We start from the raw sequence: 127,997 nt of genomic DNA on the forward strand, positions 1-127,997 counted from the left end.
ATAGGAGTATAGCATCTAGATCAAGGGAAGTAATAGTACCACTGTATTCTGCTCTGGTCAGACCTCACCTGGAGTACTGTGCGCAGTTCTGGGCACCACAGTTCAAGAAGGATACTGACAAGCTGGAACGTGTCCAGAAGAGGGCAACCAAAATGGTCAAAGGCCTGGAAACGATGCCTTATGAGGAATGGCTTAGGGAGCTGGGTATGTTTAGCCTGGAGAAGAGAAGGTTAAGGGGTGATATGATAGCCATGTTCAAATATATAAAAGGATGCCATATAGAGGAGGGAGAAAGGTTGTTTTCTGCTGCTCCAGAGAAGCGGACACGGAGCAATGGATTCAAACTACAAGAAAGAAGATTCCACCTAAACATTAGGAAGAACTTCCTGACAGTAAGAGCTGTTCGGCAGTGGAATTTGCTACCAAGGAGTGTGGTGGAGTCTCCTTCTTTGGAGGTGTTTAAGCAGAGGCTTGTCAGGCATATGTCAAGAATGCTTTGATGGTGTTTCCTGCTCAGCAGGGGGTTGGACTGGATGGCCCTTGTGGTCTCTTCCAACTCTATGATTCTATGATTCTATGATTCTATATGTAGCTTTGGATTGCCGACTCCCAAGGCAATCTACTTACAGGCCAACTACTTACAGATCTTAAATGAATAGTGGTCTCCATGTAGCAGGTTAGCATTACAAGGTACTTCTGAGTCTGGAAGGTTGAATATGTTTCATTATATGCATAAGATTGCATCCAGACTAAGTTAGCTAAAAATAGGTTCCACTGAAATCAGTGCGAAAACTTAGTCACGGCTCGAGTCCTACAGATTTCAATGAGAACTTCCATAACTGGAAGATAACCAGAGCTTTGACTATTAAACTCAAAAGCTACATTGCATCCAGAAGAAAACAGGCATGACCTTGCAGGTAAAACGCACACAGAGAGACACACACAGACACACAATTTGAAATTGCACATTTTAAACTCAAATTCATTTGAAGCAATTTTATCAGTGTGGTGGCATTTATAGGCAGTGAGGATCTGCCGTCGGATTTTGGAATTCTCCTTGCTTTAGGAATTCTCGATCTTGCAGTTTAATTGCTGTGGATTGGAAGTATGGGGTGCCTCCAAGCTTTCCAAGGTTGGCTGTAAATTAACAGGTTATGGTGTTTACTGGAAGGGAAATTAATAGTTCTTGAAGCACTGAAGGCTGAAAACAGAACTGGTATTCTGGGTGGGGTAGTCTGTAGGCGTGTTATAACCAAAAATGCCAGAGACATTTGTTTGGCATTATGAAAACTGGTCAGAGATATCAAAAGTATTCTCTGTTTGCACATTGCACCAGTTTCATTTCTCGGTCATGATTCTCAAGCACATCAGGGAGAAATTCATTCCATGTACCATTGCAGTGCTTTAGATAAAAGAAATGAATTAAAAGGAGACCAGTCAATGAGGCCAAGCCGTATGATCTTCAGGAAGGCTCTGGATTCAATGAGATAGGAGTTGTCATCTGGAAATGATTTGGCCCAATCTGGCCCCACCCCAGTGACACTATCCAGAGCAGGGGGATGACCTCATGCAAAACATTCCAAGGGCACCATGACAGTGATGAAGAGGGCCAGGGGGGGAAGTGTAAGGAACAACAGCTGAGACTCTTTGTTCAATAGGCTACATTCCAGCCATGCAAACACCAGAGGTTTCATCTCTCTCTCCAGGTAAACAAGGCACATTATTCAGGGGCACTTTCCAACTAGACAAACACATCAGAAGACAGTTTGGTGCAGGATAGTGAGGGACTTAGCCTGGAAGTGGGGAGTGAGGTAAATGGTAAAACGACCCCTGGGTGGTTAACTACGGGATCCCTTAGGAAGGTCCCAAGAGCTGGATAGTGAAGCCTAGACTATCCAACCCCCCAATCCTGAGATTCCCCACTCTAGAACTAGAGAGATTCCAACTGTCAAAACAAAAGGAAATAATGAAGTGTGGATTGGCTTTATTTGTGACAGTGGGGACTGACAACAGGCATATGCCTTACTGCAAAAACCCTTTTCCCAGTCAAACTTCCTAACAGATGTAACAAATATGTACAGTTGCAAATGGGAATAACAGAGCATGTTTTGAGAAGGAGATCATTACACTTTATCAGGAATAATTGTTTTGTTTCCTGTTCGCAAAGTCACATGGGCAATGCAGATGCACAAAAGAAATGGATAATACCTTTGCTGGATAAACTGAAGAAAACAGTACATAATGGGAAGAGAAATGACCAAAAGAGAGTTTGTCTTTTAGCTAGGTTGGGCGTTGAAGCAGGCAATCAGCGCAAACTAGCCAATCAAAACTTGAGTTACCTCAGCAACGATCATGCCAATCTGACTGGTTGCTAGGCAATTTAATAAAAGATATATGTTGCTCGACTGTAGAAATGAAAACCTCAAAGTGGTTTAAAAAAATATGAAATCAATTAAATAAAAAAGGAAAATACAATGTGGGCTTGGGAGAGCACATCTTTATTTGAGACTTTGTCCTGCCATTTGATGCCCATAAACTTCCTGACAGCACATGTGGAAGATGTTGAGACAACGCCCCTGGAGGTTGTAAGTTGCTCATGACTCACTTCCATAAAGCAGCATGCTCAACAATCAAGCTTGGTAAACCATCTTGGCTTTGGGCATTAGCATCACATTGTCCCATACCTTTTTGGAGAGGTGAGCTGCCTTGCTAATATACTTGTCCAATACAGAGTTGATGAAGAGGTTGCCGGTTGTGATGGAGACCTGGTAGATAAAATCATCTACCACCTCAAGCGTGTGGTCAACAATGCTGATGTATGGAGTGCTGGTCCACACCTCAAAGATGTCTACAAACATGACATGAAGGCTGGCAACATCAACCCTGCCCTGTGGGAATCCACTGCAGATGACTGTAGTGCCTGGAAACATAGAGTCAGGTCATGCATCCATAGCCATGACCAGAGGAGAAATGATCACTTGGAGGAGCACAGGGAGAATGCCATGGTGCATCTGAAGCAGCACAACTGGATGCATTGATCTGTCCCAGCTGCAACAAAACGTGTCTTTCCTCCATTGGTCTCTACAGCCACAACAGGCGCTGTAACTCTCCAATGGTTTGACTTCACCCCAAAGGTGCACTCCTCCATTGTCTCCAGAGAGAGATGGATGCCAACAAACCAACAAAAAGTTAAGATCTAAAACTGATTAAAATTCACATCAGCATTTCAAAGCACCTGGGTAGGCATGCCTAAACAAGAATGTTTTTAGCAGGTGCCAAAAAAAAGTACTAAATGGTCCCTGCTGTTGTATTTCCAACAGTTCCTTCTCAGGTGGTGTTGAATTCTCATTCAGGATGACTTCTAGAGCACCACCAATGATGATCCACAGCCACCATAGTATTTATTCAATCACCTTGTTCATAAAAAAAAACCTCAGTCATTGTTTTATTGACTTGATATTTGTGTCCTGTCGTTTTTATGGTTCACGAATATGATAAAGTTGTGTCAAATGGAATAGAATGAGTCTATAGTTGCAATCCCCCATAAGACTTTGCAGGAGATGCTTTCATTTTAGCCACATTATCAAGGACTACCATTTGCTATACCGATATGACAACTAGTGATTCGGGAGAAATTCAGCTCAGTGTGCTTTTGCATTTTCCAAAATACATGTACTGAATCACAGCCATCCGTCAATCTAATTCTCCAGCTAAAAAATGCAAGGGGTACAGTGTGCCTAGAAACACATATTAGTGAAAATAACATGCAAAAGATCCATTATACAACAGATCATTCCTTGGCAAAAATGTGCATTTTAGGCAAAACTGCAAAACAAAAGTGTATAACTCAGGAGAAATTTGCAGTAAAATGAGGATGAATTTTCAGAAGGGCTTTAAGCTTTTTTTTTTTGCACAAATGATGTTGAACTGTAAAGAACTGAACTTTAGGCTGGAAAAAAGAGAACCCGAAGTGGTCAGATTCAGCCATCCCCAGCAAGAGGCCTTTTTCGAGGATGGGAAGTGCACAAATCTAAAATGGAGGCCAACTGGCTGTGCCCTAGAACAGCTGTCAGGCATCTAGGCATTTTGGGGCATAACAAATGAGTTATTCAATAGCACGGCACATTGGAGCAAATAAAAAAATGCTATCTTAGGTTTTCTGAACATAAACAAAGGAAGCCAAGGCTTTGGAAGCAGACGTGGCAGACTCTGTCCTGGAAAGGCATTGCTTCAAAGTATTAGGTTCACTTATAGTTGCCATAATTTGAGAAGAATGTGGATGTTGACAACTTCCTCAGGATTGAAAGGAGAGTTAAAAGGAAAAGTTTAAGAGGCTAAGAAGGCCTCGGGGGAAAGTGTGTTGACATGTTGTCGGTTTCAGAAGTATTTTAAAGAGAAAGGGATCCATTGTTCAGCCCGCCCTGAAGATGGGATAAGAAGTAATTGGGTAAATTGCAGGGAAGATTATTTAAATGGGCCTTTAACAATCAAAACACTATGGAAACAAAGCAAGTTGCGTTTACCACTCCCCAAATAGAGAAACTGGGAGAGACCAAGGGAAATGTGCTCCGAGAGGACTCGCTGGAATTGGAGGGGCAGGCCAGATCCTTATCTCTCCCTACCTGAGAAGCCAACATTGCCAGCTGGTTTGTGTGGGATGTACTCCATTGGGAGCAGACAAAGGCAACATTCCTTGTTTTGCTAGAGTGGACATGCAAGGGAATGTTTGGTCCAGCCAGTCAAAACTTCCTGTTCCTCCTGGGCTGGAGCATCCTTCCTTGCATGTGACTAGTGGGTGGGTGTGACCTTTGGAAACCTGGTAAAAGGCCAAGGCATGCTGCCTCTCTCTCTCGTTTTCCATCTTCCTTTCATCCTGTGAACTGCTAGCCTGCAGTCACTAGGTAAATCTTCCTTATGGGGTAATTGTATATGTTTGAATCTTCAAACCTAAAGCCTGCCTTCAGGGATCACACTGTGCTCTGCCTGACCATGAGTGAACTTTCTTTTTGTTACTTATGAATAAGACTGTGGTGTCTTTATTCTTTTAGGAGGGATTCAAGGAGTCTTACCAGGAAAATATTAGAACACATTTCAATCTGGACAAGCCAGATTGGATTGTGTATTGTCTTAAGAAACTCAAACAAGTTTGCCACAAGTTTTCTGCTGTGTAAAGGGGAATGCACTCTGCTAAGTAAAGGAACTTGCTAGAGCAAGTTAGGGAGGATATCAATAAACATTATATCCTCTCCTGCCACCCTGAACATTCCCAGAGCTTGGATGACCCATTTCCCTGCCTGATGTCATGGCAAGACAGGGACAAAATAGTGGTGTTAGTTTAGCCAGGTGTGTGTATGTGTTGGCAGGGGGAAATTGTCTTCTGGTAAATGGAGACATATCAATCCTATATAGCCATTGGAAATATCATATTAAGATCAGAAACAATGGAATGTTGTGCCTCCCCCCAAATTAATTCAGATTATGCAAGCCATATTATCGCACAAAAGAGGCTGTGGTGAGGAGTGAGAAACTGAGCTCACCAATTTCCTTTAGTGTCTGTCTTGGTTTCGCTCTTTGTAAAGACTCTCAAAAGGATTGCACAGATGTTGCCTCCTCCTGAATGGCTTTGCTTCAGGCCAGACAAAAATCAACACTCATAGAAAAAAGTAGCATGATGTCTATGATCCTGCAATGATTCTGTTGAGAACAAACCTGAAATGACTAACTGGAGGAGAGCCCAAGAGGAGATTTCTCCCACACAACTTGCCAGTGTGAAGTGCTTACAAGTAGCTATTTCCTCAGTCAGATTTGTACACTTGACCAACACAAACTACTTGTTGTTTAGTCGTTTAGTCATGTCCGACTCTTCCTGACCCCATGGACCAGAGCACGCCAGGCACTCCTGTCTTCCACTGCCTCCCACAGTTTGGTCAGACTCATGTTCGTAGCTTTGAGAACACTGTCCAACTATCACATCCTCTGTCATCCCCTTCTCCTTGTGCCCTCAATCTTTCCCAACATCAGGGTCTTTTCCAGGGAGTCTTCTCTTCTCATGAGGTATTGGAGCCTCAGCTTCAGGATCTGCCCTTCCAGTGAGCACTCAGGGCTGATTTCCTTCAGAATGGATAGGTTTGATCTTCTTGCAGTCCATGGGACTCTCAAGAGTCTCCTCCAGCACCATAATTCAAAAGCATCAATTCTTTGGCAATCAGCCTTCTTTATGGTCCAAGCTCTCACTTCCATACATCTCTACTGGGAAAACGCCCCTACTATTTATAGCCACACTAGAAGTTCTATTACAGAAAATAAGAAAAACAGAAAATATAATAGGAATTAAGCACGGAATAAGAGAATACAAATTAAAGGCCTTCGCCGACGATATAGTCTTAACGTTGCAAGATCCACAAACCTCATTAAAGGAGGCCTTAAGAGTAATAGAAGAGTATGGGGTGCTAGCGGGTTTGAAACTGAATAGAAATAAGACAAAAATGATGGTAAAAAATTTGAGTAGTACACAAACAGACCAGTTGCAACTAGAAACAGGAATAACGGCAGTTAAAAAAGCAAAATATCTAGGTATCTGGTTGTCACCAAAAAACTCAACTCTTTTTAAAGACAATTATATACCAACATGGAAGGAAGTGAAATCTAGTTTGGAAACGTGGAATAAATTGAATCTATCATGGTGTGGCAGAATGGCAGCCGTAAAGATGTCAATCTTGCCAAAATTACTTTTCCTGTTCCAAACAATCCCCATTATCTCAGGCACAATACAATTTAAGGAATGGCAAAGGATAATCTCAAGGTTCATATGGCAGGGGAAGAAGCCCAGGGTAAAATTTAAAATACTTACGGACAAAAAAGAAAGGGGCGGCTTCTCCTTACCGGATCTTGGTCTGTATTATGAATCAGCCTGTATTTTATGGTTAATGGACTGGATAAAACTAGAGAATGTAGAACTACTCGATCTTGAAGGCTTTCAAAACCGATTTGGCTGGCACGCATACTTGTGGTGCGACAAGGCACAAGTTCATAGAGGCTTTTCACAACATACCATAAAGAAACCACTGCTGGAAGTCTGGCTGAGGTATAGGGAGTGGTTTGAAAGGAAGACTCCAGGGTGGTTATCGATGCAAGAGGCCCTATCGGTGAAGAAGTTAAATATGGAGAGGACTTGGTTGAAATACAGGGACATAATAACAGCAGAGGACAATACTTTTAAGATGAGGACATACGAAGAGTTAAAAGACAAACTACAAGGATGGTGGGAATACCAACAGATCTATAGCTCATTTGTAAAGGATAGAAGAGTAAAAGGGTTTGAGCAATCAAAGACAATATTGGAGGAATTAGCTATGGATAATAATACGAAAAAGCTATCAAAAATCTACGAATTTTTACTTGAGTGGAAGACCAAGGATGAACAAACCAAATCCGTAATGATTAAATGGGCTATAGACTTAGGATACAACATCAACTATGTAGAATGGCAGAAATTATGGAATGTGAGAATAAAATTTACAGCCTGTACATCATTGAAAGAAAATCTATACAAAATGATGTACAGGTGGTATTTCACACCAATGAAACTGTTCAAATTGTTTAAAACTGGGGATAAAAAATGCTGGAAGTGTGGTACCCAAGAGGGCGATTTTATACATATGTGGTGGAAATGCCAAAAGGTAAAGAATTATTGGGAGAACATATATAACGAAATAAAAAAGATCTTAAGATATACAATAAAGAAGAAGCCAGAGGCCTTTCTCTTAGGAATGGTGGGAGAAGATGTAGAGAAAAATGACATAAAACTTTTCCTCTACGCAACAACTGGAGCGAGAATGATCTTAGCCCAGGTATGGAAGCAGGACAAAATCCCTACAATAGAGGATTGGCGTAAAAAGATGGTGGAGTACATGCAAGTAGCTAGACTAACTTCAAAAATAAGACATCAAGATAACGAAACGTATGAAAGAGAATGGGGAAAATTTTTGAAATATATGGATAGGATATTAACATCATAAGGAGCTCAGCAAAACGAACATAATCTCATAACCATGGCTTAAATTTCTTTATTGGCACTCAGGTAGAATAATAAATACAATGTATTGGATAATAAGACAAACTTACAAATGCATAGAGTATATAAACTGGATTGACACAAACATGGAAAGAAAATTGAGTACAGATGTGAAGAAATTAATAATAATGGAACTAGGATCATAAACATAAAGAAAGACAAACCGCGCAAATGTAAAGTAGTCTATAAAAAAAGGCAAACAAAGGCAGAGTGGAAGTCATATTTTAATTTATGCATTATTATGTGATTTACAGTTAATGTGTTTTTTTTTTTCCTCCCTTTTTCCCCCTTTCCCCCCTTTTTTATCTTTTTTTTCCTTTTTCTTTTTTCCCCCTTTCTTTTCCCCTTTCCCTCTCCCCTTTTTTCTCCTTTTATTTACTGCTGGAAAATAATGTTATGGAAAATTTGACACAAGTGAAATGTATTCAGCTGTAAATATGTAAAGTAAATAAAGATTATTATCAAAAAAAAAAAAAATTCTTTGGCAATCAGCCTTCTTTATGGTCCAAGCTCTCACTTCCATACATCTCTACTGGGAAAACCATAGCTTTAACTATACGGACCTTTGTCAGCAAGGTGATGTCTCTGCTTTTTAAGATGCTGTCTAGGTTTGTCATTGCTTTTCTCCCAAGAAGCAGGCATCTTTTAATTTCGTGACTGCTGTCACCATCTGCAGTGATCATGGAACCCAAGAAAGTAAAATCTCTCAGTGCCTCTATTTCTTCCCCTTCTATTTGCCAGGAGGTGATGGGACCAGTGGCCATGATCTTAGGTTTTTTTTTATGTTGCGCTTCAGGCCATATTTTGCGCTCTCCTCTTTCACCCTCATTAAAAGGGTGAAACTACTAGAAAATTACAAAACCAGGAAAGTAGATAATAATTGCAGCCTTCAGAAACATTAAAAGCCAGTTCAGTGTAGTGCTGGGTAACGCCAAGGTTGCAGGTTCGATCCCCATATGGGACAGCTGCATATTCCTGCATTGCAGGGGGTTGGACTAGATCAGGCATCCCCAAACTTCGGCCCTCCAGATGTTTTGGACTACAATTCCCATCATCCCTGACCACTGGTCCCGTTAACTAGGGATCATGGGAGTTGTAGGCCAAAACATCTGGAGGGCCGCAGTTTGGGGATGCCTGGACTAGATGATCCTCAGGGTCCCTTCCAACTCTACAGTTCTACAATTCTCCAAATTGTCACAATCAGTGCTTTTTTCCTGGGGGTTCACAGGGGTACACATACCCCTAAAGATTTTGTGAATCTATGTTTGGCCTCATTGAGGGGCAGTATTTCAATATGAGTAGGAAAATGAGAGTACCCCTAAACATTTTTTAAATGAAAAAAAGCACTGGTCACAATGTAAAAAATGCTGGGTGAGTGCCATGGGTACGGGCCATGCACTGTTTGGAAAGGAAGCAGAGTGTCTGAATTTTCGCAGGTGCAAAAAGTAACTGAAAGCAGGATTACATATCACCACCCTAATACCACCAAGGGCACAAATCAGCATGAATGCACAATAGAAAGGATGTCTGGAGTAGCCCTTTAAGAATCGGTGCCCTATATTGCTGCACTATTTTCTTTGCTACATTACACAGAACAAGGAAGGGGATGCAGAACCGTTCCTTTGGTGCAGCTACAATTCAAGCACCTTTGGGCTCTGCATCCCCTTGAATTTTTTCCATTCCAGCTGGTCAGTAACACCTCCAGCTAATAACTTATAGCTGAGAATCCTTTCCTCCCTTCCCAATCCCATTTCTTTTATTGTCATGTCTAGGAGACTTCCTGTTTCCTCCGCTGACCGGGAAGGAGCGCGGGTAAGCTCTGCGGAGAAACCCCGAGCTTTGCAAAGGCAAAAAAGAGGTTTTTGCTAGGGCTGTGCAAACCTCCAAACCCAGGGATAAAATCCTTGGGATCTAAGAGTCTTACAGCGTTCTAGCGACTCTCCGGCTCGAAAACCAGCTCCTTTTTTGCAGGAGTTGGAGGGAGCGGGATTGAAGTCGCGAACGCCGAGATTCATCGTGCCTTGCAAAGCGCTGCCACAAGCTCCACGGAAGAGCGGAGAAGCACCCCAAAACCCGGAGTTTCCTAAGGTTGGGGCAAAGAGACGAACAGACAGACACGAGAAGGGGCAAACCAACCCCCCCTCCAAAGGAAACAAAGGTACAAGCTCAAAGGGGATCTACCGGAGGCTGCTAGCTAAAATGGCGCTGGGCGTGGAGTTACGAGGAAGGTAAAGAGAGATAGAATCAGCGGAGCAGCTTTTTACAAGCCAACGGCGACGGGAGTGAAAAATACGTTTCGTGGGTTGCCACAGGAGAAGATTATAGTCTAGAATATAAAAGGGGGAAAATCCCCAGTAAATATCCCCATCCTGAACTTTACTAAACAGAGGGACTTACTTTTATTAAGTTTATCTCTCCTTGCATCTATTAAGCGGAGGAACCCATCCTTTCTAGCCCTTTCCAGCTTCCTTTGGGGTTGGAATGAGCGGGGCGAATGCAGTGGGGACGACACTGAGCGTGGATAAGGCAAAAGGGTGTGACACACTCTCAAACCGGAGCGCTAACAATTTGGGATACATATTAACATAAGACTGATACTGGGAAGTAGACTCCTGTAATAGAGATGACTGTGAGTACACTGTATCTAATTTGAGATCGAAAAGGAGAGGTAACGGACCCTGAAAGTAACTATTAGAGAGAGACCAGTGGGTTAAGGCTGTTATAGATTGTCACAGAGGCGAATTATTATTGAGTGGAAAGACTTGGTGCTAGAAACATCCTAATAAAGTGACTGGGCGGATAAGGGGCAAGTTTAAGACTCTAAGTGGCCCTTTCAATATTGGCTACAAATCCTGGTTACAAACTTTGCTACAAATTGCTACAAATTGAAACCTGCCACAGGAAACAAGCTACAAACAGACCCTAAAAGGCACTCCACCAAGCCAGAACTGCTTCTCTGAACTGCTACTTTGAACTGCTACTTTGAACTGCTGGGTGGCAATTGAACTAAAGCTCTGAATTGACCACTGAGAGAAAGCTCGGACTGGCCGACTCATTGGAAACGGCAGGGCAGATCAGCTTGCTTGAGGGAAGTGGGTTTAGAGGGATATATAACAAAGGGGGATTAAGATTTGAAGGGGATTGATTTTCATTTCATTTCTATTTCTTCATTGACGGGGCTGTGGGTGGAGTTGTGAATTGTGAATATTGTGTTTTTGGATTAGATGTAAGAGATACCTAGTGGCAAAAGGAGACATATATGCCGGTTTAGAACCAAGGACCATCAGTGGCAGAGAAACGTAACGTAAACATATTTAGAGAAACATTAGTCACTGTGCATCAAGAAATAGAGGTTAAAATTAAATTGGACTCAAAAATGCCGAACAGAGGAGGAAAAACACTAACAACTAGTGAAAGAAGAGGTTCAAAGCCAGAAGTAGAAGGGGAAGGAGACTTAGCTAAAATATTAACAGAGTTACGGGAAATTAGGAAGGAAATGAGAGAAAGTGAGAAAAATATCGAAGGGAAACTGGAAGGAATAGTAACAGAAATATCAGAAATATCAGGCCAAATGAAAGAAATGAATAACAAGATTAATACAGTGGAAGAACAGACAAAGCGGGTTCAAAAAGAGGTGAGGGAGAATAAGAAAGAGGGGGAGCAAATGAAGACTAAATTTGAACAGATGGAAGAAAAACAAGAAGCCTTGCTGGATAATTTGGCAATGCTAGAACTAGCACAGAGGGCGAATAATTTAAAAATACGAGGCATGGTTGAAACAAAAGGAGAAAACCTAAGAGGAAAATTGACTAAGGAAATAGCTACATTATTAGACATTAAGGAAGAAGAAGAGGCAGAATACTTGATAACAAATGCTTTTAGAATTAGAAACAAGCAAATGCAAGGAAGGTCCAAAAAATACCCCGGGGACTGTTTGATCACTGTGAACTCGATACAGGCTAGAGATGAAATAATGAGAAAAAGTAGAGAGAGTAAATGGAACATAGAGGGAAAACCAGTAATCGTCTTTAGAGACATCCCAAACCGGCTGTTGCGCAAAAGGAATGCCTTTAAGGAACTGACGAGAAACCTGACAGAAAATAATATTAGGTTTAGATGGGAATATCCAGTGGGGGTGACCTTTTACTATAAAGAGAAGAAGTTTACTATTGAGACAGCACATGAAATGTTAAAATTTGGGAGGAAATATAAGGAACTGGGGAAGATCACAGGAGTGGAAGAGGAACCAGAGGAAGAAAACCAGGAGCAAGATCAGGATCAAGAGTTAAACCAGGAGGAATACTAAATTGGAGGATATATAATAAAGATATTTAATTTAATAAACAAAATGACTCTTAAATTAATTTCGTGGAATATTAATGGTATGAACGAGAAATCTAAAAGACATAAAATCGCCCATATATTAGAGAAACAAAATGCAGATATAATCTGCCTACAAGAAACTCACATAGTTAAAAGACATAATAGGGTATTGAAAAACAAGAAGTTGGGGAAAGAATTTACATCCTCAGACACCCAGAAAAAGAGAGGGGTAGTTATCTACGTAAAAGACAAGTATGAAGCAAAACAAATTTTTAAAGACAATGAAGGCAGGATTCTAGGAGTACAGATTGAAATAGAAGGGCAGAAACTGATGGTTGTGGGGGTGTACGCCCCTAACGATGCAAAAGTAGATTTTTATAAGAAACTAGATAAAATCTTGGAGGAATATATGGAACATAAGATCATTTTAGCTGGAGACTTTAATGGAGTAACATCCATAGAGCTGGACAAATCAACCAAAAAGAAAACAAACATTAGACAGGGGAAATTGCCAACCTCATTTGATTCACTAATAAAAAATAATGAGCTGGTGGACATATGGAGGTGGAAAAATCCGAAAGAAAAAGACTTTACATTCTTCTCGCAACAGTTTCAGAGTTGGAGCAGGATAGATCACATTTGGGTACCAAAAGAGCTAACAACTAAGGTAATTAAAACGGAAATAATGCCAAAAACTATATCAGACCATAGAGCAGTACTATTAGAATGGAAGATTAAAGAAATAAAAGCATTTAGATGGAAAATGAACGACAATCTAATGGATGATGGTAAGATCTTAGAAAAAATGAAAGAACAACTAAAAATGTATTTCGAGATGAACTTGAACAAAGGTACAGACATCAAAGTAGTGTGGGACGCCAGTAAGGCGTTCATGCGGGGTCTCCTAATACAACAAAATTGTATCCGTAAGAGAGAAAAAGAAAGGAATAAAGAAATCATCCTAACAAAAATCAAGGAGACTGAAAAGAAATTGGCAAAAAAACCGCAGGACGAGAAATTAAAAGAAATATATAATATGCTGCAAATACAATTCGAGGGGCTAATTAGTCAAGAGATAGAATGGAAAATAAACATTTTAAAACAGAAGAGTTTTGAATTTGGCAATAAGACTGGAAAGTGGCTCGCCTGGCAATTGAAAAAAAGAAGATCGCAAAACATCATAAACAAAATTACCCAAAACGACAAAACATTAGACAGTCAGAAGGAGATAAAAAAGGCATTTCTTAAATTCTTCAGGGAATTATATAAAGCACCGAAACCAGACATGGGGAAGATCACAGCTTATTTAGAAGATCATAAATTAAATAAGATCCCGCAGGAATTGGCAGCTCAATTAGAAAAACCAATAGATGAAGAGGAAATTTTAGAAGCTATCAAAAAAGGTAAGGAGGGGAAGGCCCCAGGGCCTGATGGCTTGACAATAAAATACTATAAAAAACTCCAACAACAAATTGTACCACCTATGAAAGAAATAATGAATAATATAATGAAAGAGAGCCAATTACCTAAAACATGGCAAGAGGCCTATATTACACTAATTCATAAAGAAGGGACAGATCCATCCAATGTTAAAAATTACAGGCCAATATCTCTGTTGAACACAGATTATAAAATTTTTGCAAATATACTGGCACATAGACTTAAAAGAATATTGAACCAACAAATCCACTTAGATCAACAAGGTTTTCTACCCGGACGACAACTTAGAGAGAACATGAGAAACGTCCTAAACATAATAGATTACTTGGACGTCAAAATTAATAAACACGCAGCCCTTATTTTCATCGATGCCGAGAAGGCATTCGATAATGTCATATGGTGCTTTATGAAAAAGAACTTGGAGGTGATGGGGATAGGAAAGAGTTTTATGAACTGTGTGGAGGCAATATATAAAGAACAACAAGCCAAAATTATTATAAATAACGATTTGACTGAAGCATTCTGTATCTCGAAAGGTACGAGGCAGGGCTGCCCGCTCTCGCCCCTACTATTTATAGCCACACTAGAAGTTCTATTACAGAAAATAAGAAAAACAGAAAATATAATAGGAATTAAGCACGGAATAAGAGAATACAAATTAAAGGCCTTCGCCGACGATATAGTCTTAACGTTGCAAGATCCACAAACCTCATTAAAGGAGGCCTTAAGAGTAATAGAAGAGTATGGGGTGCTAGCGGGTTTGAAACTGAATAGAAATAAGACAAAAATGATGGTAAAAAATTTGAGTAGTACACAAACAGACCAGTTGCAACTAGAAACAGGAATAACGGCAGTTAAAAAAGCAAAATATCTAGGTATCTGGTTGTCACCAAAAAACTCAACTCTTTTTAAAGACAATTATATACCAACATGGAAGGAAGTGAAATCTAGTTTGGAAACGTGGAATAAATTGAATCTATCATGGTGTGGCAGAATGGCAGCCGTAAAGATGTCAATCTTGCCAAAATTACTTTTCCTGTTCCAAACAATCCCCATTATCTCAGGCACAATACAATTTAAGGAATGGCAAAGGATAATCTCAAGGTTCATATGGCAGGGGAAGAAGCCCAGGGTAAAATTTAAAATACTTACGGACAAAAAAGAAAGGGGCGGCTTCTCCTTACCGGATCTTGGTCTGTATTATGAATCAGCCTGTATTTTATGGTTAATGGACTGGATAAAACTAGAGAATGTAGAACTACTCGATCTTGAAGGCTTTCAAAACCGATTTGGCTGGCACGCATACTTGTGGTGCGACAAGGCACAAGTTCATAGAGGCTTTTCACAACATACCATAAAGAAACCACTGCTGGAAGTCTGGCTGAGGTATAGGGAGTGGTTTGAAAGGAAGACTCCAGGGTGGTTATCGATGCAAGAGGCCCTATCGGTGAAGAAGTTAAATATGGAGAGGACTTGGTTGAAATACAGGGACATAATAACAGCAGAGGACAATACTTTTAAGATGAGGACATACGAAGAGTTAAAAGACAAACTACAAGGATGGTGGGAATACCAACAGATCTATAGCTCATTTGTAAAGGATAGAAGAGTAAAAGGGTTTGAGCAATCAAAGACAATATTGGAGGAATTAGCTATGGATAATAATACGAAAAAGCTATCAAAAATCTACGAATTTTTACTTGAGTGGAAGACCAAGGATGAACAAACCAAATCCGTAATGATTAAATGGGCTATAGACTTAGGATACAACATCAACTATGTAGAATGGCAGAAATTATGGAATGTGAGAATAAAATTTACAGCCTGTACATCATTGAAAGAAAATCTATACAAAATGATGTACAGGTGGTATTTCACACCAATGAAACTGTTCAAATTGTTTAAAACTGGGGATAAAAAATGCTGGAAGTGTGGTACCCAAGAGGGCGATTTTATACATATGTGGTGGAAATGCCAAAAGGTAAAGAATTATTGGGAGAACATATATAACGAAATAAAAAAGATCTTAAGATATACAATAAAGAAGAAGCCAGAGGCCTTTCTCTTAGGAATGGTGGGAGAAGATGTAGAGAAAAATGACATAAAACTTTTCCTCTACGCAACAACTGGAGCGAGAATGATCTTAGCCCAGGTATGGAAGCAGGACAAAATCCCTACAATAGAGGATTGGCGTAAAAAGATGGTGGAGTACATGCAAGTAGCTAGACTAACTTCAAAAATAAGACATCAAGATAACGAAACGTATGAAAGAGAATGGGGAAAATTTTTGAAATATATGGATAGGATATTAACATCATAAGGAGCTCAGCAAAACGAACATAATCTCATAACCATGGCTTAAATTTCTTTATTGGCACTCAGGTAGAATAATAAATACAATGTATTGGATAATAAGACAAACTTACAAATGCATAGAGTATATAAACTGGATTGACACAAACATGGAAAGAAAATTGAGTACAGATGTGAAGAAATTAATAATAATGGAACTAGGATCATAAACATAAAGAAAGACAAACCGCGCAAATGTAAAGTAGTCTATAAAAAAAGGCAAACAAAGGCAGAGTGGAAGTCATATTTTAATTTATGCATTATTATGTGATTTACAGTTAATGTGTTTTTTTTTTCCTCCCTTTTTCCCCCTTTCCCCCCTTTTTTATCTTTTTTTTCCTTTTTCTTTTTTCCCCCTTTCTTTTCCCCTTTCCCTCTCCCCTTTTTTCTCCTTTTATTTACTGCTGGAAAATAATGTTATGGAAAATTTGACACAAGTGAAATGTATTCAGCTGTAAATATGTAAAGTAAATAAAGATTATTATCAAAAAAAAAAAAAATTCTTTGGCAATCAGCCTTCTTTATGGTCCAAGCTCTCACTTCCATACATCTCTACTGGGAAAACCATAGCTTTAACTATACGGACCTTTGTCAGCAAGGTGATGTCTCTGCTTTTTAAGATGCTGTCTAGGTTTGTCATTGCTTTTCTCCCAAGAAGCAGGCATCTTTTAATTTCGTGACTGCTGTCACCATCTGCAGTGATCATGGAACCCAAGAAAGTAAAATCTCTCAGTGCCTCTATTTCTTCCCCTTCTATTTGCCAGGAGGTGATGGGACCAGTGGCCATGATCTTAGGTTTTTTTTTATGTTGCGCTTCAGGCCATATTTTGCGCTCTCCTCTTTCACCCTCATTAAAAGGGTGAAACTACTAGAAAATTACAAAACCAGGAAAGTAGATAATAATTGCAGCCTTCAGAAACATTAAAAGCCAGTTCAGTGTAGTGCTGGGTAACGCCAAGGTTGCAGGTTCGATCCCCATATGGGACAGCTGCATATTCCTGCATTGCAGGGGGTTGGACTAGATCAGGCATCCCCAAACTTCGGCCCTCCAGATGTTTTGGACTACAATTCCCATCATCCCTGACCACTGGTCCCGTTAACTAGGGATCATGGGAGTTGTAGGCCAAAACATCTGGAGGGCCGCAGTTTGGGGATGCCTGGACTAGATGATCCTCAGGGTCCCTTCCAACTCTACAGTTCTACAATTCTCCAAATTGTCACAATCAGTGCTTTTTTCCTGGGGGTTCACAGGGGTACACATACCCCTAAAGATTTTGTGAATCTATGTTTGGCCTCATTGAGGGGCAGTATTTCAATATGAGTAGGAAAATGAGAGTACCCCTAAACATTTTTTAAATGAAAAAAAGCACTGGTCACAATGTAAAAAATGCTGGGTGAGTGCCATGGGTACGGGCCATGCACTGTTTGGAAAGGAAGCAGAGTGTCTGAATTTTCGCAGGTGCAAAAAGTAACTGAAAGCAGGATTACATATCACCACCCTAATACCACCAAGGGCACAAATCAGCATGAATGCACAATAGAAAGGATGTCTGGAGTAGCCCTTTAAGAATCGGTGCCCTATATTGCTGCACTATTTTCTTTGCTACATTACACAGAACAAGGAAGGGGATGCAGAACCGTTCCTTTGGTGCAGCTACAATTCAAGCACCTTTGGGCTCTGCATCCCCTTGAATTTTTTCCATTCCAGCTGGTCAGTAACACCTCCAGCTAATAACTTATAGCTGAGAATCCTTTCCTCCCTTCCCAATCCCATTTCTTTTATTGTCATGTCTAGGAGTGGAAGAATCGGCCAATTTTTTTAGTTTCCCTCCATTTTTCATTGTCTCAATCTTAAGCTCAGTTCTCACCAGTCCATGCCAGTTTACAATTAAAAGAAAAAAAGAGAACTCAGCCCAAAAAATCATACGCTGTTTCGTGTGCATTTCCAATATATTTTCTTATGTGATTCTGCCTAATGCATGCGTTTTGTAAGCAGTTCTCCCAAATACAATATTATTTTCACTCATCTAAGCTTTTTTTGTATGCACTTTCCCAGAATATATGCTTTTTGGTCCACCTTTTGGGGTTCAAGAACTGCACTGCAAAATTTGGAGAAGTGTGAATTTTGAAAGATAGACGTATCTCTGTTTGTGTGTTGGTTAGGGAAATGGAAACTAGGAAGGTCTACATTAAAATGGAAACTGAATGGTTCCCCCCCCCCATCTTTAGTTGTGTCTTTTAAGACTGGTAAGCCTGAGGGAAAATTCCAGCTTAAACTGAAGAAAGTAGGAAAAACCACTGGGCCAGTAAGATACAATCTGAATCAAATCCCTTATGAATACACAGTGGAAGTGAGGAACAGGTTTAAGGATTTAGATTTGGTGGACAGAGTGCCTGAAGAACTATGGATGGAGGCTCGTAACATTATACAGGAGGCAGCAACGAAAACCATCCCAAGGAAAAGGAAATGCAATAAAGCAAAATGGCTGTCCAACGAGGCCTTACAAATAGCGGAGGAGAGGAGGCAAGCAAAATGCAAGGGAGATAGGGAAAGATACAGGAAACTGAATGCAGATTTCCAAAAAACAGCAAGGAGAGACAAGAGGGTCTTCTTAAATGAGCAATGCAAAGAAATAGAGGAAAACAATAGAATGGGGAAAACCAGAGATCTGTTCAAGAAAACTGGAGATATGAAAGGAACATTTCGTACAAAGATTACCATAATCAAGGACAAAAGTGGTAAGGACCTAACAGAAGCAGAAGACATCAAGAAGAGGTGGCAAGAATACACAGAGGAATTATACCAGAAAGATATGGAGGTCTGGTACATCCCAGGTAGTGTGGTTGCTGACCTTGAGCCAGACATCTTGGAGAGTGAAGTCAAATGGGCCTTAGAAAGCACTGCTAATAACAAGGCCAGTGGAAGTGATGATATTCCAGCTGAACTATTTAAAATTTTAAAAGATGATAATATGCCAGCAAGTTTGGAAAACTCAGCAATGGCCAGAGGATTGGAGAAGATCAGTCTACATCCCAATTCCAAAGAAGGGCAGTGCCAAAGAATGCTCCAACTACCGCACAATTGCACTCATTTCACACACTAGCAAGGTTATGCTCAAAATTCTACAAGGCAGGCTTAGGCAGTATGTGGACCGAGAACTCCCAGAAGTGCAAGCTGGATTTCGAAAGGGCAGAGGAACCAGAGACCAAATAGCAAACATGCGCTGGATTATGGAGAAAGCTAGAGAGTTCCAGAAAAACGTCTACTTCTGCTTCATTGACTATGCAAAAGCCTTTGACTGTGTCGACCACAGCAAACTATGGCAAGTTCTTAAAGAAATGGGAGTGCCTGATCACCTCATCTGTCTCCTGAGAAATCTCTATGTGGGACAAGAAGCTACAGTTAGAACTGGATATGGAACAACTGAGTGGTTCAAAATTGGGAAAGGAGTACGACAAGGTTGTATATTGTCTCCCTGCTTATTTAACTTATATGCAGAATTCATCATGCGAAAGGCTGGACTAGATGAATCCCAAGCCGGAATTAAGATTGCCGGAAGAAATATCAACAACCTCAGATATGCAGATGACACAACCTTGATGGCAGAAAGCGAGGAGGAATTAAAGAACCTTTTAATGAGGGTGAAAGAGGAGAGCGCAAAATATGGTCTGAAGCTCAACATCAAAAAAAACAAAGATCATGGCCACCGGTCCCATCACCTCCTGGCAAATAGAAGGGGAAGAAATGGAGGCAGTGAGAGATTTTACTTTCTTGGGCTCCTTGATCACTGCAGATGGTGACAGCAGTCACGAAATTAAAAGACGCCTGCTTCTTGGGAGAAAAGCAATGACAAACCTAGACAGCATCTTAAAAAGCAGAGACATCACCTTGCCGACAAAGGTCCGTATAGTTAAAGCTATGGTTTTCCCAGTAGTGATGTATGGAAGTGAGAGCTGGACCATAAAGAAGGCTGATCGCCGAAGAATTGATGCTTTTGAATTATGGTGCTGGAGGAGACTCTTGAGAGTCCCATGGACTGCTAGAAGATCAAACCTATCCATTCTTAAGGAAATCAGTCCTGAGTGCTCCCTGGAAGGACAGATCGTGAAGCTGAGGCTCCAGTACTTTGGCCACCTCATGAGAAGAGAAGACTCCCTGGAAAAGACCCTGATGTTGGGAAAGATTGAGGGCACTAGGAGAAGGGGACGACAGAGGACAAGATGGTTGGACAGTGTTCTCGAAGCTACGAACATGAGTTTGACCAAACTGCGGGAGGCAGTGGAAGACAGGAGTGCCTGGCATGCTATGGTCCATGGGGTCACGAAGAGTCGGACACGACTAAATGACTAAACAACAACAACAACAACAAAGCCTGAGGGAAGCAACTGTTTTGTTTGCATTGATATGCTGGCTACTCTGGGAGCCATTTTTGGGTTGAAGAGCAAGAGAAAAATTATTGGGGGGCAGGGGAATAAATTTTTAAAAGATAGGGACTGGGGGAAATGGCACAGGAGTGGAAGTTGGGAATTAACCATCTCTCCATTCACAGTCCTTGTATGAGGAAAAGTAATTGAACTACTATTATGGAAAGCTTGCAATCACTCATTGTCACTTTGAATTTCTACTGCTCTTCAATGGTCTTGCATTTTTCTGGCACCAAAGACATTTAGCATCTGTGGCTGGTTATGCTGAGGATAAAACCTTCATTAAGATGGAGCCTGAAGTTAGCCCAAAATTCCTGAACTCCCAACCCATTATTCCACAACAACACATTTTGCTGAGTGCATTTCTCATTTTCTTATTGCTCCATTTCCTCCCCCCCCCCTTGTTGCTTTCGTGAATCTAATTGGACTCCCTCCCCTAAACATCTGGAAATATTCATAGAGTTTAATAGAGAGATCTGCCATAGATGCAGTATGATTACAATGGCTGCGTTCAAAAAGTGATGAGGGGCTTGAAAGGTTTTGCTTCCATATTGACTCATAAGCCACAGTTTAATGTTTTATCTGAAACACAAACTGTGGTTACTATTAACCGTGGTTTGTTGAAATGAGCCAACTGCTTATATAACCCATTATTTGAAGTTGGATTGTTTATAAAAAAAATAGCTCATTTTTGACCACAGTTTGTTAGATTTGGATGACACAAGCCACAATAATTTTTTAAAAATTGAAGCAAACATTTCTGATCTTAGACACATAGAAAGAGAAGAGACAGATGGGGAATGTACTAGCCCCAAACTCATGCAGGCTCATTTAAATCACAATAAACTATTTGGATGTCACAATAAACCATGGTTTATTGTAACATCCAAATGCAGGCACTGTCTGATTTTGCTGTAAGTAAACTAATAAGAACTGCAATTGTAGAAATTGTCCTGCTTGCTTGGGACTGAACAGTGGACATTTCCTAATCTTGCTCAGACCATGACAGGTCATATTTGCCAACCTTCCTTTTGTCTTGGATTTCACTTGCTTAGGGACTTTGGTGTATATTTGTCTAATGCAAATAAACATAAGAGGAAAATCATCTAAACGAACCTAAGCTCTCAGGGCATAATTTGATTTGTTAACTGCGACCAAGAACTATTGATCACATCCGCACCATATATTTAAAAGACATGGGTGCCCCCATAGAATATTGGGGACTTCAGCTCCCCCTTACATAATTAAAATTGCCTGCAGCTATAACAAGCTATGTGCCAACTCATTTTGCTTTTAAAATAATTGCTGTATATGATGATGGCAGCTGTGGGGGGGACATGGAAAAATTGGTAGTGGTGGGTTTTGCAGTATCACATTTTTTTCACCCAGTAGGAAGGAAGCCTCATTTATCTCCAAGGAGTTTCTTCCAAGTAAAACATACCCAAGCCAATTGTGGTTTATATTATACAGACACCACACCTGGGGAGTACATAAAATAATGTGGACTTGGAGGAAAGAGTTTAAACAAACATACCCCAGTTCACAGTCAGCTTCTCCTCCTCCATCCAGTGTCATGCTAGCAATAATCAGAGTGAGATTCTCCCAGAATTGCTCTAGAAATCCCCCCCCCTCCAAGTCCCAGATGGGGTTTTCAACATTTCTTCCTGTGATTGCTTAGCAACAGTAATTAAGTGATTATAAGCACCTTTAGCAACAACCGCTTCTCTGTATGTGCCTCTGATAAGCCTTTTTAACTTTCTTTACATTGTGCTTTTTAACTTTCTTTACAGGTGTGCAATTGACTTAAGGTAAAGGGACCCCTGACCATTAGGTCCAGTCGTGACCGACTCTGGGGTTGCGCGCTCATCTCATATTATTGGCCGAGGGATCTGGTGTATAGCTTCCAGGTCATGTGGCCAGCATGACAAAGCCACTTCTGGCAAACCAGAGCAGCACACGGAAACGCCGTTTACCTTCCTGCTGTAGCGGTTCCTATTTATCTACTTGCATTTTTGACGTGCTTTCGAACTGCTAGGTTGGCAGGAGCTGGGACCGAGCAAAGGGAGCTCACCCCGCCACAGGGATTCAAACCGCCGACCTTCTGATTAGCAAGCCCTAGGCTCAGTGGTTTAACCACAGCGCCACCTGGGTCCCATGCAATTGACTTACTTTTCTTAAAATGAAAGCTTAGGGTCCAGGGCCCATGCCAACTTGGGGCCTGATACAAATCTATCCCCTGTCAGCTGTGAATGGCCTTAACAAAAACTATGCAATAAAACTACAGGAAAATAAAATGCACAGCCTAATTACAGTAAGTAGAAAAGTTGTTACAAGAAGCTAGCTATAGCAAAAAAGTGCCTGAGTGGACAGATATGCTTTTAATAGACAGCAAAAACACATCAATGTCCTGAAGCCCTGGCCTACCTGGCAGCAAGGCAATATGCCAAGTTCAAAGTCTGAGGGTAAATCCACACAAAGTCCAAAGGTTAGGAAGCGCAGTCCAAGTTTGAGGTCCAGCAATCAGGATAGAGTCTGGAGTCACAACTGAAGCACAGTCCTATAGAGGTCCAGGAACATCCAAGTCAAGGTCCATCAACATGGCAGTTGAACAGTCGCAGCTCTGCTTCCCTTTTACAGTGGTACCTTGGGTTACAAACGCTTCGGGTTACAAACTCTGCTAACCCGGAAGTAGTACCTTGGGTTGAGAACTTTGCCCCAGGATGAGAACGGAAATCACGCCGTGCAGCGGCAGCAAGAAGCCCCATTAGTGAAAGCTCTCTTAGTGTTTTTAAGTGTCAGGTGTAACTTCAGCCTGAACACAGCAGAATTTGCGCAGGTTTTTCTGGAAGCTTCTGGCGGTAACTTAAATGACTAGACGTCTGGATGCAGAGTAAAACTATATACAGGATTTATTAAAATAAAGAAAATCCAGAGTTTCTATGTACAGCTTTAGAACTCAAAACAAAGTAAAATAAATCCTTTCCTCTCTGTCTCTCTCTCAACCGATACAGCACCTCTCCTCCTACACTGACCACACCATGTACTGTGCTAGCTTTCTCTGATAACAGGTCTCAGTGCTGATATCAACCAATGAGAGTGCAGTTACTATGGCAGAAATGGACCTTGGCTTTTTGCCCAGTGTTAATTGCTTGTCCTAGAGTTGATTGTGTGAAGAAGCAATCTGACGGTTTCTCACACTACTAATTTAGCAAAACCCGAACAAGCTCGCCTCAGGTTAAGAACGGTTTCGGGTTAAGAATGGACCTCCGGAACGAATTTAGCTTGTAACCCGAGGTACAACTGTTTACTTTGCATGCTGATTGCAGCATCTGGGTTTGATGAGACATGTGACCTTCACCTGTTCCAAGCCTACTCCAGCTGAGGAATCATACACCTCCTCCCAGAGCTAGCGAGCCCCACCTGGCCAGCTAGAGAGCTGGGTTGTGGGCCTTTGCCTGCCTCAGCCTCCTAAAGTGCCCCTACACCTTAGAGCCTGCTGTTTTTGTGGAGACAGGGGCCCCTCTGGCTCTGGTGATGAGTCCTGCTGTTCTGATTCCTGTGCACTGTGCACCCCATCCCCTCTCCATCCTCCATCACCCTGTGAGAACTTCCTTCCTCACCTCCTGCTTGCCATGGTGTGTCTGAGTCCCAGCTACCCCCCTCACCAGGAACCTGTTCATCCTCCCCATTGTCCTGCCAGTTCATGACAAGTTAAGGACCTGTCCAATCTCAGCAGCGAGACTTTTCCACAAACTAGGCGACACCATGGAAAAGGCCTTTCTCCAGCTTGCCCCCCAAGATGGTTCCTTGAGAAACTGAATTATCCTTTATATATCTAAGAGGTCACTGCATTTGGTGCGAATTTTTCTTTGTAAGATTCACACAATATCATAAGCCTGCTCCACAGTATCTCAGAGCAAGGCTTTCAGTGTGGCTCCCCTGTTGTGTAGAAAAGTATTCCTGTCAAGATGGGACAGGTCCCCATCTCCTGTACTTTCCAAAGAAAACCTGAAGACATTTTTGTTTTGACAAGTAGATGAAAAGGTCTCTCTGCCTTAGGTTTCATTTTGTGTTGTTGTTCAATCTATACTTTGTTGTTTTTGTACTTTTCTTAATGATATGTCTGTACATCTTGGGACAGACATGTCTTGGGACTAATATATGAAAAGCAATTCACAAATTAATAAACATTGGTGCTGTTAATATTTTTAATTTATTACCTGCCCTTCATCCTAAGGTCACAGGGTGGGTTTCAGCAACTTAAAATATGATACTAAAAACAGCTTCAAACACTTACAATGCAATCACAAAATGCCAGGTGAGTCCTGAAAATATACATCTCAGGTGTCAAAGGCTAGGGGAACATCTATAATAATTTCTCTATGTTGTGACATGGCCAGTAATTCTTTTTAAAAAGAAACATATTTAAGTGTATGTAAAGTCATTCTTTATTGTTTGTTAAGACAATATCCCCTCCCTGTTTCCTGCAATGACAATTTGCTCATCTGTTTGCTTATTTTTTAAAAAGGCTTTCAAATTGTCCCCACCTGCGCTTACAAAGTAATTGAATACATTGCAAATGATTCATTTAGACTCAACTTGTGCTTTCTTATTGGTTTAAAAATAGGAGGCTGCTTACAAGCTACTGAAGTTTAAAGGTCATGTCTGTTTACTAGTTTGGGTTGTGTGTGTGTGTATCTGCAATCATAAATAACTGCCGCCCAGCTGAATTTAGAGGAATAAAATTTCCCAGGATCAGCATCATGGTTTAGGAGGATATACACTCAGCAAGACTCTTAAGATCCAGCCTAAAAGGAAACATATCACCCAACAATTTAGCTGCAAGATTTTAATGTAGTGCTTTTTATTGGCAAAAGGTGAGGTTAGTGAGTCATAGAATCATAGAGTTGGAAGAGACCACAAGGGCCATCCAGTCCAACCCCCTGCCAAGCAGGAAACACCATCAGAGCATTCTTGACATATGCCTGTCAAGCCTCTGCTTAAAGACCTCCAAGGAAGGGGACTCCACCACACTCCTTGGCAACAAATTCCACTGCCGAACAGCTCTTACTGTCAGGAAGTTCTTCCTAATGTTTAGGTGGAATCTTCTTTCTTGTAGTTTGAATCCATTGCTCCGTGTCCGCTTCTCTGGAGCAGCAGAAAACAACCTTTCTCCCTCCTCTATATGACATCCTTTTATATATTTGAACATGGCTATCATATCACCCCTTAACCTTCTCTTCTCCAGGCTAAACATACCCAGCTCCCTAAGCCGTTCCTCATAAGGCATTGTTTCCAAGCCTTTGACCATTTTGGTTGCCCTCTTCTGGACACGTTCCAGCTTGTCAGTATCCTTCTTGAACTGTGGTGCCCAGAACTGGACACAGTACTCCAGGTGAGGTCTGACCAGAGCAGAATACAGTGGTACTATTACTTTCCTTGATCTAGATGCTATACTCCTATTGATGAAGCCCAGAATTGCATTGGCTTTTTTTAGCTGCTGCATCACACTGTTGACTCATGTCAAGTTTGTGGTCTACCAAGACTCCTAGATCCTTTTCACATGTACTGCTCTCAAGCCAGGTGTCACCCATCCTGTATTTATGCCTTTCATTTTTTTTGCCCAAGTGTAGTACTTTACATTTCTCCTTGTTAAAATTCATCTTGTTTGCTTTGGCCCAGTTGTCTAATCTGTTCAGGTCATTTTGAAGTGTGATCCTGTCCTCTGGGGTATTAACCACCCCTCCCAATTTGGTGTCGTCTGCAAACTTGCTCAGGATGCCCTCAAGCCCATCATCCAAGTCATTGATAAAGATGTTGAATAAGACTGGGCCCAAGACAGAACCCTGTGGCACCCCACTACTCACTACTCTCCAGGATGAGGAGGAGCCATTGATGAGCACCCTTTGGGTTCGGTCAGTCAGCCAGTTACAAATCCACTGAATGGTAGCATTGTCTAGCCCGCATTTTACCAGCTTCTTTACAAGAATATCATGGGGCACCTTGTCAAAGGCCTTGCTGAAATCAAGATAGGCTACATCCACAGCGTTCCCTTCATCTACCAGGCTTGTAATTCTGTCAAAAAATGAGATCAGATTAGTCTGACATGACTTATTTTTCAGAAACCCATGCTGACTTTTAGTGATCACAGCATTTCTGTCTAGTTGCTCACAGACCGTTTGCTTAATGATCTGCTCTAGAATCTTTCCTGGTATTGATGTCAGGCTGACTGGGCGGTAGTGACTGAGTCACTATTGCTCCCCTTTCACAGCTGCTGAACTGTAGCTTAGCCCCCAACAAGATCCTGAATACCACTCCAGCTATCTACTCATTGAGAACAAAGAGAGAGAGACACACACAGAGAGAATTAAAATATAGGGCTCTTTCCGTAGATGAATGTATTCAGTAGGAGTTTTGGAAAGACAATAGGCTTTTTCTTTTTCTTTTAATGTCTTTAAACATATATATGACTATTACTGACAATATTTGACAGTTACTGCCTGCTCTCATGTAATGTCAGCCCTTCTGGGGCTTATAAATCTGCCCAATGCCAAGTGAATACAACAAGAAGCAAAATGTGGTTCCTCCACCCAGCATTGCTGGCATTAAGTACATGACCTCCAATGTGCCTAGAATGCGCATCACTTCTGCCGCCTGCCAAGAAAATGCCATAAATTTCACTAAGTGGTTATAGTTTGTTAGCAGTTAGTTACAAGCTGCAAAAATTGGAGTGCATAGCCTTTTAATGGTGCTGAGTGTGTGCCATGGCAAGGAGGGAGGGTTAGATGCCAGAAAATCTGAGGACTAACTGGTGGTGATCGGTAGGTTACTGAGCTTTGACTCTACAAAGGTTTCACTGGGCCTGGACCACAACGGTGATCTGAGCCGCAAACATGCCTTTTAGCTAGCCATCATCCATATTGGAAACCTCTAATGTAGACTGGTGCAACTGCAGAGACATTAGGTGTTTTCAGTATGTTGAGGGAAGGCCTAGTTGGTGGAGCTGCCACCGGCGTCTGCCTGGTTGGCAGTAACCCATGGCAGGGCCTTTTCAGTGATGGTCCCCTGGCTGTGTGTCCTCCTTTAGTGAGGTGCACCTATCAGCATCATTATCAATTTTCAGGAGGAATTTGAAAGCATTCCTGTTTTCTGTATTCATCCACATGAGCTAGAAAACCCACACAGGGCTATCACAATAGGGGAACTTCAAATACTTGATTGGTCCATTTATCAAGCATTTTTTTAATTGGGCACATGCCCAAGTCCGTGGTGAGGGTCCCTCCATTCCACTCACTTAGAAAGAGGAAGCAGTCCAATATCCAAAATTATACGCAGATTCTATTCATATAACATAGGAAGAACTTATTCTTTGGCAATCACTCGTAGCCAAGTAAGATTGTCTTCCATAAACATGGTTTTCACAGTGAGTTCATAAGTGACTGTGGAGGCCAATTCTGGATCCACACGTCCTTCCACAGTGGGGACACAGGTTTCCAGGCGGGAGTTGATCACGGTGAGGGTTTGCCAAATGTGCCTTCCTCTTAACACGTTTCTCCCTTTCGTTCTGAGTTTGAGCATCTTCGAAGTCCATGACACCTTTGGTAAAAAGCTGTTCTCCAGCTGGAGCGCTCGCAGGCCAGTGTTTCCCAGTTGTCTGTGTTTATACTACACTTTTTCTTAGATTTGCTTTGAGAGAGTCTTTAAACCTCTTTTGTTGACCACTAGCATTATGCTTGCCATTTTTTAAGTTCGGAATAGAGTAGTTGCTTTGGAAGATGATAATCAGGCATTCGCACAATTACCCTGATGGACCACACCGAGGGTTCAGCATCCTGCCTTCTACCCGTGGCGGAGGGGCAGGGAGAACCGCCCATAGGGGCTGGGCGCATGGCGCCCATAGGGATGGGACAGGGTGCTCAGCGCCCATAGGGACAGGATGGAGCATGGGGTGTTTTGACATCTCAGGAGTCAGGGGAGGCTTGGGAGTCATGCAGGCAGGATGACACCTGGGGCAGACTGCCCTCACTGCACCCTCTTTCTCTGCCACTGCCTTCAACACTGACCAACTGCATAATGACTAAGAGCCCACAACCAGTACATAAAAGCTATTGTCCTCCAGCACCTGGCACTGCCTCTGATAGACAGGCAGCCCTCCTCTTTTTCCCTTCGAGTGCATCTCTAGGCTTCTGTTGGGATTCTGTTGCCTTCAGGCTAATCTATTTCAGCTCGTTTCATTCCTGATAGCTGGCAGCATCGCCTTCAAGTAAGCTTCAGGGCAACTGCAAGAAGGGAAAAACATGTGAGGACCAGAGGTCTGCTAGGAGAAAAGCAAATGGGCTTTAAATAATACTTTGCAGTGGAAACTTTTTAGTCCTCTCCCACTTTCCAGCCAGGGAGATTTACGTGACCCCCTTGGCTGTCGGCAACCTTATGTCGTCAATAATTTATGGTCTGGACTCCCCTCCAAAACTGTTTGCTGTGGGGGAGGATCAGAGGTATTCCAGCTATTACGTAGGAGAAGAGTGGGATCCAGGCACCAGGAAACTCGCAACTGTGTGGGTTGACCTTGGAATCCATCTAAATAAGGCTGCTTTGTTGGAACTAAATATTATTGTTATCTCTCTTGATAAGAGAACCTTCATCGCAGGCGATCTGTTCACAGCATCAGCCTGCAAGCACACTCAATATGGCATGCAGGCCTCCCAGTAGCAAAGGGCAAGTGTTGGAGGGTATGGAGTTATCCGATTCCCAAGCCTTCTGAAGGCAATCCTGTATAGGGAAGGGGTTTTTTTTATGTTGAATGTTTTATTATGTTTTTATATGTGTTGGAAGCTGCCCAGAATGGCTGGAGCAACTCAGGAAGATGTGGGAGGTTTAAATAGTAAAAACATCATTATACCGTAGAATGGGACGTCCCTGTTTTCAGCGTTGAAATGTTGGAGAGTATGAGATTGCCATTTCATCAGCAGTAATTGGACTGTGCTTCGGGAATGCTGTGGGATGATGTCATGATCCTGGAGTCCAGCAGTGATTGGGATGCAGGGCTCAAGGCCACAATGTGCTACCACCTGATGGGCCAGGCCAGGTTCAGAGCTCTGGGCCTGCTGCTTGAGGCTGCGAGGCCACTGGCTGTGAGGCTGTCAGACAGGAATCTATGGAACAACCCCCCCCAAAGCAACTGGCTCTGTAGAGCCACAGCCAGGACCCTCCCAGGTGTCTTCCACAGCATCTCACGGGATTGGTGCTGCATGGAGTGCACCAGCCATGTGGCTATGGAGTCTAGGAGCTGTGCCCACTGTCAAGCCAAAGGGCTGGCCCTTTAAGAGCCTGAGAGAGGTAGGCTGAAGACAGAGTTTGCTTTTGACCTCTGTTAAAGCCAGTTTTGCACTTGCTGCCTTTACAGGGCCAGAAAAGGAGAGAAGAGACAATAACCAGCGATGGGGACCTTCTGGTCTGCAGGCCAGTCTTGGCCTAAAACCCATTTCTGTCCAAACCACTTGTCAATCCACTGGTGTCTCTGGATGATGCCAGCTGATGGATGGGGATGGGCTTCAGTGTTCTGGAGGGAATGTTCTGGCAAGGTAGACTCTGCACCCAGCAGGCTTGCTGTAATCATGACTCAACTGGTAGATCATGAGGCTCTTAATCTCAGAGTTGTGGGTTCAAGCCCCACATAGGGCAAAAGATCCCTGCATAGCAGACTGTTGGACTAAAACTGTGTATTGCTCAACAGTGGAAATCAATGGATGCAGAATGAATTATAAAAAAAGCTAACAAAACTGACCTGTTACCCAAGAGGTCAGTATAACTCACAAAATGACGCATTTTAGGAAAATGGTCTCTGTTCATTAATTTTTTGAATGAGAAATTTCAGGATAACAGCTCAAAGAATATGCTTCCCATTCTGTGTTTAACTGCATATTTAATGTATCTTCATTTTCAATATTTCTTCAAGTGCATTTATTGATATGAATGTGTGTGTCAGGGTATCAAGTCAATCAGCTCTGTATCGGTTCTTATTGGGAGGACTCAAAGCAAATCTTTGAGTTTTGCTAACCAAAGCTCAGTGTGATGTTCAGCAGTACAGTGGTAGCTCGGTTTATGAACACAATTGGTTCCGGAAGTCTGTTCATAAACTGAAGCGTTCATAAACTGAAGCGAACTTTCCCATTGAAAGTAATGGAAAGTGAATTAATCCATTCCAGACGGTCCGCGGAGTACTCCACCTGAAGCGTACTTAACCCGAAGCATGGGTGTAATTGGTTCCAGAAATCTGTTCATAAACTGAAGCGTTCATAAACTGAAGCGAACTTTCCCATTGAAAGTAATGGAAAGTGAATTAATCCGTTCCAGATGGGTCCGCGGCGTTCGTAAACCGAAAATTCGTAAACCGAGGTGTTCATAAACCGAGGTTCCACTGTAGTAGCTTACATGAAAATCTGTTGTTGGGTTTACGTGTGCAGCTCTCTCAAACGGTTGCTGCTTATAATTAACTGTTGCTTGTTAATCATAACAATTTGGGGTCGCTAAACTGTATGGCAGACCCCTCTACTCCCTGGAGCCAGCATGTGTTAAAAGCTAATCAAGCCTTCTAATTCTCAGATTAGCCAAGCTAGCTTCCTGGTGAGGTGATGGGGTGATTAAGGGGCTTGTTGCAAAACAAAGCCAGTGTAGGGCAGAGTTGGCAGTGATGTGGGTGAAATGTAAAGCAACAAACTGGAAGAAGAGAGGCAGAGCGATGTTTGATGTCTGCTTGACTCCAAGGCTGCGGCTATGAGGGAAGCAAGAACCTCTTGGGGTGTTGACGCTGTGAACCCCTACATTGTAGGATCAGGTTGTATATCTGTGTAAAGAAACCATAAAAATACCACTTTCCCTCTTTTTATATATATAATTTTTATGAAATTTTCTGTTTTACAATTTAGAATATTCATTTGTTGTTGTTGTTGTTGTTGTTGTTGTTGTTGTTGTTGTTTGGTCGTTTAGTTGTGTCCGGCTCCTCGTGACCCCATGGACCAGAGCACACCAGGCATTCCTGTCTTCCACTGCCTCCCGCAGTTTGGTCAAATTCATGTTGGTAGCTTCAAGAACACTGTCCAACCATCTCTGTCGTCCCCTTCTCCTTCTGCCCTCAATCTTTCCCAGCATCACGGTCTTTTCCAGGGAGTCTTCTCTTCTCATGAGGTGGCCAAAGTATTAGAGCCTCAGCTTCAGGATCTGTCCTTCCAGTGAGCACTCAGGGCTGATTTCCTTCAGAATGGATAGGTCTCCTCCAGCACCAGAATTCAAAAGCATCAATTCTTCAGCGACCAGCCTTCTTTATGGTCTAGCTCTCACTTCCATACATCCCTACTGGGAAAACCATAGCTTTAACTATACGGACCTTTGTCGGCAAGGTAATGTCTCTGCTTTTTAAGATGCTGTCTAGGTTTGTCATTGCTTTTCTCCCAAGAAGCAGGCGCCTTTTAATTTTGTGACTGCTGTCACCATCTGCAATGATCATGGAACCCAAGAAAGTAAAATCTCTCACTGCCTCCATTTCTTCCTCTTCTATTTGCCAGGAGGTGATGGGACCAGTGGCCATGATCTTAGGTTTTTTTGATGTTGAGCTTCGGACCATATTTTGCGCTCTCCCCTTTCACCCTCATTAAAAGGTTCTTTACCGTGTTTCTCATAAAATAAGACGTACCTATAAAATAAGCCATGGCAGGATTTTCATGCGTTGACAAAATATAAGACATACCCCCCAAATAAGCCATAGTGGTGGGAGCAGGTCTGGATGGCGCCATGGAAGAGGAAGATGCCTGTCAGTGCCCAGAACTGGATACTGCTGCCCCTCCAAAATGCCCAGCAGTGTGTGTCACGTGGAGCCCCGACCGAGTGGGAGCCAGCAAGAGCTGCAGCGCACGCCGCCCCGACCCGGCGGGACCCGGCAAGAGCCGCAGCGCGCGCCGCGTGGAGCCCCAAGCCAGTGGGACCCAGCACTGCTCTGTGGCACTTTGAATCCTCCTGCTGCTGCAGCTCGGGGTGCTTTGCGCAGCGCTGCTGAGCGCTTTGTCAACGCTTCAGCTGGGTCCCGCTGGCTCGGGGCCCCACGCGGTGTGCGCTGATGGGCGCTTTGTTGGTGCTTCAGCAGCAGCAGCAGCAACAGCCAGTTCTGGAGCGCCCTGAGCCTCTGGGAGCCGGCAGGAGGAGGAGGAGGCCTGCCGGGTCGGCGCCCAGCAGCACCACATGCCCCGAGCCAGTGGGACCCAGCAGCAGCAACACCGGCCGCAGGAGGAGGAGGCAGGCGCCCAGAACCATATGGTACTTACAGGTAATAAAAAAATAAGACCCCCCCCCCCCGTGTCAAATATTTATTTTCTTGAGTAAAATAAATATAAGACGGTGTCTTATTTTAGGAGAAACAGAGTAATTCCTCCGAACTTTCTGCCATCAAGGTTGTGTCATCAGCATATCTGAGGTTGTTGATATTTCTTCCTGCAATCTTAATTCTGGCTTGGGATTCATCCAAAACAGCCTTTCGCATGATGAATTCTGCATATAAGTTAAATAAGCAGGGAGACAATATACAGCCTTGTCGTACTCCTTTCCCAATTTATTCCTTTAGACAACCTTAAAATATCAATGACTTCCCTTCTTCTCTTTCCATGGTTCATTTTGCACAAGGTAAATCCCTGCATATTTTATATAAATTAAACCATTCAGTACAGTGGTACCTCAACTTATGAACGACTCGACAACCGAATTTTTCGATTTACGAATGGGGGTAATGTCCACGCGCTTACAAATGTCTCAATATCCGGGGGGAAACTGCGGCAGTTTTAGATAGGGATTTTTCAACTTATGAATTTTTAGATAGGGTTGCTTTGACTTATGAATTTTTCCATTTTCAATGCATTCCTATGGGAAATCGTGTTTCGAATGGCGTTTTTTGACTTATGGATTTTTCAACTTACGAAGGTGCCTTCGGAACGGATTAAATTCATAAGTCGAGGCACCACTGTATTCCATTGTTGTTTACATCAGAACTTATTTACACTGTTGAATTTATCTTAATGCTGCCAATGTTTTCAAGTGATACACAATTATCCCCCATATATCCAATAAACATTTTCCAATCTTCTTTAAATGAATGTTCTTCTTGTTCTCGAATTCTGTAAGTTAGATCCTCAAGCTGCGCATATTCCAACAGTTTAATTCAGGGGTAGGCAACCTAAGGCCCATGGGACCTCGCTTGTTTTCCATTTTGGGGCTAACAAAACATGGGCCACCATAGTGGCATACATAAATAGCCTTATCTGACACCTGGGAATTTCCGTGTGAATTTTCCCCAACAAAAAGGATTCTGGTTTTTTTTGGGGGGGGGGAGGTGCTTTTAAACATTTTTTTTTCAGTTCATTATAAATTATTTCCCAATACTCTTTCACCCTTTTACAAGTCCACCACATATGAAAGAACGTGCCCTCGACCTCATTGCATCTCCAGCACTTATCTGATTGAGTCTTATACATCTTAGCAAGTCTACCTCGACCTGCTAAGACACCACGTTCTCCACTGTACCTCATTCTCAAAGGAAACCTGAACTCAGGGTAGGCGCCCGAAACCCCTGGAATCTCGCACTGCTCAGAGATTGGGGTGGTGTCTCAGAATACAATTTTCAGAGATCTTCCCATATATTTTTATTATTCTCTCTGTCTCCACTCCCACCCTGGAGAACAGTGACTGCGCTGGCCCTGGATCCCTGGCATACCCAGGCAGGTGTGGAAAGGACTCCCTGTCTGAAAACCTTGGAGAGCAGCTGCCGGTCAAGTACTGTGTATGATACTGAGCTATAGGGACCAATGGGTCTGACTCGGGCAACTTCTTATGGCACTAGATCATTATTTTTAATGTTAAAAATCCCAGTTTTCTGGGCTGCACTGGGGGAGCTGAAGTGCCACTCCCTACATTTGATCCTATTGTTTGAAACTGACATGACCCGCCTTGTCTGGGTTCAGCTGAGGATATTGCTTTGATGGAGGTAGTGAACGTTTTCAGGGCGGAACTATATATATTACAACAGATGCATAGCTGGCTGCTGAAAACGAGTTTCTCTGCCCACAATCTCAAGGAAGTGTAATCATGTGACACCATTGCACTTTGCATTTTCCTGGCCCTGGAACGGCAACACATTTTGCTGTCACATACTGTATTGCATTTTCACCTATTAGATGCTCCCGGAGAAGAATGAGACTCAGCGCATGGACCTTTCAGTGGTATTAAAGTAAACAGAATTCCCATTTAAGCTGGAGTGTTAAATGGAAGGAAGGAGGCATACAAGTACAGTGGTACCTCGGTTTATGAACACAATTGGTTCTGGAAGTCTGTTCATAAACTGAAGCGTTCATAAACTGAAGCGAACTTTCCCATTGAAAGTAATGGAAAGTGGATTAATCCGTTCCAGACGGGTCCGCGAAGTACTTAAACTGAAGCGTTCATAAACTGAAACATGGGTGTAATTGGTTCCGGAAGTCTGTTCATAAACTGAAGCGTTCATAAACTGAAGCGAACTTTCCCATTAAAAGTAATGGAAAGTGAATTAATCCGTTCCAGATGGGTCCGCGGCGTTCATAAACCGAAAATTCATAAACCGAGGTGTTCATAAACCGAGGTTCCACTGTACTCTGTTTCAATGTGCAATTTCTTGAGTTCAAGTGAGGTTACTTTGCTCTCTCTTTTTTTAATGGCATTGGAAAAAGTTTGCTGCTCTTGCCTCCCTGACTTGAGCTATTTCTGGACTCTGTTCACCTCCCCTCATCCTCTTTCTGATGCATTGATGTTACATTCTGAGTTTCATGAGTTTTGTATATCCACCTTCTGGCTCTATCTAGTGGTGGATGCATGCATCAACTGGTCTACTGATAGCTCCTCATCCTTTCCCAAAGCAAGGCTCTGCACTACTCACTTCTCTGAGCAGTGAACAGTTCCAGAGATGCAGGTTTGGATTCCTCTGGAAGAAGGTAACTGGAGGTGCCTTGATGTCCTTGTGATACCTGCATTCAGCGCAGATCAGGGCGCTGAGTCAAGGGGTGCACCTGCTGACTGTATGCTTGTTGTGTTGCTGCTGACAGCACAGAAGGTTGGCCAGGAAATAGATCTGCTGTCTCCAGTTTCATGAGCACAGATTGCAAACCATCGTGCCACCCTCACACAATCAATGGTTTGTGTGGTTGTGCTAAATTCTCATCTTAAAAGCACTCAGGTGGTCATGGCTTCACGGTAAAGAAAACAGGAACTGGGGTTGTTTCGGACAACTCGCTGCGTTACAAAGTCCAGCTCGCTGACTTTTTCAGACTTTCATAGCTCAAACTTACCAGCAGGTGGTGCATTTACTCTGCGTTTAAGCTAAAGAAGCCGATCCGCTTTTCAAAATCTGATTTTTTTAAAAACAAACACTGCGTGCAAGAGGGTGTGAAGAATCCTTTCAGAGTTCTTCACATGCATTACCTCAACAGATTCCTGTGAAACATTTGGTTCACACCTTCAAATTTGTTCATGACAACACCTAAGGCCACGTACATTAGATCTGCTTGTATTACTTTATTTGTTTTGCCTCTCTTCTTATTTGTTTTCCCTTTTCTTCTGTTATGATCGGCCAGTGTGGTGTAGTGGTTAAGAGCAGTAGACTCGTAATCTGGAGAACCGGGTTCGAGTCTCCGCTCCTCCACATGCAGCTGCTGGGTGACCTTGGGCTAGTCACACTTCTCTGAAGTCTCTCAGCCCCACTCACTGCACAGAGTGTTTGTTGTGGGGGAGGAAGGGAAAGGAGAAGGTTAGCCGCTTTGAGACTCCTTCGGGTAGTGATAAAGCGGGGTATCAAATCCAAACTCCTCCTCCTCCTCCTCCTCCTCCTCCTCCTCCTCCTCCTCCTCCTTCTTCTTCTTCTCCCTCTCAGTGGCTCCCACCTTGCTGAAATTCAGTTTGCAAGCTCCTTGGGGCACCATGTTCACAGGCCAGAAAATCACAGAGTTGGGAGCGGCACCTTATTCTACATGCAAAGGTCAATGGCCCCACCACTCCTTAAGCCACAAACCAGAAAACTAGTATGATTTTCTGGAGCCCAATGGCTTGTGCTGACTGGAGAACTATTTACACATACCTGATATTGCAAGGTGTCTGATTCAGAGTATATTATTTGTCCAACCCTCCTGAACTCCGTGCTTGAGCATTGAACAGAGGTTCTCTCTAATTGCTCAAGAATGTTCTGCCAACCTCTTCGAGGTGCAGAAAACACCCATCCTTAGCTTATGGGTGTGGTAGCCACCTGTCTTGAGCATCATGCGACACAGACTTTCATATGCCTTGATTGATCTAGCCATGTGCTGGAGCATGCCAGAACGTGCTGGATGTTGTAATCCGCAGGCTATTACACAGCTCTTGGTGGGGCTACCTTTGAAGGTGACTTGGAAACTGCAATTAATCCAGAACATGGCAGCCAGACTGGTGACTGGGAGTGGCCACCGAGACCATATAACACCGGTCCTGAGAAACCTACATTTCCAAGCACAATTCAAAGTGTTGGTGCTGACCTTTAAAGCCCTAAACCAGGCATAGGCAAACTCGGCCCTCCAGATGTTTTGAGACTACAATTCCAATCATCCCTGACTACTGGTCCTGTTAGATCATGGGAGTTGTAGGCCAAAAACATCTAGAGGGTCAAGTTTGCCTATGCCTGCCCTAAACGGCCCTGGTCCTGTATACCTGAAGGATCGTCTCCACCCCCATCGTTCAGCCCAGACACTGAGGTCTAGCGCCGAGGGCCTTCTGGTGGTTCCCTCACTACAAGAAGTTAGGCTACAGGGAACCAGGCAGAGGGCCTCCTCGGTAGTGGCGCCTGCCCTGTGGAACACCCTCCCATCAGATGTCAAGGAAATAAACAACTAACTGACTTTTAGAAGACATCTGAAGGCACCCCTGTTTAGGGAAAATTTTAATGTTTAATGCTGTATTATATTTTTTAATATTTTGTTGGGAGCCACCCAGAGTGGCTGGGGAAACCCAGCCAGATGGGCGGGGTATAAATAATATATTATTATTATTATTATTATTATTATTATTATTATTATTATTATCTCTGACGGCTGCAACCCTGGAAATATCTTACAAGCCAGACCTGACCCGATTGCCAGATTCAGCAGGAGACAATACAGCCAGCCATAGCTCCTCGGTACAATCCCTGCTTCTGATATCTACTACACTTGTTCACCTGCTATGGAGAGCAGGTATTCCTCATGGCTTTTGAATGGAACAGGTGGGAGAAGCAAGGGCTGCAAAGATAGTAGAAGGCAATGTCTGGGTTGTTTGGGGGAAAGCTGTAGCTCAGTGTTAGAGCATCTGTTCTCAGGTTCAGTCCCCAGCATCTCCAAATAGGCCTGGGAGAGACTCTCTGCCAGCCAGTGTGGGCAATTGTATTGCCAGGGAATGGCCAGCAGGGGGTACTCCTGCTTTCTTAGTCAATTTCTGTTTGTAAGCTGTGAATTTTGGTTGAATATGCCCTCTGGCTGTCAGTCAAGGGAAACAGGTACAGTATAAAAATAAAAATGAACTTGCCACGAACTGGCAGATGCCTAAACTTTGGCTCGTCCTCAGAGCTGACAACATGAACTTTAGCAAACTCACAGGGCAATGGAAGGAGGAGAGCTGGCGTGAAGCCTCACAGAACTGTATATAAGACCCTGATTCCAGAAGCTCCACGAGATCTCAGCCATGGGCTTTCCGAGAGCGCCTGGCACCATCTAACTAGTCTATGTGGGGAACTGTTGGCTCCTACTGGGATCTCCGGCAGCTGATTCAACAGGATGCTTTCCTCATAACTACTGTATATCTTTGCCTATTGTTGCTTTGTATTTTAAGTCTATATTGGCACCTGATGCTGTTTCTTTGCATATTTTTTTAGTTAATAAAGCTTCCTTCTGCTTCTTGATGGTCTGTTGCCCTCCTTTTAATTGGGATCCAAAAGAACTTGACACTGCTTGGTTTTTTTTATTGGTTTGTTTGTTTTTTGCCCCTGGCCAGAACAATTATTGAGCTAGCATCACAGCAATACAGAGCTAGATGGAACAACAGGCTGGCTTGGTATAATACTTTGGGAGATGATACACAAAAAGGCCCAGGAGTACTTAGCTATTTAGAAGAGAGCGTCTTTCGCTATCCCTACATGGCATCTGCCAAAATGTCTTCCACAGGCCACACAGCCATTAGAGGTATACCTGTGCCCTGGCTTTATTTAGAAACATAGGAGGCTGCCTTATACTGAGTTGGCATCCATCAGTCTCAGAAGACATTGTGTACCTTTTCACCTTCCCTCTTGCCAAGGCACACCCTCCTGACACATGGAACACCCACCCCACTCAACCACATCTAGGGATGGGGGGGGATTAAGATTCAGTTCCCTTTAAAGGTGAACTTACCTGATTTACGCTAATAACATGTCATTCAGCTTAGAGCTTTGTTTCCAGATTAGTCTCTGTACGAAAGGAGTGGCTCGGGTGGTATTCATAAGGTTGAGGAAATAGTTCGCCTTTTCTGCTACTAAAGAAGGTTTGATAGAAGATCACCCAACCATACAACATGTTTTCATTACAGTAACACTTAATAAACAACACGCCATGTTTGCCTCCTCTTTGGGTGCATATAAGTATTGTAGTGATCAGAATAGCTTGTTGCTAGGAGTAGTGCTAATGTGAGCAACACAGGAATCGGAGAGCTCCTCTTTTATGAAAGAGGTTTGTTTATTATATATATGAGAGACTGGTAAACATGCATCTCTCTCTAAAAAAAAGGCCTTTTGCTACTGCTGCTGGAAAAAACCACCTTGATACTATGCATGTTCAGTAACAGCTTTGACATTTTAACAGGTGGGGCTATTTGCATCATTTAAATACTGTACAGAGAGAGGCCATATCTAGAGGTTGCATGTGCAATTTCCTTTCTTCTGTTGCTCTGAATCTGACTTATATCCTGAGACATTTCTCGCCCTTCAGGTGGTGCAATGGGTTAGTGTGTCTGGTTGTTAACCAGAAGATTGGTGGTTTAAGCCCAATCAGGGATAGCAGAGGGTTGGACTAGATGACCTTTCTGGTCCCGTCCAAATCTATGATTCTGTTCCGAAACAAATTTGCACTAAAATGCTAGTGAATTGGCATGAAGACTGTGAAAATATATAAATCGTGCACTGATGTGGAAATGTGGATAACTGAAGGCATATGTCAAGAATGCTTTGATGGTGTTTCCTGCTTGGCAGGGGGTTGGACTGGATGGCCCTTGTGGTCTCTTCCAACTCTATGATTCTTCATTGCTGTGCATTATATTGGCTGAACACTGCATAATTAGCAGAGTCGGTCAGTGACTGGAAGCACACAGCCTCTGGTGGAGATATCCTGGCTAATAAAGAGAGGATTATGGCTATTGAGACATACCGGTAGGTATTGAAAAAGCTGGATCATGCTTTAGCTGTAGTGTGATGCTTCTCTCAGTGATCACATGGATAACCGGATTAAATGCTTAATTCAATCAAAGCGAGAGGGCTCGAGTTGAGTAGATTAGTTTACAGGAGAGGCACTCAAGAACCTACAGTAAACCAGCCACAGGTCAGTGTGTGTCTCAAATGGGGCAGTGGATTTCCCAAATGGCTGGCTTAGGTCAGACAGTTTCTGTTGAGCAAAGAACATAAATGAAACTTCGGTTGGCAACACAGCTATGGCCATTCCTGGATCAGGATACCCCATGGCTGAATTACTGTAATGAACTGTATGTCAGGATGTCCTGCTCTCGAGTAGAACCTTGGCAGAGTTCTCTCCCTCCTGGTAGATCATTTGGGAGCTTCACAAGCTTTCTCCAGCCCAAACATCACAGCAACTGATGCCTTGAAGACATCAGCATACTCACGGGATCCGCAGAGGTTTGTGCAGTTGCGTAACACAACTCAGTAGCACAGCATTTGGCTAATCTATTTACATATAAACACACATGGAGCACTGCAACATGGCTCCCTCTCTCTCTAGCATTAGACAGCAAAGAGAAAGAACAAAGGACAATAGTCCCACTTCAGGAACACACAGTAAGACAAACATCCTGTCTACCCTACTTCCCACTCTGTGGAATGTAAACACATATACAGTCATGTGATAGACAACAAACCCATGACTGCACATGGGGAATGAATCTACAACACTGTATGTGGGTTACACGTACAGGTAAGTAGCCGTGTTGGTCTGCCGTAGTCGAAACAAAAAAAAAAAATCCTTCCAGTAGCACCTTAGAGACCAACTAAGTTTGTCATTGGTATGAGCTTCCTTGGGGTTGGTCCGGAGGCTGCAGCTAGTGGGTTACCTTTGGGTGCAAACTACTCCCAGCATATAGCACCCTGCTTGGGGTGTTTGTACTAGCTGCCAATCTGCTACTGCACCAAGTTCAAGGAGTTGGCATTAACGTATAAGGCCCTATACAATTCAGGAGCAAGAGATTGCCTTATCCTTAATACAGTATACCCAGTGGATTGCTCCAGTCTGTGGAAGAGTTTCTCGCCAAAGTTCCAAAGATTGCAGAAGCCCCCTCTGCAGTAACTCGGAGCAGCGTTCTTAGTATGACTGCCCCCTGTCCTGTTGAATAGCATTCCTGCCACATCTTGTCCAGATCTCTTGGAAGTTTTGAATGACTGGTGTTATAGAAAATTATATGGGGGGGGGAGCAGGACACCATTATTAATGAACAGAGAGGGGTGACCGAATTTGACAGCTGCAACTACCCAGAATCCTCCACTCCACTCCAGAGACCCTCACCCCTCCCGCTTGGACGCAACCCTGCCTTAAGGAAGGCTTAAGGATCAGCATATGCACACATTTCCGCATGACTAGCAACTTGGGAGCCATAATTCCCCATCAATGATGCCAGACTGCTAGCCATCTCATTCACAATGGAAGACTCCTCTCAACAAAAGACAGTGATCAACTCTTACGAAAATGTTAATTTCTCTTTGTGTTTAGGAATTCACACCTGGGAGCAGGGTCGGCTCATCGTAGACCCCCGGTGGTGCAGGGCACCATGGCGCCGGCCTGCCAGGAGGGCGCCGCGAGCTGCGCCTGCCCGCTAGCCAGCCGGTCCGCTGCACAGCTGCGCGCGGCGCCCACCTGCCCACCGCGCTGGGAAACGGGGCGGGAGGGTGCCGGAGAGATGGCGCTGTGTCTGCCCGCCCGCCCGCCGCGCAGCAGTGCCGCGCCCACCCGCCCACCGCGTTGGGAAATGGGGCGGAAGGGCGCTGGAGAGATACGGTGCACCATGGCGACAGGGGCGCTTAAGACGGCGCTGCCTGAGAGGGGTGAGAGGAGGACTAGGAGAGGTGTCAAAAGTGCTCAGATTTCTACCTTGAACCCTCCTTTTTTGTGAGGTATTGATTACATAGCTGTGATGTAGGAACGATGTATTGGGGGTGTTTCTTAGTGGTGGGAAAACTGATAAAAGTGGAGATTCTCTTTTGTTCTGGGTTCCTTCCTTGTTCTCCTGCGTGAGGGGAAGGATCCCTGTTGCAACAGCAAAAATAAAGGCTTTGCTTCTCAAAATTCTCTGGTTGGCCTCTGTTATATTCTCCGACTGATGGAGAACCCAATAAGGCTCTTGTGTACCCCATAAGGGAATAACAGCAGATTTTTGCTTATAACACTGGTGTTTTAATGTAGTTTTAATCTTTTGTTGGAAGCTGCCCAGAGTGGCTGGGGAAACCCAGCCAGGCAGGCGGGGTATAAATAATAAATTATTATGATTATGATTATCCCATAATCACTAATCACTAACTGTGCTGTTAATGGAGAAATCTGAGGGCTTCCTTGGACAAAAGACAAGGACACCAGCCAGGAATACGAGAGCAAAACAGCAGCCAGTAGGCTTGGTCCTTATTGAAGCCTGTCGCGACAGGACTCCCACCTGCCACCAGGTGAAACAAGATGGAAGCCCCGTACAAAAGAGAACCCAAACTTTTATTAGATGCTAATCCCCATGTTACACCCCCCAAAACTACATCACTAATACATCATGGTTACATCATGAAAGGGGAGGTCTGGTGGCAGTAATCTGAGCATCCTGGACCCTGCCCCATGCCTCCCCTTGCTCTCCACCAAACATCCATCAAGTGTAACAAAAGAGATATTTACATTTCCCTGTTTCCCAGCCAAGTTAATCACACCCTTTTGTCTTCATCTGGGTTTGTTGTTTCTGGAATGGCTACCTGTCTGACACTCAGGTATCAGGATGCCAGGAATTATCACTCAGGCAGAGGGGCTGCTGAGTAGCTGAGCTCACATGTCTATATTCTGAAGTTTTCCCAGTGAGCCAGTACATAGATACATTTATCAGTGAATTGTTACATTTGGTTTTGTGCAGCAGAGGCCCTTTGAATCACAGGAAGAAACTGTGATGAAGTGTTTTGTGGGGACAAATCACAAAAGTCACAAAAGTGATTGTGCTGATTTTGGAACCAGTGGGCTACATGAGCATGATATCTGCTGGAGGGGCAACCCCCCCCCCCAACCTATACATAAATTCCTGCAACAGTGCTTACTGGGGTTAATGGAAGTTGGAATCCAACAGCACCTGCAAGGTCAAAGTTTCCATCTCCATCCCAACTGCACTGCACTGGCTGAACCTGACTTCTACAAAGCCATGCTGTTCATCTGCATAGCTTAGCCTTCCTTAGCCTGCTGCACTCGAGCTCTCATCAGCCTCAGCCGGCAGGGCCAATGATCAGGTTTGATGGGAGTTGTAGCCCAGCAACAGATGGGGGCATAGGCACCAACTGTATGCAGCCTGGCCCACCCCCAAATATGTGGGGACAGGACTGAACCCCCCTCAAAAAATTGAGGGGCTGGGGCTCATCGAGCCTCACAGCCTCCTCCTGACACACATAACCAGGGCCGGTCCTATGGCCAGGCTGGGTGGCGCAGGGCGCCAGGGCGCCTGCCCGCCAGGAGGGGCGCTGCCCGCCGTGCTGAGAAACGGGGAGGAGGAGGAGGAGGAGGAGGAGGAGGAGTTTGGATTTGATATCCCGCTTTATCACTACCCTAAGGAGTCTCAAAGTGGCTAACCTTCTCCTTTCCCTTCCTCCCCCACAACAAACACTCTGTGAGGTGAGTGGGGCTGAGAGACTTCAGAAAAGTGTGACTAGCCCAAGGTCACCCTGCAGCTGCATGTGGAGGAGCAGAGACGTGAACCCGGTTCCCCAGATTACGAGTCTACCACTCTTAACCACTACACCACACTGGCTCTCTGGGAAGTCTCCCCTCCTTCCTGAAACCTGTTTGCTGGAAGTCCTGGCAACTGAATCTGAGTCCTATGTGTTTTTCCATTGGACTCTTCTGTCTGAACTTACTTCCTTTGCCCCCGGCTGACTCGGAGCAGCAGGAAGATATATATCAAAATGTCTCCTGAAAATGAAATGGTCTCTTCCTGTGGCAGAAGCAAAATACTTCCCTCAGCAGCTATCTAAGATCATTCACCTGTGAGACAATCCAGGCTCAGCGTCCTTTCATTAAGCCTGTGCAGATAACAACCTGTGCAACAGGGAAAACAGACAGAATATTTTTCAGGTCTCTCTCAACAGCATTTCAGCATCTCTCCTTGGCCTCTCGGAGGCAGACCGGATATACCTGTTTGCTGGAGATCCTTTTGCATACAAAACCGCCACCCCTATCCGCGTCAAGTGAATGGCCTTGATGAAAAGCTGTGTGGCTGTTGATACAGGAGAAAAGAATGTGGACAGTGGCACTTCCGTAATGCTAACACAGGTAAATGAATAGCTCAGGTCTTGTTTACTATTGTGCATAGTTTAATCTGAAGTTTATTGGATTTGCACTGGGTGGGTATTTCTCTCCTCTTCCCCCCCCCCCAGCCTTTATCAGAGTCTCATTAAGATAAAGGGTGATTGTTTGGCAAGTGAGAAACAGACTTAACTAATATTGGGAAGGGGCAGAAGAGCTCCAATGTTGACAAGGCTGAAGTGTTGCTGCAGGCTCTCCAGGCAGTGAAAAGCTCCAGAAGCAGCAGCTCTCTTTGTGGAATAAACCTCTGGCATTTTCGTAGAATTTGGTTTATTGACAAATCTACATGTAGAGAAAAGCAAAGAGTGCACTGTTTGAACCAGCAAACCTGCAGCCTCAGGTATTCTACCTAGCCTCTAGCTCACAATTTTCTTTCTCTCTTTCCTTCACCTCTACCTCTTTCAGTCCCTACAGGGGTTCTTCAGGGGTTCTTTCCATGTAACATATTGGGTGCATGTCACACAGGAACATGTGTGCTGGAAAATCAGCTTTCTAAAATTAGGTGGCATGCATCCTTCTTTGCAGTCGACCATCCTCTATGTCAAAACAAACAAACAAAAAAAATCCTTCCAGTAGCACCTTAGAGACCAACTAAGTTTGTCATAGGTATGAGCTTTCGTGTGCAGGCACACTTCTTCAGATACACTGAAACAGAAGTCACCAGACCCTTATGCATAGTCAGAGGGTGGGGAGGGGTATTACTCAGAAGGGTGGTGGGAATGGGGGATTGGCTGATAGGAGTGAGATGGCTGAAGAAAGCTTTATCATGTATAATGAGATAAGAATCCTCTGTGTGTAAGACTTGTCAGAGGACATCCCTCTGTTTGAAGATCCTTCTAGAACTCCACACCTGGTTTAAAGATAAAAAGCTATCAGACAAGAGAGAAGGGGCCTGGAAGTTGTCCTTCAACAGTTAGCAGTATCTGCAGTGCCACCAGACTCAAGCGCATGCTGGGGTAATTATGCTTGCACAATTAAAATGGAACAAAAGACTCTGGGCTCATCTGTAGTGTTGTTTAATGTGGATAAGTAAGCTTCCTGCGCCCCCATTCACTCTCAATTGTCCAGGTGACATTTGCCTCCAAATCATGGCCTTCCCCCACCCTCAGTCTGGATTTTCTCGCACCCTCTCCTTTTCAGAGTATTCCAGGTGTGAGAAAAACAGGAGGGGAAAGTGGGAGGAGGCTGTGATTTGGAGGGGAACATCACATGAGCAATGAAGACTTAATGGAGGAGGTACCGGAAGTTCACTATCCACATTAACTGACAGTACGGATGAGCCCCCTGTCTCCCTAACACAACCAATCTGCTTTTAAAAAGAAGTTGACTTTTGCAGTTAGGAAAGTGGTTGGGAAATGCATTGAAAAGTATAGAAAGAACCATGAATGGTGACGGGTATGATGTTGGGGTGGAGGGCTAACATGCTCAACTCACGCCTGGCCTCCGTTCTTGACTTAAGCAAAAATAGGTATTTTTAATCACAATCAAAACTGCTTTTTTGTTATTATGCACACACAAACACAACCCCCTCTCCAAACTCTGATTTCTTTTATTCCTTTGTTTTCATTTCAAGCATTTCACAGAGATCTCTACATCAAGAAACCATTTCCGAACATTTAGCTCGGAGCATCAAACGTGCTGCTTTGGGTGAGAGAGAGCTGGATCCTCTCTCTAACTTGGCGTAGCTCACGGGTTCTGATCCTGAGATGTTTGTTTGTTTGCATTTAGATCCTACCTTTTCTTCAAGGAGCTCATTGTGGCATATATGGTTCTCTTCCTCCCCATGTTATCCACAACAACCCTGAGAGGTAGGTTAGGCTGAGAAACTGTGCCTGGCCCGAGGCCATTAGTGAGCTCCAGTGGCTGAGTGGGGATTTGAACTCTGGTCTCCCAGGTCCTAGTCCAACACTCTAACCCAGGGGTCAGCAAAACTTTTCAGCAGGGGGCTGGTCCACTGTCCCTCAGACCTTGTGGGGGGCCAGATGGCGGCAGGAAAATGAGCGGCGCGCGAAAGGGCTCCGGAGAGGGGCTGATTTAAAAGGGGGCTGCTCAAGCGATCACGCTGCTGCTGCTGGCACCAATCAAAGCTCAGCCCCCTTTCTCCACAGGGTGGGGAGAAGACAGGAGGAGGCGCCACCGCGGGGTGTGTGTGTGTGGATGACGCAGCTCAAACGATCAGAAGCAGATCCACGCCGATCCACGCGGCAATTCCTGGACCATCCACAGGCCAGATCCAGAAGGCAATTGGGCCAGATCCAGCCCCCGGGCCTTTGTTTGCTGACCCATGCTCTAACCACTACACCACCCCGGACCGACAGTTTAATGGTGACTTGTAAAGGCAGATTTATGCCCACCTACACAGAATATTGTTTACTTGGACTTGCCATGGTTTTCCAAGATGCTGATCCCAACATTTTTATAGCAAAAGCTGGATTTTAGGGACAACTCACAACATTAGGACATATTAAAATGGAATTAAACATACAAGAGTTACTATGGAGGAGGAGAGATTAATAAAGAACATCGACTCCTTCCAGGGTGGTGCCTCATATGCTCAACAAGCGGTATGGGTTGAGCACAATAGCTGTATTTGGACAAGGGGAAGGACCAAACTTAATGATGGAACATTATGTGTATCTGAGTGTTTTGATTAATCTTGGCTTTCCTGTAAAGCAGTGCCATTAGCAAAAGTACATTGGAACCAATCCACACATCAAGGGGAAACCTGCTACCAAGTGCACAGAAAGTATTCTTAACTGAACGCAGTGCCAAGAGCAAGAGAACTCAGCATAGGTATCTGTCCTCTAGTTTTACTGCAGTTGTCAAACCATTAAGGTCCTCTAGGCTATCATTCCTCATCAGATGGTTAAGGGGAATGCAAATTGATTGGGTTATGTGCATAACACCCAGGCATTGTGCACATTCCCCAGTCCTTGTGGAGAATGTGCATAAAACCACCAATGAGGAGGGAATTGTGCACATTTCTTGGTCAATGGACATAATCTCAAATAGGTCCTGGGAATGTGCAAAAATCAACATAATTTCCTTGTCATTAAGCATAATCCCCCACAGGCTTTGGGAAATGTACATATCTTGACGTCATTTTGTACATTTTCTGGGCAATATGCACATTGTTTGATCAGTGTCTCTAAGGAACATGCTCTACCTGCCATATCTAGTTGAGAGGTTTGAAGTCCACACACCACTACCTCGGTCTGCTTCTGAACCAGAGAGAGGCAGGGCGGTGTAGTGGTTAGAGTGTTGGACCAGGGAGTGGGTGTAGTGGGAGATCAGGGTTTGAATCCTCACTTGGCCATGAAGCTCATTGGGTGACTTTGGGCCAGTCACTGCCTTTGTCAGCCTCACCTACCCAGCGGCGGAGGAAGCCACTCAGGCACCCGGGGCAGCATGCCCAGGGGCGGGGCGCACCGCGGGGCCTCCAGAGTCTGCCTGCTTCCTCCCACTCAGTCACCCTACAGCTGGGGGGGAGGCAGTGGGTGCTCCCAGGAGAGACGCGTGGCTCGGGCACACTGCAGACCCCAGAGTGAGTGCCGCCTGGCATTTTGTCACCCCCCTCAGTGGTGACACCCTGGGCGGACCGCACCTACCGCACCCCCCTTCCTCTGCCACTGCACCAACCTCACAGGGTTGTTGTGGGGGTTAAAGGTGGAAGGGGAGAACCATGAGCTCCGTGGAGAAAAAAGTGAGAAAATAAATAACTACTGCCTAATTATATGTGACCCACAACATTCCTTCCCACTGATCAGCCAACCGGGGAAAGGTGGTGTGCAGCTCTAGGTGAGGATTAACATTTTTCCCTGCAGTTCAGCCTCCTTTTCAACCCCCTGAGCTGTTCTCCAGTCAGCTGAGCAGCATTGGGGGATCACAAAGAGGGAACAAATAGTCATTATGAGAGGTTTAGGACTTTTAAAAGTTATCAAAAAATAAGAGGACGTTATATTAAGAAACAATTTTATCTCTATTCCTTTTCTGTCAGAATTCCAGATGTAATGTCATTTTTGTTATATATAGCTGACTCTGACAAGTTTAAACAAAATTTTAAAAAATTCCCAGAAGGAATTTTTTTATTTTGTTTCGACTACGCCAGACCAACACAGCTACCTACCTGTAACTCTGACAAGTTTGTATGTGCTCCATTAACAAAAAAGGAAAAAGCATCAAACAACGCTCATGGATCACAGTGTAAAACCTAAAATGAAGAAAGGTCAGTGCAAACTGGAAATCTACCCTGAGTCCTTCAGGAAGGAAAGCTGGTCATGTGTTTGCGGTGCCTTGCAAAGCCAGCCAGGAACTCCTCTGTATCCCAATTGTCCTCTCTGAAGGAATCACATGGTGAACCAAAACCCCCAGCAGAATGACACTGATTGTTGAGGAAGGGAGAAGTGGGTTAGCACATGTTTGGAAGAATATACTGCAACTGTTTCCCTGGAATGCTTTCCGGAACTTGTGACTGGCAGGATGAGAATCAGAGACTCAGAAGCATCCTGTGACTTTGCATGTGACCCGAGCTCCAAACTAAAACAGCGTGCTAGAAGGCATGGCTTTTCCTGTTGGAGACTTTCTCAGATAGTGCCTGAATCATAGAGTTGAGATAAGCAAATTAGGCAGAGGTAAAAAGCTGCTGGAAGAGATTTTGCTAGGGTTGCTGCACAGATGGGAGAAAACAGGGGTCAGCAAACTTTTTCAGAAGGTTTCCCACTGTCCCTCAGACCTTGGGGGGGGGCTGGACTATATTTTGGGGGGAAAATATGAGCGAATTCCTATGCCCCACAAATAACCCAGAGATGCATTTTAAATAAAAGGACACATTCTACTCATGTAAAAACATGCTGATTCCCGGACTGTCCGCTGGCCAGATTTAGAAGGTGATTGGGCCGCATCCAGCTCCCGGGCCTTAGTTTGGAGACTCCTGGGAGAAAATATCAAGGCATGATTGGAAGGCATGCAATATAGCCATTTTGCTAAATAATAATAACTTATTTTTATATTAATATTATATTTATATTCCACCTTTCTTCCCAGAAACAGGACTCAAGATGGCATACAAAAATTGAAACAATACAGTACAGGTGAAACACAGAAAGCTAAAAGAGAGAGAGAAAGATAATACTTAAAAAGTAATTAAACTATAATAGAACTAAAACAACATAAAAACAAATTTAAGCAAGCCTGTATATTAGGAGATATTTGCAACAAAATGCTGGTGTGCTTCATGAGGACTTTTCAAAATTAATAAATATCTTGCAAACTGATGTGGAAATGTGGAGAACTGAATGTATGGTTGGAAAAATATGAAGCTAGAAGCCAAAGCCAACATATTTGCCCATCCCTACATCTGACCCTCCCACCCCACCCCAGATTCCTTCTGGGCCCTGGGAGGATATTTTGAGTTCCCCATTGCCACGATCATGCTCAAAAAATGCTCGGTGGGCAGGAGACTTAAATTCTAGCTCGTATGACAAGGCAATTATTAGAGGGCGCAGGGTAATTTAGAAAAGCTTTTATTTAAGGGAAACATTAATTATAAGTAGATGAAAACTTCTGAACTTTAAAACAGCTTTTCTAATTCAACTCAATTCTGCTTCAGCTTCTAATATCCCAGAACAGCAGCACTTGAGCTAGTTTGATCAAAGGATTTCAAAAGGTTCTGTTAAATGAAAACACTAACTTCTCATTCCTTTCTTCAAAGCCCTGCCTAGAGAAGGCGGCTTTTCCCAGGGGAACTGAATGGCTATTCAATTAGTTGTGAATCTACTGATTTAGGCATGCTCCCTAAACCCTAGTCCAAGTAGGGCTTTCAGTTTGGTGCTTGTGCAAAGCAGATGTCTGTGGGAACCACAATGAAATGTTGCAGCATATCATCATCCTTAATTGTGGGTTCTCCTTTGCAGAGCACCAGCCATGTCTTCTTCCAGCATATTGTATACGATAACAGAAATGTAATAGAAGCTGCATGTAGCTGGAGCAAGCTCCTTATGTTTCTATCTTCCTTATTAAACAGACACTTAGCTTCCATGGCTACTGAGCATTTTTGTTTTGGGGAAAGAAGGAGGTTGCTGCCCCCTCACTGTTTGGGTTTTTATTTTATTTTTATTTTTTACTGCACTTCCACAAATCTCCAAATTCTCCTGAGAAGGCTGATATTTTCTTTACGTTTCTCCTTGGACATCAATCCACCCCTCGATTTTTCAATGCCGGCAAATTCTGGCGCAGTTCGTACCGAGAAAACGATGCCTGGGAACAGAACACAGCGACTGCATCCTACCCTGAAGATCAAATACTCGTCATCTCCTCCCCTCTTGGCAGGTGATATTTTGTTTGTCTTCATTCATCAGGGAGGGGGGGGCACACCCCTTTGGCTAAAGTCCTTGCAGCAGCCAATTCTCCAGAAACCGATGAAGGTCCTATTGTTCAGATGGGAGTGCTACATAATTAGTTTTAGGGTAAACAGAAATAAAAGTATGGGTGAGTCTGGGAACCCCAGCACATGTTGGTGGCAATTCAGGGAGCTACGAAGCAAGGAAGAATAACTGATCAGCTAGACTGGGGACTGGAAGCTGCCACTGGAACCACATAACATCGGTCCTGAAACACCTACTCTGGCTCCCAGTGTGTTTCCGAGCACAATTCAAAGTGCTGGTGCTGACCTTTAAATGGCCTCAGTCCTGTATACCCGAAGGAGCGTTTTACCCCCATTGTTTAGCCCATTTATTCAAATAGCCTGGGACAAGGTTTCTGTGTATGCATTTCCTAAACTCTCAGAATTCAGAACAATTCACACGGTATTCCAGTGATTGGCCACCCTTCTTTAGTAAAAGGCCCAGAATGAATGAGTGCAGGTATGCACCTTAAACACAACTCCGGACCACACTGTCAGTTTGGTACTGAACAAATGGGGCAAAGCAGGTGACTTTTCCGGGAGACACACATACACAGCTATTCAGTTCTGTGACTAACTAACCCAGGTAGTTTGCATTTGAAACAGTACAATGCAATCTAATCAACCACATCCAGTTATTAGATAACCTGAGTAAACAAGAGTATATTTAACTTCCAGCACAAGCTGTTCAGCCTGGGCACCTTTCTGATCTCTGCTAGGAGATCATTTTGCAGGGAAGGTGCCACTAGCAAGGAGGTCCTCCTCCCCAATGTAGCCAGATGAGGATTTGTGCAATGTCAGACAGTCCACAGAGGCTCCCCAGAATATGCTTGTAACCTTGATGGCTTGTTCAGGTGAAGGAGGTCTCTAGCTGTTTATTGCAGGTCAAGACCAGTAAACTGGCAGGCCCTGCAGCTCATTCAGCATAAGGGGAATTTGTACTGCATGGAACCCAATAAAGGAGCCAGGGGCACCACCTTCTGCAGCAGCTCTAAGGGAAACTCCGCATAAAATATGTCACAATGATTCAATCCGGCATGTGGATCACAGTTGCTGGCTACCCTTCAGCAGGAATGATCACTATTGATAATGGGCTCTTTGCTATCAAGGCCACTTGGGCCTCTCATGTCAGTCATGGGTCAAAGCGTTTCCCCAGACTATGTACCTGTCCCTCCAGAAGGGAGTGAAACCCTGGCAGGTGTTTCCGTAATGGAGTTAGTGGGTCAGAAACCGTTCAGAGCTGGCAAGGAAAAGCAAGACAATAATGAGCACATGGTGCATTCAGGGCCCCACTCAGCAAAAGGAAGAGCCCCACCATCCCATGCAACTGGGTTGGGTTTCAACATTTTGAAATATGCATTGCCATGTAAAGAGCAGGAACACAGGAGACTCTCAAGTTCAGAATCTAAACTTACCTAACAGTGCCACTTGTGACAAATTAAGTAATTGGCAGGCTGTTGTCCTTTGACGACATTCAAAATCAGCTGCCTCTGGCAACCACCTCACTCCACGTAATGGCAGGGATGGCTCTATCTGGATATTTGTTCTGCATGTATGTGCCCATACACATGCTTGTTTGTCGCTAGTAACAGAGACCAAGGTCTTATCCAGATATTCTACGCACGGTTAACACCAATATACAAGTGGGAAGCTGGGTAGAACCTCTCCTTGGCGACACAGATGGGTGAGAAGAGTCTTATCACAAGCAGGTTTCCGCACAGCCTGGAACCCTGAGTAATCAGGGTTCTAGATCATAAGGGTACACCAAGGGTGCTCTCTCCTTTCTGATACAGTGGTGCCTCCGCTTATGAACATAATTCATTCCGGAGGTCCGTTCTTAAGCCAAAACCGCTCGTAACATGAGGCAAGCTTTCGCTAATGGTGCCTCCTCCTGCTGCCATGCTGCCGACGTGTGACTTCTGCTTGCATCCCGGGGCAAAGTTCGCAACAAGGGGCATCTATTTCCAGGTTATTGGGGCTTGTAACCCGCAGCATTCACAAGAAGGACAGTACATAACACGAGGTTCCACTGTACTTGCATTTGATGCATAGGCATTGGGAGAGTAGCAACTCAGCCTACATGTTGGTGCTAACTATGACCAGAGCACCCAAACAGTGGTGGAAAGAGATGAGCTGGAAGCACCATGCAAGCGGAGTAGCAGATCTTCTGCATGGTAGGAGCACTTGCATCTCTGCTGACATTCTGCTTGCATGCTTGTAAATAAAACCAAGGAGCTTCTGTACCAACATAGACATACCAAACTAAATGTTTTCCAATCACACACAAAAATAGCAGATTTGAATTCCTCACAACCACAACACCTCACTGAAGAAATTTTCAAAAATTAAGTTTCACTCTGTAAAATGACTCTTTCTCCCCTCCCCACCGCACCCCGGAATAACTCAACCATCAGGGAAGTGGGAAAATGTCACAGTATGGATGGAACAACAGTAGCTGCATAAATATGTGACTTGGAGGATCTGAGGGTTCATAGTTCAGTGCCTTAACCCATCTCATTTTGCATGCACGAAGTCCAAGGCAAGAATGCCGTGCATAAAAAAAGAAAACACCTCATCATTACTATGATCACATCTGCTCTGTCCATAAATCTGATTGCTGGCTTCCTGCCACTTTCCCCATCAAATTAATCAGAGATCCTTGTCCTTTCATTTCTCCTCTCTGTGCACCTCAGCTCCTGTACCCTTTTCAGTCTCTCCCCTAAAGATCATCAATAGCCACTTCAAGAGTCTTCTCCTATTCTGGTCTTTGATCTAAAGTCCTTTGTATCCCACCCCTTCTGCTGCGAGTTCAGGTTGGTGTATATGGGCTTATTGCATGTGTTCCAAAGCTGGCAACAGGTTCAATGTCACCTAATGTCAGAGCCTTTTGCGAAAAAAACCAACTGCTTTCTTTTAGGAATAATTGGTGGAGGTAAGGTTGCCAGACTCAATAGAGGACAGGACTTCTGTGCCTTTAATTGCCCTGCTCTCTTTTGAGTGTGGAAACCTTAAAGAGAAACCAGCAGACCCTTTGTTTAATTCCCAAGCAAAGGGTCTGCTGGTTTCTCTTTAAGGTTTCCAGACTCAAAAGATAGCAGGGCAATTAAAGGCACAGAAGTCCTGTCCTCTATTGAGTCTGGCAACCCTACGTGGAGAAGTACCTACCAAACCGAGGTTGGTGAGGGAGAGGGAGAGAAGGAGAGGGAGAGAGAGTTTATGTATGCTACCATGGCTCATAGCTGCCAAGTTTTCCCTTTTCTCACGAGGAAGCCTATTCAGCATAAGGGAATTTCCCTTAAAAAAAGGGAGAACTTGGCAGCTATGCCATGGCTGCTGGAATGATTTATGCCCAAAGATGGAAGGAAGAAACAGTTCTGACAAAGGAAGATTGCCAATTACAGGTACTGTAAAATTAATGGAATACACAGAAATGTCAAACCTCACCAGAAGAATAAGGAATCAAGAAGAGAGACTTTTTAAAATAGAAAGGGGAAACTTTATTGACTATTTGAAGATACATACATTGTAAAGGGACGCGGGTGGTGTTGTGGGTTAAACCACAGAACCTAAGGCTTGCTGATCAGAAGGTCGGGGGTTCGAATCCCTGTGACGGGGTGAGCTCCTGTTGCTTGGTCCCAGCTCCTGCCAACCTAGCAGTTCGAAAGCACGTCAAAGTGCAAGTAGCTAAATAGGTACCACTCCAGCGGGAAGGTAAACAGCGTTTCAGTGTGCTGCTCTGGTTCGCCAGAAGCGGCTTTGTCATGTTGGCCACATGACCTGGAAGCTGTACGCCGGCTCCCTCGGCCAATAATGCAAGATGAGTGCCGCACCCCAGAGTCGGTCACGACTGGACCTAATGGTCAGGGGTCCCTTTACCTTTTTACAAATCCAAATATTAGTGGGACTGATATAAATATGTGCAGTAAGAGAGAATTAAAGGGAAGTTAAAGGGAAATTAGTAAATATATTTGAACTGGATATGCGGTAATAAAAAAATATTAAATAAATAACCACAGAAAGCAGGCAAGTCAAGGGGAAGGTAAATTAGATTTTCAAAGAAGAAGAAGAAGAAGAAGAAGAAGAAGAAGAAGAAGAAGAAGAAGAAGAAGAAGAAGAAGAAGAAGAAGAAGAAGAAGAAGAAGAAGAGCCAAATTGGGACCTGAAGCCAAAATGTCCTTTAAAGTCCCATGTGGCTTGGGACACAGAACCATCTTTTCTCACACTAACCTGTTAAGAGTATCTGAGGCCTTTTTTCTGGATCCTACTGCCACTCCCTGCCTTCTTAGATTAGTTGGGTTGTGACTGTGAATACCTGTATTGCTCCATTTATAAAATGCTGTCCCCAGGGCTGCTCACCTGGCACTTAATGGCTTTCAGGCCCCAGGGAAATAATTTGCATTCACTTTAGCCAGGCCTCCCCCCCCCCAAGTTTACCACATACATAGAAGCACACACAAACCTCCTGTTGACCTTGTTCTTTTCCTATTCTTAGTTTCTGGCCCTCTTTCTCTGCATTACAGTCTCAGCACATTAGTATTAGTACATTAGTGTTGAGATACCGCATGGACCAGTGTGGCCTGGCACACGAATACAACATGCGTGACATCACATGCATGTGATGTGCATTGCACATGTGGTGCCAGGCCACTCCCCTCCAATGTTGGGTGCAACTCGGTGCCTGTGTGTCATGAACTGGCAGGATTTTGGGGAGGAGGGAGAGGATGCTGGTCCAGCTAGGAGTGGGTCACACGGGAGCAAGCTAGGGGTGGGGAAGAACAGGTTGGGGTAGACAATGCTCACAGGGTGACAGAGGAGGATGAGGGGGGCAGGGACTAGAGCACAGGAAGCCAGAGCAAGAGAGGTCCCCATCCCCACAAACACGGCGGGTCCTAAGGCGCAGGGAACAGTGGGTGGGGCACTCCAGGAAGCAGAAGCGGGCCAGGGCTTGCAGCCTCATTCACTAGCTGGCCAGGTGGGGAAGGAGACATGAAATTTCTCAGCTGGAGCAAGCTGAGAGCAGGTGAGGGTTGCATGCCTCATCAAGCCCAGATATTGAAAACAGCAGACACAGTATAAGAAAGCAGCAGAGGCCATACCTGCCAAGTTGCTGTCAGAGAAATAAGGGACCGGGCGGAAATAGCAGACCGGAAGTAGCGCTGCCGCCATTTTGGAACTGGGAGGAGCATGCTCAGAAGTGACTTTTGATGCTGCTTTGCCCAATTACAAAATGGCCACCGCACCAGAAGTTGCACTGCAGCCATTTTGGAACTGGGCAGAGCAGCATCAAATGTCGCTTCTGAGCATGCTCCGCCCAGTTCAAAAATGGCCGCCGCGCCAGAATAAACCGGGGAAAAACAAAAAAATCCTTTTTTGTCAGCTAGGAACAGCTGGAAAAACGGGGATTTCCCGGGGAAAACAGGAGACTTGGCAGCTATGAGCAGAGCCCATGTTGAGGGACCTTGCCTGGGATTCTTCTTGGACCTTCATGGATTTCTACTTCGAGATTGAGTGCTGAACTACTAGCTTGGCTTACCTGGACTGTCCCTGGACTGTGTTTCCTGATCTTTGTACTTGGCTTGCGTGGATTGGCTTCCACACTTTGGAACTTTGCTGTGTGGATTGCCTTCTGGATGTGGAACTTCGTCTTGGCACACTGTCTGCCAGGTAAGCAGGGGATCAGGACACCCCTTGGAAGCTTCAAAATGGAAAAAAGTAGAAATAATAAAGTAAAAGCAAGGGGGAAACGTCCTGTGAAAATCTAGACCTTGCCCAGAGAGGATGGGAGAAGGAAGAAGATCAAGGAACTGTCACCCACCAGGAGCGGGAGTTAGGGAAAAGTCAGCAATGAAACACTTGGTGTCAGTGAAATCAACTCTCTATTCAAAGAAACTAAGGCAGCACAGACCAAGTGATCACAGCAACTATTTTCAGTAGGTCTTGCCCCAATGAGGCAGTTGGAAGGACTGAAAGTCCACACTTTCCCATTGCTCTCAAAGTCTCCTCCCCCAGTTCCTTCCTCAGCAGCCTAATATAATAAAATATAATAAAACAACAAACATTACAGACTTCCCTATGTTGTAACACTCTGTAAGGTAGGCCTGTATTGTTAGGTGTGCCTTACATATAAACTCCTAGTAGCTTAGTGCAAGGTGACCCAAAGAACTGACAATAGGAATGAGATTTGTTCTGGGGTTTTTCCTGTTCCTCCCCTTTACACCACACTGGTACTTTCCAATCACCAATGCCATGCTGTGGTTAAAAGGCTACCTGGGGTTTTCCATCTACCCATGCCATTCATTCTGAGTCACCTTGCCCTGCCTCATAAATGCCGGTTAGCTCAGTTAGCTTTTGCTGTAACCGAATTAGTCATCGGCAACGATGTTCCACCTACTTCTGTCTATTCTGGAGTGACACCGCAAGTCTAGTTGCAGAGAGATGAAAAGAGGGAAAGGAAAACAAGTGCAGTTGTGACATCAGTTCTTAAGAATTTCTCAGCTTATACAGAGAAAGTGATTTCAAAACCAGAGACCAAGTCAAACATGTGCAGATGTTCAGGAAGTGTGGGAGAGAGAAAAAAGTGTGCAGGTAGGTTTCGCTGGGTGGCAAAACTGAAATTATTTTCTGCTTGCAGGAGTGTTTCACTCATGCAGGCAAGAGAACATGCTCGGCATCAGTACAGCAAACTCAGATATGGCTCTAAGGGGCCAATGTATAGAGATACAGGAGGAGGGGACAACAGAGGGCTCAGACAAAAGTAAATACTGGGAAATGGAACCCAGAAACTGACAGTTCCTTCTCCAAGGGTGGGGGCCAATGTAGGAAGATACCGGGGGTAGGGGCCAACACTCCCCAGGAACAACAGAGGGCTCAGACAAAAGTGCATGCTGGGAAATAGAAGCCAGAACCTAACAGTTCCTTCTCCAAGGGTGGGGGCCAAGGTATAGAGATACATGGGGGAGGGGCCAACACTCCCCAGGGACAACAGAAGGCTCAGACAAAAGTGCATGCTGGGAAATAGAACCTAGAAGCTGACAGTTCCTTTTCGAAGGGTGGGGGCCAAGGTATGAAGATACAGGGGGGAGGGGCCAACACTCCCCAGGGACAACAGAGGGAAGGGTATCCTACCGAAACACAGGGATGAGCCGGGGTGGAGGGAGGAGGGGCAGGGTACATCATGGATCGGGACAGGGTGGAGGGGGGAACACAGGAAAGAACCACAGCAACACGTGGCCGGGTCAGCTAGTGCAGGTATATAATTGGATAGAGCTAATGTTGCTCTAATAAAGTCATTGCCTCTGTTAAAGTACTGGCCAGACTCAAAAGGCTATTCCTTTTCAAGGAATATGGTTGATACAAAACATTTGAGTATCACCAGCTAAAGGAAAAGGATGTGATAGAAACAGGCACTTCCTCTGCAAGCTACCAGAGCCTAATTATACCCATATCGCAGGATAATCAATTAGTTAAACTCCTGAGCATTAAACAGAATCTAGCCTGTTCCCTTGACTCTCTTATCATTTCTGAGGACTGAACAAGAGCTTCTACGTGAATAACCACAGTTCTGATCTGTCTCAGGCTTTGGCCAATTTCAAGGTGCCCTATAATTTCACAACAGATACCAAATACAGAAGCAATTTTAGATTGCTAGTTTAGAGATGGAAATATCCCTTCTACCACCAATGATCAAGTGGTAAATCGTTATAGTTCAAGTACTTTTGAACTATATTTTTGCCATATGCCAAAAGGACTTGAGCAAAGGGAGGCTTTAGCAGTTTGATAGGAAAAATCTCCTGAACAAAAGCTGGTGTGTGTTTTCAGGACAATGCTACATTCCAGGTTCAACATTAGTTTATCTCTACTTTAGTTTATCCATTTTCAGGGTTACTGGAAAAGATGCAAGCTGCATTGCAACACAGTCTCTCTTGAACACTGAGATGTTACAATGAAATGTGGCATGTGCATTAGCTTAATTCCATGAAGACCGAAAAGCAGCTCAGTCTCTGTATAAGATTGGTCCGGGTTTAATGAAACTATTGTATCTAAAGCTTCTGTAACATTGTGATTTACTGCTAACAATTTTACTAGGTGAGGCCCTAAGCTTTGGACATAGTTACTCATGGTATTTGAGAATAAGCTTCACACTTTTTTTAACATGGGCAAATGTGAAGGTTAGTTTTGATGATCTAGGTTTGATGGTCTGAAAGTAACTATCATGAATTTAAGGCAGCACTTTGTTAAGTAACCCACAGAAGAATCACATGTTTTCCAAAAGAGATTCTGGAATTATAAGAACAAAGTACACCTGGCTCGCGATCCTGGAGAAAATTACCCAGGCCACTTCTCTGAACAATAAGGGACAGTGAGAGTGTGCACATGTTCTTTCTAACAGAAACAGGTTGACCGTCTTCACTGATTATAATGTTCAAAGTTCAGATACTATCTCATGGAATGTAATGCGGGGGTGGGGGTGGAGAAGATTGAAAAAAGTTGACTTTTGATAAATAGCTATCTGGCAAGTTGTTTCAACTACACAGTACATTTAAGGCTTGTCTGTGGTTTGTGCTACACAGAACCTGCAGGTTAAACATTGTTTTGATAAATAATGTGACATCGATAGTCTCTTGGTTCTTGAATATGTATTCTTTTTACTGAAAAAATCATTCATAAATTAACAAATACAAAAATGTACAAACACATGGGTAAATAAATGTAATGACACAAAGGATTGCTTTGCTGAAAATTGTGTGTGTTTTAAAACACTATACATTTCAGTGCAAAAATGTACCCCTGGCACCTCATAGAAAACATAAGAGCAAGCTCAAATAATAGGATGGAAGGAAGCTACATGTTGTTCAATGCTACCTTTTCCGAGCAGGTGTTTGGAAATGCATGGTGGTTGCTCAGCTGGTAAGCTCTTTCAAGAAGAGGAGCTGTTGGTTTTTTGTTTTTTGTTTTTACAAAATGTAGTGGCTTTAAAACAAATGTTTTAGCAAATAAAGACCCACATGGCTCATACAAAAAACAAAAACAAAAAGCACACATTTTTATCATAGTGTTCTGCCCCCAGCAGTGTTAGCCAACCATGCTGATGGAAATGGGGAGCAGTGGCCTTGTTGAAATTTCAGCTGCCAAAGTATGTACAGTTTTTAAAATGATTTTCTTTTACACTATAACATCACATGCGCTTGACATTTATGTTTTCAACAATTACATTTACTATATAGTATTTGACTTAGCTGATAAGAATAACAGTGCACATTTCAAAGATATTCCACATTTCTTAAAGAGGAAAATAAAACAACTTTGATTGGAAAGAACAAAATAAACCAAAAGTCATTGATTAAGGAGTAAAACTGACCCTTTCATGCTAATCTTTAATGCCTTTCTGAGCAGAGGTAATTCCTTTTCTTGTTCAATAATAGGGGTTCTAGAGGGATGGCAATCTACTCTAAATCTTGAGGATTTGAAATGCCACACAGCCCAATATCTATTTGGCTACATGTAGATGTGATGGTGAATTCAGACAATTTGAAAACACATTCCTCAACTGAAGCACCATTAAATAAAGATGTTGTTTTCTATCAGTTTTCTAGATTTAAGGGAAAAAAAGACAAGCAAGAAAAGGGTATATGTCTTATCTACATCTGAAAAAAGTCAAAATTTAGAAGTCTTTATTGCTATATGTGCCATAAAAAAATAAAAAGACACGCAAATCCTTACCTCTGCAGCAGCCATGAAGGGTTCCCCTTATGAAATATTTTAAAGCACACTTACCAGCATTCTCAAGAGCAGACTTGCTGCCTTTCATATGGGCTGATAAGACAGACACAGACACACACCCACACACAAGTGTGCGAGCACACACACACACTTTCATAACTCTTTTGAGACAAAAGAAAATAGGCTTGGTCAGTCACACCCACAACAAATGTATATGGGGATCATACATCCACCAAACCAAAGAAAACTAAGTGTAAACTAGGCAAGTTAAACAAATTGAAGGCAACAATGAAATAAAAGAAATTAAAGTACTTCTCAGGTAAAGTACTCACAATCTGTGTCTATAAATATATATTAGAGCAATCCAAGAAGACATTTGCCAGAGTTATAAGCCCTAGTAAAAAAAAAAAGTACATACTGTTTGAACAGGTGGGTTGGTTTTTGAAAAATGAAACAAAAAAGGCACAAATCTAAGATGCCCATTTAAACAAAAACCAGATCTGTGAAACTGAATGGAGGATATGGACCAAGCACTTGTGTCATAGAGACTCACATTCTGCCCCCCTGAACTAATCTCAATGCCCTTCATTCTTTTAATTATGATTTGGAGTCTGGATATATTTATCCCAGTATTTGTACTTGTGCAACACCTTCTCAGTTAACTGTAATAACCAAGAGTTCTAACCTTCAATTTTAACCTATATCAGTTCAGTGTACAGTTTCATTTACACAATAAATATATCAAAATACTATAACTTCCCCACGCTCAAAGTTCAATTACAGGAATCACTGTAGACTTTGCAAACTTAGTCTGACCCAAAAATGTGTGGATATGAGGTGTGAGTGATGACCTACAACTTTTTGTAGAATATGTCCCTTGCAAAGGCGAAGCTGATTTAGAAGCATTTCCTCCTGCGTTTAGCTTCCACTATGAGATATATGGTAGAATGTGATCAATCAGCACAAAATTTGGAAAGGCTATCCAACCACAAAATGCACGAGACTGGTCTTTGTTCATTAATGAATGGAATCCCTACTTCCAAAGTCAGATTCCACCCCTCAAATAAGCTATGGCTTCCATTTGTTAAGCTTCATAGCCTACTAGCAGAGTCCCAAACCTGCAAACAGCCAGGTAAATAGCTCTGAAGAAAATTACTCACATGAATGTCATCTGATGTTCTGAAGTGTTTGCACAGGTGGGAGCTTACATAAATTATCTTATGTTGTAAACCTTCAGCTTTAGTTCGGGATCATAAAATAGTTATTAAAAAAGCAATTTCTACAAGCTTATTTACACCTGCACTTCTTTAAGAAGTGATTCTGTTATGTGTGTATGTATATATATTTTTATATATAGTCTTCAAGCAGTTCAGTTAAAAAAAAACCAATAGAAACACAAATGTAGAAGAATGATATCATTGTTAAGTAGCAGTTCATCTCCCATTAGGGTCTTTGCCTCCAGGTAAGCTTCTGGCACCCGAAGTCAAGAAGCCAATGGCGTCCTTTTTAGCCAAACTGGTTTGATGAACAGGAAAGCACATTCAGTCACAGTTTGGTATTGAAGATTAAGGAGATGGAATGCTGGAACAAAAACAGCAGGTCACATCACTGTTCTTTAAAAAGAGAAATCAAAAAGCAAGTGAAGTCCAAGATCGCTGCACAGTCTTGAGTGAGTTTATAATCTGACGATCTGTGTGCGTGGAGTACTTTTCTTCAAAATTACTGTGATCCTTCATTAGACACAATATTTTTTCTTGTCCAAGAGATACCTACAAAATAGTATGTTTTCTTCTTTTCATCTTCTCAGTATTCATTCACCAGAGCCAGCTCCGGCGTCAGGTTGACAGTTATGTTTTTATACAAGGCGTCATATGTAACATTTGGAAAGTAGTTCAAGTTACTGAGGCCATCTAATTCTTGCCTCTCTTTGGACTTCCTCAGCAGTGCATACCTATTGGAATAAAAAGTTGGGAGACATTAAGGTAAATGTTCAAAATTCAAGATGAGAAATTAGTGTATTTCTACTAACAGGATGCTTAGTACGATAGACTTCTGTCCCTAAACATATTACAACCATTCAGAAAGTAATGATCATAAGTAGGAGACTGGGATTTCAAAAAGCACACTGAGAAATATTTTTAATTTGCAATTAGATTTGCATCAGACATATTGTGGCATGAAATGCAACATAATTTATTTTCAAGCCCCACCTCGTAAAAAAATCTATTCTGCACAACTGCAAGACTGCTTTCCAATTTTCTATATTGTGTACAGGGCTGCCACAAATACCAGGCCCAGAGCCCTATGTTCTTAGCTTTCATTTAGAAAAAGTAAGTCAATCTGACATACCTAAAGAAAGTTATAAAACAGTGCAGAGATACATCTCTAAGGCTTTGACCTCAGCAGGCAGCACTATTGCTAAAGACAGTAAAAATACATCATCGCTGTTGTTAAGCAATCAGATGAAATAATGTTGACCACCCCAACCTAGGACTAGTGATTGAATGATTTGGCTGTGCTCCACCAAACACCTCCTTGAACCATGTTGCAGATTTGTTAATTGGGGCAAATCTTCATGAGAGTTTAATATAGCCAGGGGCTATTTTCAAGGCCAGGGCTTAGCTCTGAAGTCATGTGCAGGGGGCCACTCTCCAATGGGCTTTCCATGGGCATCATGGTGAGAAACAGGAACTTGAACTAGATAGGCTTCTGGACTGATCCAACTGGACTTCAGTGACGCTCTGTCCCACATATTTGGAGTTAGAGAGGAAAGGCTCCTAAGTTGAGGGACATTACCTGCAGGCAGGTTTAATTCATGGCTACTCTGATTTTAAATGTTACACACAATCTCTGCCTGCCAACTGCAGCAGCAGAATGAAAGCTGAGAAGTTAAGTGAAATAATGCATCAAATGGCTCATCAAGGCAAAGGAGAGATTGGAAAACAGCCCAGAACATGCACTGCAGACTCATTCTATACTTGAGTGTGCAGTTAATTTAGAGAGCATGCTGCAGTACATATACAATATATGTGTGTGTTTTATGCAGGGCTGCTCTTGTATCTGGTCTGGAAGCTGCAAGAAGTGCAGGATGCAATGGATACGCCTACACACAGGAGCAGGTTACCAACAACATGCCACTCATTTGCTGAAAGAACTGCACTAGTTGCCTATTTGCTACCAAGCCAATATTCTTGTGTTAATTCTGTTGTTGTTGTTTAGTCGTTTAGTCGTGTCCGACTCTTCGTGACCCCATGGACCATAGCACACCAGGCACTCCTGTCTTGCACTGCCTCCCGCAGTTTGGTCAAACTCAGGTTCGTAGCTTCGAGAACACTGTCCAACCATCTTGTCCTCTGTCGTCCCCTTCTCCTAGTGCCCTCAATCTTTCCCAACATCAGGGTCTTTTCCAAGGATTCTTCTCTTCTCATGAGGTGGCCAAAGTATTGGAGCCTCAGCTTCACGATCTGTCCTTCCAGGGAGCACTCAGGGCTGATTTCCTTAAGAATGGATAGGTTTGATCTTCTTGCAGTCCATGGGACTCTCAAGAGTCTCCTCCAGCACCATAATGTTAATTCACATATGTTAATTCACATAGCCATAAAAACAAAAAAACACCTTAGGCCCAAGTACAGGCAACTGCCCATTTACACAGGAGTTGCATTCCAAGGGACCACATGTTTCTGCAGGATTAGGCCCCCCTGCCCTGCCAAAAATGTTGGGTGTCAGTGGTCATACATGTGTCAATCGCACACCAATGGGGAGTTGCCTGTACCTTAAGGACTTCCTGCTCCCTTACACTCCATCTCAATCACAGAGATCTTCTTTATCACAATTTCTGTTATTTAATAGCAATTGGCATTATCCTGCAAGAATAGCCACTACCGACAAAGTTGCCAAGTCACCCTCAACATCTTTTTCTTAAAGCAAATGTACAAAGTATCTAGCTGCCTGTTTGTGGAAAGTGGTGGGGGAAGCCTTATTCAAGTGGAGAATACTGAACTCATCGAGTTATTTACATTTAAATGCTTGGATCGCTTTTAGATTTCTGAATGTCATGGTTCAGAATAAAGTAGCAGAAGAATGTTTTAGAATAAAAAAGGAGAAACATATTTCCCAAGTGCAAGCATTAGTAAATCCTCATTTGTGGCAAGCCTTGCTAAGGCAGAGAAAACCATATGAGGCTCTCTCAAGTTTTGCAATGGCTGCTGGGTATGTCCCTGATTGTACCCATGAAGCTGCCTGGTACAGAATCAGACCATTGGTCCATCTAGCTTAATACTGTCTATACCAGGCATCCCCAAACTGTGGCCCTCCAGATGTTTTGGCCTACAACTCCCATGATCCCTAGCTAACAGGACCAGTGATCAGGGAAGATGGGAATTGTAGTCCAAAACCAGGCATCCCCAAACTTCAGCCCTCCAGATGTTTTGGCCTACAACTCCCATGATACCTAGCTAAGAGGACCAGTGGTCAGGGATGATGGGAATTGTAGTCCAAAACATCTGGAGGGCTGAAGTTTGGGGATGCCTGGTTTAAAGTATCACACTAGAAGCTTCTAAGTCACTTGACTCCACCCGTAGTTTTTAAGGTGGCAGAGTTTTAGTGTTTGGGATGAGACAGGTTAGCAACAGACACATGCCTGAAGTTCCAGGAAATCTGTACTGTACTCTCAGGAGTATTTTTCTGATAAAATTTGACTTGCCTTCCTAAGAACTGCACTTCTCCTCTGTGATGATGAGGAATAGACTTGTATTTCCCTGTATCTCCTTCTGGCCGAGTCACCAAGTAGCCTGCATAGTGCACTCTGGAGGGGAAAGAGGAAAGAGAAAAACTTTTTAGCGTTTTTGACTTCAGCATTTGCCAGGACTACATGATCTGAGCAATAATCCCCACAATATGGTTTGTAAGCTAGTGCTCCTGACAATCTTATGTAACCAAAATGATCATATTTACACCATGTGCAGGTCAAACGCTTAACTGCACATCATACTTTAGTTAGGAAATACAATGGGCAATTGGTGTGTGTGTGTGTGTGTGTGACCCTGAGATAGCAGTCTACCACCCCATCCAGAACGGTTTACTTAAAAGAAAACCCATCCCATAGGACAGAAAAATGTTACAGATCCTGGAAGATCTTCCTTAAAAGTCATGCAGAGGGGGGTGGGAGTTGTCTAAATGTTACTTTGAAAGACTGGAAGTCACAGGCACATGGCCAAATAACACAGAAGGCAAATGGGCAATGCCTATGGGCGGCTTATACTGCCAAGTTAGGTGTGTGTCCCAGAAGAAGTGTCACCAAAGCTAAGCCAGTCCTAACCCCCATGCCACAATATTTTATATAATAATTCTCGTTATTCATCTGGCACAGTGGGGGAGTCATATTTACCTGTTCCAAAGGTCATCATCTTCTCCGCCCCAGCCCCAGAAGGCATTTGGAAAGCCATTGATTTTTTTAAACTGTTCCACTGTTAAGCCACTCACTCCTCCAAAGAACTCATTGTAAGGAAGGCTATATAAAAAGAAATTTCAGTCAAGGTTACTATGAGCAGAACTTAATACAGGGAAGGACAAATTTGGCTTCCTTTTCATTGCCTGTCATAAATAGCACTTTTCTAGGATGCAAACTGACACAGAAGTGTCTGCCTCTGCTTACTTTAACCATTTTAACTTTGAAAAGTAAAGCGCATGATTGTAGTTACTTACAGATACATATATTTATCCAGCTTTGCTGCAAAGTGTCTTGGCATCTGCCCACATCCATAATAGTTACGGTCATTTTCAGGTATATGGTCCACATCATGGAAGATTAGACAATCCCAGTCCAGGTCCTTCATTGCTTCCCGAAAGCCAACATTGAAGAGCATGGCACGGTTAAAGGGTTGATTACCAGCCTGAGAGAGAATCCCAACAAATTAATTACATGTGTTCATTCATTTGTTTATAACACTAGAGATGGAGAATTCTGGTTCACATTTAGGTGCTGACCTAATTCATATCACTTAGAATAATGCATGGATCAGAATGCAGATTTTGCACTTCTCAAAATTTTGCAACAGTTTTCAGCTCCGAAAAAATGAAACATGTAAAAAAAGGTGGGTATTTGGGATAAAATAAGAAATGTGTATATTGAGATAATTATATTTAAATATATTGCAAAAGAATACATATTCATGTATTTAATACAATTTTAAATACATATATTTCTTTTTTTTTAAATCACAGATAATGCAAAAAACTGAACAGACTTCTACATGTACATCTGTGAAATCGACATTTACTGGGGAAAACCTGATGTGTCCATCCCTACCAGGAACTTTAGGGATGCAAAGTCTATGTTGTACCACTCAGCTATATCTCATCAATTGCCAATGTGAGGACTGCAGCTAATTGGCAGAGTTCATGCTTTACAAGGTTTCAGGTTCAATCCCAATCATCTCTAGTCAATAGAAATTCAGGGACTAGGTGTTGGTAAATACTTCTGACGGAGCTCCTGGAAATCTGCTGCACATTAGGACAATGTTGAGCTAAATAAACCAACCATGTGGCTCAGATTGACAGAAAATTTACTTTGTTAGAAAAACACAATGAGTAGCTAGGGATAAGTAACTGTCGCTTTTTCACAGAATAACTGCTTAGAACTAGTTACATGTAGGTAGCCATGTTGGTCTGACATAGTCGAAACAAAAAATAAAATAAAAAAATCCTTCCAGTAGCACCTTAGAGACCAACTAAGTTTGTCATAGGTGTTGTGTATTGAGTCAAATGATTTTATATCTGTATTATTATTGTCTGTATTTGCATTAGGATAAAGTAACTGCCTTTTGGTTCCAGAGGGTACAGCTACTATTGGTTCATTTAAGCTGCTGTATTTGGATCCTCTGTCTTATTGGTTTCCTCCAAAAGGCAGCACTGTGATTGCCTGATATTGTTCCCTCCAAAATGTATCCCTTTCTAGCTAGTTCCCTGTCCCTATACCTGTAAATGTAGCCTTCCTGCCCTCAGAGTCAGTCTTGTTTACTTTAATAAAGAAGTGTTACTAGAGAACTGTCTCCAGCATATTATGTCAAGATTGCTGAAATCACAAACCCCACAACACAACAATAGGTATGAGCTTTCGTGTGCATGCCCACTTCTTCAGATACACTGAAACAGAAGTCACCAGACCCTTATGTATAGTCAGAGGGTGGGGAGGGGTATTACTCAGAAGGGTGGTGGGAATGCGTGATTGGCTGATAGGAGTGGTAAAGCTGTTGACGACTGTTAATGACTGCAGTTGGTCTTGCAGGAGAAAGCAAGGGGTGAGATGGCTAAAGAAAGCTTTATCATGTATAATGAGATAAGAATCCGATGTCTTTATTCTGACCAGGTCTCTCCATGGTTTTAAGCTTGGTAATGAGTTGCAATTCAGCAACTTCTCTTTCCAGTCTGTTTCTGAAATCTTTCTGTAATAAGACAGATACTTTGAGATCTTGTATAGAATGTCCTGGGAGATTGAAAGCTCATACCTATGACAAACTTAGTTGGTCTCTAAGGTGCTACTGGAAGGATTTTTATTTTATTTTTTGCTTAGAACTAATTTCAGGAAAGACCTGAAGAAAAATACATTCTAAATCAAGGCAGAAAAATATTTAGAAGGTACACAAAAGATGGAAGGCCTTTTGGAATTAACTTGCAACACTGCTTGAACAGGTTAGGTTTCTTCTAGATCCCATTTGCCCAATACTACACAGACTGGCCAGTTTGGATTTGTGGCCTGGTCATTTTCCGCAGCCTGGGGGCTAGAAGATCTACAGGTCTTATATAAGCATTACTACACTACAGATATATATACTGACTTTCTAACAGTTAATTAACTCCCAGATTGGATGAACAACTAGAATAACTGCAATTTACTTTAGCTTGACAATTACTTCGACAATTTTCTTCCTTCTTTTGCATCCCCAATAAATTCTGCTTGCTACATAAACATAGGGCTATTTATCACACTTGTCTTTTTCAGTCGCATAGGCTAAGAACTACTAGTGCCCAGCCCTGAGGAGTTCACATGCACCTTTAAGGGCAGCATGACAAATAAAAATTACCATAGTTAAGATATGGTATCTCAGTTACTTGCAGATATGGGGTATCTCAGTTACTTGCAGAGAGTTTAGTTATGGGAGGCTTTCACTGCTGCACAGCAATTTAATATGAAAAGTTCATTTCAAAACTGAGGGCAAAATCAGCAATATCAGCTAAAAAGAACTTATGGGATGATTACATCAGCTTTCAGAGAAAACTGTGACACCAGAAAATAATTTAAGTTTAATGGTACATGTTTGGAGAGGTTTCATAAAAAACCTGCTGGATTGATTACACGGTAAAGTGAAGTAGTATTTGGGTCCCAACTGCTGATCACAGAAAGAGGCTGATCACAGAAAGAGGACACTCACTACCACACTGGGAAAGCTAACATGGCATGCATTTTGGCATCACTAACTGCGGGCACATTCTGGGCACATTTTAGGGATTTAATACAGTATGCAAGAGCCCTATGGAAAGCACAGTTTACTGTCTCTCTTTCTCTCAACGCGTATTTCGGAAAGAAAACCATTAGGAGGTCATCTTATTTCAATGTACTTCTGCAGAGAAATTAGATTGGGGGCAACAATACACACAAACTAACTTACTTGCTCAATAACATAAAATGCAAACTCTAAACGTTGGTGTTGCAGCATTGGAATAAGGTGTCTAAAGAGGACTGGCAGATGCTCATAACGGTTGCGGAATGGGATAAGGATTGCCACCTAGAGACAAAAAATGACCATTAGTTCTTTCTAGATCTTGGAAGCAACCTGAACTTTATCAGTTCACAGGTTACCAGCACAAAACACCAAGGACATGTAAATCAAATGGATACAATCTTCAATAATAAAATCTGCAAGAATGGGCAACTGGCTAGACTATCCACATCCCTTGAGAATTTGAACCAGTATTTGAAGCCTGCTGCAATTCAAACTTTTGTTATGTACGGTTCTCAAGAGTTACAAATAGGGATTTCAGAATATTAAAGACTTGACCAGACAGCTCCATGTTAGGGAGCAGAATGGTCTGAACCTATTTAATTCTTTTACACAACAACAGAAAGCTTCAGCCACCACAGGTACACACTTAACAACATAGACCAGGCTAGACTGTGCAATTCATATAGCCTGAGGAAGAGAAAGCTTGTATGGGTGTGCACCCGCCAGAAGGTCTAGAGCTGTGGTAAGCAGCCCTTTCTAAACTGATTTCTTCTTCAGGACTAAATTAGATGTGTTAAAAATGAGGCTCTTTCCCCCACCCCACCCCTTACTATAATGGGGAATGTAAAATGGCTACAACTTTTTTTCTTTTCACAGAAGTGGACTATATGTGCAAGCTCAACAGTCCATCCAGAGTGTATTAAGCCTTCCAAACTGTAGGCAGATACATCTGAGGGAGTTTGTGCAGGGCACTTTGGAAGTTTGTTTCTTTAAAAAACAAAGGGGAAAGTATTTTTCATTTTCTGCCAGAATTGGATGTAAGTTAGCTATGCAAGCCTATTGTTTTCCTTATGGTATAATAAACTATTGTTTGGGAAAGATAGAGATGTGAGGGCCCGGAAAAAACCCGGAAAAATTATATTAAAAAACGGTTTTCCCCCCCGTTCCCCCCCCCAACCTGAAAAAAATAGATTATGGAATGTTTTATTTTAACATGATGAATAAAATATTTTAAGATAAGGGGTTCAAATATTTTATAAATCATTTTTTTAAAATATGTATGGCATCAGATTATTCTAATTTCTGTGAGGACAAGCAAGTCCTAGGTTACAAACTCTCCAATGCAAGAACAAGATACATTTCTTTCTTTAGGAGGTGCTGTTGTCACCAGAAAAGAAAAAGGTTTCAGTTTTGTTTTTGCTTGCGTGTGGTACGCATTGGTTCTGTTCCTCTTCACTAGGCCTCAAAGCACTGGAAGATCATTACAGTTCAGAAAATGATTCTGATTAAATTTCCATTCATTGAAACTTAGTCCCACTTCCTTCTTCAGTTCTTTTTATGAGAATGTTTTTTTAAAAAATACTGTGAAGAGGAAATATGAATAATTGTTACTTCTGGATTTTTAAAAATTGTTTTGTGGAGGTTTTTTTGTTCCACATAAACTAGTAAACAGTTCTGGAGATTGTTGCTCCATTTGTTACAAATACAAATAAATATTATTTTAAAAGTAAATTCTGTTTGTTATAATTGTTTGGATACACTGTATTTTTAATATGCTAGTTGTGATAATTTTATGCTCATTAAAATTGTCCATAGTTATATTTTATGTTTCTAAAGTAACAGAATGACTTTCAATCTGGAAAAGAAAAAAGAAGTGCTAATGTAGCAAAAAAAACCATTATTTTTCCGTCTTTAGATTACCTTCCAACGAGGCAAACAGTCTTTAGGCTTCCAGTGGCCTCCTAGTTTGATAGCAGGGTCTTGAGAGAAGAATTGGTGGATCTCTTCCATACTGATTTCACTCATATTTACATCAATAGGGCCCTCTGCGTACAAAGTTAAAAAGCAGGTCATGAGAAAAAAAACAAGTAAAGCTCTGATTGAGAATATGCATTTACAATTCTTGAATTTCTTTACCCCATTATATTGCTGCACAATTCAATTCTTACATTTTCATAACTCCTAGTATGTCAAAAGCAATTGATTTCTATATAGAAAGTTGACTTCTCATATTAAAGGAATGATGCAGCTGAAGTAACACTTTGAATCAGGGGTCAACAAACTTTTTCAGCAGGGGGCCGGCCCACTGTGCCTCAGACCTTGTGGGGCAACGGACTATATTTTTTTGGGGGGGTGAACGAATTCCTATGCTCCACAAATAACCCAGAGATGCATTTTAAATAAAAGGACACATTCCACTCATGTAAAAACATGCTGATTCCCGGACCGTCCGTGGGCTGGATTTAGAAGGCAATTTGGCCAGATCCGGTCCCTGGGCCTTAGTTTGCCTAACCATGCTTTGAATTCAAGCTTCATTGAATTCAACTGTAAAGTGTTAAACAGATAGACTGTCTAATCAGGTTTAGGATAACAACATGGGAGGTTGTAAAACTTTTTGCACTTATCATGGTTACAATCCTTATCCCTGTCATTGCTTATTGGTATGTTTTAAACAGATTTTATATATGCATATAGTTCAAATTCTATTACTGTTGTATAAAATTGTATTTTAAAGATATATTTTTCTATGTTTTTAGCTGTACTTGTTTTTATTGTAAGCCACCTTGAGTCTCATTAGGGGAAAAGGTGGGGGTAATAATAATAATAGCAGCTTGCATTTAATTTTTTTTAAAGACTCACACAGCAAATGTTCAATGTGGTATGTAGCCTGTTCTTTCAACATAATTATCTGAGTTCATGTTTGAATCTGAATATTTTAAGACCAGCAATACATGGAACACGCTATCTCATCTTTGGACTGAATGTTACAATCTTCTCAAAGTAAATCGCTCAACCAGTGAAACACTCATTACTACTAGACAATTGAGAATTATTGAAGAACAATGAAGACTTCAAATACACCACGAAAATAAAGGGTACCTCCTACTTACTCATCCAACTGGCTCTGAAGCCCATCATGATGATGAGGGGCTACAAAATGAGTGATGAGAAAGTAAGGCAAATTGTTCTGCAAGTCCTTCGGTACTTACTCATAGAAGGGAGTCTTTCAGGGCAGGTATGGTTTGGAAAGTATGTAAAGTCTTCGGGAAGAAAAGTTGTTGTTTGCAGAAATGTTTCACTGTGGTTCAAATCAAGAGGATAATCTGGGAGGTGGGAGGAGAGAAAAGAAGAGTGCTATTTAGGCTATTAACTTTGCAGTCTCTTTTATTCATCAACAATATCTGCTGCTAACCACAACATTTAGAGTACTTCGCTGCTTCACCATCTAGTGCTATACAACACAAATAAGCATGCTCCTACCATTTAATTATATATTAAGCTATAAAACTACGGAATTATTAATGGGTTACAAATCTATAAAGCAACTAAGGAGCTGCTGACAGTGTTTTCCCAGAGAAGCCATATGGTTCTCTCATACATTTGAAAATTCCAGCACTCATTCTAAGGTTTGTCATGCTGCATCTCTCATTTTGTACAACCTCAGCACCTAGAAAGATAAGTTTATTATTAGTTTGAAAAAATGTGATGCACAGAGTAGAGTATGGGTAATTAATTCAACTATGTAATAAGTGTTCTGGCTGTTATCCTTTGCCCAAATCTAATCTGGTCAGGTAGGCTTTGCTCCCCTAAACCAGACTCCTACAACTGCCTTGTTCTCTTCAACCACAAGAACCTACTAAGGCACTTACAGACACCTAGCTCAAACAAATAATTTGCCTTACAGGATGCTGCAGTTGAATCTTAAGCTGTGAAAATTCTATGCACAGCTATGGTATTCTTGGTTTAACAGGAATATGTCCCAAGGTTCTTCTGGGGACAATAGCACAGGTACAGCCTTGTGCCTCTCTGCATAATCTTCTCCATCTATTTGGGTTTTTTTCCTAACTCCATCTCTGTCCAAGTGCTGTAAGTTATGCCTTTCCCCCCAGCCAGTTGAACAATTCACAGAGCTTTTTTTTAAAATGAAATGTCAAGTCACAAGTGTTTATTTGCATTTTCAGGGCATAATTCACTAGCCCCAAGCTATCAAGAGAGTTAGTTGGGCATGCAAAGTTAAGACAGATGGGTAAAGGTAAAGGTACCCCTGAACGTTAGGTCCAGTCGCGAACAACTCTGGGGTTGTGTGCTCATCTCGCTCTATAGGCTGAGGGAGCCGGCGTTTGTCCACAGACAGCTTCTGAGTCATATGGCCAGCATGACTAAGCCGCTTTTTTGGCGAACCAGAGCAGCGCACAGAAACGCTGTTTACCTTCCCACTGGAATGGTACCTATTTATCTACTTGCACTTGACATGCTTTCGAACTGCTAGGTGGGCAGGAGCTGGGACTGAACAACGGGAGCTCACCCCATCGCAGGGATTTGAACCACCGACCTTCTGATCGGCAAGCCCTAGGCTCCGTGGTTTAAACCACAGCACCACCCGCATCCCTATAAGACAGATAAGGTATTGCAATTATTGTCTAACATTAAAAATTACTCCTCCATCATTTCAACTCATGCCATAAGGTCAGCAGTCATAAAGCTTATTGTATTGGAACATAATACAACAGAAGCTGACATGCAAAGCAGCAATGACAGTCCAGGGCAATGACAGTCCATTAGCATCTGGATGAGCCAGTTTATCATGCCTATTTTTTATGGTCATTGCTATATTTAAATAATCAAATTTCTATTAAAATCAGGCAAGTACATGTTGTATTTATGCTTGCTTTGTTCTACTCATGCTTTTCATGAATGTTACTATATTAGTAGTGCTTAATTCATATAGCACAGGGTTCCCTGCTCTCACACTGAAAAATGCTAGATAGTTCAATGGTAGTACTACTAGCAGACACTTCATTTAATTATTGGGATCTTGCACAGAACTGTTGCATTCAGGTTCTGCTTCCAGGTTTCCCATTGACATCTGACTGGCCATTGTGAGAACAGGCTACTGGACTAAACAGGGTCTTTGGCCTGATGTGGCAGGGTCCTTTTCATAAATAAGATAAACCTTCACTCCACTCATATTCATTACAATTCTACCATTCTCCTAGGTTTTAGCTTGTTTGTCTTTTCTCCACAGGTGGAAAGAGAAAACTACTAAAAGGTATGTGGATTATTCAAATGTAGCTGAATGACAGTCCCTCCCAAAATAGAACATCAATAGTGCATCCTAGGACCAAAGAACCCTTGACCAACTGCCTGGATTGCATGCCAGGTTTCATAACTTCCTCAAGCCATCTAAAAATAGCATTAGGAAAATGAGACAACTGTCATTTACAAAGATGACTGGCTTAGTTGTGTAATCTAAAAAACTGTGACAGATGTATAAGGTTATTAAAGGTTTCTTCTTCCCATATGCATAGGGATATCCTCTCTTACAGCGCTCCTCCATCACTTGTCCTCCCAGAAAGAGAAAATCTGCAGTAGTTTCCACCTCTTGGGTGTGGTAGTTAAATGGAAATTAAAATGACATTATTATTGCCACACAATACTGAACAAATGACACCAAGTTGATTTTTCAACCAATTGTGACTCAAGGGTTGTGTGCCAGCCCAAAATGATGACAATTTCTAGGAATGTTTGCTTGATGGTTTTGGGTTCAATATAACACTGACAGCAATGAGAAGACCAGTGCAGTACCTAATTCCAGCTCAGAGTATTTGAACAGCCTAGGACTTTGAACAAATAGACATGCACGGTAAACAGAATTTTTTGGTTCTGTATCTGCTTTGCTTTTTGCGTCATCATCATCATCATCATCATCATCATCATCATCATCATCATCATTTAGTGTGGAAACAATGAGCCTACTTCTCCCCATACTTGCTCAATGTTCCAGGAATGTAGTGAAACTAGATGGCTTTTCCTAGGTTTCAGCATAAGTAAAACTAACAGGTCTCCAATGAGCTTTTGGCTTGAAGGTAAGGTAGGCTATACCTTCTTGTAGATAATGAGCACTCAAGTTGAGATACTGTTTAACTGACTACAGGCATCCTTCTAAGGGTCCACAAATGGAACCAGGTCCAGGAAAGAAACTATGAGCTTGTTCCCACAGCTAGACTGGCTTGTTTTGTCTGCGGTACTTCAGGAGCATGGGAGGAGCACCATGGGAAGTACTGAGCAACATACACAAGCATGAGGCTGATTCATATAAAACCATGTTTGTTCCGTACTATAACTTAATATGATGTGCAAACAAGGCTAATGTTTTGTCCACTTTAGCTCATTCAGTGTGAACTGAATGGTATCTGAAGAAGTATGCATGCACACGAAAGCTCATACCAATGACAAACTTAGTTGGTCTCTAAGATGCTACTGGAAGGAATTTTTTTATTTTGTTATGACTACGTCAGATCAACACGGCTACCTGCCTGTAACTCATTGTGAATTGTTCATATAGCAATGAGCAGTGATCAAAAATGTTATTTGGCTATGTATTTGAGACAGAAGTGTGTCTACTGTGTCATCAGCAGGCAAAATCACTGTGCAGTGGGCTACTGGTAAGACTACTAAGTGACTTAGGTAACCATCCAGAAGATGGCATTAACTGCAGAATCACGTCTGGGTTTATTTTCATAAGGAAGCTGCCTTACACTAGGCCAGACTATCGGTCCATCTTGCTCAATACAGTGGTACCTCTACTTACAAATAACTCTACTTACGAATAACTCTACTTACGAATCCTTTCCCTGCACGCCTGCCAGATGGCTGGCGGGCGCGAAGCTTGCCTCTCAAGCTTTAGCGGGAGGAGAGCGATCCCTGCAGAGGCTTAGGATGGAAGCGCACAGCTTCCTTCCCAAGCCTCCCTCCCTCCCTCCCTGACCCCACACCCCCAGTCTTCCCTCCGTGAAGGCAGCATCTCCCTCCCTGAACCCACACCCCCAGTCTTCCCTCTGTGAAGGCAGCATCTCCCTCTCTGACCCCACACCTCCAGTCTTCCCTTTGTGAAAGTAGCATTTACGGTATTACTACTCGGGAAGAGGAGGTGGCAGCAGCAAGATTAACATTTGGGGGCACCCCACAGGCAAGACCCGCCCTCCGCCACTGGTCTTGTAGGGAACGTGTGAAATTTGAAGAGTGGCCTTGTGTTGTGTACGAAGGTGTGAATTAGGTATGTTTGACTTTAAATGGGAATTGAATCAGATTTCTCCCTCATTCCTCCCTCACATGAAAGCCCCCAGAGCTCTCTACAATGAACAAAAAGGAAGAAAGTCCCACTTCTTTTGGATTTGTTAAAATAATTGTGTAGGTCCAAACCATACAGTCCTTTGATCTAAGGGACTCAATGTGGGAAGCTCATATATTTCCATTGCTTACTAGGGGATAAAGCCTCTCTTCATTGGTTAATGACAGTGATGGTGATTCTTAATGCCACCATTGACTGCTGTTCACTTTACATGGTTGAAATATTATTCTGATGTACTGGTAGTTTATTACCGGAAAATAGTTAGTACATTTGATTCAGAATATCTCCCCCCCCCCCCCGTTTTCCTCCTCTAAAAAACTAAGTGTGTCCTATGGTCAGGAACATAGATGATTACTATCCGAGATATTCAAATAGAAAACAAGATACTTCAGTATCCTTACAAATGCCACTATGATACATTGGTTCCACTGGAAATCTCAATGTGACACCTTTCAGTCTACTGTGTCTGAAAGCTGTTCAATGTTTCTTGGGATAAGGTAAGACAAAGGGAAGTTCCCCAGTCCTACCTGAGATGGTCTTTTTTTACCTTAGGAGAAAGGTTTATTAAACATACCTGAGTCATTCACACTGCTGTTCCTCTTGGCATAGGCACTGCGGACCACCTGTTCATAAACCTGAGCTCCTATTGTTCTCATGTTTTCACGAATCATGATGCCTTGGGCTTGCATCATGAAGAGGTAGGTGTTCACTGCAAGAAAAACGAAGGTTAAATTAGTCACAGCCTTTTTACAGAAAGAAAACAAGTTCTAAAATCTTTTAGAAATTATTTCTTCGCCACTGATCACTACAGAATGTGTCTTATGTATATTGCTTCTCAATTGCTGTGTATTTTAGATGTGTGATATATTCAGGTTTTTGTTTTGTTTTTGCTTAAACTCACATGCACTGGAACAGGTTTGTGTGCTTTGAGGTGAAGAAATTTAATAAAATTAGTGAAAGCAGGAAGAGACCACAAGGGCTCTGCAGGAAGGTCCATCTCTTCTCACCCTTTATAAAATGAGTAAAACTAACTAGACATGCCTCCCTGGGCAGGAAGTTTTGTAGGGTGAGGGTGCCACTACCAAGAAGGACCATGAAGTGAGAAATAAGGTAGCACACATATGCTACACAGGGCACCAAAGACAGCAATTAGATATGCTTTACAATCATGCTATGTAGTGAACTGTGAAGACTAGATGCAAGTTTTGCCACAGGCTATGCAGGCAGGGAGATAAGTAGTACTGGAATTTTTTCAGATGTGTTTAAGCACAGAGTTTGTTAACTCCAGGCCATTGCTTTTATTTTGACAGAAGTGGAAAATAAATTCCATCCAGGCAGAATGTGCAATGTTAATGCAAGTTGACAAAAAACACCAAGTTTTTATTCAGTGAAGGGCTCTCCTATTTGGAAACAAAGGTCCCTTGCAAGTTTACACTACAGAGGAGAATGTGTGAATAAGTTGTTCTAATTAAATAAAAAAAATCCTTCCTGTAGCACCTTAGAGACCAACTAAGTTTGTTATTGGTATGAGCTTTCATGTGCATGCACACTTCTTCAGATACCTCTAAGGAATGAATTTTTTTATTTTGTTTCAACTACAGCAGACCAACACGGCTACCTACCTGTAACTTGTTCTAATTATTGCATGTTGGAAAAGTCCAGTGAGACGAAAGCCCTGATTGATACTTATTCTCACACTGAGGTTATTTAATGCAACACACACAAAGTGAACCATGTATTTCTGATACTAATGTATGAAAACTGTATGAAAATGTACTTTATTTTTACTTGATGCAGTACAGTACTAAAAAGTTGCCTGCAAATAAAAAGAAACACAATGTGGGCCTAAACACATACATCAGAGAGTACCACACAAAGTGCTAGATTCCAGATCGTTAGTCAGCAAGAAAAGACTGCATCAAGTTAGGAAGCTCATAGATAATAAATTCATTTGATTGTGCCATGGCTCATCAGAGGAAAGCAGGGAGTCACTTTCTCAGGAAGATTCTTGTCAACCATCCTGTGCAAGAGGCCTACAGCTTTCCAAACTACAGTAAGCCCACAACTTACACACATTTAATTTGTGCTCATTCAGCTTTACGTACTTGGCAAAAAAATTAAAAGGTGGCTGAAAGGGGGTGAGCATCCAGTAAAAAAGACTTTGGCAATCTCACCTGTCATTTGAACCCAATGTGTTTTGACTATACACACTTTTGGCTTTAGATGCAATCCCCACAGGCTTGTGGTTGGTAAAAAAAATTCCTAGGCTGGGCTTTCATACTAGGTCATATGGGAAAGGGGTGGTACTCACATGAATGCTCTTTCCATGAATAAAAATAAACATATCCATATATTCAAAAAAACTAGATGTGAAAGGAAACGCTTCTAACATAGCCTTCTCCCAGACAAGTTAATTTTATATGGACGGAGTGGGGGTGGGCTTTGGAGGAAGATTCAATAATGTGAGAGCCAACCTGCAGTCTAACATGGTACAGTCCAGTTAAAATATTCTGATACAATCTTCTGCAACATGCTTTTTTGAGAAGGAAGATCCAAAACATTCCTCATGCACCCTCTACCCCAGTATCTCAGCAGCAGTGGATGATGTATAGATAAATACACCAAAACAGCTGTCATACAAAAACACCTAACAAATTGCTAGAAATTTCAACCAGTAGTAATGCCAAGCTATTATCCAAACAGTGTTGCCTGAAAACTTCCTTTAAGTTGAAGATAATGAATCTAAATTACTGTGTGGGCTCCTGGAGGCATTCAGGGCTTGTTATTAAAATATTGTTAATAACTATATTTGAATATTCTGTTTACTCAGACATTATCCTTCATCAGACGTTTTGCAAGAATATTTGAGTTTGCTTTTAATGGCCAACTCACAGATATCAGTCATGCTTTTAATGCATTTTTACAATGCCACTGATAGCCATGGTGGAAATCGCATTTCTTATTAAGATCTTTTAGACTTTGTACGGTAGTTTTTATAGTCATGCAAATCAAGGGGGAAGAGAGACTCCACTAACACATGAATATGGCAACTATAAATAAGTTGTATCAACAATTAGCATTATGGTATAAAATACATAAAGAGTGGTAGTGGCATCCTGGCAACAAGGAATAAAGGTAAAGGGACCCCTGACCGTTAGGTCCAGTTGCGGACAACTCTGGGATTGTGGCACTCATCTCGCTTTACTGGCCAAGGAAGCAGGAGTACAGCTTCCGGGTCATGTGGCCAGCATGACTAAGCCGCTTCTGGTGCAATGGAACACCGAAACCAGAGCAGTGCACAGAAGGTAAATGCCGTTTACCTTCCCGCCAGAGTGGTACCTATTTATCTACTTGCACTTTGACATGCTTTTGAACTGCTAGGTGGCAGGAGCAGGGACTGAGCAACAGGAGCTCACCCCGTTGCGGGGATTCGAACCGCCGACCTTCTGATCAGCAAGCCCTAGGCCCCTAGGCCACCCGTGTCCAAGAAATGCACAAGCACAAATATTCAAGTATTTCGAAACAAACTCAGTCCCATTAAAATGCTACTTAGCAGGGGTGAAAGTACAATATTCCACTTAAGCAGAATACAGACACTAGAGTTAAAGTATTTTTATTTTTTCAAGGAATTAACTACCAAGCTACTTCTTTCACAACAGCATTTCTACTTAATTATATTAATCAAAATGATTCCATGCTGTGTTATTTATAGCCTTACCTTGGCTAAAAATTACAGTATAGATGCTCTAAGTAAATAAAGGGTTTTCACTCACAGCTGTCACATTAGATTGGTTGAGTTACAGAAAGCTGGGCTTCATAATGTTCAGCTCAATTTGATCAGATACTTCTATAAAGCAGCTTTCTGTGAGACGAGATCCATGGTAAACATTCATCTGCTTTAGGTCACCTGAACTCTCTAGCCCTACCCACATCCTTCTGAAAATTTGCAGGTTATTTTCCTAGAGGCACTGATATGATATATTTCATTTCCATAATAAAATTGTTGGCCACTAAACCAGAGAGAGGGAAAGAAGTCACTTAAGAGTTTTACAGCTTAGGAGATACCACAGAGAATTCCCTCTACTGGATCAACCCCACTCCCCAATTTCTGAGGGCAGTAGAACTACCTAGAGGACCTCCTCTGATGATCCTAACACCCAAGAGAGTCTGTTAGGAAGGATGTACTGTACAGGTGTAATGATGTATAAGCAAGAGCCAAAAAGAGCAATTCCATTTAGGTATCTATAAAATATTTGTACTTTCTTAAAGACTCAGACAAGTTTAAATAAAAAAGCACCTGTACATTAAGGGGTATGGACTTCTGCTCCTAAAAGGCTCAACAAAAACTTTTCTATTAGAGAATAAATTTCTCAAATAATCATAACTTAAATATCAGGACAAGGGTCCAAACCTCAAGAAGCACACAAATCTTGGTACCTCGCAGGAGTTAGGACCAGAGACAATTACATATAACTCTCATATTTGTTTAAACTGAGGGGTGCAGCAAATGCATACAAGGGAGGGAAGCAAAACCCAATCTGTAAATATTTAGTTCCAACAATAATCTGCATATCCGCATTGTCATAGCAAATGGAATGTGCAAAATAACTTTTCCTTGTCTCAAAATAAACCCTGGGTTGCTTTGCCCACTGCACATTTATGCATCAGAATGTAATTGTTTGCAACAGCTACCTCCAAAAAGCACTCAGCAGAATAATTTCCACATATGTCATGCAGTTTGAAAATACTCTAGTTGATAAATGAGATTATCTACAGATTACAAATTATTATTATGCAGATTTATGGGTTTATCTAGCCTGGTGGATTTTTGAAAAGGGTAAATATGAGAGCCAATCCAATTTTAGTGTGGTGGCAAATTTTAACATCTGAGTCCCTGCAGACTAAAGGCAGAAGATTGGCTTGCTGAGTGGCAGTAGATTGCGAGCTGCTAACAAACAAACAAAAATCTTCACAACTCCATACACAAATAGTTGCTGACAAAAATGCAAAACATTAAACACTTCTGCACAGTCTTTCGAAATGGTTCTGATGGCACCCGTATTTCTTCCTAGTCAGTCATCAGATGGCAGCTTGTCTCAAGTTCTGATAAACTCTCAGCAACTAAGAAGCACAATCCAATTAGGTTTTGCACACAAAATATTTAGGAACTACAGTATATGTCAGTCACTTGCTTGAATATACAATACTGCATGCTGCAAGAATGTATTACTGTAGTCCTGTCTGCCACAGGAATAAGACATTGTTGTTCTGTGGTAGATAATGTGTTTTCCTATGCAGGAAGCCCGTGTTTTATTCTCTGCCATCTCCGATTAAAACGAATCTCAGAAGGCAGGGCAAAAACGAAAACCACAATGAGATACTGCCCAAAATAGACAGTACTGTGCTAGATGGACCTTTGATATAATTGTGCATAAAGCAGATGCATATGTGCATGTCACTTCTCCCATTTTCAGACTTTGGAATCAACCAGACTCTCAGACTGGCAACAGCAAGGCTTGATGGGCAGTGTAGTCATTGCTGTTTCAGCAGCCCCAGCACTCATGCCAACTGGGGCAGAAGGTGGGAAGAGGAGGGACAAATAACCATTTGCTGCACCAGCTCTTATTGATGCAAGGAAGAAGCTTGTATCAGGCCTGCTGTCATCATGTTACAGCAGCAGGGTCAGTGCAGGATCCAGTTGATCCTGGGCTAACTCTGCCCCACAAATGCCCTATTTAGGTGGTTTCCACTGCCTACCACAGCTATGCATGCTGCTGGTAGCAGTTCCTGCCTGCCATTTAGTGTGTAAGCAGGGCTGGGCAGATGGAACCCCCATCCAAACTGCCTCCAGCAACTAGAGGTGGTAGACTGCTTTGCCCCATGCCACAACAAATCCCACTCCTCACAGAGGAAACTTCAATTGCAGAAGGGGAAGCTACTACACCATTCCACGCCCCACTGTACTGCTGTTTATTATGGTTGTTGATTGTAAATTAACTTCCTATAGAAATCCTACTCTTATAAGTCAGCCTGAATGCTGCAAATGCAGTAGAAAGTAGTTTGAACAAGTTAATAAAACTGGCTCGCTTTCTTGGTACTTATTCTGAGGTCCACTTATGGTATGAAATTCAGACTGAAGCCATAACAATGTCACATTTTTCCAACTTCTGACAGTTATACACAACAAATTTCAACTTTCAAGATGCTGCCAAATTAATAACATGCCTGGCGGTGGGAAGTGAGTCTCAGGGCCGGCTCTAGGGGTAGGCTGGGTGGCATGGGGCGCTAGAGCGCCGGCCCGGCAGGGGGGTGTCGCGCAGCGAAGCCACGCGGAAGCCATGCTACACCCTGCACCCGCCCACCAGCCGCGACAAGAAACGGGACGGAGCGGGGGCACCGGAACGATCTCCGCACCACGGCGCCAGGGCGCCCGGCATGGTTGAGACGGCCCTGGTGAGTCTCAAAGCATTTTTATATACACAGATTAGACACCCATATATGAAATAAACTGTAGTGCAAAATACACTGCAAAATGTACGTAGAAATTATAGTGTTAAAGGTAAGTGTTTCATTCTCATTTGGAACACAGGAAGCTACCATTTACAGATTCAAACCAATGACCCATCAAGCTCAATGTTGTCCAGAATGCTGATTGTCAGTGGCTCTCTAGGGTTTTACGCAGTGGTCTTTCCAAGCCCTATGAGGAGATATTGGGGGCTGAACCTGGGAGCTTGTGCATGAAAAGCATGTGCTGTATCGCTCCTTCCCTGTATGTTCCTTCCCTGTACATCGTATGAACTCTGAAGTACTCAGAACTTTCTAACTTTGCAAGGTGCATGAACAGGCCTTGATTCTGCTTACTGTGTGGCTGAGCAACTACAGATTAAGTTTAATGGCAATTAAACCAATAGATAGTCAGACAAGATAGTTTCTTCTGTTTTTAGAATTGGACCAAAAGATATCATCTGAAGTCAAATTCTGCAGAGATAGCCAGGTCTAGTGAGGTGAGGTGAGAATATTCTCTGCTAGAAATTTTTCAGGAGAATATTCTCCACTAACTGAAAATTCTAATGTAAGAAACAGCTTTACAATGCACATGTAAAAAAATCTAGTAAATAATAAGTCATTTTGTGATACTGACCAGTGTAAGTAATGAATAATGATTTTTTTTTTTTATCCAGTTACATTACTGGGCATTGTGTCATTCACCATTGGCAGTTCTGAAATGTGAGCTACAGAAAACTTTTTTTAGTTTTTAGTTTTAAAAATGCTATTCATTTAATTTGATGAACATTTGAATTCGTATGTATTTCAACTACTGGTATATGTAATAGCCTTTTTTCTATTTTGGTGTAACCTTATTCTTAGCAATTCTATACCCTTGGCCATAGTGTGTGTGTGTGTGTGTGTGTGTGCGTGCGCACACACACACACACACACTTTATACAGAAAGTAGTTTTTAATGCTTTCTACACTTAAAAGTACCTAGGCGTATACAATTATTTGTAACAGCATGTGAGGTGGCCTTGATTTAAACAGTTGACCTGTCTATATTTTTATTTAGTGCCAGTAACTGGTTTTTGCAGTGCCATTCAATGGTACAAGGTGCCATTTACCAGAGATTGACATACTGAAATATATTAATATTATTGTTAGTTATATCATTTTCAATGCATTGAAATGAACATTCTCCTATTATAGAGAAATAAAAATTCTCTAATGTTCTCATAAATTGAGAATATTCTCAAGAATATTCTCCAAAAGATAAGTTACAGTACACATGTAACAAAGCTTATATAAAGGTTGTGTAGACCTGTGCCTTATAATGGAGCAGAGTGTACTGTACAGTTAGTACAGATTGCAGAAACTGATGTAATGGACCTGAAGAGGATGTTGTTCTGTAGCTTCTAGGCATCTTCATCAGAGCTTGAAGTTGGAGTAATTAGCACTCCATTAGAAATCTCACTATGACATATTGCCTGATTTTTGCTTCCTTGAATCTTAAAAGCGCGATTTCAGATGGCATTTTAGCAAATTCTTTGAATAAATGGGTTAATACAAAATCCAAGAAATGTCAAGGGCCAAAAAATAAGGCAAGTCATTTGACCATGAACATGTAAGTCACTGAATACTGCAGACATTTTAAGGACCTTTAGATCTGGTAACCAGCTTTTGACCATTCTGACTGCTTCCATTCCATGCCTGAAAGTAAACTTCCCTCATTAGCAGCCTTGGAGACAAGCACACCAAAAGCTCTGCGAAGGAAGCGGGAAGGTTCACTGAGTTAATATAAAGCATAAGAGCTTATCTTGTTTGTAAGGTTGTGCAAGCTCTGAGAAAGAACCGCCTGACACTGCATGGGTACAAGGGCACATACTTGGCACATACCTCTCTGCCAAAGTCACGGGGAAAGAGCCTCATCACACTAAACAGAATGCAATTGCAACATATATATATTCCTGAAAATCCTTGAAATGACTCAACAAAGTTTCTATTTCTAGATCTGCTACCAAGGATTGCACAGGTTATCCTTTTCATTTCTCTCATCCTATCCAAAATACAAATTTATAAAACAGGAGGTGGTCAGTGGTAGGAGGGTAGCAGGAATGGACACAGCACAAGTAAAATGTTCCACTCATAATAATCACCAAGCACAGAGTGCCTGTAAATTCTAGAAATTTTCAAGTGTCTTGAAAATCCCACTTTTCTCTTAAAAGGAATACATGCAGCAAAAACCTTGGAAGTTCATTGACAAGGATTAGACATGCACTACAACATCTTGGATATAATTTCTATATACAAAATTTATTTTGAATAAATCTAAATATTTGGTAGCTAGCTGTTGAAGTAGTGACCCTTAATGTTGCTGACTGGAAGATTCCCATCATATTAGGACTGGAACAGGAGTACTAGAGAAACATTGTATACTTCTTTGGTCTTCCCTAGTCACTCATTCATTAATTCACTCTTGGGGGTACTTTTACTCCTTTTGTATAACCAAATTTCTCAAGGCAGTTTATAGTATATTTGAAACACAGAAAAATAAATACCAAACTTGCCAGGAGCCCCTTCCTAAATGCACATAACCTAAGAAATAGTTCACAGCTTAAATGACATTTAAAAAGGAAATATAACCACAAGTTACAGTCTATTAACTGCTGCATTCAGACAAGTATCACATAAATCTAAACATAGCACCCAATTCTACTGTTCTGAATATTCATCCCACATCTGGTCAAGAAGATGACATCCACATAATGATTGTCTTTTTAATAATTATCTGCTTTCTTGCAAGGTTTTTAAACACAAAGTCATTAAAAATATTTAAGTAAACCATAGGTGCAAGGAAACAAGAAAAAATAGCAAAGCTATCTCAAGGATTCATGTTAGCAGTAGTGCTTTACCTTTATTTTTAAAAAAACTTACTGAAATCAAAACAACAAAATCTTCATAGCCTCCAGAAAAATTCTAATATGTTCATGGCTGCAAGCCCTCACTCAGGGCTTGGAAGAATGAACTCAGGATCTTAATCTGGATTAAGATTCTCAAAACCGTTATTTCCATCTGCCTCTGAACACTAGTCGCATTGGAAAATGAGATTTGCTTTATTACTTGACCAGAACCTGCTGTACTGCTTATATAAGAAAATGGGCTCAGATATTAGTGACAAATTTACTGTTGTGTTCAGTCTAGGAAGGTGCATTTAGTATTTTACTCTGAATTATTTAATTCCCTTCCCTACCTAGATTCAGTTTTTGCTGCATTAAGTACACACTTTAATTTATCAGCTGTTAGTGAGCCTTTATTTCATTTTATTTGCGTGGGGCTGCTTTAATTGCTTTCAACTCTCTTGTTTTCTCAAGGGATTGCCATTTACATACAGCCACCTCCTTAGTAGCCAGGTGTGCCTGTGTCAGGTTTCAAACCAATTACAATGCTACCTAGTGCCTCTAGGTGTATTTAAACAAAGCAACTCCACAATCCTTGTTACAGCTAGGTAGCCGTGTTGGTCTGATGCAGTCAAAACAAAATAAAAAAATCCTTCCAGTAGCACCTTAGAGACCAACTAAGTTTGTCATAGGTATGAGCTTTCGTGTGCATGCACACTTCTTCAGATACCGTATCTGAAGAAGTGTGCACACACACGAAAGCTCATACCTATGACAAACTTACCGGTAGTTGGTCTCTAAGGTGCTACTGGAAGGATTTTTTTTATTTTGTTTTGTCCACAATCCTTGAACACACAACTAAAGTTCAAATAACTAAAGGCTATGAATCTATCTGCAGCCTTTGCCTTACTAACATACCAGTAGCAATCCTATGTACAGGAAGCCACTGAAATTTATACCAGTTTCAGTTAAGCCAGTGCAATAATAAGTGTGCACTCTTGTTCCAGAAGCACATATACACACAAATAGCATGTTAGACTTTACTTACAACATATTGGCCAGAAAAGGTAGCCACTACTAAGCAAGGCAGACCACTGATTTCACTCAGTATAGGACAGTGCTTTGTCCCTTTATTTGAAAACTGACCCACTGAGATTATTTTTAAATCCCAAAGCCATCTCCTTTCTTCCTACATCCTTTGTTAAAACATAGTCATGCCATCACATGGCAACTATCTGAAAGCTATTTTTGAATGGTAAGGAAGGTTGATTCATTTCAAGTAAAGCTGTGAGCTTATCCTTTGATTAAATTCAGAGCTTAATCCACCTAAATCTTGTTAGATCGCAACTAAGTCCCTTGACTTATACGCTTATAGGTGTATAACTACACCAACTCGTATTTTGCTGGTATGAAAAAAAAATCACAGATACGGTAGCTTTCTCAGCTATGGTTTTAGACATAATTTTTGTGTCTAAAACTACAGTTGAGAAAGCTATCTGTATACAATATTTGCACAAAGGAGAAAGTGCTGAGCAGACAAACTATTATCACAAACAAAAATTCTAATAATGGCTGAAATAAGATAAAATATCAACTTAAGTGCAACAGGGTAAGCTAATATTGATTAGAGCATCTGACTGTGGTTTCTTTTAGGGACCTGCAACTGTAAATTGGATGTATAAAATACAACAGTCAAGATCAAAAAGATGCAATGGTTGCACAGATATTTAAGAAAAAAGTATATAGCACAGACCTACGGTAGTATTAGCAGAGTTCCCAAAACTACCGTATGTGCCAACAACTTGGAACACAATCCTTCAGCTCCTCTATGATAATATGACAGCAACAATTACAGATAACAATGGCTCTCAAAATGACTCATTCACAGCAGGATCAGGTGTTAAATAGGGCTGTGTTATCACCCCAACTCTATTTATTATTTTCATTGCCATAATCCTACACATTGTCAAAGGGAAACTCCCCACCGAGGTAGAAATCATATATCGAACAGATGAAAAGTTCTTTTAACTTGAGTAGGCTGAAAGCAAAGCGTAAGGTTACCATAACTTCCATCATAGAGCTTCAATATGCTGATGACAACGTAGTGTGTGCACACTCAGAGGATGACCTCCAAACCATCCTAAATATCTTCGCTTGACCTATCGCTCAACATCCAAAAAACCAAAGTGCTGACCAACAAGCACAAAACAACCCCTCTGCAGTGCCACAAATCCAACTCAATGGTGTAACATTGGAAAGTGTCAATCACTTCTCCTACCTGGGCAGTTACCTTTCCACAAGGGCCAACATTGATGGCAAAATTCAACATCACCTGAGCTTGGTGAGTGCAGCTTTCTCCCGATTGACGTGCAGTGTGTTTGAGGACTGGGAGATTTGCAGGGAACCCAAAATGCTTGATTACAAAGCTATTGTACTACCAGCCTTACTGTATGCTTGGGAAACATGGAAACTTATAAACGCCATCTCCAACTCATATCCGGGAAGACAGGCAAACTAATGTCAGTGTACTGGAGGAAGAAATGATCTGATGATTCTTCAACAGAAACTTCGTTTTTCAGATGCCTGATTGTCGTCTTTGAAAGCAACTACTCTATTCCGAACTTAAACATTGGAAAGCAAAATGCTGGTGGACAACGAAAGAGTTTTAAAGACTCTCTCAAGGCAATCTTTAAAAATGTAGTATAAACACAAACAATTGGGAAACACTGGCCTGTGAGCGCTCCAATTGGAGCCTTTACCAAAGGTGTCATGGACTTTGAAGACACTCAAACTCAGAACGAAAGGGGAAAATGAGCTAAGAAGGCACGTTTGGCAATCTCTCACCATGATCAACCCCTGCCCAGAAACCTATGTCCCTGTGGAAGATGTGTGGATCCAGAATTGGCCTCCAGTGTGACTCACGGACTCACTGTTAAGACCGTGTTCATGGAAGACAATCTTACTCAGCTAGGAGTAAAATAAAAAAATTCCTTCAGTAGCACCTTAAAGACCAACTAAGTTTTTATTTTGGTATGAGCTTTCGTGTGCATGCACACTTCTTCAGATACAGTGAAATGGAAGTTTCCAGGCACTTATGTAGAGAAGGGGTGGGGAGGGGTGGGGATGGGGAGGGGGGATCACTCAGAAGGGTGGTGGAAATGGGTGATTGACTGACTGATAGCTGTTGATGACCGCAAACGACTGCAAATGGTTTTGCATGAAAAAGCAAGGGTTGAAGAAGTGTGCATGCACACGAAAGCTCATACCAAAATAAAAACTTAGTTGGTCTTTAAGGTGCTACTGAAGGAATTTTTTTATTTTACTTCGATCCAGACCAACACGGCTACCTACCTGTAATCAGCTAGGAGTGATTGCCAAAGAAGAGGACAACACAAAGTAAGGGAACCTAATCAAATTAATTTATTTTGAACATACACATTTTATTCTAAACTGCCTTGGGAGGTTTATACCAAAGGGTGGCATATAACTGTATTAGATAAATTAAATAAACTTTACAAAATGCTTAAGTTTTATGTTGGTCATATTGTCCCAGACATATTGCAGGAGCTAACAATCTCATTTCACTTTGGTAGCATACAAAATTTATTCTTGCCAGAAGGAGAGGACAGAGTCTTCTGGCATTATTATAAACTTGAGACCTAGCAAAATTGATCTGGGTGAATTTTAGCTAGGAGAGGGATGGGAACTTGTCACCGATCCAGTAAGCTTCAGGTTTGAGAAAGGAGCAAGAGGTCTCTCAGTTTTCCAAGTACCACTGAGGCTTAAAGCAACATCCAGGAGAGCTCCTCCCATACTTCAATGCTTCTGAACTTAGCCGCACATTGTGAAGAGTCCTCATGATTTCCAAGGCACACAAGGGTGGGAACCACCCATGATTCTGTGCTCTTGCCAAATAAAAAATGTACTTGCCAGGAACAAACTAGCAAGCACATACATAGATCCTTGCATGTGTTGGTGAGAAAAGACTCAGAATGAGGGTGAAGACACATGATCATCTTTTCCTAACTAGATAGTTTTGTCTTTTACATAGGATGGTCATATGGAACTTCCTCTTGCAAATCAATAGAGTGTATTAGCACTTCTACAGCAGTTGACAATTCACTCACTCAAGAATGAACTTTTCATTCAGCAGCACCAGAATGAAAACTAGTAGAAAGTAATTTTATCAATGCAGATAAGAGCAGGAACTACGGTATCTACCCATTCTTTTCTGGTACAGTGGTACCTCGGTTTTCAAGCATCTCAGAAGCCAAACGGTCTTCTGGAACTGATTATGTTCAAGAACCGAGATACCACTGTACATTCACATATGTGACAAGCAAAGACAACAACATAACATAAAATGAGCTTAAGTCGATCTCTATAACTTGCATTCCTCTGATTTGCAGAGCTTATTGTCACTGCTCACTGCCCTCAGTTAAAGTTTTTTCCTTTGCTATATAGACCAGTTTTCCCCCTCTTCGAGTAGCCATTATGCCAAAAATGTTTGTTTCTTTTAACAATGCATGACAGCTGTTTTGTAAGCCAAGTAATCTTTACTACCAGTACGGAATTCACACAAGCATATAAGACTTAAACCAAGTCAACAACTTTTGTTGTTGTTGTTGTTTAGTCGTGTCTGACTCTTTGTGACCCCATGGACCATAGCATGCCAGTCAACAACTACTGGCACACTAAAAGAAATATAATTAGTCAATCATGTTGGTTTAGTAAAACTGACAGGAAATACATTGTTTGATATGCTATTTGATATATATGTGCAGTTTCTGCCAGAACTCATCAGATAAGGCCAAAGCACAAACAATAGACAGGATATTAAGGCATTGGTTATATATTATTGCAGATAAAACAGATTTTTAAAATTGTATAAAATGAAGAATACTTTAAAATGGAGGTGGGGAACCTCTTTGGCTCCATGAGCCAGATCCTTGGCAGGATCAGCCTTGTGGATCAAATCTGACATGTGGGCAGAGCAACACACCTCTCACAATCCTTTATGCAAAGTTTTCAGACACCAGGCAGCCAGCTGGCAGTTGGACACTTGAGAACCTGCAATGCCTTCAAAGCCCCTTCACTGTTTGTAAGCAGTTTAAAGATGGCCTCAGCACTCTTGTGTGAGCCTCCAGAGCAGGCATCCCCAAACTTCGGCCCTCCAGATGTTTTGGGACTAAAATTCCCATCATCCCTGACCACTGGTCCTCTTAGCTAGGGATCATGGGAGTTGTAGGCCAAAACATCTGGAAGGCCGCAGTTTTGGGATGCCTGCTCCAGAGCATCAAGCAGGGGCTGTCAGAAATCCTTTTGCAAAAGCACTCTTTAAAGCAGCACCCACCCCTCCCTTTAACATTGCATGAGTGGTGTTTAAAGGAGAAGAGACTGCTTCAAGAGCATTTTCCCAAGCATTTTAATACAGTCCCTGTACTCAGATCTGAGTGGTTCAGATGGGAGTGCAGGGTTTTTCTTAAAACAATTGGCAAACACACTCTTTGAAGCAGCTGGCTAGCCACACATTGTTTAACTCCTGGCCATAATAAGTTTAAAGTGTCACAAGACACTGCTGTTTTTGCTGCAACAGAGTTAACACAACTAGCCTTCATGACACAGTTTAACACATACAGTGGTACCTCGGATTACAGACACTTCAAGTTACAGACTCCGCTAACCCAGAAATAGTACCTCGGGTTAAGAACTTTGCTTCAGGATGAGAACAGAAATTGCGCAACAGCAGCGCAGCAGGTCCCATTAGCTAAAGTGGTACCTCAGATTAAGAACAGTTTCATGTTAAGAACGGACCTCCAGAACAAATTAAGTTCTTAACCCAAGGTACCACTGTATATACTATCAGATACTCTTTGGGATCCTTAAATTTTTTGATCACTTAGTCATTTTCAACAGCAATGTGATATCTATAATCTCTATCACCTTGAATGAACCAGACAAAGAGGAAAAATAATGTAGTTGATGGCATATACAGTTATGCTTCAAATATTTCTTAAGAAAGCAGCAACCTGCAGATAAACTCATTCCCCTCTTCAGGCATATACTAGATGGAAATCTTAAACTAAGATCACCCACTCTAAATGTACAATACATTCTTCAGTTACTAACTGGTGAAACAATCCCATTCTTGTTTCATTTTTCAAACCAGAACATCTTTAGCAAAGACTTTCCTGCAGAGCAGATGTGCATAACAGATGACAGCACAACAGCACTGCAGGAGGATTTCATTGCTTTCTGCTGCTCTGGAGGCTGCTGCTGTAACAACCTTCTCTGACTCAGCAGCTGAAGGGGATGCTGGGAAGGCAGCGACATAAAAAAGCCATACATTATTAATGTGGACTCTGGCAGTCGGCCATGAGTCAGAAAAACACTGAGAAACACAGGACTGTGGACAGAGAGGCAGCAAGGCCTTTGCCTAGTTAAGCATTTCACACCATTCTGTTTACATTCCCATTTGGATTCTGTCTGCACTTCCCATTTCTGTCTCAATAATTGGCCAAAGGTGTGGGGGAGGTAGTGGAAAAACTTCAGGGGAAAAGAGCACTCAAAACCCTTAAATGGGGCTTCTCCCTTCCCTGTGTAATTCAGAGAGTCTTTTCACTTCTCTCAGTGCACATCATCTTTACTATGGCTGTGGGACATGAAACCCAATTCCTAAAGCGTCCAACAGAGCTTATTTATCTGAGTAACAGTGAAAATGCAGTTTCCCACATTCAATATATTGCCGGTCAGGGACTTCTTGTTTATGCTATTTATGCTTAAACTCAAATGTAGCTGGGACATTGAAATTGTGTTTCCCGATATACTACACTATCTAAAGAATTCCCTTCAATTCTCACTACCCTCCCAGTCTTACTTGACAAGCCATTATTACATTTCTGGCTAAAGGAATGTGTTAATGCACACTGAAGTCAGCTTACAGAGTTGGTATTTAGTACTTGCATGTTTAGGCCCTGATGGGGGAGCAGGTGTGTAGACAGCTTCCCAGATCGAAAACTACACTTCTAACTTGTTCCTGTCAGGGAAATGTTCTAAAGGTGGTTTCATTGTAGCCTAGCTTAGTATTGATTGTCTTTACATCATGAAATCTCCATGGTTCCTGGAGTTGGGTTTACAGACATACCTCAAGTAATCTATTATTACACCTGCAAACTATTGTGAGTATAACCAAGTTACATATTAGGAGAAGGGGTCTGAAACTGTAACAGTAAGTGGCTTGCCTAAGGCCATAATTAATTTATGGTGACGGTGAAACTTGAACTAGTGATCTTTCCTCTCTTGTTGTAGTGCTATGACTTCCTTGCCCTAAAGATCTTAGTGATTAGCTACTGACATGTACTTAGACTACATTTTATATACCGTTTCAAGGAAAGACTCAATGCTGGTAATCAGCTTCAACGAGGAATGAACAATTAACAGCCTGCAAGCCACTGCTTATGCAACAAGGAGCCAAGGACAGGTGTACTATGATACAGTGCAATTTAACACTGAAAACACCACTTTTGGAATGTATTTATGATGTATTTCTAGAACCATCAGCAGCTTTGTAAATGGCTCCTTACAAGCTCCTTACATTTGTGCTCCTTACAAGCATGAAACCTTAGCAGAAAGCATTTAAACAGTTTAGGAGCTCTTACATTTGACATCACGTTTTCATAACAATCAGTCCCCTATCATTTCCACTATCATTCCGACTGAAGTTGAAAAGTATCCCCGGATTCATTGAAAAAAATCTTGAAACCTTAGTTTAAGTGACTCTGCTTGTCTACAACTTGCTTAGAGAGAAAAAATAATCAACTAAGGGAATCCTCATGAATTCAGCCCTAGCTTTTTCCATTGAACTTTTCATTGAGAAGCTGCACATCATCAGTTCAGAAAATTCTTCCAGCTTTGGTCCCATCTGATGTCAGTGACAACTGGCCAAATCTTCCCCTCTATACATGGTTCCAAGAATTATGGAATCTAAAAATAGCTGTCTAGTCTATACTGAAAGGTGCAACTGGAAACTCTCCAAAGCTAAATTACACATATTTTCAAGATGATGCTGAAGACTCTACACATTTAGGTTTTGGCTCAGTAATCAGCCATTATTTGTGGTCACCACTACCCTTCCCTGAATCCACGCAGCATTCTCTGACCATGTCCCAAACTCCAATATCCCTTTCCTTTCCCCTGCCCTTTTTCTGCCATCTAGTTAAGAAATTTAAAAAACAAACAGTTATGTTCTTAGTAAAAAAAAGCATTATCTCAAGCAGATACCTCCTCTGCCAATCCACTGCAAACCTGCTTGGCTAATATGCTGGCCATAGAGCAATGGGATTTCATTCCTCTACAGCTAAGCTAGCACAGCTAGCACAGAAATTAAGTGAACTGAGGGATAGAGAGATTTGACCCTTCTCCACCTACGGGTACTTACTCTCCTGCAATGAATTCCACATACTTGTATGCAGGGAATTCCTGGTTGCCTATGGCTACCAGGCAAGCTGTTAAACATGGCTGTCTTAAACAAAACACCAAGTCTCATGGGATTCTAGTCGAAGTATACCCCATATCTTATTCCCTGCTCGGCAGCATACCGAAGCTTCATTTCATGAGTGAAAGGCAGGAAGGAATTTTTTATATGAGCAACTCAAAACACAATAGTCAAGTCTGGGTTTTTGCTCTCTGCAATAACTACAGGATACGTTATTTTGCTCTCTGCAATAACTACAGTATCTAAACACTCTAGAGGTCTCTCCTGTTGGGAGTCAGTTGTACAGGGAAGCCTTTAATTGCTCCTGGGACTGTGCCAGTAAAAAAAGATCTTGAGTACATTTCTCCAGAGATACCTCTGCTGGGAAGATAAATCTAAAGAGAGATGTATAGTACAGTATAGCTTTTTCTCAAAGCAACACCAGTTCCAGGAGGGAGCAATAATAATTGAAAATTATGATTTATCTGATGCACTATTTTATCTGAGATTCAGAACCACCAACTATATATATATATAAATGTAAAGGGTGCATGTGTGTGACACCAAATGATTCTCAGAAACCGCTTGACTGATTGCGTTCAAATTTGAACACAACGTCCAAAGCGAATGTTCAAAGGTTGTTCTAAAGTTTGCTAAGACAGATGTCAAACCTCTGGGAAGTAAAACACCAAAAACCCAGTGTTTCAAAACACTCCACTCAGAAGAAAGTTCATCCTGGGAAAAGAACTAGGTTACTAACCAGCGCCCTCTAGCGGCAGCTACACTGGTACTGCGCCTATAAAACATTCCCTCTCAACAACACCTAGGCTGAAGCCTTTACAGATAGGTTGAAGCCTTTACAGACTAGGCCGAATGGAGGTACTGACTCGCCTGGGTGGGGGGAGAAGGGGGTGTGACACGTCATGGGTCCAGACAGGAAGGGTGGAATCACAGGGATAAGCCAGGGGTGGGGGGGAGGAGGGGGAATCACAGGGATAAGGTGGGGGGAGGGGGCAGGATACGCCATGGATCGGAACAGGGTGGGGGAAATCACAGGGATGACCCACAGCAACGTGTGGCAGGGCCAGCTAGTTTAAAATAAAAGAGTTACCAATGCCTTGACATGATTTCCTTTTGCTACTTATGGCTGTACAGCAGAGGAACATGTGGAAGAGATGGCCATTCATGCCACAGCAGCATATTAAGTGGCCAGAAACTCATATCCGGAACTTATGTGTGATTTAATGCTATGAAGAAAATGAATTAAGTTGAAGAAAAATTTAAGATGTACATACTAAGAGATTATGAAAAGCTGTGCTAAAAAGACAGCTTTCAGAATTAAATAGCAAGTGGACTTCCTATATCGACTCCGGGATTTATTATGTTCCAACACTTTTCTTCAGTGATCTTGGGAAAGAAAGCTGGAAAATGCTGATGGCATCAACTCTGGCAGCATTGTCTATACAAAAAGGAGGAGCAGGAAGTCTGTGTAGAATGAACTGGATGGCCTTATGAACTCATAAGGTAGGAAAAAATGTGATTAAAGATTTAAAAAATGAACTCAGAGATAACAACACATTTTTGCCATCAACAGGAAGCTGATCTGTCAGAAGAGGATGTAAAGGAAACAGCTAGGCATCTTTGCGTTATGAACATCAATGTGATACAGCTACAGGTGATCAATGTGGTTCTAAGACATATTGCACAAAGTCTTCAGGACACAAACAATCAGACTGATGTAGAAGGCACTACTCTTGAGTACTGTGTTCCATTTGAGGAATAACTCTAGACAGAGAAGTGTAGTGTTTTGCCTACATCAACCTGTGCTAACCAGATGCTCTTAAGATGTTTTGCAGTTTAACTCACATTAGGTCAGGTTGGCAAAGGATAGTCTACATTATACTGAAGTCTTAAGCACTAGAAGGCTCCCTTTTCCCTCCATCAGTGCCTCTCACTGACTTCTGGTCAATGCATTCATGGAGCTTGACTCTTTATTCTATGAGAAGTTGGGATTGTTTTAATTTCCTATAGAAGGCTGATATAGGAATTAGAGTTAAATATTGGTCAGAGGAGTGCATCTGATGCACTGTCTCTGAAGAAGTTACAAAACTAACAAGTGTTGCTTAATTTCATTTTATTGTGGCTTGCCATTGAAATGCTGACTGGAAATGTTTACATTGAAGCAGCACTCTAACAGTCTCCAGGTCATCACTAGAGAGAAGGTTGGAAATATTATCAAAAGTTGCTTTTTTTTCTTTTCAGGATTGTCAAAGACTTTTTGGAATGCCAAAGAAACACGTATAGCTTAGCAACATTATGCTTTATCACTTTACACAACTTGACGCATCCCCTGACAACCACTGAACAACTTCCAAATAAAAATTGATTAAAAAAACCAAATTCCTTCTTTCTGAAAAAGGCAACAAGCAAACAGCAGTATTTGGACTGCTGGAGAAACTCATTCCTTTCTCTTGATATATTATTTCCACAGGTTACAAAAAATAATTTTATCAACTTGTTTATCTTTAATATACTGCCTTATTATATTGAAGACTAAACTACATGTTTGCAAGAGACATGTTGTTTTGTTTTTACTTTAAAAGGAACCAGAGGGGAAGTCAGAATATAATCACGCAACTGGGAGAGGGGACTTCTAAGACTTCCCACCACATCATTTTCCCCTAGTCTAAACCCTTTCCCTCAAAACTGTTGTTAGCTTAGCCAGAGGTAGGGAAAAGCACACCATCCACTAATGCCAATGTCTGGTCAAATTCAGAGCACTTCACAGCTGTTTCAAAAACACAGTTTAGCAATAAAATCACATATATCCCATGTAACATTTAGTCACGTAGGGCCTGGATGTATACAATGGATTGTTTGGTATGTTTGGGATGGTAGCTAGAAGCATGTAGATAGGGTGGTACCTATACGTCCAATCTATGCAAGAAATGCATTTTTTGGACACTACTATAAAAATACAGGATGGGCGTATAGGCACCACCCTATACCAAAAACCAACTGACCGACAAACATATCTACATGCTTCTAGCTACCATCTCAAACATACCAAACAATCCATTGTATAGAGCCAGGCCCTACATTACAGCCGCATCTCTTCCAACTCTACAGACAGAGACTCTCACCTAAGAGATCAACAGCAAACCTTTTTAGAACTAAAATATCCACCCGATAAAGTTAAACAACAGATCAACAGAGCCAGACTGATACCCAGAGAGAACTTGCTGCAAGACAGACCCAAAAAAGAAAATAACAGAACACCACTAGTAATCACATACAGCTCCCAAGTTAAAACAGTACAGCCAGCGCCGTACTTTCTTTCTCAAGCTCTGGGAGGAAGACCTTTCCTTGCCTACAGACAGCTACCCACTCTTAAACAACTGCTCACCCACAATAATACCACCACCAGACTTAACATGGACACTGGTACCAGAGCCTGCAATAAACCCAGATGCCAACTTTGCTGCCACATACACCCGGACATTACTGGCCCCAACAACATCAAACATACCATCTCAGGATGATTTAATTGCTCATCTTCTAACATTGTGAATGCCATCAAATGCCAACAGTGCCCTTCAGCTCTCTATATTGGACAAACAGGCCAAACCCTACGCCAAAGGATAAATGGACATAAATCTGACATCAGGAATTACAAGATAGAGAAACCAGTAGGAGAACACTTCAATCTCCCAGGACATTCTATACAAGATCTCAAAGTAGCTGTCTTATTACAGAAAAAATTCAGAAACATGCTGGAAAGAGAAGTTGCTGGATTGCAACTCATTACTACGGTAAGCTTAAAACCATGGAGAGAAATGGTCTGAACAAAGACATTGGATTCTTATCTCATTATACATGATAAAGCTTTCTTTGGCCATCTCACCCCTTGCTTTTTCCTGCAAGACCAATTGCAGTCATTAACAGTCGTCAACAGGTTTACCACTCCTAACAGTCGTCAACAGGTTTACCACTCCTACCCATTCCCACCACCCTTCTGAGTAATACCCCTCCCCACCTTCTGACTATACATAAGGGTCTGGTGACTTCTGTTTCAGTGTATCTGAAGAAGTGTGCATGCACACGAAAGCTCATACCTATGACAAACTTAGTTGGTCTCTAAGGTGCTACTGGAAGCAATTTTTTTTATTTTTTGTTTCGACTACGTCAGACCAACACGGCTACCTACCTGTAACTAAACAAATTTCAGACTCTCATTTCCCATTTCAACCTCAGTCTCACAGTATGTCAGATTAATATAATCTGTCTCTGTTTCTTTAACTGATGGATCCAAGGTGGTCTTTAAACATTATTAATGGCATAAACAGTGTTTGAAATCCCCTGGGCGCCCACTGCAGAACAAACATACAACGTTCCAGTTTGGGGGGGGGGAACCCACACAAGTTGTGTGATTTTGCGAAGAATGAAAAGCATAAAACATTAACTGTAACTGGCTTAATGAATGCAATATATACTTAATGTAATATATTGTTTGGGTGTGAGGGACTAGATTTTCTTCATTTTTAATACAAATTTCTGAACATCTTTACTACCAACCACTGCTCCAACATGTTTGACCACATTCATGGAAGACAATTTTACTTGGCTATGAGTAAGAAGAAAGAAGATATGAACCACATTCAATATTATCATCAAAATGGCCACCATTCAGCAGCAAGGAAGAAAATCACTGTTAACAAGCCAACTGGCAGTGACAGGTTGAAATAGCACCAAGGATATGTAAAATTGATCCATTATATCAGGTTGTGTCAAAACTGAAGGTTCAACGTGATAGCTCAATCTCATCTTTTCCAAAGAATATTTACAAGCCTTGCATTTTCAAGAGATGTTTTCACCATTGTCTCATTTAAATCTGATCAGAACAGACTGAACTGACAGAGAGCACTTAAAGATTACCACTGCAAGGAATCCAAGCAAGGCTTAAAGGACCAGGTTTTCAGAAAACTGAATGTACAATTGCACCCATCAAGATCTGTATGCATAAAAAGCAGTGATTGGTTACTCATTGCTCTAGTTGCATATAATATAAAGACACACAAACCATATTAAAATGCCCCATTGCATAGATTTTTGTGAGATTCCAAACATAGTTCTCCATTCAATACTATCATTTAAGGGCTTTGTTAACTACAGTATAGAAAGGGCATTCTCTGTGGCACTTCCTAAGTTATGGAACTCCCTAATTTATGGAACTCCCTTTCCACAGAGGTGTGGCACACCTCTTTATAACAGCTTTTCATACCTGAGATGCATACGTTTAGGACCCATTTTATTTTATTTCCATAAATGTAAAATTGTTATAAACTGTTTTTGAAATTGTGTTTTAATTGTTGTAACTTGCTCTGGAACCTTAGGGTGAAGGGCAGGTAATATATTGTAATATTAATGCTGTGCAGCAATTAATGCATTGCAGAGGGGTGGACTTGACCTTCAGGATCCCTTCAAACTCAATAATTCAATGATTCTATGGGTCAAACTGAAATAAGAGATAAACATGTCCAGTATAAAAAAGATTCACATGCAAGCAAGGCTTTATGGCACTCTGAGATTTGTTTTCAATCAGGATTAATGTCCAAATGTTCAAGCAGTTACATCTTGATTAGCCTCATAGAAGCCAATATGCAAGGAATATAGTCAGAAGTCCAATTCATAGATTAGGCAGCCTATTCAGGTAACATGGAAGGGGGAATCATAGAATTGAAGAGTTGGAAGGGACCAGAAGAGTCATCTAGTCCAACCCTCTGCAATTCAGAAATCCTGCCCACAGCTATCCCTGGTTGGGTTTAAACCACCAATCTTCTGGTTAACAACCAGACACACTGACCCATTGCACCACTTGAAGGGGAAGAAATGTCTCAGGATGTAAGACAAATTCAGAGCAACAGAAGAAAGGAAATTCCACATGTGATCTCTAGATATGACCTCTCTCTGTATTTAATGATGCAAATAACCCCACCTGTTAAAATGTCAAAGCTGTTACTGGACATGCATATAACATGATAGTACAGTATCAGGATGGTTTTTCCAGCAGCAGCAAAAGGCTTTTTTTTATAGAAAGAGATGCATGTTACCAGTCTCTCATATATACAATAAGCAAACAAACCTCTTTCATAAAAGAGGACCTCTCAAACTTCTGTGTTGCTGACACTAGCACTACTCCTAGCAACAAACTATTCTGATCACTACAATACTTGTTTGCACCCAAAGAGGAGGCAAACACTGTGTGTTGTTTATTAAGTCTTACTGTAATGAAAACATGTTGCATGGTTTGGTGATCTTCTATCAAACTTTGTTTAGTAGCAGAAAAGGCGAACTATTTCCTCAACCTTATGAATAGCACCGGAGCCACTCCTTTCGTACAGAGACTAATCTGTACTGAATGACATGTTATCACTGCCCCATTTGCTTTGAGCAATAAACCCATTAAAGTTGAGGAGTTATGGAGCCAAGCAATATTCCATTTAAAGACTGACCCTATGATTTGCAGATCATGCACTATTCAGCAGCCAAGAATACAAAGTTCAGTCAGCAACAATATACAAGGTCACTTCCATCAAGTGGAAGGGGTGTATTATTAGAGGATTGATCACTTTCATCCGAACTTGAATGCTCTACACTTGGGATTTTAAGGAAAATTGACATGGTAAAATAAAGGTCATATAGTAAACTGCATTTTTAACCACTGCAATATGGATCCACTGTATTGAAGTAGAAAACAAACTATTTTTTAAATTTGGTAGCATAATGAGGCACAGGCAGAAAGAAAATTGGGGTCTACTTGTAGATCTAAATGTTTTTCTGGAGATCAGCAAGGACTTCAGTTTCCAATTGCTTTCCAATACTACATTGCATTATATGCCTTTGAAGATTGGAAATGATAGCTAGTACAGCCTTCAGCAGCCAGACTGCTGACTGGGAACAGGAGGGCTAATTTTACAAGACCAATCTTGGCCTGAATGCATCAGCTTCCGATTGCAGTCATATGTTGGTTTTCGAACAGCTTAGTTCATTAACAACTTGGAACTCGAACCCGGAAATAGGTTTGCGAACTTTGCCTCTGAAACCAAACATCTGGCACGACTTCCAATTGGCTGCAGAACACTCCTGCAGTCAATTGGAAGCTGCACCTTGGTTTCCGAATGTTTCAGAAGTCAAACGGACTTCCAGAACACACTCTGTTCGAAAACCAAGGTACAACTGTAGTTTTCTGCCTCAATTCAAGGTGCTGGTTTTTATTCATACAGCCTTATACAGCTCTGGACCACAATACCATAGGGATCTCCTCTCCCTACAATGTCAGGGGGGTGCTTTTATTTTTCCCAAAGAGGGCCAAATTTGATGAAGTGAACATGTGTGAGGGCCAACCAAAGTTGTTGAGGATTTTTTGGGATTGCAGTTGCTAAGCTTTTTTTAGGATTTTACCCCAAGACATATTCTGCCATGGGGACTGGCCAGCGGGTCGGATTAGGCCCCCAAAACAGACTTTGGACATGCCTGTCCTACATGAGCCTACCTAGACCCTGAAATTGTCAATTTAGGTTCTTCTTTGTGTGCCCCCTCAGATGGGTGTTGAAAGTGGCAACCTAAGGACAGGCTTTTCAGTGGTGCCTCCCCAACTGTGGAATACTCTCCCCAGAGAGATTTGCTTGGCACCATCATCATCAACTTTGAGGTGCCACGCAAGGATGTCCCTGTTCTTCCACACATTTGGCTCTTAATTGGGGTTATACAGTATAACGATACCCAAGCCTATATTAGTGTTCATCATCCTTTTTATGTTATTGCAGGATAAGCACTTTTAGTCTTATCTCCTTTTAACTTTTTATATTTTTTAAATTTTGTATAATGTATGGGTTTTGAATTACAAGTTGCTATGAGACATTTTATGGTAGTAAGTGATGAACAAATGCTATTAATAATAATAGGTTTGTCTTAATATAAGGAAGGCCTAACTATCCATATTTCTTGATCCAGGAAGGATCCCCTCCTCTCAGGCAAGAAGCTAGTCCAAAAACACTGCAAGATCAGAAACACACAGCTCAAAGATCTTACATTTATAGATCTGCCTGTCACTCACTACCACAGTAACATATACAAAAGTCTGCAGCCAGTTTGCACGATGTACAAAGATACAATTTGCATGAATATGACATCATCAGGCCATGATTACAGATACATTTTCATGCATTCTGTAGCTGCATACATATCTATTTCCATTTTTAAAAACCCATTATTCTTCATAGAGATAAGAATGAGCCCCATATTTGTTCTTATGGTAAACTGCAGCGTAAGCTTTTGAAGAGCTGACACTTTTTAAATTGTGGGATAGAACCCTGCTGGGAAACAGCACCGGAGTAAACTAGCTAAATAAAGACAATTAGCTGCCCTTTCTTACAAAAGTGAAATGTGTAAACCAGTCCACCTGGCATTTCCCACATTCATGCAAAATGGTCACCATGCATACTGGCTGGCCTAAAACAGACACAGGCAGACACCCTACTGCCTGTATGTAGAATGAAGGAGCTGTTGTAGCCTACAGGATTCAAGGTGGGCTTCTGAGTGGGTGCAGGAGGCACAACTCCCTCATGTAAACATGCATTCAGCACACCCTAAACCCATTAAGTCAACCCCACCTAACTGAGGCAAGGGTCAAGAGAGCAAGAAGCTGGTTACATCATTGTGAGAGTCCTATCCATATCACAAGGCCGCATGAACTGAAATTGATCCCACTGGGAAGGAGCTGCATTGCAGACCTCAACTGGAGTTGCAACAACAGTGTTATCTAAGCCTAAGGCACTACAAAACTGAATGACTTTATCCTCAAAGTGCCATGCCAGGTATTCCATTGGGAATCTAAATACATGCGATAAGAAAAGGAAGATGTGGTCCACATGAAATACTTTTTCTAATTCACTTAGTAAGATTTTCTGATAACCAGAAAATTTAAAGAATATTGTCAAACAATGACCAGCATGTACAAAAAACTGCAGCTTAGCAGCTCTAATGTCCATAGAGCTAGAATATATGAAATAGATGTAGCCCTTATGTACTGTCAATACCACCTGAATGCAGAAACCATGCTTGTCTTTAGACTAAGAGAAAAACAAGGGAGCAATGGAACAAGTCTGTTCTCTTAAGATAAATTTTAACTAGTCCAAACATTGGTAGAAAATTAGTGTATACAACTGACAACTGTTTGTCTAGTGAGACCCTGAGAAGTATACCCGTTAGGAGCTAATGTTTATAACAGTGTGCTTTGTAGGGTACTAAGACTATGAGTCATAATTTTATTTTTCAAAGCCAGCCAAAGGTTTCCAAACTACAACTGAGTTCTCTCTCTTTCTGAAATCTAGGTATCAAGCTAGGAAAATAGTTTGCATTACACATTCCCAGTCAACAATTGCATGAATCTTGTGCACTGTATTCAATTCACATTAACACAGTTCAAGAAGCCACAATATATGGTTCATGGACAGCATTTGGCTTGCAATTCATACATTGTATAGTCCTGCTTTAAGCACATCATATTCTATTTAATGGGGGAGTATCCCCTTCAGCTCCCTTCAAACTCCAATTCTGGATGTAAACTTTGGAAAACACATGATGTGAGTTAGCTATTAAACTTAATTATTTTGCCATCATGTATTATTTTGCTTATCCTTTTCAGGACTCTGAAATGTCTACTGCAGCACTAATTCCAGAGAGTAACCATATTACTCTATTGTAGTAAGAACAACATTTTGTGGCATTTAAAAAACAAGCTTACAGACTCCATGCATCAGCCATCACATTTTGTTTGTGACCGTGGAAATATTCCTGTGATATTTCCCTACTAGAACTGACTTTGCCTCAAAGTATGTATCCAACCCCCTGCTTGGCAGGGGGTTGGACTGGATGGCCCTTGTGGTCTCTTCCAACTCTATGATTCTATGTAGCCTGAGGAAGCCAAAGCTCACTGCCGGCAGCAGCATCAATATTGAGAATTATATTAAGAAAAGCAAGTCAAAACCTTTAATGAATCGGAGTGTCTCTAAGGACACATCAAAAATAAAACCATGGGACAGAGTTGAAATATCTTATGATACTGTAGGAAAATTTAGTAACTATGAAAGGAATTGCTCTTCCATATATGTAACAAATCTAAGTCTATAATTTAGACTCCCTTGATAGTCAACCCAAATTAGCGTTCAGCACTGCCCCAACCCTCTCCCCCTAGAAAACGTCAATGTCTTCAGTGGAGAGCTTCCAAGGACCTGTGCAGCTATGGGATAGGATATCCACCTACAATCTGAATTGATTGGGGGACATATTGCCCTCCCAGACCCTCTGAGACTATGTCTGAGGTAAACAAGATTACCCAATTCTTCTTCACACTCATAAGAAGGGCAGGGGATCTCATCGGAATAAAAAAATACACTCAACAGTGGCAAGTTGGTGAATTCAATAGTGTGGACTGCTGAACACATCTCACATTACATTTCTGAAGATATAAGAACAAGATTAATAGCCCAGTCCTATGTATGCTTTCCCAAAAGTGCCAGACTAGAGTCAAGCTCAACAGGGTCTTCTTTCCCCGCTGATTCCACCAAGCCCGTTCCCTTGGCTGTGGTTTTGCTAGATAGTAGGTAGGGACAGTGGGAATCTCGTTCAATGTTTACTCCCAAATGCAAATATGCATTGAAAGAATAATGCATGCAGAACTTGATGTTCATTCAGCATAATCTGAGGCAATGTCTTCCTGGTGTTGCCTCTCTGGGATAAGATTGCCTTTAGCATATATGGTAACAAAAAAATTTCAGTGATGGTACTATGCTTACAGAATGTCTTGCCATCTGAGATCTACACCAGGGACAGACAACATACCCATTTTAAAAGTACCAATATATTTTTTAAAATAGATATATTTAGGCAGGTGTGTTGTTGTTAAAAGTGCTGGTTTTATAGCAGATATTAGACTGTTTGGTTATTTCCTTTGCCAAGTAGGACTATTATGAAGTGTTTATTATTAGATTGTTGTAAAAAATGTGTTTTTTATTTTAAAAAAACTAATTATTTTCAGTGCACATTATTAAAAAAGTAGGAAACAAATTCCTGATAGTTACGCGAACTGATAACTTACATGGCCTGTGCAAACTGGGAAGAAAAATCACAACCTTGCTAAATTGAACTGCTTGCCATCAAGTTTCAGTGGCTGTAACATTTTACTGAGTGCAAGATACAGTGATTCAGATTGCTTTCAAACTACTCTTAACAAGCAATTCAGTAAATTCATTCTTAGGTTTTGCAACTGCAGTATCACTAGTTTACTTAAAGTAACCAATGACTAATGCATTCAATATCAATTGACCTTTAGACTAGGTAACCTGTGTGACATTAAACTGACAGATATGCCTGCCATCTCCTCTATAAGTGAAACTACATCCTAACTGTTGCTGGCCAGGGGTTGGGGTTGTAGGAGAGTGGGAGGCAGTGTTAACCTTTTTTTTTTTTTGCCCTTCCAATGCCTTCAATGGGGTGATTAATTTATGTTGGCATTTTTGGTGGGGCTCTTGGGACCAAAGAATGAATTTAGGATGAAATGTAACTTTGTTTATTACTCTCCTCACCTGTAACATGCCCATTCCCCACCCTTTACACCAGCATAACTTTTGCCAGAGGGCTTTTCCTCATGGTAAGTAGATATGCCAGGACACATGGGCGTACCCAGCGCGGGGCGTACCCAGCGTAGGCCCCTTGAAGCAGGGCCAGCACAGCCGTGGGCGAGAGTGGCGCTGCCGGCGGGGCTGGTGGGCAGAGGCGGACGCGAAGCACAGCCCAGCAGACCGCGAGTTCGGCAATTTTTATTTCACTTATTAATGACAGCTGCTCCACTGTGAAGGGTGGCTTTCCAATATGGGTGCAACTCAAGCAGAGATGGCAGTCAGATACTCTCCCCTCCCCCGAACTTCTAAAACATATGTATATTTATGTTGTTAATTAACAACTTTCTGGAACCTTTTTGTAAAATGGAGAAAGGGTAGATTTCTTTCGGTAATACCAGAATGTAAATGAAGAAAGGAGGGCAATTATCTGCATACTGCATAAAATTTGCATGTGTTAATTTATATGTACTCTACGGTTTACGCCTCCCTCTAACAGGTATGTAGAAGTTAAATCTGAGTGAGGGATGGATGTGCCATGACTGTAGAGCATAGGCATGTTTTTTTAAAAAAACCAAACACCAATAGACACAAAATGCCAAGTTATGGTATTCTTTCTTTACCCTCCTTGAAATAGCCACAGATCCGTATCGTAAGCATTGCTGAATGTGTTCAAGCTATTTCAGAGCCAGTCTTAGTGGCTGGTATCACTGAGCATTTGCAGAAGCCCACACCACACAACCAAATCTTTCGATAAAAACATTTTATTAAAAAAAAATGTATCTGCCAGAAATATGGCCCATCATTGAAACAGGAATACTTTATGTAAAAGGGCAACTGTTTAAGTCCTGAGGATTCATTGTAAATCCTTTGGGCTCTACATTCTAGCAGAATCAGTGCTCGGCTTCACCAGCTATGTAGCAATGTGTGGGTCACTTATCTGATGAGCCTGAGTGATTTGAGTAGTAGAGAAAATGCAAAACTGTGCACACTTAGGACAAGAACAAGGAGAACGCCACTTCATACCTGCTGAAGTGTATAAACTGCATAAACTGATGTGGCAGTGACAAGGTGAATGCCGCAGTGGATTCCTATGTCCTATCTGGACTCCTAGAATCATAGAATCATAGAGTTGGAAGAGACCACAAGGGCCATCCAGTCCAACCCCCTGCCAAGCAGGAAACACCATCAAAGCTTTCCTGACAGATGGTTGTCAAGTCTCTGCTTAAAGACCTCCAAAGAAGGAGATTCCACCACACTCTTTGGCAGTGGAATTTGCTGCCAAGGAGTGTGGTAGAGCGAGCACCCTGGCTGCGTGCTGTCAGCGGAGCCCCGGCGCCTCCGACTGCAAAAAGCTTCGCGGTGCCAGGTGAGACCTGAGTCAGTTTCACCTGGGCTCCATAGCCCCGCCCACATTCCCACTTTGTGGTCCCTCCCCTCCCGTGCCTTGGCCCCGCCCCTCCCCCCAGTTTTGATCCTGGGTATGCCCCTGCCAGGACAAGTTATTTATGTTGCTGAGTAGGGGCAAGAGAGCAAGGGGTAGAGAAGTACATCCTAATGTTTCCCAGGTAGCAAATCTGAGGGTTAGGATTACACCACACTATTGCAGCCTTTAGGTTCAAAAAGCTAGATTCATTACATTGTTTCAAGGGTTAGATGCCTCATAAATGAATACTACATGTTACAAATGGCAGGCTTCATACTGCAGGGAAGGTACTGAAATCAGTATTCAATCACATTAGAAATTAAATATTACTTTCCATGGAACAGTTCTATACCAGTAAAGTTTGCACCCAACATTATAAGGGTAACATAAACCTGCAAATTCTTTGAAGCACTACGGTATATATATATAAATAAATATTTTTTTACAAAATTTTTACCACGAGGTAGAAGCCATTTCTTCTCCTTGTGTCCAGATATGTCATATCAGAATACTAAGATAAGGATTTCTAGGCTGTTACTGCCTTGAAGTAACTGTTTATTTACATCTGTATTTCCCAAACGTCTGAGTTCACTGATCCATTGATGAGCATATAAAATTGTCATTGACTCCAACCCAAAATCGTAATGATATAAATGAAATCGGGTCAAGAAATATCAGAACGTAAACACCTTTTAATCAATCACCACTATCTGGAAGCATAAAATGTACAATATTATAATCTGGAACCACCTTACTAAATGCTGGTGCTCCTCACTGGCAATATATTCCCATGCCCTTTATTTCTGAAGCTAATAAAGGTAAAGGGACCCCTGACCATTAGGTCCAGTTGTGACCGACTCTGGGGTTGCGGCGCTCATCTCACGTTATTGGCCGAGAGAGCCGGCATACAGCTTCCAGGTCATGTGGCCAGCATGACAAAGCTGCTTCTGGCGACCCAGAGCAGCACACAGAAACGCCGTTTACCTTCCTGCTGTAGTGGTACCTATTTATCTACTTGCACTTCGAAGTGCTTTTGAACTGCTAGGTTGGCAGGAGCTGGGACCGAGCAACGGGAGCTCACCCTGTTGCGGGGATTCAAACCGCCAACCTTCCGATCGGCAAGCCCTAGGCTCTGTGCTTTAACCTTTTTCACACTCTGTGTTGTGAATTTCTTTTCCACCCATAGAGCCTTTTTCATCCCCTGCACAGTACCGTCAGCCACTTTGGGAAACACCAATTTAGACAGGTCAAATCATGGTATCTACTGTAACTGAAATAATACCAAATTCTATCCTAAAGATTGTATACAGGAACATTCACATACTCAGCTAACCATTTCTGTGATATAAAAGAAATTGCTATTTAGCATTAAATGAAGATGTTCTTACTGCAAAACCATCCAAAGTATTCCTCAGATTTCCTAATTGTATGTAAATTCAAACACAGCCAAGACCTAAATAAATACTGTTATTCTCAAGAGGCATGATCTGATCCCAAACTCCATTAGACAGTAACAGTAACATTGTGGTAGGTGATCGAAAGTATAATAAAACTTTGTTTCACTCTCACCAGACATAAAAAGACCACAAACGTGACAGCACAGAAAGTGACATCTGCAAGAAGGTAGCAATTAGATGAACTGCAGTAATTTTGGCTTAAGTGAACAGAAAAATGTCCCGTATAGTAGATGTTTAATCATAGGTATTTAACAACCAGCAGAATATGAGCTTAACTACATAAACAGCAGTACCTTATGGTATTTAGGAGCGAGGTAGCCAACATCACTAATTGTTCATTCAATGCTTTTTACTATCACCACCAAGCATTTGAACCTGCTGCCAAATCACTACCTGGAAGGCCCAACCTGGAAGTTTTACCTATGTTTTTTAACATGTCCATTTCGCAATTACTCAGGCGGAGGTCCTAGCCAATCAGACCAATTCCTTCCATGACGCCTTTTTAAAAGAGGCACCAATGCCCAGATTACAGGGGGAAAGGAAGAGGAAATCTACACTCAATCACTCTTCACAACCTCCCATGTATATATACCTAACATCTTCCTTCTGTTTGTATGTAGAAAGGGAGAGGATAAAATGGTAAATTAGTCAAGGTCAGGATACAAGGAGGGGGCAAGAGAAAACACAGATGATGCATGCAACGAAAGCTCATACCAATGACAAACTTAGTTGTTTTCTAAGGTGCTACTGGAAGGATTTTTTTTATTTTGTTTCAACTACGGCAGACCAACGCGGCTACCTACCTGTAACTAGAACACAGATAAGGAGATAATTCATAGCCAGGAGGGAGGAACTGGTGTCAAAAGACTATTCTTAAAGCACACACGGGGATATACCGAACCCCCAAATGAACGAAAAGCCCCGCTTACACCCAAAAAAATACTTGCAAGAGTGTCGATGCCTACCAAAACGCACGGACTTGATGTTTTATAAACAAGAATAACGCTGTGGACAAGCTGCAATATAGATCCACACCAGAGACACGCTACAACAACGCAAAGTATACCTCCCCCCCCCTTTCTATGCGGGTGCAAAGGACAGGGAACGAATGCCTCGGTCGGATTCTTAGAACGGAACCGGGGAGGGCGGGAAATGCGGAAGGGCGGGCGGGCAGGGGGGTGGCGAGGTGTACTGGAGACGGATTAAACTAGCCAGGCCCTAGCCAGGGGGGGTGGAGGGGGGGTAGGGGTACCCTCTCGGAAGTTTCTTTATTTGCATATAATATTGTGGGGTGGTGCCGAAGGCTACGAAAATGTGCTGTTTTACACACAAATTTAAATACACACACCTTTGGAGTGGAGGGGGCGAGATATTGATATTGCTGTGGGGGCGGGGGGGGAGAGAAGATGCCTGCGATCCCGCCCCAAGGCTGCGGCAGTCGAGACCACGCAGCTTGTCAGGCGGGACTCAGCAGCATTGGCGGGGTGGGGGCTGTTCGCTCCACGCCACCTCCCGCCCGGCAGCAGCACCCCTAAACATCCGGCTCGCCCCCTCCCCTTTCCCGACCGTTAGGAGGGAAGTGGTTGTGGGAGGGGATAGAACCATAGAACCATAGAATCATAGAACCATAGAGTTGGAAGAGACCACGGGGGCCATCCAGTCCAACCCCCTGCCAAGCAGGAAACACCACCAAAGCATTCCTGACAGATGGCTGTCAAGCCTCCGCTTAAAGACCTCCAAAGGAGGAGACTCCACCACACTCCTTGGCAGCAAATTCCACTGTTGAACAGCTCTTACTGTCCTCGCCTTTCCTCAAAATAAACCCTCCTCGCCTTTCCTCAAAATAAATAAATACTGTAACACCTGCCCGCTCAGGCGAGAGGGGGGGTATGAGGAGGCAAACCCCCCCCCTCACACACACTGCTTCTCCTCACAGGGAGGCTCTCCATCTTGGGGCTTCCGCGCCCCCAATACACATATGAAGCAGCCGCCACCCTATTTTATTCCTCCCCCCCCCGCCCCACACACGGTCACTTTCAGGTCCTGAGGCGACTGGCTGGGCAGGCGGCCCTCGAGCGCGCGCGCGCGCGCTCCCCACCACCGCCCTCGTTTCCCTCACGGATTCTCCCGCCGGGCTTCGCCCTTCTCCTCACCGATGCCGGGCGCCACATAGACGAAGTAGAGGAAGGATGAGGAGAGCGAGAAGAAGAAGAGGGCGGCCAGCAGCGAGCGCCGAGGAAGCCTCCAGGGCCTCCGAGGGCTCCGCTGCCACCGCATGGTCCGGCCCCGCCGCGCCCCCGCTGTTCGCGGGAGGAGGAGGAGGAGGGCAGCCCGGCTGAGGAGGAGCGGGAGGGCTGAGGCAGGCGGCGGCGCACTGAGGCGGCTCCTGCTCCTCCTGCTGCCGCTGCTGCTGGTGGTGGTGGCTGTGGAGCGGCGGCGGCTCCTCCTCCCTCTCCCTCAGTCGCCTCTCTCTTGCTCGGTGCGCGCCTCTCCTCGGCTCCGACGCCGCCGCCGCATGAATGAAGAGCCGGCCTCCGAGGGCGCGTCATAAACACCCTTTTTTTTTTACCCTCCCCCGCTTCCTCCTCTCTTTCTTGTCCTCCCTCGCCTCCCCTTTTCTCCTCCTCTGTGGTCGCGGCCGAGGTTGGAGCCGGCGGCGGAGAGAGGCTGTAGGGGGCGGGGAGTGGGAGGCGTCAGCGGGAGGCGGAGCCAAGGCCCTCTCAGAGAACGCCTCACGGCCTCACGGCCCCAAACGGAGGAGCCCGGAGGCGGAGGTGGAGGCGTCGCCGATCTCTCGCTCTCCCTTCGCTCAAGCTGAGCCCTGGTGTCACACACCGGTGGCTTTTGAACTCCCTCAGACATTTTTTCCTTCCCCCAGAATTAAATTTAATTATACTATATATTAAGGTACAATCTGCCAGAAGCGTAGTTGTTGTTTTTTAATTAATAAATGGCATAAGGTATACATGCATTTCAAAACAAAAACAAAAATCAACTATGCTTGAAACAGGTTATTTACCTATTAACTGTCGCCTTCCTTTTCATTACTCCTCCGCTGCGTTTAATTCAGTACCGGACACATCAAGGGCAAACGCGTAGGTTGACGCAAAAATAAAAATTACAAAATCCGCACTTAAGACCTACGCCTTGCTGCCTCAATATATTGTTATATTTTTCATTTATTCGTTATATTTGTATACCACACTTCATCTGAAAGATCTCGGGGCAGTTCGCAACATCAAGGTATAAAATAGAAACACAAAATACATAAAACGAAAACACCTCTGCTAAGTAGTCTGGATCTAGGAGGAACTTGGCGCCCTTTCGTCAAGTTGCCTCAGCAAGCTGAGATGATGGAATGGAGCGTGTTGCTTGGTCTGCTGGATTTTGGTTGATAGGAACATATCACCACTGTTCCAGCTGCGTTGGCTTTCTAATGCGCTCCACCCTCTAATTGGCTTTCTAAGGCGCTCTCACATACACATAGAACTTTCTTTTCTGATTGTGTATGTCCTTGCTGTCTGTGTAAAAGGCCACACTCTCAAATTGGAGGCCCAATTCCTTTTCTACCAACTCTGCCAGTTCTACTGCCAGCATGGCTCCGCACAGTGATGGCCTCATCTGGAGTGAGTACAGACTTCAGTCCGTCATCCATGTAAAAGTCTCTTTCAATAAATTGGCGCACATCTTATCTAAATGTCTCTTATACAGTCTTTGCGGTTTGGTACAGTCCATAGTTTGCAATAGCGGGGGATGGTCCATTTCCAAAGACGTGGACCTTCATGCAGTATTCCTGGATGTCTTGCCTATGCTGCTCGCCACTGTACCATAAGATGCGCAGATACGTAGTTACGGTGGTCTTCTCTCATGAGAAAGGAGTAGAACATTTGATGGATGTCAGCCATGACAGCTACACCTTCCTTTCTGAAGCAGAGGAGAACCCCGACCAGGCTGTTGGTCAGGTCTGGGCCGGTGAGGAAAGCCTTGTTCAGTAAGAAGCCCTGGAACTGGGCGTTGGAGTCAAACACTACTCTGATCTGCCCAGGTTTCTGTGGATGGTACACACCAAAGAATGGGAGGTTCCAGCCTTCTTCACCCTGTTCCAGTGGTGGTGCGGGTTCTGCATGTACGTTTGCTAACATCTTGTCCATGAAATCTACAAAATGGCATTTCATTTCAGGCTTCCTCGCTAGAGTCCTGAGCAAGGAGTTGAGTCGAGAAAGAGCCAGCTTTCGGTTGTTGGGCAAGTGCTGCCTAGGTATGCAAAAAGGAAGTGGTGTGACCCAGCTGCCTGAGACATCTCTCCTGGGTTCAGGCTCCAGCAGCCCCAGGAACTGTTTGTCTTTACTATCATCCATGTAAAAGATCTGTGTGACAAACTGAAAAAGGGTTGTGAAAGGGGGGATAGGCACCACCATGCTTTTCCTTGTAGGTGGAGACCTCTGTACTCCACCTTTCATGTAGAGGTAGCAGAAGCTTAGCTGTGATTTCTTTCTGGGACATGTGTTGATCAAGACACGCAAGGCCAGGTAGCTGTGGATTTCTTTTAGCTGCTGACAGCCTGAATATAGTATGTCTGCCAAGTCCCACAGTTTGATCCCTCATAGTCTATTTTGGAAAAGATTGAAGTCATGGTGCTCCCAAGCTTGCTGGAGTGCTAGTTATTGTTCACCCACTAGAGCTGCATGGATGCATCTTGCCTGCTCTGAGGAAGCAGGGCCTAGCCATGCGGTCAAAAGGGTCAGTTCCTCCTCTGTGGGCAGTCCCAGGTCTCAGATAGCTGGCAGAATTTAGAATATTAAAAACACAATAGCTGTTTTGAGCCACATGGTAACATTGCTGCCGAAAGTGTTTCATTTTCTCTTAGCTGTGGCAGAAAGGATAGGAATGTCTTCTTTAAGAAGTTTGCTTTTTTTAACCTCTGCTTTTAGCTGCAGAAGCTAGATTAAAGGTGTGGCTTTTTCTCTAGGGTTTTAATCCTGCAATCTTCCAGTTTAGCTGTTTGAGAAGGTATGTGGGCTTTGCAATGGGGAATTAGTACTTCCATGGAATTGCAATGGAGAAGGCTTCCTGGGTGAGGAGAGTTACAGAGTTGCATAAGACAGGAGTGCCTGGCATGCTATGGTCCATGGGGTCACGAAGAGTCGGACATGACTAAACACAACAACATAAATTTGCAAAAAGTTGCTAGGAAAAGCAGGATGCACTTTTCTTCGATGCAGAAAATCCCAGGGCTAGGAAGCTTGCAGGCTGAGACTTTAAAACATTGTTTGCATTTGTAAATTGCTCTGGGAGACCAACAGGGCTAGTTTCACATGCCCAAAGGGAAGGTTGATTTGTAAACCACTTTCTTCTTTACTCATGCGAATTCTTGCCTGTCCCTACTGTACTATCTGGAGATATCGCTCTCTTTCTGGATAGTATTAACAAAACTCCCCAAAGCTCTCATACATAGATTCATTGAAGATAATCAAGGCACAAGTAGAAATATTACCCACATTCCAATAGGTTGTTCTATGGCTCTGAATGAAGATGGTTAGAAGCTTTCTGTGAAGTTCTCTGTGGAGCTCTGTAAGGATGAAGTGAGTTCGCCCTTCTTCTTGGGTTTGCGATAACTAGACTGCCACTAGATTACAAAGGAGGAAGGGATGCTTCTTCCCGCTCTGGCCACAGCCAATAGAAGGGAAATATTTTCCCACTCTCTGGCAGAGCCAATAGAATGTAGACTATTGCTGTGCCTACATTTCCCAACCTGCGTTGGGGTTTAAAGAGGGGGGAAGGCACTATCTTTTCTGAAAGGGGCAACATTGTTATTCCTTCTACCTACTACTAATACGAAGGGACGCGGTTGGTACTGTGGGTTAAACCACAGAACCTAGGGCTTGCCGATCAGAAGGTCAGCGGTTCAAATCCCTGTGACGGGGTGAGCTCCCATTGCTTGGTCCCAGCTTCTGCCAACCTAGCAATTCGAAAGCCTGTCAAAGTGCAAGTAGATAAATACCCCGTGTTTCCCCCTTTTTAAGACACCGTCTTATTCTTTTTTTTACTCAAAAACACACACGGTGTCTTATTTTCAGGGGATGTCTTGTACCTTAAGGCCTCCTCGGAGGGGCCAGGCAGCTGGCTGGGGTGCTGCTGGGCGCTCTGTGCGGCGCTGCAGCAGCAGCTGGGTCCAGGCACCAAGGCAGCAGGCCGCTGGCTCAGTGCTTCGTCCGGCGCTGCGGAGCGCTCCTCTCTGCAGCTGCCGGTTCCAGTGGCAGGGCGGCAGGCAAAAAAACCCAAACCAAAGAGGCCAGGCCACTGCGCTCCGCCCAGCGCTGCAGGGCGCTCCGAGCCCTCGGCGCTGCGGAGCGCTCCTCTTTGCAGCTGCCGGTTCCGGTGGCGGGGCGGCAGGCAAAAAAGAAAAAAAAGAGGCCAGGCCGCTGTGCTCCGCCTGGCGCTGCGGAGCGCTCCGCTCTGCAGCCGCCGGTTCCGGTGGCGGGGCGGCAGGCCGCCTCGGGCAGGCAAAAAAAGAGAGGCCAGGCTGCTGGCTCGGGCGCGCGGAGCACCCCGAGCCTCTGAGAGCCAGCAGGACGAGGAGGAGGCTTGCCGGGTCGTCGCCCAGCAGCGCGCGCGGAGCGCCCCGAGCCTCCGGCAGCCAGCAGCAGCAACAACAATCCCAGAGGCTCGGGGCGCTCCGCGCGCGCTGCTGGGCGACGACCCGGCAAGCCGCCTCCTGCTCTTGCCGGCTCCCAGAGGCTCGGGGCACTGCTTTTCTATACTCTTGCCGCGGCCAGCGTGCTGGGTCCCGCTGGCTGGCTGGGGCACTCAGCGGTCTCGCTCCTCGGAGGTATGGCTTATTTTCAGGGTATGGCTTTTATTTCCTAAACGCTTAAAATCCTGCTATGGCTTATATAATGACTACGTCTTAAAATAGGGGAAACACGGTAGGTAGTGCTATAGCGGGAAGGTAAACAGCATTTCCGTGTGCTGCTCTGGTTCGCCAGAAGTGGCTTAGTCATGCTGGCTCCCTTGGCCAATAAAGCAAGATGAGCACCGCAACCCCAGAGTTGTTTGCGACTGCATCTAACAATCAGGGGTCCCTTTACCTTTACCTTTACTACTAATACACAGACTTGTTATCACTAAATAACTGACCAGGGGGGAGGGGGGCGCAGAACAGTTGGGCTGCCCTGATATAGATGTTAACCAGCCAAAGGCTTGGTTGAAGAGGAATGATTTCACCTGGCACCTAAAGGTGTATACTGTACTTGAAGGTGACCTCCTTGGGGAGAAGATTCCACAATCTTCTGAAGATTCTGAAGAGCACTCTCCAAGCATCACCCTCTGGAAACAATCATCTAAGTAGCACCGGAACCACAGCAAAGCAATGCCACCCACGGACATCTGCTCCAGAAGGATACTGTGGTTGATGGTATCGAAAGCAGCTGATATGTTGAGGGAAATTAACAAGGACACATTTTCTCCGTCTCGCTCTTGACAGAGGTCATTTATACAGGGCAACTAAAACAGTTTCTGTGCCAAAACTGGCCTAATCCCAATTGAAATGGAGCTAGAAAATCAGTTTCATTCAAGAGTGCCTGGATCTGTTTTCCCTCCCCCTCCCCCACCCCCCGCTCAAGAATCTTGCCCCAAAAGGAGGAAAGCAACTGACCAGTAATTTGTTAGATTTTCCAAGTCCAGGGAGGGTTTCTTAAGGAGTGGTTCTACCACTGGCTCCTTCAAGCAGGCGGGGACCACCCCTGGCCCAGCCAGCTGTCCCTTCCTTGCTAGTTTTTTTTATCAGCCAAGATGTGCAAGGGTCCAGAGTGCAAGCTCAACAACTTTTGGGGTGTCCTGGTTTTTACTTGTTGAAATATGGCAACCTTACTTTTGCTGCCTTCACTGCCACTAGGTACAGTAGTTCGATGAAGAACCCTCACCAGCGTTTGACTGCATTCAAGCGGAGTTTCTCTCCACTCACACATTCTATTGGAAAACAATGTTTTAATGTACTCTGCTCTGGAATCAAATTTTGTAAACTTCCCTGGCACCAAATCTGATTGAATAAGCATAAACATAACCCGTAAGTACCGGTATTTCCTACGAGGCAAAATAGCAGCTGCCGGGGTGTGGGAAGAGATTTACAGTAGAAAGCAGCATGGGAACAGAAAGGGGGATATATCCTCATCTGAGTACCCACCACAGTATGATCATATATCTTAAATATTCTGTCTATTTTGCGCGCACACACATATCTGAAGGAAAGAGCTGGCTTTGCCAGCAACTCAGTTCTGAAACTGCTGCCTGTGAGACTGTTGGGAGGTGGTTTACTTCAGCATTTATTTATCAATTACATTTCCTCCTGCATTTCCTCCAAGGAGCACAGGGCAGTGTCTTCATCACCCTCCTGTTATCCCCATAAAAACCCAGTGAGGTAGGTTAGACTGAGTAATCGTGACCTGTCAATGTCACCCACTGAGTTTCATGTCTGAGTGAGGACTCGCACTGGGATCACGCATGCCCAAAAATCCAAGTCCGGCCCCCTGTCTCCTGCACTACAATAGGCTCTCCAGTGTCTGGGTTTGGATACTGCCAAGCCTGACTTGGCTGCCTGTGGCCAAGAGCATTGTCTGGCCCCGGCAACATGATTTGTAGAGGTGCAGTACGGTTGTTAGAGGAACATATACACATGGGCACTCAGGTGGAATTAATGGCAAGCAGAGACTTAATTGCTACTTTACATTGTGTTCCTCTTTTGACCTGGATTTCCAAATAGTGAATCACCAGGGCATCGTTTTCGTACCAGGTTCACTTTGACCTTGTGCAACCAAGGGCTTCTGAGATTTTCGGCTGACATCAAAAGGAACATGAAGGTATAAAACAACAGTGTTGAGAAGATGAAAAGTAGCTCTTAGCTAAATTCATGTGGCAGGGAAATCTTCTGTTCAGATGTGTAGTGTCAATATAGGTGGTAGAGCCCTTTGATAAAATCAGTTTATCTAGTGATAAACGAGCCCTACATGATGTAGGTATTTTTTTTAATTTAAGGAAGTGCTTCTCTAGGCGGGGTTATATAACTTCCCCAAATGTTCAGCCTGCAATATATAGTTTGACACTCTGTAGTTCTCTCCAGCAGCAGAGAGCTGCAGGACAAATTTACAGGAAAGATTCCTCCTTTTGGATGTAATACCTGTTTCATAGGTTTATAACTGAGCAGGTATGATGACTGGGGTGCAGAAGCAAAGCACACAGCAGCTTGTGCCAGATTCACAGCACTATCACTTTCAAGGCTGATGCAGCATTACTACAGCTGGGTCCAGAAATTTAGGGGTGTAGTGGTTAGAGTGTTGGACTAGGACCTGGGAGTCCAGAGTTCAAATCCCCACTCAGCCATGTCACTCACTGGATGACCTTGGGCCAGTTACTGCCTCTCAACCTCCCTCACAGAGATCACATGACAAGGAGAACCATGTACGACACCTTAATTTCCTTGGGGCAAAAATATAAATGCAATAAACAAACAAATAATGCATCTCCCATCCCTAGTTTGTGAGGGCATCTTTACATCAATTTCCCAGGCAATAGCAGTGATGTAGAGAATATTCCTAGAGGAAAAAGTGGGTTGGGGTGGACAGGACTGTATGCAGGAGTGGATAAGAGAAAGTTTAATATTAGATGAAACATGCTCTGTTTTTGTGTATATAACAGTTGGGTGAGTGTTGAAGTGAGAAGGCAGACAATCAATGAGAACAGAGAAACAGAAAGGCAGGAAAAGTGTTGTGGTTGTTTTTGGTTTTTTACAGAGAAGAGGCAAGTGGTGAATATTAATGCAGACAGTGACCACTGCCTTTTCCTGTCACTCCTGCTTCCTTTTCATTCGACATGCTATTGCTCTAATTCAATTTCTTCTGCACTGTGAGTTCCCCCCCCCTGCACTCTACACTATTTGCCTTGTACATCTAGCTACAAGTGGGTAGCTGTGTTGGTCTGGCATAGTTGAAACAAAATTTTTTTAAAAAAAGTTTTCTTCCAGTAGCACCTTAGAGACCAACTAAGTTTATCATTGGTATGAGCTTTCGTGTCCACGCACACTTCTTCAGATACACACTTCTTCTGAAACAGAAGATGCGGTTGAAACAGACGTTACAACTGCATCTGTTCCAACTCTACAGACAGAGACTCTCACCTAAGAGATCTACGGCAAACCCTTTTAGAACTAAAATATCTGCCCGATGAAGTTAGATAGATCTCTTAGGTGAAAGTCTCTGTCTGTAGAGTTGGAACAGATGCGGCTGTAACGTAGGGCCTGACTGTATACAATGGATTGTTTGGTATGTTTGGGATGGTAGCTAGAAGCATGTAGATAGGGTGGTACCTATACGCCCAATCTATGCAAGAAATACATTTTTTGGACACTACTATAAAAATACAGGAGGGGCGTATAGGCACCACCCTATACCGAAAACCAACTGACCGACAAACATATCTACATGCTTCTAGCTACCATCCCAAACATCCCAAACATACCAGGGCCTGGCTGTATACAATGGATTGTTTGGTATGTTTGGGATGGTAGCTAGAAGCATGTAGATTGGGCGTATAGGTACCACCCTATCAGCTTTTCAATTATTGGTAATGATTGAAACTCGTTCATGACTGCTAACGACTGCAATTTGTCTTACAGGAAAAAGCAAGGGGTGAGATGGCTAAAGATAGCTTTATCATGTATAATGAGATAAGAATCCAATGTCTTTGTTCAGGCCATTTCTCTCCATGGTTTTAAGCTTAGTAATGAGTTGCAATTCAGCAACTTCTCTTTCCAGCATGTTTCTGAATTTTTTCTGTAATAAGACAGCTACTTTGAGATCTTGTATAGAATGTCCTGGGAGATTGAAGTGTTCTCCTACTGGTTTCTCTATCTTGTGATTCCTGATGTCAGATTTATGTCCATTTATCCTTGGGCGTAGGGTTTGGCCTGTTTGTCCAATATAGAGTGCTGAAGGGCACTGTTGGCATTTGATGGCATTCACAATGTTAGAAGACGAGCAATTAAATAGTCCTGAATTGGCTCAGTATTCAGACCTGAACAAATATTTATTGCATTCTACTGCCTTGTTAAACAGACAGCTTTAATGAGAAGCATTAATTGAGCAAATGCTGAGCACACGTCTTTAAATGTCTGACATAATTTGAGCTACGGGGGAAATGGCCACTTATGCACACCTGTAAGTGGCAAATCTCATTGGGCCTGCCTAGAGCCCTTCTTGGGCTCCTTGATCACTGCAGATGGTGACAGCAGTCACGAAATTAAAAGACGCCTGCTTCTTGGGAGAAAAGCAATGACAAACCTAGACAGCATCTTAAAAAGCAGAGACATCACCTTGCCGACAAAGGTCCGTATAGTTAAAGCTATGGTTTTCCCAGTAGTGATGTATGGAAGTGAGAGCTGGACCATAAAGAAGGCTGATCGCTGAAGAATTGATGCTTTTGAATTATGGTGCTGGAGGAGACTCTTGAGAGTCCCATGGACTGCAAGAAGATCAAACCTATCCATTCTTAAGGAAATCAGCCCTGAGTGCTCCCTGGAAGGACAGATCGTGAAGCTGAGGCTCCAATACTTTGGCCACCTCATGAGATGAGAAGAATCCTTGGAAAAGACCCTGATGTTGGGAAAGATTGAGGGCACTAGGAGAAGGGGACGTCAGAGGACAAGGTGGTTGGACAGTGTTCTCGAAGCTACGAACATGAGTTTGACCAAACTGCGGGAGGCAGTGCAAGACAGGAGTGCCTGGCGTGCTATGGTCCATGGGGTCACGAAGAGTCGGACACGACTAAACGACTAAACAACAACAACAACAACAGAGTTTAAAACAGGGGTGGCTAACCAGTGGTCCTCCAAAATGTTGTTGGACTACAACTCCCATCAGCGCCTACCACTGGACAACCAACAACATCTTGCAGGGCCACAGATTCCCCATCCTTGGCTTTATTTTTATTATGATTACAAATATGAATATGATTTGCCCAGGGTAAGGTTACAACATTTAAAACACATCCTCTACTAGCGACTGCATTTTTGTTAGGACAATCAGCTGCTAAAACAGCAGAAATGCAAGATATGTAATTGAAGGTGAAATTCTGCTATCAACGTGTATACAAAGTACACAAGACCTAAGGAGAAATGCAAGTTGCTGTGAGACACTTTTGCAGAAAGTGATGAATAAATGCAGCTCACAATAACAGGATAAGATATCAGTGGAAGGGGGAGAAGATGAATGCAGAGGTAAACAGAGGTGGACCATACACTTATATATCTGCATGCTTAGGCTCAGTTAGAGTAAGCGATAAGAGGGGAGTTGTTGTTGTTTAGTCGTGTCCGACTCTTCGTGACCCCATGGACCATAGCACGCCAGGCACTCCTGTCTTGCACTGCCTCCCGCAGTTTGGTCAAACTCATGTTCGTAGCTTCGAGAACACTGTCCAACCATCTCGTCCTCTGTCGTCCCCTTCTCCTAGTGCCCTCAATCTTTCCCAACATCAGGGTCTTTTCCAAGGATTCTTCTCTTCTCATGAGGTGGCCAAAGTATTGGAGCCTCAGCTTCACGATCTGTCCTTCCGTTGAGCACTCAGGGCTGATTTCCTTAAGAATGGAGGGGAGAGGGGAGTTGAGGAGGGAATTTAAGGAAGACAGATTGCCTCACACTTGTTAGATGTTTCTGGACATATGGAGCAAGGAAGGGAGAAGTGGCAGAGGCATCTGAGTGAAGGAGAGATCTTCACTTGGCTGAAGGTTCTGGAGAAGCAAAGGTCGCTGTCTGGGAATATGAGAGTGGGGTGATAAAGACAGGAGAAGGGCAGTGGAGAGCTTTGAAGATAAGGACACAGAGTTTGTGCTGAATCCAAAGGCAGACTCCAGAGAGGGGAATCACATGTTCAAAGCAAAAAGGAAAGTGAACGATTTGTCAGCATAGTCTGGGATGGAAGCCTGAGTGGGCTGAGAGACTCCACAGCATGAGCTGCACCCAAAGGGCAGAAAGGAATGATAAATGGAGAAAAGTGCTGTGCTTTCATGGGTGGCATTTTATTTCCTTATTAAACTGCTGGTTTTATGTACTCAAACACATGTGCCAGCCAGTTGTGCTACTTTGCCCTGGTGCAGCAACTTTGCCCTGGTAATTAGCAATATTGCTGAACTACATGATTCCATTGGGGGGGGGGTTGTTATTGTTGTTCCAGCGCTTATCACGGCTGGCAATGGCTGATGCAACAGGAGCAGGTTTGCACAAACAAATGTGATTTGAGCTGCTCTTGCTTTTATTTAAAACCAAGCAAATGGGGAGGAGGGGAATGACTCTGACAGGGATAACACCCATCCGTAATACATTACCCATTTCTTAGGCTTCAAGTGACTGTGTGAGGATGCAAGCTGTGGAAGGTTAAAGAGAACAAACTGAATGGGTAAAGTCTGTGGGGAATAAACAGGAACAAAACATAATGGAAAAGATCACGGGAGAATGCTGCTCTAGGGATATTAATGTGCCCTAATGGCACATTTTCCTTTTAGTATGTCTTGTAGTAGTGCCCTCAATCTACACTCTATGCTTATATAACTTCCTTCTGAAAAATCCTGCTGGCTTCAGATTCAACATCTTAATTCTGGTCCTGCATCTTTTTTTATTTTATTTATCTTCATTTAAAAAAATAAAAATAAACACCCTTATATTGACCTGTTACATACAAAATTAACATTCCTCTCATAGTTCTAGTTACAGGTAGGTAGCTGTGTTTGTCTGACATAGTCAAAACAAAATTAAAAAATTCATTCCAGCAGCACCTTAGAAACCAACTAAAGCTCATACCAATGACAAACTTAGTTGGTCACTAAGGTGCTGCTGGAAGGAATTTTTTTTTATTCCTCTCATACACATGTTTCTGGCATCTGTCACAATGGAGTGTGCCAAAAGTGACCTCCCTGGGATGGATGCACATATTTAAACAATATTCCCTATATTGCAAAGGACGCTCAAAATAAAAATGATTTTTTTTTAAAAAAAAAAACAACCTAAACCTAAAATGGTGAAGGATAATTTCTAGTATCTATGAGGGTGTGCATATGTGACTAGAATAATTTTGAAGGACTAAATCCCCCCCCTTTGGCAAGCAACAGGGGGTTTCTCACATTCATTATTCTAGCATCCTTACATTTGGCTAGAATCTGAGAATTGCAGATACTTGGGTATTGTGCTGGAATCATATTGCCATTTCTGTTTATATTCATATATAGAATAAAGTCTTGCCACTCGCTCAGAAAGGAATCTTCTTTTATTTGGCCTCTGCTCCAGAGGATCTTCCAGAACAATTTTTGAGGATATACAGAGAGAGGAGAGGGAAGTCTTGTTACACAAGCGGAACACTACACATATGCAGTGTTGGATACAACCTGGTTAGAGTGTGGTGCCGATAACGCCAAGGTCCCAGGTTCAGTTTCCGTATGGGCCACCTGCTTGTTCCTGAATTGCAGGGGGTTGGTCCCTTCCAACTCTGCAATCAGGCTTGTCTTAACCACATCGAGCGCAGTGGCGCAAAGGTCCCTCCGCCGCCCCCCCCCCCGGACTCACCGTGGACGCAGAGGAGGGACATGGCACAGGTGGGCCGGGTGCCGAGGGTGGGCTGCCTGGTCGTCCTCCGGGGTGCGCTGCCTCCTCCTCCAGTGCGGAGGCCTCTGCTGGGGGGGGCAGTGCTATGCAGCGCCCGGCCTCTCAACCCCCTCATGCCCCCGACACGACCCGCCAGGCCGAGGCCAGGACTCGAACCCGCGGTGGGCGGGCGGGCGGGCAGGAGGCAAGGAGCAGGGCGAGCGGGAGGGCAGGCGGGCGGGTGGCTGTGTTGTAAGGATTTTAAGGTTATATATATAATAATTGTTCATAAACATGTACATGAATGTACAGGCACATGTCTGAAGCAGCACAGGAAGACAGGCCTGACACCATTTTGACTCTCTCTGACCAGGTGTTTCTCTGCAAGGAGAGAAGGGGGGGGTGAAGGAACTTTCTCATTGTCTCAAGGATTAAAATGATTTTCATCTCAAAGGAATGGCCAGGCTACCCAGGAAAAGGCAAACTAAGAACTTTGTTAAATTAATAAGTTACATAGTAAACAGGATAGATAGGATTTCATGTTAATGCCTCCTCACACCCAACCGCTTACCAGCAATACTTTACATATTACCAGCAATACTTTACATTTACATATTCTTAAATTCAGGGACCCAGGTAGCGCTGTGGGTTAAACTACAGAGTCTAGGGCTTGCTGATCAGAAGGTCGGCGGTTCGAATCCCTGCAACGGGGTGAGCTCCCGTTGTTCGGTCCCAGCTCCTGCCCACCTAGCAGTTCGAAAGCACATCAAAGTGCAAGTAGATAAATACGTACTGCTCCAGCGGGAAGGTAAACGGTGTTTCCGTGCACTGCTCTGGTTCGCCAGAAGCAGCTTTGTCATGCTGGCCACATGACCCGGAAGCTGTCTGCGGACAAACGCCAGCTCCCTTGGCCTATAGAGCGAGATGAGCGCCGCAACCCCAGAGTCGGACACGACTGGACCTGATGGTCAGGGGCCCCTTTTAAATTCAGGGACATCTCCAGAATAATCAGGGTGCCATTTCCAGAAGATTCACAGATAAAGCTCACAAGTACTCTGTTTACTGAAAATGTTAATCTCCCCTTCCCGCCTTTTTTCGCTCCATCCACTTACATGTACAGCCAAAGGTATATAAGGAAAAATGTTCTTTTGTTCAGGGTTCCTATTGCCATCTCTGCATTGGGGGGGGGGGGGCTCTGTTATAACAGATCTCTATTTTTTTAAATAAACATCACGCTTTGCCTTACAGCCCTGGGTTTTGGTCTTTGTCATTTTATCCCGCCCAAAAGGAGCCTAGGTCTATCTGCTCCTTAGAGGATTTCAGTCCTCCTTATGAGGCTGATCTCCCTTTAAGGGAACTTATTAATTTTTACAACAGCGGCGCCGCCTGAGGGGGGGGCCCACCAAGAGGTGCGTCAGAGACCCCGTCGCGAAGGGCGCCGCCGCCACGCAGCCAAAACCCTATACTTCTTTGCATTTAATTCCCATTTGACCCCACTGTTAACAATGTTTCTCTTTACACTCATGTACACTCAACAGCCAAGAACAAACGATCATGCAATAACACATTAACAATAACAGATTGGGGTGCTGTAAACAGTATTCTTCGACCTTGGGTCCAGATTTTGCTGGACTACAACTGCCATCATCCCTAACCATGGTTGGGGCTTGATGTGAGTTGGAGCCCAACAACATGAAGGGCCAAAGGCTGGCCATCTGTGGTTGGAGTCATATTGTTATCATGCTGGTTACAGAGATCAGATGTACTGTGTGGGTCTCAGAATTCATGTCCTCTAGTTCAAATGGAAGACAAGAAGAATAACAGTCTCAATGGGACTAGAACAGTGCAAAGGACAGAACGATGTGCACAACCCCACAAGCTCAAAATCCGTTCATGAGATGGGCTACAAAATCATAATTGTCTTTGATGACCATTGTCTCCTCCTTATTGAGAAATTAAGACTCTCTTATATTTGTTATTGATAAAACTATTTTATCTGGAAGCAGTTCCCTTATGAAGACTCTGGGGGCTGGAGAGAAGAGCAAGCAGATGGAAATAACCGGCCCCCTGATGGCAAACCCAGAGTCTCTTTCTCCTCAACGCTGATCTGAATGGTTTTACTCAGGCATCCCCAACCTGTGGCCCTCCAGATGTTTTGGCCTACAACTCCCATGTTCCCTAGCTAACAGGATCAGTGGTCAGGGATGATGGGAATTGTAGTCCAAAACATCTGGAGGGCCGAAGGTTGGGGATGCCTGGTCTTACTCTTTAGAGCAAGGGTAGTCAGTGTGGTGCCCTCCAGATGTTATTGAACTACAAGGCCCATCAGGCCCAGCCAGCACAGCCAATGCTAAGGCATGATGGGAGTTGTAGTCCAATATATGAAGGGCACAATGTTGGCTCCCCCTACTTTAGATGGCATATTACTTCAAAATGTGTAATATGCTGTGTTTGGGGACCCTCCTGCTCATTTGGTTGAGAAGGCCTTGCCCTGATAGCACCACTATAAAGGAGCAGGTCTCAATCCCCTGATATTTTAAACCAGGCATCCCCAAACTGCGGCCATCCAGATGTTTTGGCCTACAACTCCCATGATCCCTAGCTAACAGGACCAGTGGTCAGGGATGATGGGAATTGTAGTCCAAAACATCTGGAGGGCCGAAGTTTGGGGATGCCTGTTTTAAACTGCCTCCCCCCCCTTTCCCCTAGTTTAGCCAGTAACCAATCCATGACATGTAGGCTGCTAGCCTTACTTATTTACTTTCCTTAATTGCTTCCTGAAAAGGGCTCTGACAAAACGCAAGTGCAAATATGGCTTTGGGAAAGGCCAAATCAATGGTCTCTGCTACTCTCCTTTTATCTTTTTCTTAGCTGCCCCAAGAAGCTTTCTCCTCCCCTGGGAAATTTCAGGAAAGGACAGTACCTGCCATATGGTGCCTTCTGTGGCAAAGAGAATTAGCTGTCCCTCCAAGACATTTGCTGCTCTTTTTCGGCTGAGTCCCAGAGATGTCCACTCTGATAGAGGGGTAATGGACACCCCCCAAACTCTTAATAATTGAATAAGAAATGAAGAAAAGGTCAGGGGGGTAAAATTAGGTATGAGAGAATACAAAACCAAGGCGTTTGCTGATGACATAGTCTTGACGTTACAGGACCCGGTAACTTTAGAGGAGGCCCTGAAGGTGTTAGATGAGTTTGGCGATTTGGCAGGATTTAAGCTAAATAGAAATAAGACCAAAATGATGTTTAAAAATGTAAAAAAGGAACAAATAGAGAAAATACATGGTGAAACAGGAATATCAGTGGTAAACAAAGTGAAATATCTAGGCATATGGTTATCGGAAAGGAATGTAAATCTGTATAAAGATAATTATAAAATAATATGGAAGGATCTGAAATGTAAGATGGAGACGTGGAACAAACTAAAACTGTCCTGGTGGGGAAGGATAGCAGCAGTCAAAATGTTAATACTCCCCAAGATGTTATTTTTGTTCCAATCCCCATTATTTCTGGGCAAAACCAATTTCAAGAGTGGCAAAAAACAATATCTAAATTTGTATGGGAGGGCAAGAAATCTAGAATAAAATTTAAAATCCTAACAGATAGAAAAGAAAGGGGGAGGTATTGCACTGCCGGATCTTAGACTCTACTATGACTCAGCTTGTATTGTCTGGTTAAAGGAGTGGTTTAAACCGGAAAGCAGGGAAATATTAGATCTGGAGGGTTTTCAAAACCACTTCAGCTGGCCTGCATATCTTTGGCAAGACAAGGTCAAGGTCCACAGGGACTTCCTGAATCACTGTATTAAGAAATCATTATATGAAGTATGGTCTAGACATAAGGATTGGCTAGAACGGAAAACCCCAGGATGGTTGCCCATGCAAGAGGCCTTATCAGTTAAAAAGTTAAACATGAAAACGAAATGGCTAACTTACAGAGACATCATAAAAGAACAAGACAATGCCATTAGTATGAAATCATATGAAGACCTAAAAGAGAAATTACAAGGGTGGTGGGAATATTAACAACTATTCAGTGTTTTCATAAAGGACAGGAAAGTAAAAGGATTTGAGAAAACAGAAACAATATTGGGGGGGGAAACAGTATTGAAGGATAATATTAAAAACCTGTCAAAAATATATTATTTTTATTATGGAATACGAAAGATGAACTCACCAAAAATGCTATGATTAAATGGGCAATCGATCTAGGCCATAATATTGACTTTGCGGACTGGCATAAACTATGGAACTCAGGAGTCAAATTTAAAGCATGCACAACGTTAAAAGAAAATATATACAAAATGATTTTCCGATGGTATGTCACTCCAGTTAAGCTATACAAAATGTACAAGTCTGGGGATAAAAAATGTTGGAAATGCAGTACTAAAGAAGGAGACTTCATCCATATGTGGTGGTTTTGTGACTTGGTAAAGAAATATTGGGAAGAAATATATAATGAAATAAAAAAGATTTTGGGGTATACAATAAAAAAGAAACCGGAAGCCTTCCTCCTGGGAAT

General features: G+C 42.7%; 1 protein-coding gene and 1 long non-coding RNA gene across 2 annotated transcripts; one reads left to right on the forward strand and one right to left on the reverse strand.

The window, feature by feature from the left end:
* The first annotated feature begins 44,043 nt into the window (after positions 1–44,043).
* On the forward strand, positions 44,044–50,494 carry LOC148685145 (uncharacterized). The gene is made up of 2 exons (XR_015951159.1): positions 44,044–46,271; positions 46,572–50,494. It is a non-coding gene; the product is annotated as an uncharacterized LOC148685145 (long non-coding RNA).
* An 8,994-nt stretch (positions 50,495–59,488) lies between these two features.
* B4GALT5 (beta-1,4-galactosyltransferase 5) lies at positions 59,489–111,522 on the reverse strand. Its single transcript, XM_035121895.3, has 9 exons — positions 111,012–111,522; positions 77,010–77,144; positions 72,294–72,407; positions 71,005–71,129; positions 69,250–69,366; positions 66,287–66,474; positions 65,970–66,092; positions 65,286–65,387; positions 59,489–62,534 (listed from the first exon to the last, which is right to left on the reverse strand). Exons 1-9 carry the CDS (start codon positions 111,133–111,135, stop codon positions 62,387–62,389), a joined length of 1,176 nt encoding a protein of 391 aa, XP_034977786.1. The 5' UTR covers positions 111,136–111,522; the 3' UTR covers positions 59,489–62,386.
* Positions 111,523–127,997: the final 16,475 nt, after the last annotated feature.

Source organism: Zootoca vivipara, chromosome 7, assembly GCF_965207765.1.
Source record: "Zootoca vivipara chromosome 7, rZooViv2.hap1.1, whole genome shotgun sequence".
In the NCBI taxonomy this organism is placed as follows: domain Eukaryota; kingdom Metazoa; phylum Chordata; class Lepidosauria; order Squamata; family Lacertidae; genus Zootoca; species Zootoca vivipara.

What these genes read in the sequence shown, in the direction of transcription:
- B4GALT5 (XM_035121895.3), bottom strand. Translation starts at nt 111,135, where the DNA reads ATGCGGTGGCAGCGGAGCCCTCGGAGGCCCTGGAGGCTTCCTCGGCGC. An exon ending in CTATGTGGCGCCCGGCATCG is followed by an intron (nt 77,145 to 111,011) that starts GTGAGGAGAAGG and finishes TTTTTCTTGCAG; the next exon opens with TGAACACCTACCTCTTCATG. An exon ending in TGAAAGACTCCCTTCTATGA is followed by an intron (nt 71,130 to 72,293) that starts GTAAGTACCGAA and finishes CTTTGTACGCAG; the next exon opens with AGGGCCCTATTGATGTAAAT.